Source organism: Furipterus horrens, unplaced genomic scaffold (assembly GCF_987537825.1).
Source record: "Furipterus horrens unplaced genomic scaffold, mFurHor1.1.pri manual_scaffold_5, whole genome shotgun sequence".
In the NCBI taxonomy this organism is placed as follows: domain Eukaryota; kingdom Metazoa; phylum Chordata; class Mammalia; order Chiroptera; family Furipteridae; genus Furipterus; species Furipterus horrens.
In genome coordinates, this window is record NW_028327175.1 from 138,967,228 (window position 1) to 139,089,123 (window position 121,896).

The 121,896-nt window shown below is 38.9% G+C and overlaps 2 protein-coding genes across 2 annotated transcripts; both read right to left on the bottom strand.

Moving 5' to 3' along the window:
• Window positions 1–20,625: 20,625 nt before the first annotated feature.
• Window positions 20,626–26,459, bottom strand: HHEX (hematopoietically expressed homeobox). Its single transcript, XM_090277961.1, has 4 exons — window positions 26,031–26,459; window positions 23,712–23,890; window positions 23,503–23,553; window positions 20,626–21,723 (listed from the first exon to the last, which is right to left on the bottom strand). Exons 1-4 carry the CDS (start codon window positions 26,392–26,394, stop codon window positions 21,505–21,507), a joined length of 813 nt encoding a protein of 270 aa, XP_090134087.1. The 5' UTR covers window positions 26,395–26,459; the 3' UTR covers window positions 20,626–21,504.
• Window positions 26,460–58,039: 31,580 nt separating this feature from the next.
• On the bottom strand, window positions 58,040–115,341 carry KIF11 (kinesin family member 11). Its single transcript, XM_090277962.1, has 22 exons — window positions 115,060–115,341; window positions 108,533–108,665; window positions 107,967–108,064; window positions 107,803–107,881; window positions 106,551–106,736; window positions 106,312–106,436; window positions 103,492–103,582; window positions 102,341–102,583; window positions 100,177–100,272; window positions 83,221–83,309; window positions 80,016–80,103; window positions 79,214–79,402; window positions 78,414–78,621; window positions 77,329–77,501; window positions 74,942–75,067; window positions 74,314–74,472; window positions 70,238–70,344; window positions 65,367–65,646; window positions 63,151–63,373; window positions 61,911–62,059; window positions 61,117–61,233; window positions 58,040–59,272 (listed from the first exon to the last, which is right to left on the bottom strand). The coding sequence occupies exons 1-22, from the start codon at window positions 115,134–115,136 to the stop codon at window positions 59,141–59,143; spliced, it is 3,168 nt and encodes a 1,055-aa protein (XP_090134088.1). The 5' UTR covers window positions 115,137–115,341; the 3' UTR covers window positions 58,040–59,140.
• Between the last annotated feature and the right edge of the window lie 6,555 nt (window positions 115,342–121,896).

Here is a 121,896-nt window from a genome sequence, read left to right on the forward strand (position 1 = left end):
CCTTTCTCTTGGTACAGTCCCACAGTACCTGCCAAGGTTTAAGGATGGAACAGCAGTACCCATTCATATGCCAGGCCCTGTATGAGGACAAGATAATTGTTGTCTGCCCCTGAGGGAGGGACAAGAGACACACTTATGTCCAGGATTCACCTCAGATACAAAACAGGAGCCTACTGATGCTGAGTGAGAGACAGAAAACACCACTGGGCCCAAGATCCCCCACCAATTTAAAGCAGACTTCAATTGCTTTGGGGGTAAAAGCAGTAAACCTGCCAGTATTCCATATCTAAAACTTAGTAGGAGGAGAGGTTGTCTGTCACTGGGGATAGGACTGAGATGCTGAAAAATCACCACCCCATGAATGTGTCCATGTTAATAACAGGATCAGTCAAGGTGGAAGGGGGCAGACTGGCTAGCTGGGACACTGAGGAGAAATAACAAGATATCATAATGGTTGTTAGGGTGGGCAATGAAGTCAGACAGACCTGGCTTGGGATCCAGGGTTCCTCATCTAACAGCTATGTGACCACGGGCATGTTATCCAAAGTAATTGAGCCTTAGTTTCCCTCTGTGAAATAAGGAAGAGCGTACTCATATATTCCCCATAGAATTGTTGGAAAAAATAGAGTCATGTAAAACACTTGGCACAGTGCCTGGCACACGGGAAAAATCAACAACAGGTCACTGTTACTTTGATTGCAGCAGTTATTGGAAAATGATACAGAGCAGCTGAGTATTAGTCTGCTAGGGCTGCCATAACAATAGCATAGACTGGGTGGCTTTAACAGCAGAAATGCCTTTTGTCAGAATTCTGGTGTCTGGAACCCTGAGATCATGGTGCTAGCATAGTCCAGTTCTGGTGAGAGCTCTCTTCCTGATTTGCAGATTGCCACCTTCTCGCTGTGCCCTCAGCTGGCAGAGAAAGAGAAAGAGGGAGGGAGAAGGAGGGAGAGGGAGAGGGAGCTCACTCGGATGTCTCTTCTTATAGGGACATTAATCCCATCATGAGGTCCCCATTGTTAGGACCTCATCCAGACCCAATTATCTCCCAAATACCATCACATTAGGGTTAGTGCTTCACCACACGAATGGGACAGGGGCACAAATCAGTCCATAACAACTTACAAATAACACTTTCCCAGTTGTACTGGAAATTATTTGTTTTTACCTGACAATTGTTTGGTTCCCTTTTTATGTTAAAATCTGCTTGGTTTTCTTCCAGGAAGCCACTTACACATTCTCAGTTCTTGTGATTTGGATGGGGCTGACCCCTCTGCATCCCAACCTTTAGGGTTGGGGACATAATCAAGGCCTGGCCAACTATCCTATTCCATCTCCAGGCTAATCAGTTCAGAGACAAATGCATGTTTGCCAAGGCAGTCCAGTGAGAGAGAGTCCTGGGACTTCTGATGTAACTATTGGGGAAAAGAAATTCTGTCTCCTCAAGTAGCTAAGCCTGGAGTTGCCAACTATGAGGAGAGACCCTGACTGAGATGAAAGCCTCTATGTTCAAAAAAGGAACAGCTGAAAGATGATGATGGAGTCCTGAAGACGTTGTTTGAATGATGGACCATCAAATAATTTAGCCAAATTAATCTCTTTACAATATTGAATGAACCCAAACATTTTCTCTCAAGTCAACTTGTTAACCAAATTCAATCTTTTCTTAATAAATTTTTTAAAATTTTATTTATTAATTTTTAGAGAGAGGGGAAGAGAGAGAGAAAGAGAGAGAGAAACACCAATGTGTGGTTGCATCTGGCACGCCCCCAGCTGGGGACCTGGCCGGCAACCCAGGCACGTGCCCTGACTAGGAATCCAACCGGTGACCCTTTGGTTCTCAGGCCAGTGCCCAATCCACTGGAGCCACACCAGCCAGGGCCCAAATTCAATCTTTATTGTGTTAAAGTTATACGAAGAAAATATCTTTATGATCTTGAATTAGGCAGAGTTCTTAGACACAACATCCCAAGTATGAGCTATAAAAGAAAAAAATGATAAATTGGACTTCATCAAAATTTTAATATACTACTCTACAAAAAAAAAAAAAAACACTACTAAGAGAATGAAAGGACAAGTCACAGACTGGGAGAAAATATTTGCAAATCATATATCTGACAAGGATTTATGTCCAGAATATCTAAAGAAACTTTCAAAACTCAATAAAAAGAAAAAAAAATTTAACGAGGAAACGACTTGAACAGGCACTTCACCAAAGAAAATCTACAAATGGTGGATAAGTACATGAAAAGATGCTCAACATTATTAGTCATTATAAAAATACATATTCAAATCACAATGAGACACGACTGCGTACCTATTAGAATGGCTTTTTAAAAACTGGCAACAGCCCTGACCAGTGTGGTTCGGTTGGCTGGGCATCATCCCACAAGGCAAAAGGTTGCCAGTTCCATTCCTGGTCAGGGCATGTGCCTGTGTTGTGGGTTCCATCACTAGTCAGAGCACATGCAAGAGGTAGCCAATCGATGTTTCTCTCTCACATCGATGTTTTTCTCCTTCTCATTCTCCCTCCCTTCCCCTCTCTCAAATCATAAATAAATAAATAAAATCTTTTAAAAAATTGACAGTAATAAGTGCTAAGGATGGGCAGGAAGTGGAGCTCTCTTACACCGCAGGTGGGAAGGCAACATGGCACAGCCACTGTGCTGGATTGAACTTCAGGGTGTGACTTTATTTGGCACTAAGACTTTTGCAGATATACTTAATTAAGATGAGGGCATAACTGATCAGGGTGAGCCCTAAATCCAATGACTGATGTCCTTAAAAGAAGAGGAGAGGACACAGAGAAGCACATGAGAAAAAAAGACCTTTTAAGATTGAGACAGAGATTGAAGTGTTGCGGTCACAAGTCAAGGAGTGCGAAGGAATTCCAGGAGCCACCAAAGCTAGGAAGAGGCCAACAGGTATTTTCCTCTAGAGACTTCACAGGGAGCATGGCCCTGCCAGCACCTTGATTTCGGACTTCCATCCTCCAGAACTTTGAGAGAACAGATTTCTGTTGTTTTCGCCATCATGTTTGTGGTAACACGTTACAGCTCTTCTAAGAAACAGAAATACAAGTTCATGAGTTTCTCAGTAAGTTAAACCTGCATTTATCATGTACCTCAGGAATCCCATTCCTAGACATCTACCCAAGACAAACAAAAGCTTAATATTCACACAAAAACCTTTAGGTGAACTGTTTATAGCAACTTTATTTGTAATTACCAAAAACTGGAAACAATCTAACTGTCTTTCAAGTGGTGAAGGGATAAACTGTAGCACCTTCATATTATGGTATAGTACTCAGCAATAAGAGGAACTAACTACCAGTAAGTGTAAGAACATGGGTGAATCGCAAATGCATTCTGCTAAGTGAAAAAAGCCACACTCAAATGGCTATGCACTGTGTGATTCTATTTATACGACATTCTAGAAAAGGCAAAACTATAGTGACAGAGAACAAATTACTGGTGACCAGGGATTGGGAGCAAAGAAAGGGGTTGGCTACAAAGGGACAGCAGGAGAAGGAGGGAATTTTGAGGGGTGATGGAACTGTTCTCTATCCTGAGTGTGGCCATAGTTATACAACTGTATGCATTTGTCAAAGCTTATAGAAGTCTACAGCAAAGAGTAAATTTTACTGAATGTAAATTATAAAAAACTAGGTAGATGATTGACTGATAGATAGAAACCGAGTCAAAAATATAGAACAGCTTGCCAATATAATATGCATTGTATATTTGCTTTTAATGTCATGTACATTTTTTATGGCAAAATCTTTATTTGTGTATTTGCACTGATACATCTAAGAAGGCTAAGATTTCTTTCTATAACAATTTAGTTCAAAACACATTATTGAGCATCACCCATACTCAGTATTTTCCTGTCCAGAGAAGGAGATTGACAGGAGCTTACAGCATTAACAATGTAAAGGGCTTCAACAGGAACCACTTTTGAGCTGTTGTGATAATAAATCAGATTTGTATAATTTCCTCAAAATAGAAAATAACCTCAAAACATCCATTTGAGAAAATGAGATCACAAAAAGAGGAAGGCAGAGGAGGATGCAAAACTGTCTGAACAGTCATGAACCTGAGAAAAATTAACACTAAATGTGAAAGGAAAAAATGCTTTCAGTATATCTATTATCAGGTTAGCCTGATCATGGGTTACCAATACAAACAGATTTCTATTTTTTTATTAAAGAAAGCAATGTTAATAAGCTCCATTGGTCCCTAATCTTTGACAGAGGCAGTAATATATAATACTTAAGAAAGTAGTTTCTAGAGTTAGATAAGCTCAGATTGAATTCTAGATCTACTACCAGATTTGTAACCTTGGTCAAATCACCTAACCTGTAAAATGTAGATATTAATATCTACATTACAGAGTTGCCACATGAATTATGTAAGATAATGTGTGCTGATGTTATAGTAGTATCTGGAATATAATAAACCCTTAGCCAAAAAACAGTCTTGAAAAAGAAGAGAAATGTTGGAAGAGTCACACATCTGAATTTCAAAGCTTACTACAAAGTTACAGTAACCAAAACATTGTGGTACCAGCATAAGAATAGATATATAGACCAACGGGATAAAACTGAGAGTCCAGAAATGAACCCTATGGGCATTTGATCTTTGACAGGGGTGCAAGACCATTTGATGCAAAAAGAATAATTTCTTCATCGAGTGCTGTTGAGACAACTGGATATCTGTCTGCAAAAAGGTAGAAACAACCCAATATCTATCAAGTGACAGATGGATAAACAAATTTCATATATATATACAATGGAGTATTATTCAGCTCCAAAAGGGAATGATGTATTGATACACGCTACAACATGGACAAACCTCAAAAACTTTATGCTAACGTTTTAGAAACTAGGCAAAAAAGACCACATATTGTATTATTCCATTTATGTGAATATCCATAGAGACAGAAAGCAGACTGGTGGTTGCCAGGGGCTGGAGGGAAGAGAGAGGATGGGAAATGCCTGCTTAATGGGCACAGAATTTTATTTTGGAGTGATGGAAATGTGTTATAACAGAATAAAGGTAGTGGTTGCACAACAAAGTGAGTGTACTCAATGCCACTGAATTGTTCACTTTAAAATGATTAACTTTGTTATGTGAATTTCACCTCAATCAATTAAAATTTTGTTAATAATTATGAATTACATCTAGAAAACATTTCACGTTACTGAGAACATTAATAGACTTTAAAAAATAAAAAATATATAAGCCTCCAGTAAGCGTTAGCTGTTTTTTTAATCTAAGGTTTTGCCTAATACAACCCTGAAGTAGTACAATTTAAAATATGAATGGACTGGAGGGCAGAGCATCTGCTCCTTAGACAGTGAGACCCATAATGCCACTTAGGTTCTGTGTTATAATACACTTTTAAGAAATTTATTGAAGTGACATTGGTTAATAAAATTATATAGGTTTCATGGGTAAAATTTTATAATAGAGCATCTGTATATTGAATTTTGTGTTCACCATCCAAAGTCAAGTCTCTTTCTGTCACCATTTATCTCCCCTTAAAAAAAACTCATAGACACAGACTACAGTATGGTGATTAAGTTCAATGGTTTGCATGTTCCGACAGTCCTTTTATCTGTGGTGCCAAAGTAAAGTAATGAATAAGACCACCCAGATATGGTAGAATCAGATGCTAGCTGTTTATTCGAAAGCTAGCCCACATCCTGGAAGAAGGACAAAGCTGATTTATATGTAAGGTTGAGTAGTAGCTGTCATCCTTTTGCTACAGAAAGCAAATTCTAGTCTTTAAACTCAGCCACATGTATATGAAATACTAACACCAAACTGTAACAACATTGTAATTAGTTCACACAGAAAAAGAGCCAAAAAGGAAGACGCATTGAATGAACAGGACACGTGGTTAGGTATTTGAGAGAATTTTTTTATTTGGCTCCTCACCTCTTACTCTGGGGGCCAAAATAAATTCCAGGTACATTAAGAATTAAATGTAGAGAGAAAGGGTGGGGGGAATAAAAGCATGGAAGAAAGAAGGAAGAGTCTTAGGGAGAGTTTTTTTTTAACACAGGTGGATGCCCATTTGCTCTCTAAATGAGGAAAGACTTCTAATCTTAAGAGAAATAAAAAATCATACAGAAGATATTGCTACATTTGAATACACAAAATTTTCACATTAAAATTATAAGCAGTTTTTTAGAAACTGAAATATATTTCTGTAATAAATAAGATAAAAAGTCATATCCCCCAATATGAAATTTTTAAAAATCCATAAAAGGACTAAGACATGAAAGACAATATGCTAAAGAAGAAAAAGAAATAGCCTATAAAGTAATTCAATTTCTTAATATTAAAAAGTTAAACAAAATTACATCATTCTCCTCCTATACAATTAAGAAAGATCAGAAAGCAACATTCCCTGTTAGTAAAGATATGGTGAAATGAGCCTTGTTCTCCACAAATATAAATTAATGGAACTTTCCCAAGAAATAATTTCATACTATGTATCAAATATTCACCCCTTTGGCTAAATGAATAATTTTCTATAAGAATACTCTAGAAGAAATTAAACTGAAAAAGAAGTAACTTGTGCTCATTTTAGAAAACTCTATAACATAAAAAAATATTATGCAACCCAACAATAAGGGGATTAAGAAATTATGGCATCACTACATAAGAATACATTATACAACCAGTGAAATGATATTTATAAAAGAAAGTATTTAAATTGCATGTTCAGCATAATCTAATTATGATAAAACATAGGAGTGAATTGGCAACATCTATCTAGATAAAAAATGCACATATTACTTGACCCACAATTTCATTTCTAGAAATTTGTCCTACATATGCTACAGCAGAAGTGACATGCATACAAGATATTTGTATAGCATTGTTTGTAATAGCAAAAGGCTGCAATCAACCTAAATACACACCAAATTAGATAGAATTCAGACATAAAATGAAATACAATCCAGCCAACCTTCCGCCACCCATCAAAAAAGAAAAAGCTCTATTTATGCTGATACTGGACAATCTTCAAGATCTATTGCCAAGTGAAAAAAAGCAAAATTTAGAAACAAATGTATAGCACAGTTGATTTTTATTGGGACAAAGGAAGAGGAGGCACTTCCAAATGGGCTTGTACATGTATAGACCACTGCTGGAAGACCACCAATGAAACCGCTAAGAAGTTGCCTCTGCTGGTAAATTAGGTGGCCAGGGACAGGGAGAGAGGAATGGGAGGGACACTTAGCTTTTACTATATCACTTTTTGTACTATTTATAATTTTAACCATTTTTAACTGTTCAAAAATAAAGATAAAAAATGTCAAAATTTAAAATTATTATCTATATACAATGGGGCAAAAATAGGCATATAGTCATGAGTACACAAAACAGAGTTTATTTTTCTATTACTATTTATTAATTTTTTAATTATTTTCCATATGAACAACTGTAAACCTGCTTTTGCCCACCCTGTATAAACATGTGGGAAAAACAACTAAAGGGATGTCCTAAATTTGCATAGGCTTTAATCCCTGAATGGTGGGATTATGGGGGATTGTTTTCTTCTACATACTTTCTTTAGTTTGCAAATATTTCACATTGAGAATATATGACTTTCATAACAAAGAAGAATTAATGTAATTTTAGACAGATAGATGATAGATAGAATGATTGATAGATAGATAAATAGATGATATATAAATTTAAAGAAAAAAAAAAGGCCAGGTTTTGGCTCTGATCAGTGTGGCTCATTGTTTCGGTGCTGTCCTGCAATGCAAAAAGTCACCCGGTTCAACTCCTGGTCAGGGCACATGCCGGAGTGGCTGGCCCAGTCTCCAGTCAGGGCATGTGCAAGAGGCAACTGATCAATGTTTCTCTCTCTTGCATCAATGTTTCTCTCCCTCTATCTCTCCCTCCTTTTTCCTCTCTTTAATAATAAATAAGTAAAATCTTGAAAGAGAGAAAAAAAGACCAGGTTTTCGTGTAGTATGCTGGAGTCTATTTAATCATTCTATAACTGAAATAGCACTTATCTACAAGGTAGAAGACAAACTGTCATAACTTTAGTAATGAAAACAGAAAACAAAGTTGATTTAAAACTACTCTTAGATGATGGTAGAGGGGGTCTATGAAGATCCCAAGGCATTTATAGGACCTTCCCCTAATTTTTCCTTTAAGATTATAATTCTTCTTTTCCTAAAAGAGGCATTTGACTGATCCAATTTGACTCTCTTCAACTTTACTAGAATGATTTGGGCTCCAAATAAGACAAAAGAAAGAGAAGGGCAAGAAAGGAAGTAAGAGCAGTGTCGGAGGGGCAGGAGGAGGAAGGAAGAGAGACAACCAAACCACACACCCCCTGAGGCAGAGTCAACTGGATGCAAACAGGGTTAGTTGGCAGATGCACAGCCCCAATGGGAAAGGAAGGAAATGGTGAGGAAGAGATGACAGTTCTGGGTATGGGCTTCTAGATAATGTCATTTGTTAAGGACACTTTGGTTGTCACTCAAACCACACTAAGGGATGAAGTGGGTACATGAGGCCCAAGATGAAAATGAGGAAAATAGAGGGCATTAGTGGAGAAATCCTATAAGCAGGGTTGCCTTAGTTGGTTATTTAGAACTTTGGAATGCCCATGTGTTATTAAGTATTTTGCTGTGGATGATTTAGTTAAGAGCTTTTGTCAAGAATAACTCAAGAAATGAAATGGTATTGTTATATAGCAAGCAAATCATCATTATGCTTGGAACAGAAATAGGTTTGTCTTTAAATATTAGAAATTCAAAGGATGTTTCCTCTGGTCTCCAAATTTATGCTACTTTGTCTTATCCAAATTTATATCCCCGGTGGCTCTCATAGTGCCTAGAACATAGTAGGTGTCCAATAAATGTTTGCTGAATGAATAGTTAATTTAATAGTTGATGGAAGAATTGTAATCACATCCGAGTTCACTTAAATACTCAATTATTAGATGGACACCCTGGCGGTTACTAGAAATGCTTTACCTTAGAACACTTCCATAGGGTGGGCTATCATTGGCTTTGATAGAAGCTGAGCCTTGATTCAACCTTGGAGCTGACTGCAACTGTAAGAAGCAGCCCAACTCAGGAACTTAAGACCAGAGGGCCAGTGAAATGAGATTCTCTGCACCTGCTCAGATCCTCAAATGCATAACCACTGGAATTTAGGAGATTAATGTATTCTTTGGAAAGATATGGTCTGTCTGTAAAAAGTCCAGCCATTGTCAATATAATGAGAATGGTTTGCGCGACATCAATGTAAACTGGCAGCCAAGGAAAGTGGACTGGAATGCGCATGTGTGAACAATGATGACTTCACTGTACTAGTCAGTGGGGATGGTAGACACTGTTGAGTGAGCATGTGTACTGTGTGACCATCGTATTCACAATGACTGAGGGAGTAGAGCAACAAATCTGCATAAAATTTTGCATTAAACTTGAACATTCCTCCATGGAATCTATTTGAATGATTCAGAAGGCCGCAGCTATGGGCAACTGGTGATTGGCAGCTTCATCACAACAACATGCCCCCTCATGCATCACGTCTTATGCAGAGTTTTTGGGAAACAACAAATCACCCAGGCGGCTCAGCCCCCCTACAACCCAGATTTGGTGCCCTGTGACTCTGGCTTTCCCCCAAACTGATATGACCTTTGAAAGAGAAGAAATTTCAGACCATCAATGAGATTCAGGAAAATACAATGGGGCAACTGATCGCAATTGAGAGATCTGTGTGAGGTTCTCAAGGTGCCCATTTTGAAGGGGACTGAGGCATCATTGTCCTATGTACACTATTTCTTCAATAAATGTCTCTATTTTTCATATTACATGACTGGATGCTTCTGGACAGACCTTATAGAACAGAAAAAAAAAAGTAGCATCTCAGTGTTAAATGCAACATTAATGATCCAGTCCATGCCCCTCATTTTATGATGAAGAAACAGACTCAGAGAGGGTAAGTGACACATGCAAAGTCACACTGCTACTTTAAAGCGAATCAGGAGTCCAAGCCAGGCCATCTTTTCATGGCATCTTCATAATTATAAACTGTAAAGTAACAAGAACATAAAAGTCGAGTAGGTTGCAAACTAAATTTCTAAAATATTGCATAAAAATACTATAACTACACAGAGGCTTTATTTCCAGAGTTAAAATAAATTTGTCATCCTTTTTTTACTCCTTACTTAACTTTCTTATCATGAACAATTATGTAAAACAACATAAATTAATCTTAGAATGCTATCTGTAGGATATTTTTTTTAATTTAGCCCCTGAATGGAAAAAATAGATATTCTCTTAGTTACTAATATTCCCAGCTCTCCTAATAAGCAAGGAGAGTAGTCTTTTTTTTTTTTTTTTTTTTTTTTTAATTGAGGGAAGGGAGGGAAAGAGGTTAGAGATAAGAGGGAAGCTCCCGGTCCACCTCCCTCAAGAGCCCATAGGAGCAAGAGAAGGGGGAGTGGAAAAGGGGGAAGAGAGAAAAGGGAAGAGAAGGGGGAAGGGGGAATACGTAAGAGGTGGAGACTCCTGGTCACCCAGAAGGGCGTGTGGGAATTGCCTCCTGTGTCTGTTTTTTAATGATGCCCTTGGTCATTCTGCTTTCTTTCCTTCCGTGTACATAGGAGTCTTGGAATTACATATGGGTTATGTCTTTTGAACTTGTTTGAAGATTCTAGCAGGAGAGCGCAGCTACTTGTATACCCTTGACCAAAGACTGGTCCTCTCCTCTAGTTGGGAAGACCGTCCTGTTTGACAGAGTTCGCACCTTTGGGAGGGACGCACATGGATCAGTGAGAGAGAAAGGGGACACCCGCCTAGCCAGCCAGATCAGACAAATCAACCCTGGTGATCAATGAGGTGACAGATGTCACAGCCAGATTGTCCTCACATCCTGGATTATGTGTTTTGAAAAATAAGTGTCTGGTTATAATATGTGAAAACATTAGTGTTTGTTTAATTACTTATTTATTTATTTATTAATCCTCATCTAAAGATACATTTATTGATTTGGAGAGAGAGAGAGAAAAAAAAAAACACTGATGTGAGAAACACTGATCAGTTGTCTCCCATAAGGGCCCCAACCTGGATTCATCTGGGGATTGAACCTGCAACCTAGGTATCTGCCCTGACTGAGACTATTTTATTATACCATTTTCAGACAAGATGGGTAATAGTGAACAATGGCAACCGTTTTGGTATGAGACAATGCTCCAACCAACTGAGCCACCCAGCCAGGGCATTATTGTTTTTAAATGTTTGGAAATTATGTGATATAGTTTTTATGTTCAGATGGATTATTTAAATTAGAAATTCACACAATGAACACAGCAGTTGGAATGAATAAATAACATCACACAATAACATGGATGTGTTTTACTAAAAAGAAAAGTAAACTAAAGAAGCCAGAGACCAAAGAGGGCATACAGTATGATTCTATTTATATAAAGTTCAAAAACCAGCAAATGAATCTGTACTGTTTGGAGTCAGGTGAGTGGTTTCCCTTGGGGAGGCAATGGGGACAGTGATCTGGGGTGGGGGCTATAAAGGGGTTTCTAGGGGTCCAGTAGTTCTATGTCATCATACAGATTCCAGTTAAATGGTATATCCATTTTGTAAGTCTTACACCTATAATTTGTGAATTTTTTAGTATGTAAGTTATACTTCAATAAGTTTCCTTAAAATTAAATTGGCCCTGGCTGATGTGGCTCAGTGGATTGAGCGCTGGCCTGCAAACAGAAGAGTTGCTAGTTCAATTCTCAGTCAGGACACATGCCTGGGTTGCAGACCAGGTCCTCAAGTTGGGGACATGCAAGAGGCAACCACACATTGATGTTTCTCTTCCTCTCTCTCTTCCTCCCTTTCTCCCTCCCTTACCATCTCTCTAAAAATAAATAAATAAAATCTTTTTTTTAATTGACAATTTAAAAACAATTTTATGTGTTAAAAAGATACATATTTTGTAACAATACTTTGAAAAACTTTTTTGAAAAGTAAAACAATATCCAAATGTAAATATATTTTATTGTACCATTTTCAGACAAGATGGGTAATAGCAAACAATGGCTAAGATTCAGAACAATATATTCCAGAAATTGCAGGTTTAAATTCCCCGGTTACCATCAGCATTGTGTTTTTCTTAATGCCTCAAATAACATCTAAACAAGGGGCAGCTGCTTTGGGCAGAATCGTGTTTGGGGGATTTAAAAAACCTTAATGAGGTCAGGTAATTGCTTGGCGAAGCCAAAAATGTTACTTTCAATTAACTAATCAACAGCTTCATAAATCATCATAGCTCTCTCACTCCCTTCCATCTACATGTCATCAAGTCAATATACAGGAGGCAGGTGTCTAAGAAACCACTTCCTCTGGATGTCTGAACCTGCACCCAGGAGCCATTTTCAAAATATTTATCGAATTAATCTGGTCTAATTTAAAATTAATGGGAAGTCTGTAGTAATGCAGATTCCATGAGTTGCTAAGGAAAGCTAAAGTTGTGAACCAGGGTATGGAGCAAACATATTTTATGCTCTGTCTACATTTGCTTCTTTGCAATGCCTGAGATACTTCCAGAAATCATTTAAAAATATTTGGGTTTCCTGCTTCCATTTACTAAATAGATGATGCTGATAAAAATAGTAGTAATAACAGGCTGCCCTAAATAGTGTCATTTTTCAGTAAACTAGATAAATGACACAGTTGATTGAAATCAAGAAGTGTGAATTGGAAATGGAATGAAATTGCCAAATCTGAAGGGAAAGATGGCCAATATAAACCCACAGTAGCACTTCCTCTTAAAATTCATGTCAGTAAAAAGAGGGGGAGGCACATCTCATAGTGGTTGTAGGCTTAAGTAGACCTAAACATGTCCTCGCCACACCCATGCCAAAGCCCAGCAAAGATTCTCTGTCCTCCCTATTATACTTTCTGCTGTGATCCTGGACCCATCCAGGGAACTGTGTTTCTGGTGGCCATGAAATAGGAAATAGAATGACAATGTAAGGCTGAAAGTGGGAGGGAAATGTCTCTCCCTCTGCTGGGGAGGGCACGTGGTTTTCACTTTCCTTCTGTAGCACAATATTTATTAAAAGTGTACTGCATGCCAAACGCAGTGCTAGATGCCAGGAACACCAGAGTAAGCCATTGCACTGCTGAACATTCATAGGCCCTGTGGAACATGCATCGATGGGTCAGATGAAGAAAAACATATACTAGTTTATATAATAGAAACACCAAATAACATGGACCAGGGGCAGACTTTTTTTTAACACTTTGAAAGATATAAAGCATATTTTATAATGCTCATTTCCCCAGAAAACTGGAAATGATACAGTCCGTTTATTAGTTTCCTAGGGTAGTAAAGTGCTGCATACACAGAAATTGAATATCCCCTATATTATGTCATAATCCCTTCCAGACTTAAGGCTAGACTTGAATTTGGGGTTGGGGGAGAATGACCTAAAATGAACAAAAGTCCTCAACTCTCTTCTTATAGCTAGAATTAGACTTGGCTTGATACCTTCTCAAGGGTACAACAGATTAAATCAGGAAGTTCACATTACAACATTGACTGGCATTGTCATTGAGGTCTTAGGCCTAACTTCTCAGTGACAGTTTCCTTACCTGGAAAATGGGAATAATGACAGTATCTCCCTCATAGGGCTATGATGAGAATTAAGTGATATAAAGTATGTGAAGGATTTATATAATATTTAATATATATCAAGTGCTCAATAAATGTTCATTCATTCATTCATATAACATATAGATAATGGAGTATCTATTTATTATGTGTCAAGCTGGAGACACATATGGCAGTAGACAGAGCAGACAAAAATCCTTACCTTCGGACTTCTGGGCAAGATGGAGGCATAGACAGACACGTTGCGTCTCCCTCCACAACTAAGAAGGAATACGACTACCTCAAAACTAGAAACAACCAAAAGTTCCAGAAAATCAAACTGCATGGAAGTCCAGCAAAAAAAGATATAAAGAAGAAATACTCATCCAGACAGGTAGGAGGGGTGGAGCCTGCACTGAGAGCACGTGGTGTGGTGGTGGCAGCAGGGGCAGCAGTGGCAGGTGGGCAGAAAGCTCAGTCACAAGTTTTAAAAAGTCAGGAGGGACACCTGGGGAGTGTTCCCAGCTCCTCACTGGACCTCGCAGCCCACAGTCCCAGCACCAGGGAAAATCAACCCTCATTGCCTCTGACTGTGCAGACCAGTGGGGGCTGGGGTGGAGGCAGAAACTGCCAGTCTCAGCAGAGTTTGCTTGTTTAAAGGGCCCCCACAGTCCTAGAACGTCCGCAGACCCACCCACTCTGGGAACGACAGCCAGGGCTGCACCTAGAGGGGTGCCTGTCCAGTGCGGAAGTGGGAGAGGTGCCTGGAAAAGGGGCGAGTGCTGGGCAGGTGGCATTGTTCCCTCTCAGACCCCTCCCCCATATACAGCACCACAACATGGTGAAACAGGTCACCCTGTACTGACAAATCCCTAAGGATCCGCCCCTTACAACATAACTGGAGTGACAGCTCTACCTGGGACATGGAGGCAAACAAACACAGGAGCCTGTCAGAATGAGGAGACAGAAAAGTATGGCCCAAAAGGGGAAATGGATCAAGGTTCCAATGGGAGAACTAAGTGACAAGGAGATAGACAACCTAACAGATGCAGAATTCAAAACACTGGTGATAAAGATGCTCACAGGCTTGACAGATATGCTTGAGTATGGCAAATGCATAAGAGAAGAAGTGAAGGCTATGCTAAGTGAAACAAAGGAAAATCCACACAAAACCAATGGTGAAGGGAAGGAAACGGGTTCAAATCAATGATTTGGAACATAAGGAAGAAAAAAACAGTCAACCAATGCAGAATGAGGAAGCAAGAATTGGAAAAAATGAGGAAAACTTCCCAAATTTTGCGAAGGAGATTGACATACAGGTCCGGGAAGCACAGAGGGTCCCAGGTGAGCTGGACCCAGAGGGGACCACACCAGGATGCAACATGATTGAGATGCCAAAGGTGAAAGATAAAGACAGAGTCCTGGGGGCAGCAAGAGAGAGGCAGAGAGTTGCCTACAGGGGGGTGCCTATAGGACTATCGACTGATTTCTCAGAGGATACTTTGCAGGCAGGAAGGGCAGGCAAGCAGTGTTCAATGTGATAAGAAGCAACCTACAACCAAGATTACTCTATCCAGCAAAGGTATCACTTGGAATGGAAGGGCAGATGAAGTGCTTCCAAGACAAGGTGAAGCTAGAGGAGCTCATAATCACCAAGCCATTATTATATGAAATGTCAAAGGGACTTACTTAAGAAAAAGAAGATCAAAACTATGAACACTAAAATGACAACTCACAACTATCAACAACTGAATCTAAAAAATAAAAACAAAATCCAACTAAGCAAACCAGAATAGGAACAGAATCACAGGTATGGGGATCATTTGGAGGGTTATCAGCTGGAAGTGGGGAGGGGGAGAAATGGGGAAATGGTGCAGGGACTAAGAAGCATAATCAGTTGGTACAAAATAGACAGGGGGGGTGTTAAGAATAATATAGGAAAGGGTGAAGCCAAAGAACTTATATGCATGACCCATGGACATGAACTAAGGGGGCTGGGATTGGTGGAGGGAAGGGGAGTACTGGGCAGAGGGGAGCAAAGGGGAAAAAAATTGCAACTACTGTAACAACATAATCAATAAAATATACTTAAAAAAAAATCCCTACCTTCATGGCATTAACATTTTAATGACAAGAGATAAGTGATAAATAAGTAAAACTATTATATCCAGTTGTCATAAGGGAGATAGAGAAAAGTAAATTGCGTGAGGGAAATAGGGAGGAGAGAGGACTGTGATTTTAAATAGGAGGCCTAGGGAAAGCCAAGACTAAGGGAAGTGAGGAGCCAGCCAGGAGGCCAGCTGTGGGGAGAAAATGGCAGCTAGAAGGAACTACAAACGCACAAAGCAGAGATCTGTGTGAATGAAGGGGGAGAAGAGCAGTCCACAATCCTTTCTTCAAAATCTGAAACGCAAAAACCTCTGAAGATTCTAGTTATAGTTATTCCTTGCCCTCTTTCACCTCAAGGTCTGTGAACACGATCAGTTCTCTCCCTGGAATAGCATTCCAATTCCTTTCTCTGCAGGAAGGGCTTCTGGAAAGCTCTGCCAGGGTGAGCTGTGCCTGCACCTTACCACAGCATCTCCTGGTAGGCTCTGCCACACTCCGGTGCTGCCAAGGGCTTAACCCCTAAACAGACAAGTATTGCTCTTCTGTTAGTATTGTCATTGCCCTTGGAAGGCTCGGGGCAGTATGTTAGGACTCCAAAAACCTCTCCCTCAAACTTAGAATTTCTACCTGAAAGCTGCAAGTTTCTATGTATTTGAAGAAAATCTTGGCCCTAATTGTGCTGTCTGAAGAGTTCAAACTAGTCATTTTCTATTCTTAATGGGGAAATAAAGTGAATGAGGAAGAGGAATCCTGAGATGGGGAGAGGGGAGGAGTGGGGGGATGAGTAAAAGAAGTGGCGAGGTAAGGAAAGATGAAGGGCATAATTGAACTATAAAAGAAAAATATAATCAAGATTTATGGAGACACTTGATTGGTGCTTCTCTTCCAGCAAGTATAGTATCTATGAATGGGGGTGGGGGGTATCTTTAACTCTTTCTTGTACTTGTCTTTAGAGAGTGATGAGTTTTTTTTAATATTTAAGATTTTTGAATGCTACCAAACTCCCCTTTCAAATTAGAAAAGACTCCAATGGTTAAAATATTGGCTTAAAAAATTTATTTTAAGTGAGAAGTTGTCTTATTGGCTTTCATCTGGAAAATCACTTGAAATTGGCAGTGATTATTTTATTTTTATTTTTAAAGTAGATACACAGGATAGGGTTCAGCCACCTTGAAAACTTCACGGGGACCACCGGATACTCCAAATCAAGATTCTCTGCAGACAGGAAATGCCTTTGCCAGCTCCAAGGTCTCCTCCCCACAGCCCTCTCTATTGTCTGCAGAGATTTGTGTACATCTGCCTGAGGAGGTTTCCCAGCCTGCAACTGCGAATCAAAGAGCTCCCTCAAAAGAGGGGAGTTGATGGGAGCTTTCTAGCTTTTCTGGCTAACACTTGAAGCCTACTGTGTGCCAGGTATAGATGCCTCCTCTCAGCTGAGCTGCCCACCTCTCCAAGGAATGAGACTGAGAATTAATGTTTCCCCCCAACCAGCAAGGGAGGTGTAGGAGACTGCTTTGCTTTACTTCCAGCCCTGCTTTTATCCACAAATGTGTAATTCCTGAGATAGGCTTTCCCACAGCCCCATATAGACATAGCTGCTGCTCTATCAACCTTGGAGCTAGAAATTTTGGTGAGTGGGAGGAATATCCAAAGAGCTTCTCATCTGAATTCAACAGTACCAAAAGAATGTATCAAGGGACAAAATTAATTAGACAGGTACAGAGTCTAGCTGGAATATATCATGGAACCCAAAGGGATGAAAAGTAAATGTTAAAATTATTTTTATTTACCCTAGCTAGATAGTTCAGTGGGTTAGGGTGTCACCCAAGTTGCACCAAGGTTGAGGGTTGGATCCCCGGTCAAGACATGTACAAGAATCAATCAATCAATACATAAGTAAGTGAAACAACAAATCAATGTTTCTCTCTCTCTCTCCTTTCCTCTCTCTCTCTCTCTCTAAAAGCAATTTTTTTAAAGTCTTTTAAAAAAAGTTCTAGTAAAAAAAATTTTTTTTTTTTACTACAAGGTACCAAACTCTTAACCACTTAGAAGCATTCTAGGTCATTGCTTGGATTTTCACATTCTGTCTCATGTTGTCAGTAGTCACATAAATATCACCTCTAATCACAAATTTAAAGAATCATTATTAGATTTTAAATAACAATTTTAAAAGGGTGAGCTTTTGAGTTTGTGTCACCCTCTACAAGGCAGTAAAACTGGAATGGGAATTTTGGTAAGTGCAGTCTGCCCCAAGCAAAATGCATTTCCCTCTAAGCCCAAATACATTTTCTTGAATCCCTGTTCTGCCTCCATTAACTAAAATGAATATTCACTGCAATGAAACCACACTCACACACACAAAAAACAGGGTTGTCAGAAATGTTGAAAGAGAAGAAGTACTTTCACTATCAGAGATGGTTTCCTCTTTTCCCACAAGATGTCTTATCAGCTTTCACCCTGAGAAAACCATAAAAACTAAGAAAAAGAAACCTTATGCAATAGTTCTCTAAATAAAATACTACACAACAGGCTAGTCATCTCTAAAAATGATGTTGTTTAAAGAGTCAAAGTACATCATCTAACAAAATCAATATCCTATTAACTTAGAAAGGGTTCTGAATATCAAAGACCAATGAACTGAATAACTTAAAATATAAGTACATGACCCAGGGGATTAATCACACACTGTCATGGTGAAATTAGGGCAATTCTTCCAATCATTAACGTTTTGCTTACAAAAATGTGCTTTTCTGTTTGTCTTTCTGCTAAATGATAACAGTTTTCAAGTTGAATCTCCTGATAAAAAGAGTTAAAAACAAGACAGGAGTTGTGCTGTAAAGGTCATACATGCTGCTTCAACATGAAATAGCCAAAAGACAAACAAATGAAAAATGCCTGGATTGTAGGAAGAATTTGTAAATATTCATTGGCAATCTGCAACAGGGTACTTTAGAAAACAGTTAATGCCAACCTGTGTCCTAAAAACACCGTACTTCCTTCAGTTAACACACTCTTGATCCTTAAGGACATGTTCAGATTCAGAATACGAGCAACTTGAAGAGAGTTAGGAATATCTTGAAATTGGAAAACCGCCTGGTTTCAGGGATTGTCTACTTTGAAATAAGTTTTCACCGCTCCATTTTTCTGTTGTCCATTAATACATAAGCCTGTATTTCTCTGCTTGATAGTCATGATACAGTTATTCTCAAGAATAAACATTAACCAGAGGTTATCTCCAGGAGCAAAACACACACACACTGATTTCAGGATTGCTTTAATTCAATATTAGGCCCACAAGCCTCCCATTCTCTCAAACTCTGACACAGACAGTCCCATTTTCAAAGGAGACTGATTACAACCTTTGAAACGCTGATGTAACCTGTCAGACAGGGTCAGGGAGTTTGAAGGCTGCAGCTGATGGGAAAGGAGACCCTCCTATTGGAGGTCTCCTTTGGGCTCCAGCATTGAGGGGACACAGAGAATAAGAGGAACAATAAAGATGAAGAGCTTGAACTGAGCTGGGAACTTGGGGACTGGAAAGGGCCATGTAAATCAACTAGACCATATTCATCCTACAGATGAGAGAATGAGGTCAAGAACTAGAATTTCAACTGAAATCTGTAAACTTCCAGACCTATGCACACCTCTCTCTGCCTAAGGACCCAATACTAATCTAAATTAACTGGCAATTCCAGGCTATTCCAAGGATGTGACAAGCCCCTAAGAGCAAAGACTTTTTCATTCTGTCTTCACCTGAGGACCCATGTCTGGGGAGCCACAGCCCTGGTCAGCCACCTTCACAGGACCTCTGACAGGAGGCACCCTGCTTCACGCACCTGGCCCCTCCAGAGAGGCACAGTTTAGAGGAAGAATTTCTGGGCTTCTCCTTTTACAGGCGTCTCTTATCACTTTCCTGGACGGTTGGGGACCAAACGGCTCCGCTAGGCAAGCAGCTTGCTGCAGAATAGCAACACCTGGGCCAGTCAGAAACTTCAGCCCACCTCAGCCTCACAGCCACCCTCAGCCCCTCTAACACCACTTCCTGACCCTGCTCCCTCCCTCAGCCATCAAACTCTGGCTCCCACCACCTTGGATAGATCCGTTTCCCTCTTCTTCTCTCAAAGCAGGTGAGGGAGGAGCGAGCGGGAAATTCCGGCCCACTTAGAACAGTGGTTCTCAAAGCTTGGTCCCAGCAACTTTGAAACCCCCTGAGCACTCGTTAGAAATGCAAATTCCCTGTCCCTCCTGAGCCCTACCAAATCAGAAATTCTGGGGCTGGGGCTGGGACCGGCCAAGCTCTGCAGGTGATTCTGAAGCTCCCCGAAGCGTGAGAACCGCTGTCTTAGCACGAACTATCTCCCGTTTCCCCCGGCCAGGGCCACCTGCCCCAATCCCTGTAAGCAAACCCCCCAACCCCGGGCTCGGCCACCGGGGGTGACGCAGTGTTGACTCAAGCTGGTCAAGGACAGCGCCCAGGCCAGCCCAACGGCCGACGGGAATCGATGGGACTCAGGCAGCCACTTCCGCAGCCCTTCCCGCCGCCTGGCGCGCCAGGTCGCTCCTCCGACCTACTGGACTCCAGGTCTATGGGCGCGGGAGCCTTCCCCACGGCAGCAGGCGCACACACAGCCAGCACATGGCAAACACCCAGGAAAAGGCCCAAACCTGCCTTCCAGGTGCCCACCCGCTGGCCCCGGCGCAGAACCCCGCTCCCCGGGCTCCGGCTTCGGGAGCCCCAGCGAGACGCACCACCTGAGGCTCCAGCGCTGGTGCGTCAGCGCTCAGCACCACGCCAGGCACCCGGAGGCAGCTGTAAAAACAGGTGTGGGTTTGTTCTAATCAAAGAATGAGAGGTCTGACAAAGTCAATCGGCCCTCCGACATATTTATTTTATAGGCAGGTTACTCATTTAAAAAACAAAACAACGAAACATCATTTTGGTCATATTTTTGACAGTGAACAATTATATATATACACATTATAAACACTGTTTGATATAAGACACAATATCTACAATCTAGTTACATTTAATTAACCTGCTACTTCCAGTTCATCTGTGCTTAATTTTAACTACCAATGAGTCAGTTTCTCTGCTTGAATAAGGCAGTACTATCCTTAACACCTTACTCAAACAGGTACTAAGTGATAGCACAAAACAAGCATTTAAGATTAACAGTTATATCTCTCTAACAAAACACACACTCATCCTGGAGATGAGATCTGAGCTGCTTTATGGATTTAAGGCAGCAGTATAAGAATATAATATAAAAATAAAGAATATTTCCTTTTAAAATATTCCAAGGCTGCCTGAAATGTGAGCCCCCTTTCCAAAGCATACCTCTGGATTTGGGGTACCTTTTGGTTTTCCATTAAGTGGGATGAAGATTATAAAAAAGTTATTCAAGAAGATCCTATTAAAATATTTAAAGTTATAACTTAAAATTCAACCAAAAAGTTCAAAATTAGTTTTTATAAATAGAAATTTTTACTTTTTAAAAAGGGAGTAAATTTAATCAGTGAAAAGTCCCCTTATCATACAACCTAAAATCAATATATAAACTATTTCTTAAGTCAAAATTAAGGTTTCAATGTGTTTGTTATTTAGCTAGTGCACCAAATACTTTAGGTTTCCAGAACACCAGAAAATTGATTCCCTTTTTCATAGTTTTCCAGTTGTCTATAGAGATTTTTCAATTGCAAATATCATTTCCCAGGTCCAGTTTTCTGAATGTGCCAAAGTCAGTGATCATCATCCAGCATTAAAATAGCCTTTATCGCCCTCAATGTCCACTTCCTGATCAGAATCCTCTGAAATCTCAGATTCAAGGTCTTCCTGGGAGGCAGGGGAAGGCGAACATTGAGAGCTATCCAAAGCACCTTTATTCTGTTCACTGGGCAAGTCTTGCCTCTGATCGCAGGGATCGTCCAAACTTTCCAGTTCTTCTTTTTTATTGCTTTGAGGGTTCTCCTGAATAAAGAGGATGAAAATGGATATTGGTAGATCATGAAATACAAAAGGAGGTGAGACATAAATCATAGTGTCTTTCCACCCTCTACCATCTTTTTAACTTAGTTTATCAATTGCTTTCAGCTGTAATCTTTATATACCTAATACATCCTTTTTTTCTCTCACTTTGGAAGAAGTTCTTTTCATATCAGAGAGAGATTATAATCTTGCCAAATAAGAACCAATCACAGATATAGCTCTAAATGTATTATGTCATATGAACACTAATTCCAGCCAAAACCCATGATCTCAAGATTCTTAAAAGATTAGGGGGAAAAATCAGATCCCTACAGACACACATTATCATCATTCTTCAAATAGTTAGATCTTTCCAATTAACAGAGGCTTCTAGACATTTTTTTAAATGAATGCTAAATAGTAATTAAGGATAAAGTTTCAAAATTATTAGATTGAATCCTTGTCATCCATTTTCTGAAGTACGTTTAAAAACATACACACATAAATGTGTAACAGGTTACAAAATCATGGCAAATAAATAAATGCAGAATTGGAAGAATGATGCCAACTAAAAAAGAGAAGCACCTGCAACTTATTTAAAATCAGGGGTAAAGTTCCGGAAAATATTCTATTACATAGGTATCTCTACTTTTTAAGTCCCTGGTAAACTGCAGCCATACTTTTGACCAAGAAATGAATGAGTCAGTGAATTTTTAATCCTGTGTTTGTCTAAAATGGACATACACACTATACAGAAACATAAGGTTTTTTTAAAAGCAAGACTATAGAATAGATTCACCAGGCTTGCAACTATCTAACAAATATATGCACAAGGTCAGACATTGAGAGGGAACCTGAATATCTGTAATCATATTAGAATAAAATTAATTGAATTTTATTTCCTGCTTCAAAGTGTTCTTTATGACACTCTTGTTTTTAGTGAAATGCTCTATGATCACTATATTTTAAAAAGCACACTGCTTTCAATTCTCCCACTTGTATTATTGTTTCAAAAATATTTTACTTACTATAAACTATGCACACACAGGCAATGAACAATTCATCAATTGTCAGATTATTTTGGAGAAGACATCCAGATCAGGACATCATGAACAAATCTCTAACCTTAAGTTAATAGAGTGCCTTTAAAAACTGAATTAGCCTTTACTTTTTATTACATATTGTGTAACAAGGTCACTGGAGGGAAGACTGTTAGAAAGTTTAAGCTACTTTTCAAAGAGGTTTGGATAGTCTCTTACCTGTTTTTATATTCATTTTAAGAGCCGGCATTACATAGAAAGTAATTTTTAAACTTTTTGATATTTAATTCTTCTAAAACACAGTGCAAACAAAACTTAAAGGTGTTTATTTCCTTATATTTACCCTTGGGCTCTGCCTGGTTTTATTATGGCTGTGTAAATAAAAGAAACAATTTTCTCCCAAAGATAACTGCTTAAGTCATTTACTGTCAATTACTTTATCTTTCCTGCGTTAATTAGATAAACAACATATGGGGTTTATAAAACAATTAGCCAGGAGTTTTACAAGCCAGTGTGTGAAAACCCAAGCATAATTGATATAGGAACTGCATTAGGTGCTTTTAGCATTACTGCCACCTGAGCAACTCATGCTGAATTTCAGCAAGACTATTTGCCTTTTTAATCAAGGTGAAGAGGTTAAATAGTCTCTCAAATGACTTTTGCATACAACCTATAACAGGCCTTGCATTGAGATAACCTGATAAAAATATTTATTTCTATAGAAACGGAACCATGTCCATACCTGTTTTAGTCTTCGCCATTTAGCGCGTCGATTCTGAAACCAGGTTTTGACCTACAGAAAAAGGAGAAAGAAAACTTGCCACCAGCCCAGAATCCTGAGGGACCCAGTGGGAAGGAGGCAGGTCCCAGGTGGTAGAGCAGACCAGCACAACAGACACTGGATGGCTCCAAGGCCATTCGATACCTGCCCCAGGCCCCAGGCAAGCTCACCTGTCTCTCGCTCAGCTGCAACATTTTGGCCAGACGCTTCCTCTCAGGTGGGGAGAGGTATTTCTGGGTCTCAAACTTCTTCTCTAGCTCTATAGTCTGGTCATTGGAGAACCTCACCTGGCCTCCTTTCCTTTTATGCAGAGGCCTCTGCAAAAAAGGACTCCAGAGCAGTGGTTTGCCTGTGGGCAGCAGGAGTGGTGATTAGTGATGGCCCTGGAGCTGCCTGATGACCCAAGACCTGCATGGCCCTGGGGGTGCAATAGGGGGCACAGCGACTTGGGAGAACACTCAACCAGACATGTTCGCATACAATTCTGACACATGGACTCAGCATACTGCCACCAATACGCATACATACCCAGAGACACGAAAAGAATCAAAGTCACACACCTACACTGCATATGCACAGAGACCACCTTGGACAATCACAGAAACATACACACAATCATCACACCATAGCTAGATAGCAACAAACAAATCTTTTGATCCCCAAAAGCACACCTATTATAGATTGAGCCTCAACTACCATGACGTTCTTTAAGCAGTCGTTCTCGAATTTATCTACAACTTTTTGCACTCCTAGGTCCTCTCCCTTGGTGAACCGCACTTTCCAAATACCCAAAGTGTCTGTTGGGGAGGAGCGAGGCCGTTACACTATCAAAGGCGTTTGTGGCCAGAGGCCGACAGCGGGAGCTTAACCAGGGGACCGCGCGCCAGGCTGCACGGGAAGCCCTTGAGCCCCACGCCGGCCTTAGGACGCGCGTGGAGCTTCCAATCCTGGATCCAGGGCGCAGCGGCCTCCTCTGATTTCACACCCGGCCCGCGGGGGCGGCCAGTTAAAGCCACCCCGTGGGCTATGGCAACATTTCCGTCAATGTGTTTCCTGTTGGTCTATCTCGAAAAACCCTTTGCTTCCTCCTGCGCAGTCCCAGCAGTAACCCAAGGAAACCCAGGGCGCGCTGGGTGAAAACGTTCGCCCCCAGGCCCGGCCCAGCTGAGCGTCCTGCTCTGGCCCCAGAAGTATAACAGAGCCACTCCGGGGCCGCAGCACCAATCCTTCGAGGCTGGAAACATAATAACTTTAAAAAAAAAAAAACTAAAATGTAATCCTCCACCACCATCTCTCTAACAATGAGAAAGTGAGGAACTGAGTTAGAGGCCGTACCATTGTAATGACATTAAATGTTAATTAAAACGGTAGATGTCTTCAGGGTCTCTGCAGAAGCTGCTAATAACAAAAAGTATATTTAAAACCCTACTGGCCCAAGGGAAGGAGCCCAGATCTCCTTATTCACCCTGGGGTTTCAGATGCCAGAGGCTCCAAGGGCCACCGGAGCGCGGATCTCGGGTGCCTGGTGTCTCAGGCTGCGCACTGAGAGGTCAAGCCTCGCCAATTCCATATGCCCATGGTGTCCGCGAGCCCTTCCTACTCCAAAGACGTGTCCGACAGTCCGTCCGTCCGTCCGTCGGTCTGCAGGCCTTCGCCTAAACACTTTGAAAGCTGGCATTGTTTCTTTATTTGAGATTTTGCTTACGTCAGGCTTCAGACTGGTGCAAAACAGCCTCAAAAAAAAAAAAAAAAAAAAAAGGAAGCAACTGGTTATTTTAGCTGCCATAAAGTCACATCCCACACAGAGGAAATGAACAATATCAGAAAAACGGATCCCGGCTATCAGAAGTCGAGTGTTTCCTGAATTTGTCTGTATTGAGGATGTCGATAAAATAATCAGCAACGTGCACTACTCCGGGGGAAGGGTCTGCTTCACGCAGCCAGGAAAACACTTAACAGCTTCTGAAACCAGATTTACTCCTATCGAGAACTCAAGATTTCCTGTATGAACGGAAAGGGTCAGGCTCTTTCACTGCACAAGCTTGTTGAACCAGGTCCAGCCCCGTAACCACCCGAACCCGGCAACTACCCCTGCCCCGCAGGAGAAGACACGGGCGCTTTGGCACTCCCTTCCCCGTCCCTCCAGCTTAGGGGACCCCACCCAAGGCAACACGCGCGCCCCAGAACTGCCTTCGGCTGCCAGCCCCGGCAGCAGCGCCCGAGGTCTCGCCTGGGCCCGCGCGCCCCGACGCCTGCAAGGTTCAGGAAAACCAATCTGAGTCATGGTGTGGTCACTCCGGCCGCGCGCCGCCGGTGCCTGCGTCTCCGGGCCCCGCGCGCGCACGAGAGCCGCTTTTCAATCGCTTTTGCCACAACTTTCTATTGCCGACCCCTCCGCCCCCGCCGCCTCCTGGGCGCTGCCACCTGCCGGGTGGCGCCTTCCTCGCCGCCGCCTCTGCTCGGCCCCGCCATGACCCCAGCCGCCTTACCCAGGGGGTCGTGGCGGAGTAGGGCGTGCGTGTAGTCGTTCACCGTCCGCGGGAAGGGGTACAGCGGGCCCCCGAAACCGCCGGGTCCGTAGGCGGCGGCCAGCGCGGTAGCGGAGTGGTGCGAGAAGGCGGGGTGGATCGGCGTGGGCTCGTACACCGGGGTCCGGTAGGAGGACACGAGGCTGGTGAAGGAGGAGTTGGGGGACGGCAGCGTGGGAGTGGGGGTGGGCGCGGCGGGCCCGCGGCCCAGGATGTCCTCGATGTAGAACGGCGTCGGGTGCGCGGGCTGCAGCAGCGGCGTGGGCGCGTACAGTGGCACCCCCACGGCGCCCGCCGCTGCCGGCCCGGGGTGCGGGTACTGCATGGCTCCGCCGCGCTCCGGCCCCTCGGAGAGCTGCCCGCCCGCGCCGCGGCGCTACATTTATCCGCGCTCCGCGCTCCCGGCGATAGGCTCTGCTGGTCGTGGGGTGGGGCCGCGCTCTCTGGCCCCTTCCTGCCGCCGGGCCCTGCGGCCAATAGCGCGGAGCCCCGGGAGCCACCTCCCTCCCCCAACCTTGGCCCGCCCCCGCCGGCCGAGCTCCCCGCCCCCGAGACGCGCTGGCTTCCAGGCTCCGAGGACCTGCTCCCTGGTGCCCAGCCGTCGTCGCTCGGGGCTCCCGGCACCCTGGCCCGGGACGCCCTCGAAGAAAGCCCAGGACCGCGTCCATCACAGGAGACGAGAGCAAACAGCTTCCGGGAACGCAGACTCAAGCAGTCTTCGCCCAGCCGGGAGGCATCTCTGCCGAAACTCGGGGTCACTGATCCAGGCCCAAGACCAGGGTCGCGGCCTCTGGCCCCAGGCAGGGGATAACTGTACTCGGACTCGACAAGGATAGAGGCCATTGGCAGGGCCGCCCCTGGGGGTGCCTTCCCTGGTCGGCTCACACCCTGGAGTAGCGGTGGCACTGGCCGTTGCCCCGGGCTTCTCCTGAGCTCTCAGCGGGAGACAGTACCCGGGGGGTCTGGGGCAGCTCCAAGGAGAGGGATCAACGGCCCTTAGCTGCATCCCAGTGAAGCAAGGACGGCTAGACCTCGGGTGCTCCGGACTCTTGGCTGCTCCAGCCCGTTTCATTTTGTGGGCCCCCGGACTCAGCCACTTCCTTGGGACGCTGGCAGGAACCCCCTGGGGTAGGAATCAAGGGAAAGCCTGGGTGCTATGGCTCCGGGCAGAAACTGTGCATTCTCTGACCCGGTGGTGGTGGGGGTGCTCCATGTCCCCTCTCCCCGGGTCCTAGGGATCGCAGCTGTGCGCAGCCCCGCTTTTCCGTTTTGCACGTGTTTTCTATTGAAGCTGTGACGCTACCCGGTGTGGCCTCGGGTCTGTGCAGCTCCACTCGCCTGTGGGGCAAGGGGGCATTTTCTTGATTGACGCCCTCCCGCGGTCGTCACACCTTGCGGTGAGCAGTTTCAGCTAAGGTCCTCCATTAATCCTAGAAATGAAAAGACTCCCGAGCTTTTTCTATTGAGATTTTTTATTTACATCTTGGAACTATTTCTGCAACTGCAGCAGGACCACAGTACGAAGAAGTATGGACTGGAAGCGAGACGGATCGAGATCGAGTGTCACGCCGCATATTTTTGTTGAATACTCTGTGCCAACAGTGAACAAGACAGATGTAGTTCCTGTCCTCACCAAGGCAGGAAACCAATTTTAGTACGGTGACTTTTGTTCGTGCCATAAAATAGAAGTATAGAATGATCTGAAACCTTATAACAAGGGGACATCAGCTAGTTGGGGAAAGGGATGTGTTAAGGATGAGAAAGGGTTCCTCAAGGAAGTGATGTTTGAAGAACGAGCCTGGAGAGGGACCAATAGTCCAAATCTGGGGAATAACATGTGAGTGTTGCCAGTGCAGCTTTGGTTCATCACCCTCCCCAAGCTTTTCTCATCTGAAGTATTTAAGACTTCGCTTAAAGGTTCTTAACCTTTTGGGGGGTGGCGGGGGTGGGGGTAGGTCATGGACATCTTTCAGAATATGAGGACAGACAAGAGCTGCAGGTATAGACAAACACATGGAGCATAATACACTATCGCTGGAGTTAAAACATTAGGAGAGGTATGAATGAATATGCCTTTGCTATATTATATAAAGTATCTCTGGGAGATTATACAAAACAACAAAACTAACAATGTCTTTGAAGAGAAAGGTGGAGTTGAAGAGAGCATGTACTGTATACATCATGAATATTGGGAGAATTAAATGATGCGGATGTGTGATCTATTCACAGCAAAAGTAGGTCCTTGAAGAAGTGGCTGATTCTAAGCCTGGGGCAGGGAAAGTACAAGGTGTGCTGGTGGCACCTTGTGCCAAAAACTAGAGAAAACAGGAACTGCCTTGAAGTGTCTTCCGTTGGCCAAATTTGGGGTAATTGAAGCATCAAAAACATGTTATGGATTATAGCACATTGACTATTAACAGTTCATAGTATTTGAGTACCTGTAATGATATTCAGAGAAAGAGATGGTAGATGGTAAAGCTGAAAGAATGCCAGCTAACAAATGTAGAAAGATTGAAAAATCAGAAAATGTAACAATTCATTCAAAAAAATATTTATTGATCACCAAAACCACTGAGTGAAACATTGTTGAGGATGAGAATTTTTGCAAGGTCTCATTGTATCACCCCAATTGATTGGATTCTCTATTTAAAAGGAAAAATCCACAGAAGACATTTTGGGAGATAATGGGCAAAAACTGAACATGAATTGTATGTTATATGACATTATTAAATTAATGTTCATTGTGTTAGTAGTGAGATTGGGGTTGCGGGTAAATATTTTTATTTTTTTAAGATTTTATTTATTTTTAGAGAGGGGGAAGGGAGGGAGAAAAACATCAATGTGAGAGAGAAGTATCGATCAGTTGCCTTTCATTTGCACCCCGTCCAGGCACCAAACCCATTTTGCAGAAGGATGCTCAACCAATTTAGCCACACCAGTCAGAGCTGTTTTTGTTCTTGAGAGGTGCAGGCAAACGAGGGATGAAGGATTATGGTATCTGCAACTTACTTTAAATTGTTCAATATACACATATATGCACACAAATATGTGTCTACAAAGAGGCAAATAATGTTAAAAACGAAAACACTGTCTCATTTTTTTTAAGGTAAAAATTCTTTGAATTACTTGTTAAGTCTGCATACAAGTGCATATGGTGTGTCGCCCTGGAGAACTATCTGTGGAGGACTGTTTGTGGATCATGGGTGCCTCTGGGGTCTGGTCTGATGTTGCACCCACTTCACTAGTAATTATTCTCATCACATGGCCTGATGGAGAATTCAGGCAGGTGCTGGGAGACTATGAAAGAAACATGCATTTCTGTGCACCAGGGACAGACACAGGATCTGTGGACAAAGATAGGACAATCATTATCTGGAGCTAAAAAGTGGCTTCAAAAGTTATTTTGGGGCCTTCAATGATTTAGACCTCAGTGGACTAAGCAGATAACTTTGATTATTATTTTCTCACAAAATGTTTCTCCCTCATCTTTGTTTTTCTGCTCCTTCTACGTAGCAAGTGGTTGAGATGATCACAACAATTCATTTAATGCCTTTACTAGTCAGCCTTTATTCTCTATCTTCAAAAATAGTATGGGTTTATAATTTGTTCTGTGCATGACTCAGCCACCAAAAAAGATATAACTCTACAAAACTTTCAAAAATAAATGTCAAATGCCAGGGAAATAATCACTAATATAGGAAAATGAAGCATCATCCCTTTCTTTTATTTAGCCACAGACCCTGTGAAGTGGATGGAGATCTTAAAAAGCATTGGTATAACATTCCAACTCAGCTACATAATCCTCACCAGCAAATTGAAGCACTTAATTCTTTTAAGCTATATAACACTACCTCTTCTAAATCCAATCGTCAGATCCATGTTCATTTCACTATAGTTAAAAAAAAATTACAACCACATTTGTGAATGTCACATTTATTGAACTACATAATTTTTAATATCACTTGTGTAGGTTTTATAGTTTGTTTTATTGTTTTAAAAGTCATTTGGGGCTCTAAAAGAACAAGATTTTTCCAAAGTTGTCCTTATAATTTTTTTCACACAGTCAAAACTAATAAAACAAAACTGTTGTAGCTATTTAATTCAAAATCTCTTGGAGTTTCAATATTTTTTCTCTGCTGGATACTAAAACCAATAAAGCTACATGAGATTTTAATTATATTCTGAATTAAACAAGACTCTCCAAAAATTTGGCACCATTTATTTTAGTCACTGCTATTGTGCAAGAGACCAAACTGTAAGAAGAGAAGGTGGTTCTCACCTCTAATTTATCTAGTAGGAACTTAGGTAAAATTTTTGCAACTTATTTTCAATAAGTATAGGTAGAGGAGAAACTTCAGGTTAGTGATAGTCGGAAAGCACAATGGATTGTACTGTAACAATTGGCTCTATTTTTACTTACACTAAAAGTTTTATTATCTTCAGCTGTTGAAATGACTAAGTCATTTATTTAATCATGTATCAAATCATTGTGTTACATTTTATTTAAAATTTGATAAAATGTAATTAATTAGAGGTTTAGGGCTCTACTAACTTAACAAAATGCTAATATGATCAAATAAAGATGTTTCATTTGTGTCGTGAATGGGATCAAGGCTCTGGACCACATGGGCAGCGGGCACCATGATGTCACCCCAGTGATGTCACTTCCAATGATGTCCACATTTTACATACCACAGTGTACCTTTCATAGGATCATAATCTGGGTGAATTTGAATGACCATGGAGCTTTAGGTACCATTTTATGATAGTTATTTGCTCAATTTTAAAAGTGATGAAGAACTCAATAAAAAGACAGAGAACCCAATTTTTTAACTCGGCAAAAGATCTGAATAGACATTTCTCCAAAGAAGATATACAAATGACTAATAAGTACATGAAAAAGATGTTCAACATCATTAGCCATCAGAGAAATGCAAATCAAAACCACGATAAGGTACTACTTCATACCCACTAGGACACCTATAATATTTTTTTTTTTTTAAGCGACAAATGTTGGTAAGGACATGGAAACTCAGAACTCTCATACATTGCTATGGCAATGTAAAATGAAGCAGTTGCTTTGGAAAACATTCTAGCAGTGTCTGAAAAAGTTAAATATAGAATTACCATATGACCCAGTAATTCCACTCCTGGGTATATACCCAAGAAACGAAAATATACGTCCACACAAAGACTGGTACACAAATGTTCATAACAGAATTATTCATAAGAACAAAAAAGTGCAAACAACGCATATGTCCATCAACTGATGGATGGATAGATAAAATGTGGTACATCCAAGCAATGGAATATTATTTGGTAATAAGTAGGAATGAAGTACTGAGACATGAATGAACTTTGAAAACATTTTGCTGAGTGAAAGAAGGAGGACACAATAGACCATATCTGACAATTGGATTTACATGAAATGTCCAGAACAGGCAAATCTACAGAGACAGAAAGTAGATTAGTGGTTGCCTAGAGCTAAGGAAGTTGGGAATAAATGGAAGGTAACTCCTAATGGGCAGAGTTTCTTTTTGAAGTAATGAAATTTTTCTAAAATTTATTGTCATGGTAGTTACACAACTTTGTGAATATCATTTTTTAAATATAATTTATTGATTATGCTCTTACAGTTGTTTTTTCCCCTCCCCCCCCAACTGGTACACCCCTTCCCTCCAACAATTTCCCCCTTAGTTCATGTCCATGGGTCATGCATTTAAGTTCTTTGGCTTCTCCATTTCCTTTACTATTCATAACATCCCTTTGCCTATTTTGTACCTACCTATTATGCTTCCTAATCCTCCACTATCCCCATTTCCAATCCCCACTGATAATCCTTCATATAATCTCCATACCTATGATTCTGTTCCTGTTCTAGTTGTTTGATTAGTTTTTTTTTTTAGATTCAGTTGATAGTTGTGAGTTTGTCATCATTTTACTATTCATAGTTTTGATCTTCTTTTTCTTAAATAAGACCCTTTAACATTTCATATAATAATAGCTTGCTGATGAAGAACTCCTTTAGCTTTACCTAGTCTGGGAAGCACTTTGTCTGTTCTTCCATTCTAAATGATAGCTTTGCTGGATAGAGTAATCTTGGTTGTAGGTCCTTGGTTTTCATCATTTTGAATACTTCTTGCCAGTCCCGTCTTGCCTGCAAAATTTCTTCTGAGAAATCAGCTGATAGTCTTATGGGTAACTCTCTTCTTTCTCTCTTGCTGTTTTTAAGATTCTCTCTATCTTTAACCTTTGACATTTTAATTATGATGTGTCTTGGTATGGTCCTGTTTGGGTCTGGCTTGTTTGGGACTCTCTGTGCTTTCTGGATTTATATGTCTATTTCCTTTGCCAAATTAGGGAAGTTATGTTTCATTATTTTTTCACATAAGCTTTCAATTTCTTGCTCTTTCTCTTCTCCTTCTGGCATCTCTGATTCAGACGTTGGCACTTTTGGATATGTCCCAGAGTCTTCTTATTCTCTCCTCATTTTTTTGAGTTATTGTTTCTTCATTCTGTACTGGTTGACTGTTTATGTCTTCCTTATGTTCCAAATCATTGATTTGAATCCCAGCTTCCTTCCCTTCACTATTGGTTCCCTGTGGATTTTTCTTTATTTCATTTAGTGTATCCTTCATTTCTTATCTTATGCATTTGCTGTACTCTGTGAGTTCTCTGAGCATCCTTATAACCAGTGTTTTGAACCCTTCATCAGATAGGTTGGCTATTTTCATTTCACTTAGTTCTTTTTCTGGAGCTTTGATCTGTCCTTTCATTTCTTTGTTTCCTTAATTTGGCAGCCTTCCTGTGTTTGTTTCTGTACCACCACCACACTGTGTCCTTTCCATCCCAGCTCCCCATTTCCATCCCTCCTATCCATCTGGATGAATATTTCTTTAAATATTTGGTTATCAGACTTCCATACAGTTTGATTTTCTGGTACTTCTGATTGTTTTTTGTTTTGAGGTTACTTGTGATCCTTTTCATGATTGTATGAGGAGGCAAAGGATATCTACCTACACCTCCATCTTGGCCAGAAGTCCCAACTTTGTGAGTATCCTTAAAAAAAAAAAAAAACTTTAAATTGGTGAATTTTATGGCATAAATGATATCTCAATAAAGTTTTTATATAATTTCCAAATTATGAAATGATGTCACATGAAAGCCAGGAATGTGCTGTGTAATAATTAACAAAGGGTTATAATATCTGAAGTGATATTTTGACACATAATCCTAATTTGTGGATATGCAGCCTAACTCCTAGGCAACAACCCTTGAGAAAGTATCAGACATGATGACCCAGGACTCAAGTTCTCTGGACCACGGGTTCTTCCTATTCAGCCCAACAACCCATTTCCTTGGATTCTATGCTCCTTCATTCGCATGTTTGTTCACCAGTCAGGTGTCCTTCTAAACACCACCCAGAAAGGAGAGAAAAAGAAAGTTTATTGCCAAGGAACCAAATGTCTGAAGGAAATTTAAAGCCAGTTCAGATTCTGATCCTGATTTTTAATTTTCATGAAATCATTTGAAACCTTATGGGTACAAATTTCCCCATCTTTAACTCTAAGGAGCACTCTAGAGATTCTATTCCGAGAAAAGGAAAAGACAGCAAATGTCATACTGCCAGAACCACAAAGAAATCACAAGGCCCTGTTCAGCAAGACTGCCGGGGTCATGGAGAAAGTTTTGGTTCACAAAGAGACATGGAAGTGTGGAAATCAATTAGAGCTTGGATAATCACCTTCTAGAAAAATGGGGGGTTCATGGTAAAGACATTGGAACTTAGCCTACAAGAACTCACTGCCTTGGGGACTTCCGGCCAAGATGGAGGCATGGACAGACACGCTGGGTCTCCCTCCACAACTAAGAAGGAATACAACTACCTAAAAACCTAGAAACAACCAGAAGTTCCAGGAAACCAAACTGCGTGGAAGTCCAGCAAACAAAGACAGGTAGGAGGGGTGGAGCAGGGCAGAGAGGACATGGTGTGGTAGCAGCAGCAGTGGCAGTGGCAGGTTGTCAGAAAGTGCAGCCACACATTTTAAAAAGTCAGGAGGGACACCTGGGGTGCATTCCCAGCTCCTCACCGGACATTGCAGCTCACAGTCTGAGCACCAGGGAGAATCAAGCCTCGTTGCTTCTGACTGTGCAGACCAATGGGGGTTGGGGTGGAGGCAGAAACTGCCGGTCTCTCAGCAGAGTCCGCTTGTTTAAAGGGCCCCCATGGTCCTAGAATGTCCGCAGATCCACCCACTTTGGGAACAACGGCCAGGGCAGCAGCTAGAGGAGCGCCAGTCCAGTGCAGAAGTGGGAGAGGTGCCTGGAAAAGGCGCGAGTGCTGGGAAGGCAGCATTGTTCCCTCTCAAACCCCTGCCCCACATACAGCGCCACAACATGGTGAACCAAGTCACGCTGTACTGAGAAATCCCTAAGGATCCGCCCCTTACAACATAACAGGAGTGACAGTTCTAACTGGGACGCGGAGGCAAACAAACACAGGAGACTGTCAGAATGAGGAGACAGAGCAGTATGGCCCAAAAGGGGGAATGATTGAAGGTTCCAGTGGGAGAACTAAGCGATGAGGAGATAGCCAACCTAACGGATGAGGAGATAGACAACCTACAAGACACAGAATTCAAAACGCTGGTGATAAAGATGCTGAGAGGCTTGACAGATATGCTTGAGTATGGCAAATGCATAAGAGAAGAAGTGAAGGTTATGCTAAGTGAAACGAAGGGAAATCCACACAAAACCAATGGTGAAGGGAAGGAAACGGGTTCAAATCAATGATTTGGAACATAAGGAAGAAAAAAACAGTCAACCAATGCAGAATGAGGAAGCAAGAATTGGAAAAAATGAGGAAAACTTCCCAAATTTTGCGAAGGAGATTGACATACAGGTCCGGGAAGCACGGAGGGTCCCAGGTGAGCTGGACCCAGAGGGGACCACACCAGGACACATCATGATTGAGGTGCCAAAGGTGAAAGATGAAGAGAGAGTGCTGGGGCCAGCAAGAGAGAGGCGGAGAGTTGCCCACAAGGAGATGCCTATAAGACTATCAACTGATTTCTCAGAGGACACTTTGCAGGCAGGAAGAGACTGGCAAGCAGTATTCAATGTGATGAAAGGCAACCTGCAACCAGTACTACTCTATCCAGCAAGGCTATCATTTGGAATGGAAAGGCAGATGAAGTGCTTCCCTTACAAGGTGAAGCTAAAGGAGTTCATCATCACCAAGCCATTATTATATGAAATGTTAAAGGGACTTATTTAAGAAAAAGAAGATCAAAATTATGAACATTAAAATGATAACAAATTCACAACTATCAACAACTGAATCTAAAAAATAAAAACAAAATCCAACTAAGCAAATCAGAATAGGAACAGAATCACAGTTATGGGGATCATTTGGAGGGTTATCAACTGAGAGGGGGGTGGGGGAGAAATGGGGAAATGGTGCAGGGGGTAAGAAGCGTAATCGGTTGGTACAAAATAGACAGGGGGATGTTAAGAATAATATAGGAAAGGGTGAAGCCAAAGAACTTATATACATGACCCATTTACATGAACTAAGGGGGGGTGGGATTTCTGGAGAGAAGTGGGGTACTAGGCAGAGGGGAGCAAAGAGGAAAAAATTGGAACTACTGTAACAACATAATCAATGAAATATACTAAAAAAAAAAAGAACTCACTGTCTGGCTTAGCTATGACATCATCTCAGATAAAACATAATCTGGCTTCCCAAGGACACATTTTTCCCCCAGCTGTGATATCGGCCTGAAATACTTAATGACTAACAATCAATTCATCAAAGAAGTCTGGGACCATTAGAAGTGGAAAATATTAATCATGCCAAGGTTTGACCTAAGAGGGGAATTTCTACCTGAAGTTATGGATCCCAAGAAAGTGATACATTGGTTGAAAGTGTGGACACAGGGGTGGGATTAAGAATGAGGCTGTATGCTGCATACCCCTTAAAATTTTTGAACCCACTTCTTGAAGCAGTGTCTGGCATGTGATAGGTGCTCAGTAGGTACTTTTGAAAGGGTGAATGAATGAAGTCAAACAAACATGATTTTGCATTCTGGCTTCACCTTTTCTTATTGTGAATTCTGATTAGTTTTTAAACCATTTTGAGCCCCAGTTTCCTCAAAAGTAACACAAGGGTTGTAATAATGTCTCTTTCATAATATTGTTGAGATTAAGTGAATTATTGCATGTAAATCACTGGCATACAATAAGCATTCAATAAATGGTAGTTGCTGTGATGATTATGACAACCACAATGATGATGGTGATAACAACTACAATAGTAACAGTGGAAAGGGGAAAGGCTAAGGGAGTAAACCCCGACAGAAAATCCGGAGCCGGAGTCCCTAAGGCGGTTTGACATTGTAGTCAACACCGGCAACTCCTGCGGCGCACCTGAAGCCAAGCTGTATTGACTTTGTCTTTCCCTTGGACCCTTCAGCTGCGAAGAGAGGGGGGGTCTGCTGCATGGGCAACAGCAGACCCTCCATATCACCCTGCCCAGGCTCTGTAGCTTCAGTTTCACTGGAGAGGACACTCCAGCGTCATCGCAAGATGTCGACTCAACATGGGAGGAGACAGATACCGGTTATAAGCTCATCCGATTGGCGAAGGAAACGAGTGCCAGGGGTCTCCTCTGACGGTGGGAGAGGTCATCGCACCTCACTGGACAGCTACCGCCCGCCTCAAGCTGGGCAGCCCCAGCCAATTAGGTGCCGTCTCGCCATGGCTCGCCTGCCCCACTGGGTGCGTGGGGATCAGAGAGGCGCCTCTCGAAAAGTGGGCCACAAAACACCCGCACCAGTTAATTCCAAGCAAACAACAAGAAAGAAGCCTCCGGCTCTTCGCCTCGCTAGCTGGAACATCAGGACCATGTGCCCCGGACTTACTGCAGACCTTCCGTGGATCAAGGGTGCCAGGAAAACCGCTGTCATCGATAGGGAACTGGCACGACTAAACATCGACATTGCGGCTCTACAGGAGACCCGGTTGGCCGACAACGGAACTATCAGAGAAACCAACTACACCTTCTACTGGCAAGGGAAGTCTCCGGACCAACCAAGACAGCACGGTGTTGGGTTTGCTGTGAAGAACACGCTTGTTAACTCCATAGAGCCACCCACAGGAGGCACAGAGAGATTACTTACCCTCCGATTGTCAACAACTTTCGGCCCAGTCAGCATTCTTAGCGCGTACGCCCCAACCCTCTGCGCCACCATCGAAGAGAAAGAACAGTTCTACCATGCACTGGACGAAGCGTTATCCAAGATCCCCAGAAGTAACGCTCTCTATCTCCTTGGAGACTTCAACGCAAGAGTAGGAGCCGACCACATGGCCTGGCCCACCTGCCTTGGAAACTTTGGGAGAGGAAAGATCAATGAGAATGGTCAGCGACTGCTTGAGCTTTCGTGTCACCACGGCCTGTGCGTGACAAACACATTCTTCAAGTGCAAAGAGATCCACCAGGTGTCATGGAGGCACCCCCGCTCCCGCCATTGGCACCAGCTTGACCTCGTCATCACCAGAAGAACGGATATTGGCAGCACCCTCCTCACCCGCAGCTACCACAGTGCAGACTGCGACACGGACCATGCCCTCGTGGTAAGCAAGGTGCGCATAATGCCGAAGAGGTTGCACCACTCCAAGATGAAGGGTCGTCCACGCATCAACACCAGTTGTGCCAGCAACCCAGTTAAGACCCAGCAATTCATCAACAAGATGGAAGATGCACTCGGCGAGGGAGTGGCGGCAGATGACATTATCGAATCCAATTGGCCACGTCTCCGCGACGCCATATACAACTCCGCCATTATTGCTTACGGGAAGAAAGAGCGGAAGAACGCTGACTGGTACGAGGCTCACTGGGAAGAAATGGAACCCGTGATCGAGGCTAAGAGGAAGGCCCTACTGGCTTACAAGGTCACGCCCACTCCCAGTACACTTCAAGCTCTACGGGCTGCCAGGAACAAAGTCCAGAAGACCGCCCGCCACTGTGCCAACACCTATTGGCTAAACCTGTGCAGAAGCATTCAGGAAGCCGCCGATATAGGCAACGCACGAGGAATGTATGAGGGTATCAAGAAGGCAACAGGCCCAATCCCCTCCAAGATCGCCCCCCTTAAGTCCAAGACAGGTGAGGTCATCACTGACCAGGAACAGCAAATGCGGCGGTGGACCGAGCACTACCTCGAGCTGTACGCAACGAAGAACACCGTAACAGACACTGCTCTTAACACCATCCCAGACCTACCAGTCATGGAGGAGCTAGATACCCCACCTACTGCGGCAGAGCTCAGCAAAGCCATCGACCGCCTCGCTTGCGGGAAAGCACCAGGAAGCGACGGAATCCCTCCAGAAATCCTAAAGAGCGGGAAACCAGTCCTGCTACAGCCGCTCCACCATCTACTCTGTTGCTGCTGGAAGGAGGGTTACATCCCCCAGGATATGAGAGATGCCAACATTATCACCATGTACAAGAACAAAGGAGACCGCAGCGACTGCAACAACTACCGGGGCATCTCTCTCCTCAGCGTCGTCGGCAAAGTATTCGCCCGGGTAGCTCTTGCCCGCCTGCAGACCCTTGCTTCCCGCGTCTACCCAGAGTCCCAGTGTGGCTTCAGAGCTGGCCGTTCAACAGTGGACATGATCTTCTCCCCACGCCAGCTGCAGGAGAAGTGTCACGAGCAGCATAAACCACTCTACCTCGCCTTTATCGACCTTACGAAGGCGTTTGATCTGGTCAGTCGAAGCGGTCTCTTCAGCTTGCTACGGAAGATTGGCTGTCCACCACATCTGCTTGCTGTGGTCATGTCCTTTCACGACAACATGCACAGCACGGTGTCCTACAACAGCGCAACCTCTGAGGCCTTCCCAGTCAGCAGCGGAGTAAAGCAGGGCTGCGTCCTCGCGCCTACGCTGTTCGGAATCTTCTTCTCCATGCTCCTCCAATACGCCTTTAAGGACTGCAGCGAGGGTGTCTTCATTCACACCAGATCCGATGGCAAGCTCTACAACCTGGCCCGTCTACGAGCCAAGAACAAAGTCAAAGAGGTGCTCATCCGTGAGATGCTCTTCGCCGACGACGCAGCTTTGACATCACACTCCGAAGAGGGACTCCAGCAGCTAGTCACTTGCCTTTCCCACGCATGCAAGGAGTTCGGACTAGCCATCAGCCTGATGAAGACGAATGTTATGGCTCAAGGCACGGGGACTCCCCCATGCATCACCATCGACGGGTACACCCTGGAGGTTGTCAACGACTTCACTTACCTCGGGTCCACCATCTCGAGCTCTCTGTCAGTCGACTTGGAGGTCAACCGGAGAATCGCCAGGGCAGCCACAGTTATGGCCAGACTGAACCGGCGAGCGTGGAACAATTCCAGCCTCACTGAGAAAACCAGGCTGCGCATCTACCAAGCCTGCGTACTCAGCACTCTCCTCTATGGCAGCGAGACGTGGACCACCTACGCAAGGCACGAAAGGAAACTCAACAGCTTCCACATGAGGTGCCTGCGACGCGTCCTGCATGTCGCCTGGCAGGATAAGGTCCCCAACACCGAGGTGCTGAAGCGAGCCAATATGAGCAGTTTGCATGCAGTTCTTAGCAAGAGACGCCTCAGGTGGCTCGGCCATGTCAAAAGAATGGATGCAGGCCGTATCCCCAAAGACCTCCTCTACGGCGAGCTAGCAGAAGGCAAGAGGATGACAGGGCGCCCAAAACTGCGGTTCAAAGACATCTGCAAAAAGGACATGACACAATGCTCCATCAATCTCAACACATGGGAAGTTCAAGCAGACAACCGCCTAGCCTGGAGGCTCGCTGTCAGGCAAGGTACGTCACGCGCAGAGGCTGCGCGCAACGAGGAGGCGGTCCAGAAAAGATCGAGGCGGAAGCAGCGTCAGCAGCAGCAACAACGGCCATCTGCCTTCACCTGTAACAAGTGTGGCAGGGATTGTCACTCCCGAGTCGGACTGCACAGCCATTCTCGGCGGTGCAGATAGACTCTCAAGAAGCTACGCCATCGTCTCTCGAGACGGACGGCTGCCGACGACGACGACGAGGACGACGACGACGAGTAACAGTGGAAGAGAAACAGACCAAAGGGCTCTCCTAATTCTTTTTATGATAATAGAGTGACAAATATTGCCCAAAATAAAGTACACCATCTGGGTTTTAGGAATGTTCAGTTACAGAGAGGTTTTCCAATCAGAAATTACCTGAGGTCTATTATACCGTAGGAGATAGAAAGATTAATAAGGCAGCCCTGGCTGGGTGACTCACTTGGTTAGTGCGTCATCATGTACACCAAAAATGTTGCGGGTTCAATGTTTTTCTCTCTCTCCTTCTTCTAAAATCAAAAAACATATCCTAGGGTGAGGATTAAAAAAAAAAAAAAAAAGATTTACTAGAACAAGGTCCCTGCCCTGAAGGAGCCTTGTTATAATAATATTAGTGAATAAATATCCTGAAAACAAATTCCAGACTATCTGATTTCTATTGTTGTAATTTTAGTGAATTTAATTAAAATGAACACATGGCATGAATCCTCAAGAGCTGGAAAATTCAATGAAGCTAATACTCAAGAGTCTGAAGTTATTACAGTTATGAGTGTAGCAATGACCCAGATACCACATGGACAACATTCTGGTCTTCCCTTTGCTTAGCATTTGGGCTTTTTGTATACTGTTTGTATATATATTTATGAATATAGAAGATAGTGTTACCCACTGGTTAGAAGTATGGACCTTTCTCTGACACTTCCTAACTCTATAACCTTGGAAAAGGTTACTTTTTTACAGCCTGTGTTTTTTTATTTTAGCTTAAAAACCAGGCTATTAATCACACCTGTATCATACAGTTGTAAGGATTAAATGTACCCACTGCCTTTAAATTTTTTAGCCCCATGCCTGACCCAGTATGTTCTTAACTTCTTTCTATTTGAGAGGAATAGAATAAGTTTTGCCTGGCAGCAAACAATAAGGTATGAAGAACTTTGTTTAGCCCATCTCTCCTTCTCCTGGGTTGAAGTTCAAACAATTTTGGGTTGACTGATATTTTTAACTTTATGAATTATGCAAAATACTGTTGTGCATGGTCTGTGTTAAAAAAAATTGATAACAAGAGGTGGGATGTATTATTCTAAATCTTTGCCAGTTTAGGAAAAATGATTCTGATTTGTTCCTCCTTCTGGGTTTATGATCTTGATTATTGGTACCTCCAGCTACCCAGTCACTCAAGCTAAAAAGAGAAGCGCCATATCTGAAAGGGGGAGGAAGGGAACCAGAGGAAAAAGGGATTGAATGGTTGAAGTGGGAGTGGCGTAAAAGAGAAACAGAGAAAAAGATGAGTGCCTGGGTTGGTTGGGGAACGGAACTTAATGAAATTGGGTATAGTCCCCAAGACTAGAGAGGGACACCATTGGACTAGTTGTTCCTGAAAAACAGGAGCTGTATCTCAGTCGTCCAGCACCCAGCACTGTTCCAGCACCAAGTTGACATCATCAAATATGAATCACTGAGAATCACCCCTTCACTGCTAGGAGAAAGAGCAGGTGAAAGCCCAACCCTGTGTACAGAGGCTTTCTGGGTTTCTAGGGGAGAATATGTCCATTGTGTTTTTCTGAGCAATAAAGTGAACATCTGGATGGAACAGAATATTTAAGAATTTTCAGAGGGAATGAAGAGAAGGAATGATGACAACAGCAGCAATCATAGTGGCGATCACGGTGGTGGTAGCAGCTGTGAAAATGACAAGGGTCAAAATGAAAGGGAGCATCCCCTACACCTGGTGGTTCATGGCACTGAGCCAGAGTGTGTGACACCCTTCTCCTCCGTGGTCTTCAGGAGCACTGATTGTGGGAGTAGAGTAGGAGGATGTCACACATGGAGTTTAGCCTTGGAGTGGTTGGAAGACCTGCCACAAAATGACTGCTTATTATTTCCCACCTTAGGATACTTCCAAGCCTAGAAGCCTAAGAAACTTGCTACATTTTGATAATCTGATAGATAACTCCATTTTATAGCTGAGGAAGCAGGCCCACAAAAGTTAAATAACTTGTCCAAAGGCACAGAACTAATAAATAGCAAAGCAAGCATCTAATCTCAGATATGACTCATAAACAACTTTCTATGCTTCCATAAAGCCTTGTTATTGGCTAAACAATGGTAATGTGTGTGAGCACTATTTTAAACAAGAATCTCATGCTTATTGTTTTATTCCCTGGGTACGCACCTATTTCTGGGGGATCTGAAATACTGAATGGAAAAACAGGAAGCCTCCACAAAAAAAGAGCAAAGTTATTATATTAAATATAAATGTATAAACAAATATAAATTGTCTACCATGATCAGGCACATAAGTACATACATAAGTTGATACAGTCGTCGTCGGCAGCCGTCCGTCTCGAGAGACGATGGTGTAGCTTCTTAAGAGTCTATCTGCACTGCCGAGAATGGCTGTGCAGTTCGACTCGGGAGTGACATGGTATCTGTCTCCTCTCGTGTTGAATCGACATCTTGCGATGACGCTGGAGTGTCCTCTCCAGTGAAGCTGAAGCTACAGAGCCTGGGCAGGGTGATATGGAGGGTCTGCTGTTGCCCATGCAGCAGACCCCCCCTCTCTTCGCAGCTGAAGGGTCCAAGGGAAAGACGGAGTCAATACAGCTTGGCTTCAGGTGCGCCGCAGGAGTTGCCGGTGTTGACTACAACGTCAAACCGCCTTAGGGACTCCGGCTCCGGATTTTCTGTCGGGGTTTACTCCCTTAGCCTTTCCCCTGAAGAGGTATGCCGCAAGGCAGCGGAGGTTTTTTGGAGTCAGAGTTTTCCTTCTCTGAGTTGATACAGTATATGTGAAATTATTAACCAATTTTAGCACCATGTTTAAAAGAAACTTGATTTCTATCTTTTATTTGAAAAATTATAGTAATTGTACAATGTTATTTCAAACTCCATATATTAAAAATGTTTTGATAATATTCTAATTATTCAATATTTTAAATATGTCATAGATACTCTTTCATACAAAGGATAGGAAACAGGCCTATTATTTCTGACTATAAACAATTTAAGAAAACATGATTAGGTTTATCGATTTATGGTCTATTCCTATTGATATAAAGTAAAATCAGCTCTTCCTGAAAGCAGCCTGGGGTCACTTCTGAAAATGCTTTGCCATTCACTCGATCAAGAAAACCCACAAAATCATGCAAATCAAGAGGTTCAAATCTTTGTGTTCACTTTACGAGCACTTGTGAAAATGCCCAGGTCATCAAGGGTATGCACATTTTAAAAGTCACCAAGTGTCTGAAGGATGTCACTTTACAGAAGCAGTGTGTGCCATTCCATCTTTACAGTGGTGGGGTAGGTAAGATGTGCCCAGGCCAAACACTGGGGCTGGACACACGTCAGTGGCCCAAAATGAATGCTGAGTTTTTGCTACACATGCTTAAAAATGCGGCGAGTAATGCTGAACTTAAGGGTTTAGATGTATGTTCTCTGGTCATTGAGTACATCCAGGTAAACAAAGCTCCCAAGATGCGGCAAAATATGTACATAGCTCATGGGTGAATTGACCCACACATGAGTTCTCCCTGCCACACAAAGAGGATCCTACTGAAAAAGAGCAGGTTGTTCCTAAACCAGAAGAGGAGGCTGCACGGAGGGAAAAGATATCCCAGAAAGAAAGAAAAAAACTTATGGCCCAGGAGTAAATTCAGCATAATAAATGCATATAAAAATTGAAAGAAAGGAAGGAAGGAAGGGAGGGAGGGAGAGAGAGAAAGAGAGGAAGAGAGAAAGAAAGAAAAAAATGAAAGAAAGAAAGAAAGAAAGGAGGAAAGAAAGAAAGAAAGAAAGAAAGAAAGAAAGAAAGAAAGAAAGAAAGAAAGAAAGAAAGAAAGAAAGAAAGAAAGAAAGAAAGAAAGAAAGAAAGAAAGAAAAGAAAAAAGGAAGGAAGGAAGGAAGTGTTTCTAATAGGGTAGCTTGATTTTTTTTTTTACTATGCTAATTTTGAGTTATCCCACCAACTAAGTGATCTATGATTCAATGAGAAAGTAAAACAATGGCCATTTAAAATAATGTTTTAATAGAATATTTATGAAATGACTTTATCAGTTTCTCTTCTTTCTCTTCCTCTTTGGGCAAAAATGTACCAAGTGAAATCTGCTACTTATAGTCCTGCCGAACAAAAGCCACTTGCTTCATCAGGTAATTTGCCAAGCCAAGGTACAGAAGTTCCCTTAAAACAAAAGCTTTTGAATAGGAGTTTAGGTTAAACCTAACAGGATATCAGACCAAATTCTTATTTTCTCAGATCTTTTCAAGTACACATGGGGGAAGTAACTTTGAAACCATGGAAGGGGACCGTAAAGACCGGGAAAGACTTTTGGCTGGCAAGGGGCAAGACAAAATGGTAAGTAAACGTATGACAACTTTGTTTAAGAAAGGTAAAGTATGGACAAAACAGGCACACGTTTGAAAAGGAAATCCCTCTTGAAGTCAGTTTTACTATTTGTCTTACTTAACAAGTTAGAAAATGTTAAGGGGAACACTACGCAGATTCTGCTGTCCCCTAGGATGTAGAAAGCAGAAAAGAGCATTGTTTCCACACTCACAAGAAAAAACTTGATGAACAACACAATCATAATTTTTCTTGAATCCATCAGAATTAAGGTCTCAGTAGTCTCAGTACTCTAAGGAAAGAAGGGACTCCCAAAGAGAGAGAGGGATAAGAAGGCGCTTATCTGTGGTAAAATCCCAAGAGGATGAGACATCAGATACCGTTCAAGCAGGTGAGAATTCAGCCAACATTTTTAACAAATTGCCAAAGGCTTAATGTAAACTAGTACTTAATGAAAGTACAGACTCCCTAAAGATTGCAGACACTGTGGGAATTGGCCTCCACTCTCTCCTCCAGAGACTTGACCAGGTGTCCAAGAAGGGCAGGAGACCAGAGGAAGCCTCCCTCAGTGATGCAGGCTTGAAAAAGGGAGCAGCTGCCACTGCAGGAAAGGCATGAAGCTCTGCCCAGACCCTCTTCTTTACAGACAAAAGCCAGAGGGAGAAGGGCAGCAAACCTTGCAGCTCCCAGAAAAAAAGGTGAAGACCATTGTGATTGCAATACAGGTAAAGAAACAAACAAAAAAACCTCTATTCCTAGGGGAGAGGTAGGAAACTCACCAGCAAAGATCCTGCCAAGCATACAGTTTGGCTATCCCAGGAAGGGACAGGATTACTGAGAAAGCCCGGCTCCCCTGAGACCTGATTAGGACTAAGGCTGGATTGAAGAGCAGAGAAACCTCCCCCAAACCCCCACTGCAAACTCCAGGACTCAGGGAACAGCAGCCTTCCTTGGTGGAAGGGCCAGAGTGTGCCGGCTCAGGCACGCAGGAAAGGCTGAAAGCTGACAGTGGAGCACAAGCATTAAGAAAAGCCCTCTGCCAACCTAAACCCACCCTAATTCAATTATGAAAACAAAAGTAAAAGTGAAAAATTTGAGGGCAGTCTGAGAAAGAAGACATTAAATGCAGAAGAACAAAGATAAGAATTACATATCAGCCTTTTTATTAAAAACTGTGGCAACCAGAAGACAATGGAGGGACATTTTTCAGTGCTGAAAGAAAATAACTGTCAAACCAGAGTTCTACGCTCAATGAAATATCTATCAAAAATAAAGACAAAAGCCGTGGCAAGGTAGGTCAGTTGTTTAGAGAATCATCCCGTACACAAAAAGGGTGCAGATTTGATCCCTGGTCCAGGCATGTACAGGAAGCAGCCAATCGATGTTTCTCTTTCACACCAATGTTTCTTGCTCTCCCTTCCTCTCTCTAAAATCAAAAAAGAACATATCCTCAGGTGAGATTTTTTTTTTAATGAAGACAAGATAAAGAATTTATTAAATAAAAGCTGAGAATTCATTACCCACAGTCCTGTATTATAAGATACATTAAAGGCAGTTCTTCAAGCAAGAGAAATATGATAACAGATAACCTGGTATCATACACAAAGAAATGGATCTGCAAAAATAAATGAAGATCTCCAGAAATGGTTAGAATGAAAATAATAGAATATTCTCTTAATTTGCATCTCTAAAAGATCACTGATTTTAAAAAAGGGATGCAGTAGTGGTGTATTGTAGTTTTATTGCAAAAATAAAAGTAAAATGAAAGCAACCACAGAAAAGATGAGAATTAGAAGTGGGCCGTTTTTAGGATCCTAAAACATATATGAATAAGTATAATTTTTGAAGGTATTCTGTGATTAATTCATAATATATATTATAAGCCTTTGAGCAATAACTAAATTTTTTTCACTTAAAAAAATTTATTGGGGTGACTTGGTTAACTAAATTATATAGGCATCAGGTGTACAGTTCTATAATAGATCATCTGTATATTCTATTGTGTGTTCACCACCCTAAGTCAAGTGTCCTTTCATCACCATTTATCCCTTCTTTATCCTCTTCTACCTCTCCCCACACCCCCTTTCATCTGGTAATCGCCATACAGTTGTCTGTGTTTATGAGTTTCGGGGGGATTTTTTGGCTTTTGGGCTTTTTTACTTAATCCCTTCACCTGTTTGACCCCCCCTTGCAACCCCTCCCACCTCTGATAGCTGTCAGCCTATTCTCTGAGTCTTGTTTATATTTTGTTTATTGGTTTATTTTGTTCATTAGCTTCCACATATGAGTGAAATCGTATGGTATTTGTCTTTCTCTGCCTGGCTTATTTCACTTAGCATAAGCTTTCCAGGTCCATCCATGCTGTCACAAAGGGTAAAATTTCCTTCTTTTTTGCTGTTCTGTTGTTGTTGTTGGTTTTTGTTTTTGTTTTTTTACAGCCAAGTAGTATTCCATCATGCAAATGTACCACAGCTTTTTTATTTACTCATCTACTGATGGGCACTTGGGCTTCTTCCAAATCTTGGCTATTGTAAATAATGCTGCAATGAACATAAGGGAAAGTATATTTTTTCAAATTAGTGTTTCAGATTTCTTTGGAAACATTCCCAGAAGCAGAATCATTGGGTCATAAGGCAGTTCTATTCTTAATTTTTTAAGGTACCTTCATACTACTTTCCACAGTGTCTGTACCAATCAGCGTTCCCACTAAGAGTGCACAAGAGTTTGTGTTTTTTCTCCACATCCTCACCAGCACCTGTTTGTTGATTTATGATAACCATTATGACAGGTGTGATGTGATATCTGATATCTCATTGTGGTTTTAATTAGCATTTCTCTGATGATGGATCACATTGAGCATCTTCTTATATGTCTATTGGCCATCTTTATGTCCTCTTTGGAGAAGTGTCTACTCAAGTCCTTTGCCCATTTTTTAATTGGGTATTTGTATTTTTGGTGTTGAGTTTATAACTTCTTTATAAATTTTGGATATTAACTCTTTATCAGATATATGATTGGAGAATATGTTATCCCATTCAGTGGGTTGTCTTTTCATTTTGTTGTTCCCCTTGCTGTCCAAAAAGTTTTTAGCTTGATGTAATTCTATTTGTTTATTTTTTTCTTTTGTTTCCCTCTCTTGATGCAATGTATCAGAGAAAAATATTGCTAGGTAAAATGTCCTAGATTTGTATGCCTATGTTTTCTTCTAGGATTTTTAAGGTTTTGAGTCTAATATTTAAGACTTAATCCATTTTGAGGTTTTTCTTGTGTGTGGTGTAATAAGGTTGTCTAGTTTCATTTTTTTTTGTACATATCTCTCCAGTTTCCTCACCACCATTTATTGAAGATTATCTTTACCTATTGATTGTATGTTTTTGCCTCTATTGTCAAATATTAATTGAACATAAAGGCATGGGCTTATTTCTGGGCTCTCTATTCAGTTCCATTGTTCTATGTGTCTGTTTTTATGCCAGTACCATGTAGTTTTCGTTACTGTAGCCTTTTAATAGTTTGATATCAGGTAGCATGATTCCTCCAACTTTGTTCTTCTTTCTCAAGATTTCTGTGGCTATTTGGGGTCTTTTGAGTTTCCATATAAAATTTTGCAACATTTGTTCTAGTTTTGTGAAATATGCCATTGGCATCTTGATAGGAATTGCATTGAATCTATAGACAATGCTTTGGGTAGCATGGACTTTTTAATGCTGTTAATTCTTTCTCTCCATGAACATGGTATATATTGCCACTTATCTGTATCTTCTTCAATTTTTTCTTCAGTATCTTATAATTTTCTGAGTACAGGTCTTTTACATCCTTGGTTAAATTTATTCCTAGGTATTTTTTAAAGCAATTGTGAATGGGTTTTCTTAGTTTCCCTTTCTGATAGTTCATTATTGGTGTATAAAAATGTAACTGATTTCTCACTATTTATTTTGTATCCTACCACTTGACTGAATTTATCAATCAGTTCTAGTAGGTTTTTTGTTGGGATCTTTAGGGTTCTCTATGTACAGTATCATGTCATCTGCAAATAATGACAGTTTTACTTCCTCCTCTCCAATTTAGATGCCTTTTATTTCTTCTTCTTTTCTGATTGCTGTGGCTAGGACTTCCAGTACTATGTTGAGTAAGAGAGGTGAAAGTGAACATCCCTGTCTTGTCCTTGATATTAAGGGAAACACTTGTAGTTTTTGCCCGTTGAGTATGATGTTGGCCAGGGGTTTGTCATATGTGGCCTTTATTACATTGAGGTATGTCCCCCTATTCCCACTTTGCTGATAGTTGTTAATCATAAATGGGTGCTGGATTTTATTCAATTATTTTTCTGCAACCTTTGATGTGATCATGTGGTTTTAATCCTTCATTTTGTTCATGTGGTGAAACACATTTATTGATTTGTAATATTGTACCAACCTTGTATCCCCAGAATAAATCCTACTTGATCATGGTATATGATCTTTTTAATGTATTGCTGGATCCAATTAGCTAATATTTTGTCGAGAACTTTAGCATTTATATTTATCAGGGCTATTGGCCTATAACATCCTTTCTTCGTAGTATTTCTATCTGGGTTTGAAATTAGGATAATACTGCCCTGGCTAGTGTGGCTCAGTTGGTTGGAGTGTCATCCCATCAACCAAAAGTTCACAGGTTCTCTTCCTGGTCAGGGCACATGCCTAGGAACTGGTTCTGTCCCTGGTTGGGGCGCATGTGAGAGGGAACTGATTGATGTTTCTCTCTCACACTAATGTTTCTCTTCCTCTCTCTTTCTCTCCCTCCATTCCCCTCTTTCTAAAATCAGTAAGTGTGTCCTTGGGTAAGTATTTTAAAAATTTAGGACAATATTGGCCTCATAAAATGAGCTGGGGAGATTTTCCTCCTCTTGAATATTTTGGAATAGTTTGAGAAGGATAGATGTTAGTTCGGCTTTGAATGTTTGGTAAAATATACTTGTCAAGCCATCTGGTTTAGGACTTTGTTTGTTGGGAGTTTTTGGATTATTGCTTCAATTTCACTAGTTGTAATCTGTCTGTCCATATCCTCTGATTCTTCCTGATTCAATTTTGGAAGATTGTATGTTGCTAGGAATTTATCCATTTAGTCTAGACTGTCCAATTTATGGGAATGTAGTTGTTCATCATATTTCTTACAACCCTTTGTGTTTCCAACCTGTTTATTCCTTCTAGTGTATTTTTTAGTTCAGATAATGTATTTTTCATTTCTGACTGGTCCTTTTTTATAGTTTCTATGTCTTTTTCATGCTTTTGAGCAACTTTATAATCATTGCTTTGCAACTGTGTCTGATAAATTGCATGTCTCCATTTCATTTAGCTCTTTTGCTGGAAATTTCTTGTTTTTTCATTTGGGACATGTTTCTTTGTCTCTCAATTTTGGCTGTCTCTTCGTGTTTGTTTCTATATGTGTTACATAGATCTGCTATGAATACTACTCTTGGTTGTGCAGCCTTATGTAATAGGTTTCCTGTGGAGTCCAATGGCTCGGTCTCCTTGGTCACCTGAGCTGGGGGCCTCAGGAATGCTCCCTTTGTGGTTTATGTGGGACCTACTGTTGTTATTGATTCGTGATTTCAATTGGCCTATTCATGCATGGGATTGACCCTCAGACTGGCTAACTGTGAGGCTTAACCCCAACCATGGCATGCAGCTGCTGTGTAGGTGCTGACCACACAAAGCAGAATTCACCTCAGCAGGGTCTGGTGCCTGCTAAAGTCTCCCTTTAAATATACCACTTGTGAAGTTTACTGGATCATGCTCTTAATGTCGTCTGAAGCTGGCCAGTGGGTGTGTTGGTTCTGGGCTTCTCAGGAGTGATTCTGGTGCAGTCCAATGTCAGATACTGCCCGTGACTGGCCCTGGGAACTACAAGTCATCCACAGTTTGTGGCTGCCTCTTCTGGGCCTGGGTGCACATGGAAAGGACCAAGCTGCACATCAAGGCTGGCTTTTACCAGCAATGGGCCCAGGGGCAGGATAGCAAAAGTCCCAATGCACCCCAGATCTGCCTGCATCTGCCTTGCCTGCCAGCTGCCTGTCAGGCTCAGTCACTCAAAGAGCCTCTGGTGGTACTAGAGTTGCATGAGGCAAGTTTTCAGTGAGTCATCAGGTAGGGACAAGTGGTGTTCCCCCAACTGACACAGGTTCAAACTCAGTGCCAGTGCTGGGTCTGAGGCCACTCAGCAACTGTACCAGGGTATACCAGTCTAGCTGCTACCCACTGGGTGCTCACTCTCCTTTGTGTCAGGGTGTCGGTGATTGAGCTGAGATCACAAAGAGTTGTCAGGGTGAGGCCAACAGTTTGTTAGGGCCAAATACACCAAGATTTGGCCATGTGAAGGGAGGGCACTGCTCTGATTGGGTGTGTGAGGAAAAAATCGCCCCTGTCCTAGAGCCTCACAACTCAGATGCTCTAGATTCAGCTGGGAAAAGAGGGAGCTCAGCAGGATGGGGTCACTAGAAGTTGGGCAGGTGGGGCCGCTGGAAGGGTGGGTCTTTCAGAAGCCTGGATGGTGGTTCTAGCAGATCTCCCATGAGAAGGAAGCACCAGTCAGTTTCACAGGAATGTGAGGGAAATGGCCCCGGCCCCAGCTGCACAACTGACACCCCCTGATTCCGTCCAGACCTCTACACCCTAGCCAAGGCAGCTGACTCCTCAGCAAGGTATAACTTTTGCAAGGTAAAGCAAGAGGCAGTCCAGAGTGTTGGGTTATTGCTCTCCCCCAGGCTGATGCCACAAGGAGGGGAGTGATCCACCCAAGAAAGATGGCATTTGTGGGAGAATGACTCACACAGGGATCCTGGCAGCTGTCCCTTCAGCTCTCTCCCCTTAGCCACAAATCCCAAATGATCAAAAACACCCCCACTTTTCACAGCCAGATATCATGTGGGCACCTCTTCATGACTCTCATGCCCTGGGCTGGGGAGCCCATCTTGGGGTAGAAACCCTATGCTTCTCAGGGGAACCCCCCCCCTACACACACACAGCTCAGATATTCCTCCAGAACCTCAGCTACTGCCCATAAGAGCAGGACCAGCTCTTTTCACGCCTCTGTCCTTTCTACCAGTCCTGATGTGGCTTCTTGTGTAAATCTTTGGTTATAAGGTATCTCTTTAGCTAGTCTTTGGTTGGTTGTTCAGAATGATTGTTCTATAATTTAGTTTTAATTCCAGTTTGGTATGGGAGGAGGTGAATGTAGCTTCCACCTACTCCACTGTCATCTTGGATTCTCCTTAAACAAAAAATTTTAATGAAGATAAAATGGATTCATAAAAATATTCAATTAATTCTAATGGAGGCAGAAAAGGATGAAAAAGAAACAAAGAACAAAGGGCACAAATAAAAGATTATATATTTAAGCCAAATAATCACATTATATGTAAGTGGTCTAAATAAACTAATTAAAAGAGTTCATCAGATTGGGTATAAAGCAATTATAACCTATCTATAAGAAACCCACTTCAAATAGGAAAGACATATATAATTAAAAGCAAAAAAGAAAAAATAAGGGAAAAGGTATACTATGCCAACAGTAATCAAAAGAAAGTTGGAGTAGCTACATTATTTTAGCATAAGAAATATAGCCAAGGATAAAGGACATAACATGCTGATTAAAGGCTCAATTCAATGGGAAGAGCTACTAGGTTATTTTTTAAAGTAGTATAAACAGATGTGCTTTATGGGCACACAATGGATACATATTTATTTTTTCCTTTTAATTTTTAATACAATTTTAAACTGTAGCATTTGTTTAAGAACTATTTTCTCTCTGCTACTTAATTCTACCTACAACGATGCCTCTATGATTCAGTTACCTCTTCTTCAATAGATGTAAAGAATCCCCTTATATTGTGAATGGCTTATTTTTAGGTCAAATTACATAATAGAAAAGGAGTTATTTTAAAACAATATTGGTGATCATTTTGCAATGTATACTAGTAAATCATGTTATACACTTGAAACTTACATAGTATATTCAGTTATCCCTCATTTAGTATGTTCACAATGTTGGATAACCACATCTATGTAGTTCCAACACATTTCCAACATCCCAAAAGAAAACGCCACTCATTAGTCACCTCTTTTTCCCATTCAACCAGCTTTAGCAAACACCAGTGTGTTTCTGTGAATTTGAGTAGTTAGGATATTCCATTTAAATGGAATACAATATATGAACTTTTACATCTGGCTTATTTTACTTAGCTTTTTTTTTTTCAAAATTCATCCACACAGTAGCATATATCTGTACTTTTTTATGCCTAATAATCTGTTGTATGTATTGTATTCATCACCATCTACCCATTCATGTTAATGAATTTAGGTTGTTTGTATCATTTAACTATTGTGATAGTGCTGCTAGGAACATTTGTGTACAAATTATTGTGTGGATAATTTTTTCTTTTCTCTTGGGCATATACCTAGAAGTGGAATTGCTGGGTCATATGGTGATCTGTGTTTCACTTTTTAAGGAATCACCAAGCTTTTCCACAATGGCTGGACCATTTTTCATTCCCATCAACAATGTACAAGGGATGCTGTTGAACAACTTCACCGACGCTTTATTGTTTTTTTTCACTATAGCTATACTTGTGGATGTGAAGTAGCATCTCAGGGTTTGGATTTGCATTTCCCTGCAATTTTTGTCACTTTCAAGATTGTTTTCAACTTCTGACAGTTTGATTATATCTTGTTGTGGGTCTCTGATTTACCCTGGTTGTTTGTTGGGTTTCGTGGATGTATAGATTCAAGTGGTTTAACACATTTTCAGCTGTTATTTCTTCAAGTATTCTTTCTGTCCCTTCTCTTCTCTCCTTCCGGTACTCCCTTTTTACAAATGTTGGTATGTTTTATTGTGTTCTCTAGGTCCCTTAGGCTCTACTTTTTCTTCATACATTTTTTCCTTTCTGCTCTTCCAGTTGGACATTTTCAATTAACCTGCTTCTAGATCATTGTCTCAGATCTATTGGAAGCTTCTGGTACTTTTTTTTCCATTTCAATTATAGCTTTCAACTCTAGATTTGTATGTTTTTTAAAAAAGTGTCTTTATTTATATTCTCTATGTGTTGAAACATTGTTTTCCTGGATTCCTATAACTATATTTGAGTCAGTTGATTTAAAGTCCAATGTTTGTGCTTCCACAGTGATGGTTCATGTAATTCCTTCTTTGGATGGGCTATCCTTTGTTTCTTTGCATGCTTCTTAGTTTTTGTTAAAAATGAAACATTGTAATTATAACTCTGGAAATCCATTTATTTTCATGCCTCAGGGTCTGTTTCTGTTGCTTACTGTGAGCTGTAGCAGTTTGTTTAGTGACTTGACTAAACTACTTCTTTTGGTTAAGTCTCAATTCTTTGACTTACGTAGTCTCTGAAGTCTTTCTTTGCTTGTGTTCAGCTAGTGTGTTGACAGAAATTTTCCTGAATGCCAGCGGCCAAAAATATAACTAAAACAAGATTTTTAAAAAAAGAATAAGGTCCTCCCAGTCTTTGCATATGGCCTGTGTTGGAGCACACCTTCAATGGCTTAGGCAGGCCATTTTAAATCTGCCTTAGCATTCACTTCATGCTTGTACTGATCCTAGGTATCAGCCAGTAGTAAAAGCTTAGGGACTACTCAGGTCTCTTCTAAGCATGAAACTTGCCTGAACATAAAGGGATTTCTCAATTCCCCAGTATACAGTGGCTTTTGTACGGCCTACTTTCCTTTAAGAAATTCTCTTGCATTTTTTGCTCTCAAGATTTAGGCACTCCTTTATTTACTTCAGTTGTATTCTTTTCCCCAGGTGCAGCAGGTTGTTCGTTTGCCTTATAACTTTTAAGAAATGCCTGCCATTTCCCCCCCCGAGTTCTGAGTTAGATGAAACAAAGGAAAGTGCCTTGCTTCAGTCCCTCAGGCAGTGCCGGGTAGGTTAGAATCATTTTTTTAGATTATCATATCTGCTTCCTCGCCACCAGGAACCAAGGTCTCACTCAGAAAATGTGGGCTGCTTTCTGTCTTCAAGACCACCTTAACCTCAGAGAAGATGGGAAAGGGAATGGAACAAGGGCAAGTAAGACACCAAAAACTTTCCTGGTTTTTAGCTGTCCTTTTTCTTGATCCAGCATTTAATTGGATGCTGTAAATCTCTGTTGCCCAGAATTCTAACAAAGTTGTTTATTTTACCTCTGAGGAGGAATGGGTCCTTGCAGCTCTCTACTCTATTTTTGCCAATGGTTATTTTTTGACATTGCATATGTAAATTTGTAGAGCTAATTTTAGGCCCTGGATACTTAAATTCTCCAGAGATTTGTTTTTACTTCTGTCAAGAGTTAAAGTAGAAGACTTCTGGACAAAATGGAGGCCTAGACAGATACACTGCCCCTCCCTCCACAACTAAGAAGGAATACAACTACTTCAAAACTAGAGACACCAGCAGTTCCAGAAAATCAAGCTGCATGGAAGTCCAACAAAGATATAAAGAAGAAATACTCATCCAGACAAGTAGGGGCAGAGCCGCAGCAGAGAGGATGTGGTGTGATGGCAGCAGCAGTGGTGGTAGTGGCAGGCTGCCAGAAAGTGCAGTCACACATTTTAATAAGTAAAGAGGGACACCTGGGGAGCACTCCCAGCACCAGACTAGACCACGCAGCTCACAGTCCCAGCATCAGGGAAAATAAAGCCTCATTGCTTCAGACTGTGCAAACCAGTGGGGGTTGGGGTGGAGGAAAAAACAGCTGGTCTCTGAGCAGAGTCCCCTTGTTTATAGGGCCCCCACAGTCCTAGAACGTCCGCAGACCCACCAACTATGGGAATGACAGCCAGGGCAACTAGAGAGGTGCCAGTCCCATACAAACAGGGAGAAGTGCCTGGAATAGGGCTGAGTGCTGAGCAAGTGACATTGTTCCCTCTCAGACTCCTCCTCCACATACAGCGCCACAACGTGGTGAAACAGGTTGCTCTCCACTGATGAGAAAACCTAAGGCTCCACCCCTTACAACGAAACAGAAGTGACAGCTCTACCTAAGACACAGAGGCAAACACAGGAGCATGTCAAGATGAGGAGACAGAGAAGTATGGCCCAAAATGGGGAATGGATCAAGATTCCAGTGGGAGAACTAAGCGACAAGGAGATAGCCAACCTAACAGATGAAGAGTTCAAAACACTGGTGATAAAGATGCTCACAGGCTTGACAGATATGCTTAAGTACGGCAAATGCATAAGGGAAGAAGGCTATGCTAAATGAAATGAAGAAAATACCACACAAAACCAATGGTGAGGAGAAGGAAACCAGAGTTCAAATCATTTGGAACATAAGGAGGAAAATAACAATCAACCAGTACAGAATGAGGAAACAAGAATTGAAAGAAATGAGGAAGGGCTTAGGATCCTCTGAGATAACTTTAAACATGCCAACATCCAAACCAAAGGGGTGTCAGAAGAAGAGGAAGATCAAGAAATTGAAAACTTATGTGAGAAAATAATGAAGGAAAATTCCCCATATTTGGTGAAGGAAATAGACATAAAAGTCCAGGAAGCACAGAGTCCGAAACAAGTTAGACCCAAAGAGGACCACACCAAGACCCATCATAATTAAAATGCCAAAGGTTAAAGATAAAGAGAGAATCTTCAAAGTTGCAAGAGAAAATCAGTTACCTACAAAGGGGTGCCTATAAGACTATTAGCTGATTTCTCAAAAGAAACTTTGCAGGCAAGAAAGGCCTGGCAAGAAGTATTCAAGGTGATGAAAAGCAAGGACTTACAGCCAAGATTACTCTATCCAGCAAAACTATCATTTAGAATGGAAGGGCAGATGAATTGCTTCCCAGACAAAGTAAAGCTAAAAGAGCTTATCATCACCAAGTTATTATTATATGAAATGTCAAAGAAACTGATGTAAAAGATCAAAATTATGAACATTAAAATAACAACAAACTCACAACTATCAACGGTTGAATCTAAAAAATAAAAACAAAATCCAACTAAGCAAACCAGAAGAGGAACAGAATCATAGGTATGGGGATTTTTCGGAGGGGAAATGGTGCAGAGATTAAGAAGCATAATTGGTTGGTATAAAATAGACAGGGGTAAGTTAAGAATAATATAGGAAAGGGTGAAGTCAAAGAACATATATGCGTGACCCATGGACATGAACTAAGGGGGGTGGGATTGCTGGAAGGAAGGGGGTTACTGGGCAGAGGGGAGCAAAGGGGAAAAGAATTGGGACTACTGTAACAACATAATAAAATATCCTTAAAAAGAAAAAGTTAAAGTAGTTGCATTGGCATTACTAAATAACCTTAAGACAGTGAGGGAATGAGAAGACTTAAAGCTAGACATCAGGCCTTGGGAGGGCTAATTATTTCTCATTACTCTTACACCAAGGTGTAGATAGCCCTTTAGAGTACAACAGAAAGACTGCGATTTTACCAAGGCCTTCTTCCTTGCTGGTTCCTGTATAGTTTATTTAAGGAATTTTAATACAATTTGCTTAACTCTATATAACCATTGCCAAATAAAAAATGATGGGGCAAACAAGTTATGTAGAAACTAAATTTACTAATCATGGGTTTATTAAGGGCAGTTTATTTTATTAGATATTATCCATAGCTTATGTGGACATCTGATTTTGTAAAGAAATATCATTTTTATAGAGTACTTCCGCAAGGTAAATTTACTCCTCGAAGTAACACATTTTCTAATTCTCCAATAGGATTTGATTTTACTTGGCTATCAAATTCAAACCTCTCTAAATATATATTTAACATGGGCACATTATTTATTCTTTGTGCATACAGTAGGTACCCCTTACCCACAGGGGAAACATTCCCACCCCCATGGATGCCTGAAACCATGGATAGCACCAAACTTAATCAACTTCAGCTCTGCCAAAAATGTGGTAGCAGCTTCATCAGCAGACACAGCCTCTCCAGTAACTTACACTTTTCAGTCCAAACTTATTCCTGAATATGTAACTATCCCTGACTTGCAGTAAATAACTTGGTGTTATTCATTTCAGAAGACCCCTTCAAGTGTTCATATACATTCAATGTTTTCTAGCACATGTGCTGTTCATGTCTTCCACCCACAAACTTATTACCATTTCCATCTTAACTAAGCATTTATCACACACTGTGGCCATAATTTTTGCAGTTTGAGGTGCAACAGCAAAACTAGCACAAATTTCTTTTCCCTTCTTCAATTTCATAGGTAGAAAATTTGTTCTTACAGTAGCTCTTAGCAACATCAGAATGTGATTTTATCTTTTATGTTGAGAACTTTCATCTTTTCATTAAAAGGATGCACTTGATGGCTTCTCTTTAACATATACAAATTGTGAGCATCAGTACTCTTACATTTGGGGACATTAAGTAAAATAAGGGTTGCTTAAACATGAGCACTGCTATACTGCAACAATCTGATAATGGAGGCCATTACTGACTAACAGATCAGTGGCGTATACATGTGGATACCCTGGACAAAGATGATTCACATCCAGGGTGGGATGGAGTAGGCGACGCAAGACTTCACCATGCTACTCAGAAAGGTGTGCAACTTAAAACTTATGAATTATTTATTTCTTAAATTTTCCATTTAATATTTTCGGACCATCATTAACTGTGGACAACTGAAACCACAAAAGCAAAACTGTGGATTAGGGGGTACTATTTAATTCCTCCTAAATGTTCTGGTTCTTCATGCTGAAATATCTCAACTTCTAGAAATTTGGTTAGATCAAAATTGTCAGAGCTCTTCTAAAGGTTAATATTTCAATAGAAAAAATATACATATACACATTTTATTATATACAAAGAACAATACAAGGTCAGGTAAACAAAGGAATACAAATTATAGTCATAATTAATAGCTTCAAAAAGCCCTTAAACCACTGTGACTTTCTGTGTAAGACACAGGCGTCATAATGGGGTTACCCAGCCATTCAGAGATCTAGGTAGTTCTCCCATAATAACAAGAACTCTGTGGAAGCTCATGTGTTAGGCCTCATAAAGGAATTAAATGCTTTCATGTCTACAGGGGAGCAAATCAAAAATATTAAAAGGACCTTCTAGGATTATGTTTATTGTTGACAGTGATTTTAGAAAAAACCATACAAAAATTGTTAAAGGTATCCTGGTAAAATTCTATCTTATAATAACAATGGATACCAATCTGGAGCTCTACAAATGGTTTATTGACAAATAAAATGGGAGAAAGTGAGTTAAGAAGGCAGAATGAAAAATCCAGGAAGGAGGCAAGCAAATACAGACATAATTCAATCATAGCAAAGAAACACCAAAAAAACGAAGAAGGTCCTTCCCAAGACCAACTATTGGTGATATTTTCCTATAAGTTCAATCCTAGAAGATGAGTGCAGCTTCTGTATTTTTGCTATTTAGCAATAGACAAGAAAAAGTTTTCATTTGTTATGAAAAGACAATTTTATATCATACTTACACAATGCAAATCCCCAATGAAACAACTTAATACAGTGAACTACGGAAAAAATGAGCAGACATATTAAATTCAACTAAATTTACAGTATTGCCTTGATATTTGTTTTTAATCTATACATGAGGCCCAAGTTCTCAGGTTACGGGTTTTAATTTTCATTTTTCTTTAAAAAAAAGAAAAATTAAAACCCTCAAGTTAACTAAAGATTTATCTGAGCTCGTAGAGGTAATCTGCTCTTTCCAACAGATTGCTCAGTAGTTTCTTCGATTTTAGACCTCTCCACTGGATTAATGCCTCTGTTTTCTTTGTCTTTTCCATGTGATTTTTTATGCTGTAGATTTAAGAGAAGAAATTAAGTCAATATAAAGTAACATTTGACACACATTAGCTATACTCTATTTTCAAAGTTCTCTGAATTATAGGAAAGAAATTAAGTGTGAAGAACCTCCAAAAAGGCTCAGCACAAATTTGAACCAACAATCTGTCTGGCAAGTAGAAACGAATGCCTGCTTCATTTCACCACCAATGGAAGGAGTGGGGTTAAAGAAATATTAATTTTCTGTATGATATTCCAAGCATAATTACAAATTTTACATAGAACAGTGATCCTCAACAGGGAACAATTTTGTCCCCAACACCCCCCTCTTAGGGGACATTTCATAATGTCTGAAGACATTTACAGTTGTTAAAACTAGGGGGTGCTACTGGCTTCTAGTGAGTGGTTAGAAGCCAGGGGTACTGGGAAACATAATACACAGCACACAGGACAGGCCACCACAATAAAGAATTGTCCAGTTCAAAATGTCAATAGTACTGCTGTGAAGAAACCCTGTAGGGAAACCAAGATTTGCTATCGTGCAAAAAAAAAAAAAAAAAAGGCAATACTATTTAAGCAGAGGATCTGATATATGGGCTACCTCAAGATACTTTTTTAAAAACTGAATTTTATCTTTTATTTAAACTTATTTCATATTCTCACTTAGGAACTTCTATTTCATTGGAATCTTTATACTTGCTTTAATAGATAGTTGGCAATCACTGTAGACCCAGTCATCAATGCTGAGACAAATCATAAACCATTTCAGAGTTTTAAACCCAGAACACTTCCCCCTATCAAAGTGCTATCAGGGAAAAAATATTTCCGGACTTCAGCTAAAGGTCTAAAATCCAATCCCAAATCTTTCCTAATACTGTAGGGTGTTCCTCACAACTGAACCACTAAGCCTGGCCTTCAAAATACAGTAATAATGAACGGATCTTCAAAGAAGAATTATCTACTTTAACTTTCCCTTTTCATAACTTTGTAAGATAGGAGAGAGTGTTGAAAACTGAAAAATACATAGAGTTCTCTACTAGGAAGTAATATAGCAAAAGTAAGAAGTTGGGGATAAAACTGCCTCAAGGGCAGGCAGAGAGGAGTTTAATAGAATCTGAGCTATAAGTTTTAACAGCTTAAACTAGGGGTGGAATCTTTAGACCTTGACGGAAAGACTGACAAGTCTGTTTAAGACAGGTAATAAGTATATACATACCAGAAGCAGCACTACAGCCGTAAAATGGCAACATCAGTGTTCTATGTAGTGAAATCTTTAATTCACAGACCGTCTAGGGTCATGTCTTCAAAACACAGGGGAAGATGCTAGGCCATACCCCGCAAAAAGGGGGTAGGAGATGTCACACAAGATCAAGGAAGGTGAGGAACTCAGGAAACATGGAGGAATAATTAACAAGAGCAAAGCCTCAGGCAGAAGAAATCACTAATAATACCCAAGAGGCCTTGAGTCTCTCAATCTTCTAAATCCTCATAGCCTTCAAGGTGTCATTATGGGCAGAGATGAGCTCCAGGACTTCCACGTCAAAGGTGGAGGGAAGAGAAATGACTGTTCTCAGTATCCATTCTGAGGAGTTAGGATGCATAAAAAGGGCAGTTGAAGATTACCAACTGAAGATGGAGATTAAGTCAAATTTTGCCTTTATTTATCCTACAGAATCCCCTAATCAATGATCTAATTTGTGTAACTAATTTAAATCAGAGAAGTTAACAAGCCATTCCAAAGGAATGACTGAAAATATTATGTTGTTCCACCTGCCAAGATTAATACCTTTATGTTGAATAGCAGATGATTGGCTTATACCAGATGTGCAAAGGTTATCTGATAGGATATAATCATGTACCTGAAAGAATGGAACCCCACCACTTGATGAACAATCCACACCAGCATCTACAGATGGCTCTTGACTTAGAGGTTCTTCAATAGTGTGCTCCAGAATTGCCTTTTCTTCATCTGAGTCCTAAAATAAGCAGGATGAGTCATTAATCCAAAGGCTTAAAAATCTTTTCAAAAGTAAAGTCAGTTTTCTTCTTTGAAAATAACACAATATCCATTGTGTAAAAGTTTAAACCTCGACAAAATTAGTAGAAATTTACAAAATAGTTAAAATAATCCCTAATATGTTCTCATACAGACAAGTACCTAAAATAAAATGGGAAAAGTGGTATTCTCAGAATAATGGAATTATAGTTTCTTTTTTATTATCTTCCTTGTTACTTTGATTTCCCAACTGTTCTATAATTACTATACTTCAGAGGACAAATTGTGGAGCTTGTCTAGGTTCTAATTCCAACTCCATGCTTGTGACTTGGGACAATATAACCCAGTTTCCTCACTGATAAAACGAGCATAGTACTAGCAGCCACCTCACAGGGTTATTAAGAGAATTAACGGAGTAAATATATATGTAAATAGCTTAGAACATGTCTGGCACATAAGCACAACATAAATATTAGATATTATTATCCATTAGTCCAATAATAAAAAATGGCCAGATTAAAAGAAACAGGCTTATGGTCATACTATTATAAATGAGAGAGTAGGACTGAAGGACAAAGAATAAAACTTTTCACATAAAAGTCAATGACATCAAGAGTTTATGGAAGAGTTCTAAAATTATGATTCTTCAAATTTTACCTGACTGATGTCTTCTTTGTTTTCTGAACAGCTTAACATCGTTAACAGCTCAGGCTGTTTCATTTTCAACTGATCAAGGAGCTGTTCACGTGGTTCAGTTCTCACCAGTGTTGATGGGTATAAATAGTTTTTCCTCTGTGGTGTTGTACCTTTAGCAGAGACATCATTGAAGTGTGTGATATGAGTAAGATTTGTTTTAATGCTAGAACTTACACTGTTAGTCTTGTCATCTATCAGGCATGTATTGCTTACAATTAATAATATTTCCTAATTTGATAATTAATCTTAAATAGACACAATTATTTTCAAAACATGAAATTTTATCTCTCTGAGGCTGTACAAAAGATGTGTCGTAGGCAGCATTATATTATTGGAATAAGAGTAGTCTTTCCAACATGATCACATTGACAGAAATAATCATTTCACATAAATTTGACAGGTATTAAACATTAACCAGTTAAACTTCTTTATAATGAACTCATGCTCTCATAGTTTACATGGGCACTTGCCTTTCTGCTTTACATTCATATTCCCAATTTTATTGAAAACTGGACAAATAATGCAGGACTCAGGAAAAATATTTAGCACAAAATCTTTTATAATTGCCTTTAAAAAAAACTTTAAAATATAATTTATATACCATAAAATTTACTGAATGACTTTTAATAAGTTTCTAGGATGTGTAACCATTACCACAATCCAATGAATAACTCAGTCACTCATCCTGTGCTAAGTAGCTTGTTATACCTCCCAAAATAGTGACTCATAAATGCCAGTCTAACAGCCCATGACACAATGAGAGGTACACATAAGAAAATACACAATGCAGTAAGCATTGCATTAAACTAATTTACTTAATTACATTCTTCTATTTTTGTTCATATGAAAATTAGAGGAATGTAATTAAATAAATCTCAGTGCTATACAGATGGTTGGTTCGTCTTCTTTTTCTTTGTTCTTAAAATGTTCTCTAATAACAAAGCCAGTTACCTTAATATTTGTAAAATTTTGCTAAATTGTGATGCCCAAATTTCTAGGAGTATACATCACATTTATCATAACATCTGATGCTTCATTAAAGCTACTTTAGGATTCCAATTTTTCCACGTTTGAACTGATTACATGTGGTGGTAAATACCTATCAGGCAATGGCAGGACCTAGATTTTCAGAACATCTGGTGCTGTACAAAGTTGAATTCAACTTCAAAACTTAAATAATTCTGTTTCCCTCTTAAAATACCTGTTGGGATATCCAGTTTCAGTTCCTGATGTAGAAAGCAATTAAGCTTAGTCAAACCTATTTTTATGGTTTCATTCAGTTCTAGGTTTTGTGCCATTATTTTTTCTTCATCTATATTTATCTGACCAAGAAAAACGTTATGCTGGTTCTCGTTAGCTGCTTTCTGTCCACTTAATTTTTCAGTAATTTCTGAACTTGAAGCTTCACAACCTTGCTTTATAACCTGTAAATAATGCAAATAAGTTTTTATTACTAAAATCAAAGTTATCAGTGCTTTATTCATATATCCTTTCCCCTTGCCTTGAAATTTTCCATAAAAACTTTAAAAAAACACATGCTAAAGTAGAGAGAATATAATTAATAAGCCCCCTGTATTCACTTCCCAGCCTCAATGTTTATCAACACATGGGTTATAGCTCAAACAAGATTGGCCACTTACTCCTCCTCACAGGATTAATTTGAAGCAAATCCTGTATCATTTCATTCATTTACTTCAACTTACATCTAAGAGTTAAGAGCTTTTTAAACCATCCTCATGTCAAAATAATTTAATACTGATTTCTTTATATCAAATGTTTAATCAGTGTTCAAATTTCACCAGTTGTCTCAAGTGTTTTTCACAACTTGTTTGAATCAGAATTTATTATTAGAGTTGATTGATATGTCTTAGGTAAATCCTATATAATTTATCATCCAAACTGGAATACTTTTCAGGATGAAAAGGGCCATTCTTAATAATTCCCCTAGTGTAAAATATGTGAAACAAGGACCATCCCAGGCAAACTGAGACTTAAGGCCACCTAGTCTTTCTTCTTCTTTTTTCAATCCTCACACAAGGACATTTTTTCATGCTTTTTTAGAGACGGGGAAAAAAGGAAACATTGATAGGTTGGTTGCCTCCCACATGCACCTGAACCAGGGATCGAACTGGAAACTTAGGTATGTGCCCTGGGAATCAAACTCACAACCTCTTGGTTACAGGATGATAATCCAACCAACTGAGCCACACAGGCCAGGGAAAGACCACCTAGTCTTAATTTTTGATACAGGTTCATCCTTCCTCATACTTTCCTCCTTAAAAAAAAAATTCTGTTGCTGAAGAAACCAGGTCTTTGCTCTACTCAATACCTCAAATCCTGGATTTGGTCAACTGCATCTCTATGCATATTTTCATGTTTGTCTGTCCTCTGTATTTTCTACAAACTAGTTAGTCCAAAGGCTTGATCTAAATTAGGCTTATTTTTTTGGCAAGAGTATTTCATAGCTGGTACTGAAAGCACAAGATACATGGTTGTATCTTTTATGTTACGATTAATCAGTGGCCCTGGCCAGGTAGCTCAGTTGTTTAGAGCACCATTTCAATATGCCAAGGTTGAGGGTTTCACCCCCACCCCCGCCACAGCACATATAAGAAACAACTAATAAATAAGTAGAACAGCAAATTAATGTTTCTCTGTCCCTTCCTCTTTCTTCTAGAACCAATAAATAAATAAAAACTTTTAAAGATTATTCAATGAATTTGTGTGTGGTTGCTCAAACATTTTTCTTCATCCATTACCCTGCTAATCCAAAACAGAATAGCTTCCTTATTGTTTGGTATGACAAGATCTCTAAGCTCATCTCGTACATTTCCTGCTGCAAAGCTAAAATCAGCTATTTTTCCATTTCAGCCTGGTTCCTTTAGTGAAAATAGCTTATATAGCTTAAAATACTTAAATTCTTTTACCTAATTCCTAAAAAAAATAGTGAAATCCTGTTATTGCACAGAAATAAAAACTAAGCCAACAAAGGGTTCATGCAAGTGTTAAGTTCAAGCAAACTCACAAACCTATCAAGTAATCTTTGAGCAACCAGAAAAACATCCTAAATATTTAAAAGCAATAAATATTTGAATCTACTAAAGAAAAGTACAAAGCATATATAAATGGAAGGTATTGCATATCAACACAGAGTGCCCTTAATGGAAGGAACTAATAAGTCAAAAATCAAGAACAGAAACAAATTGGACAAATGTTAAATAATTTTGAGATCTAGGAGACATATACATGAAACAAGATTATGTATAAGCATACCAATTATTACATACTTAAAAATTTAAGTCATTCATTATATTTTTAAGCGCCATTTGTTTTGAAACCAATTCTTAGACAAGAGTATTTAAATTTTTTATTATCACTATTCTCCCCAAAGCAGGGTTCCAGTTACAAAGTTATTACCTCCAATAAGTTCTGAATTTCCTCTTCCCTTTTATTTAAGCAAGACACCCACTGTTCAGAAAAACAAAGTGCGCTTGTGTTCAGAGCCTCACATCTCTGTTCAGTCTCCTGAGATGTTATTTTAAGGTTGCTATTGAGTTTATCACAGTGTTTCGCACACTCTTCAACCAATTGTGTACCTTCTTGGTTAAAATGTCTGAGTTCCTGCGATAAGCCATCAGAATCAGCACAAAATTTTGTACTGTGAGAAGTTGTTTTGCTGATTATATACTTAGATTTCCTATAGGAAAAGAGAATAACACTGTTAAAATGGAAAACTAAGACTCAAAGGATATATAACGTGCCCAAGATCACACAGCCAGAAATGGCTTATTTAAACCCAGGCAGTGTGGCTCCAGAGCCCAGGTTCTTAATTAGTCTTCAACACTGAGAAGGGATGCTTTGGCCAGTGTCTTTTCACAACAGACTGACATTGCAACTGCCATTAGATGATCTTTGAAGATGTCTTTTCTCATAAAGCCTTTCTCAGTCTCCTCCAGATATCATGCTTTACTTTACCTCTTAAGAGTATTAACTATCCAATTATTAAAATGAAATCTGTCTACATGTTTTATTCCTCATACTAGAATATGTTATTCAAGGACATCTACATCCTCCTGTCTAGTCCTCAAACTGTCCAGTCAGTCATTCTGTTCTTAAGCAGTTTTGCCTTGCTTAAAACATAAATCATAAAAATTATCTTATAAAACACAAGTCAACTATAAAGTCTTCTAATTAAAAGGAATGATATTGGTGTATGATAAACTATATATATAGCACACATAGTACACAGAAACATAACCCTGACATAAAACTAATGTTTGTGTGGCTTCCTTCTCTCAGTAAAGTTTCCTATAATTAGCATTCAAAGTAATGATATAGCACCACGGGATTCAACTTTGGGGAATAAAAGTTACCCTCTGTTACCAGTAGATGGCACACCATGTGAGTAAGCTAATGTGTTAACAAAAGAGCAACCCCAGATCAAGTGGAAATGATAGAAAAAATGTTTTAGGTAGTAAACTTGAAGACTACCAACGCAAATCTATCCCATCAAGGAATCACAATCTACTAGAAAGATGAAACTTATTCATAAGTTACTACAAACTATAGTAATAAATGGCAAAGGCAGTGGGTCTCAAACTTCAGTGTACACAAATCTCATCTAGATTCCTGGGGCCTGCTCCTGATTAATTCTTTTACATGTAGCCAATGTGAGGAAGATAGGGAAAATGACTTGCCTAAGCCTTAAAGAAAGTATATCATAGTTCCCTTCCCATTTCAATCCTAATCCCAGCATTCCCTTCAAAGCTACGGAAGAAGCCCCAGATCCTTAAACCTAGACACTAGAAAAACAAAGTAGGGGAACATTTTCTAGATTCAGATCCTAGAAAGAAGAATTCAAAACAGAACATGATATAATGAACAGTACCAACGAAAGGACTGAAAAACAGATGATAAGAGTTAGGTAGTAAGATAGGTGACAGGTAGAATTCTATAGCAGCACTATTCAACAGAAATATAATGTGAGCTACATGTGCAGTTTTAAAATGTTTAGAAAGCACAAACAAACAAACCCAAAACACCTCACAGACACAGACAACGGTATGGTGGTTATCAGAGGGAAAGGGGGTGGGGAGAGGCTGAAGAGGGTAAACGGGTAAAATATATGGTGACAGGAGAAGTCTTAACTTCGGGCAGTGCGCACACAGTGCGATACACAGATGATGTATCACAGAATTGTACGTTTGAAACTAATATAATCTTATTAACTGATGTCACCAATAAACAATAACATTTCAAAAATAAATATTCCTAGTAGTCATACTTTTTTAAAAAAATAGATAAAGTAATCAGAGTAAAAATGTATTGGGTGTATATAGCATATAAAAACAATGTATAAGAAATGTGGAGAAATTGGAAATAGTAATACTGTTATAAGTTTTTTTCATTACACATGAAACAGCAAGTTATCTGAAGGTAGATTAAAACTATTCAAAATGTTTATAATACTTTTGACCCAGCGATCCCACTTCTGGGAATATATCCTAAGAACCTGAAACAATAATTCAAAAGAATATATGCACCCCTATGTTCACTGCAGTGTTATTTACAATAGCTAAGATCTGTAACAGCTCAAGTGCCAAAAGCCCAGTAGATGAGTGGACAAAAAAAGCTGTGGTGGATTTACACAAGGGAATATTACAAGGCCATAAAAAGAAGGAAACCTTACCTTTTGTGACAGCATGGATGGACCTTGAGATTATTATGCTAATTGAAATAAGCCAGTCAGAGAAAGAAAAATAACAGGATATCACTTACATGTGGAATCTAATGAATAAAATAAACTAATAAACAAAATAGAAACAGAGGCATGGATACACGGAACAGACTGGCAGCTGTCAGAGGGGCGGGTTGGGGGGGGTTGGGGAACTAGATGAAAGGTGAAGGGATTAGCCAAAAAACATATATACTTAATGCACAGACACAGACAACAGTGTGGTAACAGCCAGAGGTAAAAGGGGGCGAGGGCTAGGTTGAGGTGCGCAAAGTGGGGTAAAAGGGAGACAGAAAGATACTTTGCTTGGGGCAATGGGTGCACGATGCAGTGTGCTGATGATGTTTTATTGAGTTGTACACTTGAAATCCATATGGTTTTGCAAACCAATGTCATTCCGATAAATTCAATTAAAAATGTTTATTAATCCTAAAAAACACTTAAAAAGAAATTTTAAAAGTATTACTGATAAGTCAATGGAACAGATAAAGTGAAAACAAAACTCCTCAACTTATGTTAGGAATGGGAAAATGAAAACAAAGCACAAATAATGCAACAAATAGAAAATAGCAAAATGATAGATTTTAATCCAACTATATCAATACATTAATGAGAATGGTCTAAACACACCAGTTAAGTCACATTGTTAAACCTGATGAAAAGGCAAGACCCAATTATGTTATCTATAAGAAATCCACTTTAAATATAAAGATTTAGATCAAAGTAAAGGAATGAAGAAAGTTAATTATTATGCAAATAGCAACCAAAGGAAAGCTGAAGTGATAAGGGCTCAATTCTCCAAGACATATCAACCCTACATATGTATGCATCTAACAGTAAAACATCACATGAGGCAAAAACTGACAGAATTGATAAGAGAAACAGACAAATCCACAATTATAGTTGGAGATTTCCAAACCCCTCTCTTAGTTTAGAACACCTCATCCATCAAAACCAGAATACATATTATTCTTATATGGGTAGTCACAAATAACACTAAAAAAGCTCTTAAAGTCATTGAAACCACAGTCCATAAAAGTGGGCTGGCGGGACCTGCACATTAAACTTAAACAGAGTGAATGCTTGCTAAAAAAGAAGACAAATAAGATTCTGAATCTCCTAAAATAATAACCAGAATATTCAAGACACAATCAAAACCCACTCTGGAGGCCTGGCTGGTGTGGCTTAGGGTTGAACACTGGCCTGCAAACAAAAAGGTCGCTGGTTTGATTCCTTGCCAGGGCACATGCCTGGGTTGCAGGCCAGGTTCCCCACTTGGGGGCATGCAAGAGGCAACAACAGATCAATGTTTCTCTCACACATCAATGTTTCTCTTCCTCTCTTTCTCCCTCCCTTCCCATCTCTCTAAAAATAAATAAGCTAAAGGAATTCATTACCACCAAACCAGTGTGATTATATGAAATGTTAAAGGGTCTTCTTTTAACAGAAGATCAAAAATATGAAAACAGCAATAAATACATATCTATCAACAATTGAATCTAAAAATCAAAATAAAATAAACAATCAGAACAGAAATAGAGTCATGCAGAGAACATTTTCATGGTTGCCAACTGGGGGTGGGGTTGGAGGGATGGAGGAAAAAGATGAAGGGGTTATAATAAGTACAAATCAATAGTTACAGAATAGCCACGGGGATGTAAAGTACAGCATAGGAAACAGAGCAGCCAAAGAACATATATGTATGACCCATGGACATGGACAACGGTGTGAGGACTACCTGAGGGACTGGGGGGTGCCGAGTGGAGTGGGGCAAAGGGGGGAAAAACTGGGACAACTATAAAAGCATAAACAATAAAATATAATTTTTAAAAAGAACCTATCACTTTTGTGGGTTTTTTTAAATTTATTATTTTTATTTTTTGGTTTTTCAGTTACCGTTGTCCCATTTTTCCCCATTGCTCCCCCCCACCCAGCCCACCCTTTCTCCTACAATCATATCCCTCCCCGTTGTTGTGGTATTCTTGATAATTCCAACTAATTGTGATGGCCAACTCCAACTGAGGTACATAAATATTCTACACTCTTCAAAAAAGGAAAGGTCATGAAAGACAAAGACTAAGGAACTGCTTCAGATTAAAGGAGACTCAAGAGATATGACAAATGCAATGCATGATCCTGAATTGAACCCTGGACCAGGAGGAAAATCTTTTTCTTTTCCTATAAAGAATATCAGTGAGATAACTGACAAAATTTGAATTAAGTGTGTGTATATTAGATAATAATAGTTATCAATATTAATTTTTCTGATCTAATATAATTGTACTATGGTTATATAAGAGTATCCTCATTTTTAGGAAATACATTATTGAAGTATTTAGGAGAACATTTGCATTACATCTCTAACTTATTCTCAGCTAGTTCAGAAAAGATATAAATATATAATACTAGAGGGGGGAAAGTGAAAGGAATGAAAATGATAAAATAAACATAATAAAATGTTAAATGAGAAATTCGGTTGATTGTTTTTGTACTATTTGAAGCTTTTTATTCTGAAATAATTCTGAGAAAAGTTAGATTTTTTAAAAAAGCTTACTGTTCTGTATTTTCTTGGATATTATTAAGTGGTTTCTGGATGTTTTCACACTTTTCCTCCAAAGCACAGAATCTCTCTCCCCAAAGATTGATTAACTGGCAAAGTTCCTGTAAGAAAGGTATGGGGAAGGGAAGAGATTGAAATTATGACACTTGAACTTTTTTTCTACACTGACATGAAGTATTTTCTCGTAGGTGAGAATTATACAACTTCTTTACAAGAACTATTTAACCAAAAATAAACAAACAAATAAGTAAATTAAAAAAAAAAAAAAGTTCTTTAACGCTACCTCTCTCCCACAGAGGGAAGCAGTGGAGGTTGATATTAAAAGGGTAATATTAGACTTCCGGCCAAGATTGAGTCTCAGACTGACAAGCTCTGTCTGCCTCCACAACTAAGAAGGAATACAACTACCTCAAAACCAAAAATAACCAGAAGTTCCAGAAAATAAAACTACATGGAAATCCACCATATGAAGTTATAAACCAGTGGTGCTCGTCCGGACGGGTAGGAGAGGCGAAGCCGGGGAGGAGAGGTCGGCTGTGCTATTGGCGGCAGCAGCAGGGATAGCGGCGGGACTGTGAGAAACGCCAGGGGAGCACCTCCAGCTGCAGTCTAGGCCCGTCAGCTCGCGATTGCAATGCCGGGGAAGGCAGACCCCCATTGCCTCGGACTGTGAGGCCCAGAGGGCGTGGGGACGGAGGAGGAGGCTCCCGGTCTCTCAGCGGAGAGTAACGGCAGGAATCCATCTTGGACCCCCGCCCCCACACAAAGCGCCACAGTGTGGTGAGAAGGGTTGCCGGGTAGTGATGAGTGCACAGGGCGCTGCACCGGATAGCGTAGGAGGTGTGACAGCCCCGCCCAAGAAGGAAAGATATGACAGAAATAATGATTGAAATACTAGTCATGAAGCTGACCAAACAGCAAATAAAGGAATTAACCGATGAACAAACAGAAAAACTTTCTAAGGCTCAGTTCAGAGCTATAGTCATAAGGCAGCTTACAGAACTAACAAAAGATATTGAACACTATGGGGAAGGAATGAAGGCTAGTCCTGCTGAAATGAACTAAACGCATACAAGTGGTGAGGAAACGAAAACCAGGGATCAAATCAACAAATCAGAACACAGGGAAGGAACAAACAGTCAACCAGTGCAGAAAGAGGAAATGAAAAGTGAGGAATATGAGGAGAGGCTCAGAAACCTCTGGGACAGCTATCAGCGAATAAATATTAGAATTATAGGTTTGCCAGAAGGTTTGAAGAAGAACTAGAAATGGAAAAATTATGTGAAAAAATAATGAAGCAGAACTTCCCTAACTTGGGGAAGGAAATAGACTTATAGGTCCAGGAAGCACAGAGAGTTCCAGAAAAACTGGACCCAGGGAGAACCACACCAAGACACATTATAATCAAAATGTCAAAAATTAAAGATAAAGAATCTTAAAAGCAGCAAGAGAGAAGAAAAGAATTATGTACAAAGGGGTTCCAATTAGACTATCAGCTGATTTCTCAACGGAGACTTTACAGGCAAGAAGGGACTGGCAAGAAATATTCAAAGTAATAAAAAGCAAAAACCTACAACCACGAATACTCTATCCAGCGAAGCTGTCATTCAGAATAGAAGGGCAGAGAAAGTGCTTCCAGGACAAAGTAAAACTGAAGGAGTTCATTAGATCCAAACCACTGTTATATGAGATGTTAAAGGAACTTGTTTAGAAGAAGGAGGATCAAAACTATCAACATTAAAATGAAAACTGTATCACAACAACCAACAACAGAAGCTAGGGAATCGAAACAAAGGCAAACTAGGTAACAAGAATGAGAAAAGAATTATAGGTATGGGGAACATATAGGGGGAGGTCAGTGCAGAGGGGGAAGGGGGAAACAGGAGGGAGATGGTACTGGAATTAAGAAGCATAGTAGGAGGGAATGGAGTAGACAGGAAGAGGTTGAGAAGAACTATATGCACAACCAATGGACATGGACTAAGGGAGGGGACAACTGGAGGGAGGTGGGTCACTGGGTGGAGGGGAGCAGAGGGAAAAGAAATTGGGACAGCTGTAACAGCATAATCAATACAACATTTTTTTTTTTAAGGGTAATATTATAGGGATTTTTTTTAATGTAAATAATTAGCAACTTTGTATTTTAACAATTATTTTTAGTGTACCTCTAAACTAATCCAATATACCAAAATGTCACATTATGTTTGAGAACCATTTTAACAGATACGTACAATTGCTTCTTAACTGATAACACTACTAGGAGTAAAAGGTGATGCTGATAAACTCATGGGTCAAGCAGCCCAAAATTATTATTACTAGAGCTGAAACATTTTATAGAATCTAGTTGGATCACATTAATAATGTCATTATAGAGTTCTACCTTTGCTCATACTTGGCATCTTTAAAAACAGGCTCTTACAGGCATACAACATGCTAGAGACTTATATTGCAAAAACGAAGAAGCTACACTAAACCCCAAGGAAGATTTGAAAAGGCACCCAGTATTCTTATTCACTGTTCAGTCCATTAGTTGACCAATACCTTTGAATAACATATCAGCTGACGAAACATAACTAATACTTTGATTATGGATAATCTGTCAGTATTTTGACTAGTCTCAGAGTAGAGGGAAATGCAGGTATTATATGAAATACCTACATGTAAATAGGTATTCAGAGTTTTACATAATTGTTTTGTTAGTGCTAACTTCAAGTTCTACAAAACTGAAGAAATTCTCACTTAGTAAAGTTGCTTCCTTAAAGTCAGAGAATTCAAACCATCCATGCTAAAATACTTTTCGGATCATAGGTATTTTGTTTGTTTTTAAACATTTGAGTACCCATTTTAAACATTTCAAACCAGCTGATTTATAAAAAGTTGATCTACCTTAGAATATATACCGAAAAAAAGTCCTAGACAGTTTTATGGTATACAACCTTATGCAGAGGGATAAGATATTGCTGCAATTTCAAATTGCAAGAATATATTTAAAAATATATAGAAGAGCCACTCAAAATAAATGCCTTTTAGGCAATGTAATCACCAGCACCCAATAAGATGATCTGAATATTGTTAGATGCTGGCAAGGCCTCTGTTTCCTCATTAGAAAACTGGTGTAAGAAATTAAACCCATAAGTTGCTCAATAAATGTTAACTATTATTTTTACTAATTTCTGATATCAACCCTTTCATTAGTATCAATTAGGAAAATGATTAATCTTATTTTAAAGTTGCTTTAATTCTTACCTAAAAATCTTGGGTATGTTCTTCTCATTTTTGATGACACGGATATCAACTCCCTCTCCCTCATTCCTCCCCTGCCAAAGAATCCTTTACTACCCACTAAATTATGTCAACAGTTTTATTGAGTAAAGAATTCTGTCATGTATAATAGCTTCACTTAATAAAAACTTTAGACATTCATTACTAAGGCCTTAAGAATACCAGGAGTTGTTTTCCATATTTCTGAAATTTATAGATTATGACCTTCTTGGTTTGAAGGTTTGGTTTTGGTTTAAATTACACTAAGGAATAGTTTACATGGAGGAAGATAAATCATGAATTACAATCACAATCAATCAATAAAAATTAAGAAATATATTAATTTACTACAATTTAAATGTCTGACATCGATGAGACAGAAATAATAAGAGGAAAGTTGGGCACAGTTTGTGACAGTAACTATCCATGTCACCCCAGGAAAAAACAATTTATCAAGTTACAATGTAGATATATGTTCATTTAAAACACTATTAGCATTTTCTTCTAATTGTATTCCCAAAGGTATGGTTCTCCAGGGTCACCATATATTGTAGGAAAAGACTGTCTTGTTTGTTTTATCATACTTGAGCTAGGGTTCTAAATGTAGCAAATCCTCAAATAGTAACTGATCAAGAAAAGTATTCTCAATTATTGTACATTAATTACTGTTAAAAGCAACAATGGCTTTGGTTATTTTCAATTTCTAAATTAGTTATATAGCATTCAGGTTGTATAACAGGACTTATCAAGTTAAAGGTTATAAAAACACATTTCTGTTTACACCCCCCAAATCACCTAAAATAAGATACCTGGGAATGGATTTTCTTTACTGTTTTCAGGTCTTCTGTTAAATTTTCACATAGCTTCTGTGATTCAGCCAAGGAAGAAATCGTATTTTCTTGTAGTTCATTTAGATTCTCACATAGCATACTGAGAAAGCCATCCATTTCCTTTTTCTGATCTTCTATCTTTGAAGGGAAAACAATTAATTTCTTTCTTTTTTTAAATTAAAAGTTTGTTTTTATTTTTTGAATACAAAATAGAAAAGGTAAAAAACAGTATGCAGATCAAAGTCCTTTTTCCTCTCCAGCACCTTGAACCCCAGTCTTACTCTCACCTGAAACAATGCCAGAGACATTCTATGTGTAATTAGTCACATATGCATACACGTGTAGATATATGTATCTTCCTCACCCACCATGACAGCATGCTGCATGCTACTTTGTAAACTTACATTTACCTTTACCATTCCCTTATTTTTCTTAGCCATGATTCTGCTGACTACATCAGTGGCAGAGTGCATCCGTTCGCCTCCCTCCTCTAGATTCCTTCTCAGAACCCATGAGTTTTACATGTAGACAAATCTCCAGGTGTGGCAACAGATAGATTTTTTTTTTTCATTGAACAATTTGATTTTGAGATAATAACATATATTACCTTATTAGCCACTGTCAGTGAAGCCTTGAAAATATGCTTGAGTTGACTATCAATTTTCAGTATAGCCAACACAGTGGGGGATAAAATTGTCTCCAGTGAACTTAGAAGGTCATTCTTAAGTACATTCTGTTTTTAAAAATAAAAACAAACAAGTCTTTAAAAATAATGTTTTCATGTCCATAAACCTAGCTGGTTAAATCTCTTAAATACTTTGTTAACTAAATATGTGCATATTCAAATTCTAAGTATCCACTTTCTATTCTTTAGAGCCTATTTGTTACTAGAGTTTATTTCCTATATAAGTCATTTAATCCTGCCTATAGTAATTAAGAAAATGGTCACTTACTGTACAAGAGATTCCTAATGGTTTAATGCAATAAAAGTCAGAAGAATCAGGAGAGGGAGAAATGACAATCATTTGACAAAATTTTGGTACTGCAAACAAAGGGTATTTTTAAAAACCTACAAGTACATTTTAACAAAATAAATTTCAAATAAGTTTAGGTTACTAATCAAAAAGGCTGAAATCAAATAGCCTTCAAAAGTAGGCTTTGGGCTGGAGGTATTTAACTTTGATGACCTCATGACATATACTGTATCAGAAAAACCTGTCAGGTTCTTGTTCTTGTATATGTTAAGTTAAAAATGTAGTGTAGGTTGAGATTTTTTTTTTTTTTTTTCACCTGAGGACATGCTTATTGATTTTAGAGATTGGCTGCCTCTCATACTCATCCCAACCGGGAACTGAACCTGCAAGCTAAGCATGTGCCCTGACCTGGAATCGAACCCGCGACCTTTCGGTTTGCAGGACAATGCTCCTTCTGACTGAGCCACACTGGTCAGCGCTAGATGGAGAATTTTTATAAAAAGGAAAAAAATGTGACCTAAGTTCCTTTCACTAGGGCAGGGGTGAGAAACTATTACAGCAATTATTAGTATATACTTTAAAAAAAAAAAGGCTATTGTTACAGTGTTTATTGGAAAGGAAATATTGTAATTTCAACTCATTCTGTGGGAGCAGCAGTCATCTCTTTGACTCCAGCATCAATAAATATAATTGTTTAGTTAATGAATCAATATCCAAAAAGTTAGTATTGATAGCATCTTTTAACTGTCAAATTTTGGTGACTGAAGAATCTATCAAATAATATCATAGAAGCACTGAATCTAGACAGAGTGTCATATAACATTTGTAGTATCTACTTGGAAAATGTTCAACAAATATCATTAAACTCAAAAAGGGAGGCAAAGAGCCTGCACAAAGAAGAAAACAAAGTGATATGGCCAAGAACTTCCTACACAAATCACAATTACAAAATAAAGAGTATACAACATAAATAAGATATGGAGGAGGTAATATTTAGTATAATTAGATGAGCAACTTCTATAGAACAGTGAAAAAGAGCCTTATAGTTAAGGCCCAGAAGGACATGATGACATAGATCTGACTTCACAAATTTGTTATATCTGTTTCTAGAATTTTATATTCTAAGCTATTTTTCGTACACATTTTTCGACATTACTATAGTTTTAAAATTAACCACTTAATATCTCCTTCTGGTTGGATCATTGTAGCATCAAGCCGGACCATTACAGGACCCCTGCAGAAAGAATAATTTACCTATTTCCGAGCCAACTGGCAAGTCACGGGTTCCCTGAACTCTTCTGGAGCTAAACCTATCCTTTTTAGGAATTAGAAGGCTTTATAACCCCTACTTTAAAAAATTTTTTTTTTCCATTTATTAATTTGAGGGAGTTCTGGGGGAGAGAGGGAGAGAGGGAGAGAGAGAGAGAGAGAGAGAGAGAGAGAGAGACAGACAGACAGACAGACATTGATTTTGTTGTTCCACTTATTCATGCATTCACTGATTGATTCCTGTATGTGCATGCCCCAATTGAAGATGGAATCTGCAAACTTGGCATATAGGGACAATGGTCTAACCCAGTGGTTCTCAACCTTCCTAATGCCGCGACCCTTTAATACAGTTCCTCACGTTGTGGTGACCCCCAACCATAACTAAAGCATAGGGATTAATCACAAAAACAGTATGTAATTATATATGTGTTTTCCAATGGTCTTAGGAGACCCACAGGTTGAGAACCGCTGATCTAACCAAATGAGAGACCCAACCAGGGCTCATCACTCCTACTTTTAATGTTGAAAGATGTAAGTGAAAAAGTTTCAAAGGTTGCTTATATGCATTTGGAAATTAATCTTTCTGGAAAATAAAAACAACAGAGATTTGTCTTTAAAATATAAACCTACTTTCTTAAAGTGATGTGTTTATCACTATGTCTAGTAAAGCTAAGGTGAAAGAACAGTTAACATTGTTTTTTGAAGACTTAGCAAATGTAACCCTTAAAAAATACTTTAAAAATTTACTAACAATCAGTGTCTGAAGTACAGTTTTACTTTCTTCTGCTATTGACTGTTCTTTTAATATCATATTAGAAATCTGAGAAACACATGTAGACACATTTTCTGGAATAGATGTGAGAGATCCAAGTGCTGTTGTAGTAATGGAGTCCAATGCAGAAACACTGGAAGACAGCAGGTTACCTATACCAAAAAATAAAATAAAATAAAATAGATGTAAGCTTTAACATAAACATATTTAAATACAGTTACAACCACATCAAAGAGATTGGCAAAATTATATGTTGGGGAAATTTGTTGCAACAATTAAGCTTACATAATCATCTCACTACATAAGCAAGGAAATATTTTAAATATAAATTATATTTGTCCTATAGTATTCTGTAAGCACTTGATATATCTGTAGGTATATCAAATGCATAACTATAACTCACAGTAAAACCAAGATTTAGAATATTCTAAAATTAATCTAACTAAAAGTAATATAGAGTATTAGAGTAGGTAAAAGAAACTAGAAATCAATAAACAAAGTTTATAGCGGTTGGATTAGAATGACTAGGCAATTTAAAACAATTTTTACATTTCTGCATTTCCCAAATTTTCTATAAGGAGGATACCTTCATAATTAATAAACTAATACTTAAGAGTGCTTTTCTTAAATGAATATAACAACAAATGATACATATATTCTGACAATATAGCAAACATTCAAACATTCTCAAAAAAAAAAAAAGATGCAAAATGTTTATGTACAGAAAATTTCTAGAAAGAAACTCAAGAAATTTAACAGTAGTACCTATGGAGAATGAGGGAGGGTCCGGTTAAAGGGACTTTTACTTCTAAAGTTTATACACTTAGTTATTGTTTACTAAACATAAGTTACTTTATAGAAAACAGAAAAAAACAAGAACTAAGATTTGTTTTAATGTGAAGGCAGTGAAAAAGCATTAATCCCTAGTCTGAATAGATACTACGTGCACTGGGACGAACTGGTGACATAGTCACCTGAATTTTTTGATATTAAACTATTAGTTTCAAAATTAGTCTCACACTAAACACCCAAAGACTAGAATAACTTGAAATGCCTGAACTTACCAAACAAAGTTTTGTGAACTTCCAACATGGTCTTTTGTTTTGAGCTGCCATCCTTTATTAATTCTTTCATACTATTAAACAGATGAGTCAGATCTTTGCCAAAAATATCCTGAGCTTCTGCATTGTGCTGATCAATTGCCTTTTTACGATCCAGTTTGGTATGGAGACCAGATACATCTTTTGTAGTTTCTTCAACTGTGTTAAGCAACTATATATGATTTTTTAAAAAATAAATGTTGATCAGATGGTTATGACAAAAGCTGTCTACAAACAATATCTGTGCTACATAGGGATTTCTCCTAATGAGAATTTGCAAGCTTTATATATTGTACCAAAAAAAGAATTTTAACTCATACTAATTTATCTAGGAATGTTTATTTCCCCTCTCTAGCCATCTGACTTTGCCAATTATAGTAATTATGCTTCCCTACAAGTATTTTTTCTTATTATGTGCTACTGTTTCCTCAAAAGTACACCTAATAAAAAATTAAATACTTTCAACATCTCCCATCCTCAGAAGGTACTATATTTTTGATGACTGATCAATTTCAATCATGACCACAAGAAAAAGCATTATATCATTATTCTAAATGTCCACAAAGTATGTAAAGTCATGTTGTATTTCCAAAATTTCTGAAAGGTTTTTCTTAAGTTTGCATCTCCAGAGACGAAGAGTTAGATAAAATGTCACTTGGGGTGAATAAATAGCACTTCATAATTAATGCTAAAGCAAAGTAAGTTATACTTCCACCCATTCTCTAATTTCTTAAATGCAAGTACAATCAAAACAAAGGACAAACCTCGCTGGCAGTATCATGAAGTTTCTTCTCAGTACTTTCTAAAACTGATGTGATATACTCTTCTTTAACAAGCTGTAATTTAGTTTCTTGTAAATGTTTTTGAGTGGTTTTAAGTTCCTGTGTCTTATTTTGCAGGTCAGATTTACACTGGTCAAGTTCGTTTTTATTATCCACAAACAATTCTGTAACCTAAATATAACACATTAAACATTCTTTTAAGAATTAAAAATGCTGAACTAGTTGGTGAGACACCTGGCTAGTTCATAATATAATATTAGAAGAACCAAACAAATTATTTCCATGAAAAATTATAACAAGTTGTTAAGTTACCAGGTAGGTTAGCACATTTTATATGGCACCTGGTTTCTTCCTATAAGTTAATTAAAAACAAATAACAAGTCTAGTGTAGTGGTATTGATTCCTCAGGATTTGTCCAACACTGCCAATGTGAGGGTAGCACAGAAGGATCAGGTCTTTACATCTTAGTTACTTAACATCTGTTTTCTCCCAACATCGCATTCCCTCATCTGATAAACAAGTTAATGAAAGTGTCTCAGCATTAACTATTTAGCTTGAACAATAAAATTGCACAATTCAGTTAATTTCTTATAATGTTGCATTAATGTTAAGTGTCAAAACAGTTTCTTCATTGCAATTGATATTAAAATTATGATACAATTTATTTCTAGTGTAAGAATCAACAAGAAAAAAATCTTAAAGAAAAAATACCAGGTCCCTCACATTTTGAAATTTTAAGTTATCCACTTTTTACCTAACATTCAATATTGTTTGGAATGCTTACCCGACTCAGCTCCTCCTCAAGGGCACCAATTTTTTCAGTCAATTCTACAATCTGTTCTTCTTGAACAGTTAGTTTTCCACTCATGGCTCTAAAATAAAGTTTAATATGAACTTAACAATTAGTATTTTTCCCTAATTCCTATACAATTTATTCTAACACAATTGTGGCAATTACATATCAGCTTTACCATTTATTACTATTGTGATAATGATGCTTATATGTCAATAAGCAATAAATACAAATTGCAAAAAACAAATGTATTTTTGTCCTTGTTTAATAGTTGTTTTTCCTGTTATCTCCATTCTGAAACTGGGAATCACTACCTATAAGGGGAGAAAATATGCATGCATATAAAATTTGAGAAGCAACAAAGCTAACAGAAGAATATAATTCATACAAAGTACAGGTAGCGGGGAATACAACCTAAGAGTCTATAATCAGGAATATAGAGCATAAATAAGACACAGAATCCAGGAAAAGGCTCAGGACCTGAAGGTACCAGGTATTACAGGAGGAAGAAATAAAATAAAGGGCTAAAAACTAGAGGTCTAAATTAAAGTATATAGACAGAGCAATTATACCTCTTACCACCTACGTGCATACCCAAATACACCCCAATATCACACCACCACAAAAACCCTCAGAAGAGCAAGGGATTATTCTCAGCCTCAGCACTAGTGACATTTTGTACCAGATAATTCTGGTCCACTTTAATGGGTCTTATTTTTTGAGCATTAGCAAGTTTCAGGAGTGAGTGCTGTCTCATATTCCTCCATCTGCCAGTTCCTTCCTAATTACCAACAGTTTTCTATTCCACACTGTGCTAAAAGACAGAGATTCTTTTGTGAATGCAAATTTTCTCAAATTGTTAGCTAGAGAATTGTTGACTAAAGGAAAAGCTAGAACTGAGGTGTGAGGGAACAATTAGTTCTAACAATCTTTTGATTAACTATTATATATTATTCTTTATTAGAAATGGGTCTTTCATGTAGAATGGAATATTTGAAATGCTTTTCTTATATCAAATGTACAAGAGGTAATGTAACATTATAATATAGTTTAAAGGGTCTATTAAGCTTGGGATAAATAAAGCATTATCTTGTTTGAAATGTTGGCTGCAGCTTTTGTGATCTTTCTCCGACTTTTCAGAAAGAACTTTGTTTCAAATATGCTTCGTGTCTATTAAGATCAAGCACTGTCTTTTCAATCATGGGATTTACAAACTAAAAATAAAATTATTACTTAATCTAAAACATATCAAAGAGATGAACAGAAGATAAGAAAATTAGATAATCAGTCCCCAATGTCTAATGTTCACTACTAATAGCAGAAAATACTGTATCAGCAAATCAAAGGATAAACACCACTCGTAGATATTCATTGGTTAAGCACTCAGTCCCAGCATCAAGTCTTCCTTTGGGGGATGATTCTCCCCTGACTATGTATGCAGCAGCTGAGCTGTATGGTTATGCTTGCCTCCATCCCCAGATCCAGGGACTATGCCTGACGGGCTCATAACCATTATGGCTACTCAATTCCTTTTCCAGTTATTGGTTAACATGTAAACACAACTCAGGCCTAAACTAATCATAAGTGGTGTTCTCCTAGCTAGTTTTGACGGTAAAAGGACAGAAAGCCTCTCATCCACAACGGCCCTGAATGACAGCATATAGGTGCTCTGCTGCTGACTATCATCCCTGATGCAGGCAGCTCTAGGAGAAAGCCACCACGAAGAACAGTAGTGGGAACCGACAGAAACTAGATCCTTGAGTTACTGAATTAAATAAACCTGAAATTCATTCTATTCCTTGCTGTTTTAAAACAGTTTAAGTTCGGTATTATAACAACAAAGAGTATCTGATACCTAACTTAAAATATAAAGTATTTATTCAATTAGAATTTATGTTTAAAAATATAGAAGTGGTAGAAATAGCAGCACCTGTTAAGTGAACAATTGAAAAATATAATAAAATACTGTCATGTGTAGAGTGAAGAAGTATATCTGAAAACCAGAGAAACACACAGAAAAACCAGTATCAAGTTTAAGAATTAAGTGCAAATTTACAAAACATTTTTGTAAAAGTGTTTTTGTCAACTGGGTATGGGCTACAAAAAAAAAAAAAAAACAAAACTAAAGTTAGACAGAAAGAATAAAAGAAGTGTTATTTAATAACCTGTGATACTCAAAAATATACATTTAAGTATTTATAAAATGAACATATGAACCAATCAGGAGGATACAGCACACTATGACAACTGAAAATAACAAGGGAAAAATGAGTTTATTAAATGATTTTTATACTAGTGAAATGATTATATACCTATAAAAAAGTAAAAGATTATACTAAAATGTTTTTTGGTTATTATCAATTAGTTCTAAATACCTTTTATCATTATTAATTTTAAAATGCCCTGTGAAAGTTACCTTCCTTAATATCTTCAAGGATAAATGCAATGAAAAATTTTCAATTTATAATCCTCTGCCCTTAATCTGTTGTTAATGTTTCTACATAAAGCTTCATTGGAAGTTTTCTGTTGAACAAACTACTCCAGAGCTTTAAAAAGTGAATAGATTAGTGATTGTTATGGGTTAGGGATCATTGGCAAAGAAGGCAAATAAAGTAGATATGACTATAAAGGGGCAGCAAGAAAGAGATTTTTGTGATGATAGGATAGTTCCATACCTTAAATGGAGAACTACACATTCCACAAATGTGATAAAATGGCATAGAATTATACACATTGTACCAATGTCAACTTCCCAATTTTGATATTGTACTAAAGTTATTTAAGAGGTAACCAGTGGGGGAAACTGAATGGAAAACAAATGGAACTTCTTTGTAACTCTTCTCATTTTATATGAATCTATTATTAAATTATTTTAAAAATAAAGTTAAAAACTTTTAAAACTGATAACTACTTGTTAATGTCAAAAGAAAATCAAGCATTTGTAGTAGGAACTACATATGAAAATTTTATTTACTGTCAGATAAGTAAATTTTACTTCAAACAGCCTGTTATTAGAAAATGCTTATTCTTGGGTAGGAAGGAGGGGGATAACAATGGAAAGAAGGGGAAGGGACTAGTCAAAGGACATGTATGAAGGATCTACAGACATGGACAACAGGGGGAAAAATTGGGACAACTGAATTAGAATAACAATATTTTAAAAAAGAAAGAAAATAATTTCATAGAAAGAGCTTACCTAAAATTTTCTTCAGAAATGTACACCCCATTTTTTTCACGGGCGGCAGCAAGATCTCGTTTCAGACGCTCTATCTCTTCTGTATATTCCTACACAAGAAAAATGTTGTAGGTGTAAATTTAGAACTTTTTAAAACTCGGTTTTAGGAGGATATACAATAAAACAAGTAGCCCTTTCATGTTTTTTTGCATAAAAAAGTATGGTTAAAAAGTAATAACCATACCTTTCATCGAATATTAATCTGTTTAGAACAAAGTCTTCCAACAGTTTACAAAGAGCCCTTAAATATACTCATATTATAAAAATATGGGCGTCCTAAAAAAACAACACAATCTCCAGTACCCAGGTTGGCCTCCAAATAGCATTTCACACTATAAAGAAACAGGATTCTTTCAGGAATTGTCTGGCTCTAGGACTAAGACAAGAAATATTCAAGATGAACACTGAATATTTTGTCAAACAAAATAGGAAGGAAGCGAAAAAAGCTTGGGCTAATGAAAAGAAATTAAGAACTCACTTGAAGAGGTCACCATGGACCAAAGGAGTAACAATTTAAACATCAGTGACAATAATAACTACAATGGGTTAACACATATATTTTAAGTCCATGAGTTTGTAATGACATTATGAAAGCTACGACACCAGCTCGTTATTCTCAAAACCGTCAAATAAGGAAAATGAATCAGGCATTCCTTATAAGAACTATACTCTTGGATAGCTAAGGGCAAGTTTCCCTTTACAGAGGTGGTCCGGCAATCAATTAAGAGCAACTGAATTAGAAAATCACCGTTTTGCAACCCTTCAAGAACGAATGTATCACATCATTGAATATCATCGACTCCTCACAAAAAGATAAAGAAGCAGACATTCCTTCTTTGTGGGAGAATATACCATCACCTGTGAAACGGTTTTGCCAAAAATACATTAATAACATGATACCTGAATCTATGAAGACTCCAGATCCAACTGCCAATTTATGGAAAAGCACAAAGTAAAGGACACATCAAAAGGTACTACAGGACAAATAATACAGGTACTTTCTCAAATACATTATAGGGGGGTGGGGATGAAAGGAGTGGCAATGTATTGAGACCAAAGATATATCCAAAAATTGCAAAGGGTCAACTTTATTTGGATCCTAAAACAAACTACTACAAAAGTATACAAGGATTTCCAGTTAGGATGGTGGCATAGGCAGAAATGGCTCGCCTCTTCCCACAACCACATCAAAATTATAACTAAAATATAGAACAGCCATCACTCAGAACTGTCAAAAATCAAAACGAATGGAAGTCTGACAACTACAGAATTAAAGAGACCACATCCATCCAGACTGGCAGGAGGGGCACAGGCATAGAACAGGCAGGTTCTACACCCATGTGTGGTGGATAAAAATTCAGGAGGGATTCTCAGGAGTTAGGAGTCTCAGCCCTACACCAGGCCCCCCAGCCCAGGGAATCCAGTGCCAAGTAGATAAGTCCCCAGAAATTCTGGCTGGAAAAACCAGCGAGGATTGAATTGGTCAAAGAAAACTGCTATCCCCAAGCAGTTCCTCTTAAAGAACCTACACAGACTCACCTACTCAGACTCACAACCTCTGAGCTCCAGCACTGGGGTAGCAGTTTGAAAGGTACCAGTGCATATGGGAGAAACTGAGGTGTCTGGTATCAAAGTGAGCAGAGGTCATTATCCCTTTTCCGAATCCTCCCCCTCAGAGCCACAGAGCTGGCAAGCTGGTACTATATTTGAGACTCCATCAACCTAGCTAACAGTGTTTGCCCTGCCCTAGAGATCCTCTGAGACCCCGTCCCACCCAACTTAAGGGCCCACACCAAGCTGCTTTTCCATGTGAATGGCTGGTCTTGGCTCAAGCTTCACAACTGCCTAAATCCTATCAAATAAGCAACAACCAGCCCCACTGAGCTCAAGGCCCAGCACTAGCAGCAGCCAGCTTGGATTACAGCTTGGCTTTCCCTGGGAATCTCCAAGCCCAACATAAGTAGCAGCCATCTCAGATTGCTTTATAGCTCAGGCAGGGTGGTGCAGGGCAAAAGACAGTTAGGGGCTGACCTTGGCCTGCACCAACTGGGAAACCCCAGAACCTGAGCACCCAGTGGGCAGCTACAGACCACTGTAGAGCACCACCACCCTGCCCCTGCACAGCTTATCCTCCATGGAGGGTAGAGGGTGATGATCAGTGGTCACAACCAGTCCTTGCAGCTGACTAGCCTGGGAAAATCTCTCCCATTGACCTGCCAACAGGAATCAAGGCTCAACTACAAGAGGAAGATGTACACGGCCTACACAGTGGGCATACCTGCAATACTCAGCTTGTGTGATAGGGGAAGCTATTCCACTGGACCCTACAGAACACCTACTACATTAGGCCACACTACCAAGAAATGGAGTCAAAGGAACTCTACCTAATACATAGAAACAAACACAGGGAGGCTGCCAAAAAGAGAAGACAAAGAAACACAGCCCAAATGAAAGAAATCAAAACTTCAGAAAAAGAGCTAAACGAAATGGAGATAAGCAATCTCTCAAATGCAGAGTTCAAAACACTGATTATAAGGATGCTCAAGGAACTCAATGAGGACCTCAACAGCACAAAAAAGATCCAGTCAGAAACAAAAGAGACTTCCAGCCAAGATGGAGGCATAGACTGACACGCTCTGTCTCCCTCTACAACTAAGAAGGATTACAACTACTGCAAAACTAAAAATAATAAGAAGTTCATGAAAATAAAGCTACATGGAAGTCCAACATATGAAGTCATAAACAAGTGGCGCTCGTCCGGACGGGTAGGAAGTGCGAACCCGCGCCTGAGAAAGATCAAACTGTGCTGGAGGCAGCAGATGCAAGAGCAAACAGCGGGACCCAGTAAGCAGACACCTGTATTTGGGGGGAGGGGAGAAGCAACTGGGGGCCGGCCCCGGCTGCAGACCAGATCCGTCGGCTCGTGATTCCAACGCCTGGGAAGGCAGACCCCATTGGGAGGCAGCCCTGTTCCTCAGCGGAGAGTAACAGCAAGAATCCATCTTGGAACCCTGCCCCTACGCAAAGCGCCACAGCGTGATGAGAAAGGTCGCCAGGTTGTGATGAGCACACGGGGCTCCGCCCAATATAGCTTAGGAGGTGTGACAGCGCCCCGCACAAGAAGGAAAGATAAACAAAACGGTCAGAATGGCAGAATTAATGATTGAAATACCAATCACACAGCTAACAAAAAAAAACAAATATAAGTATTGACCGATGAACAAATAGCGAATCTTTCCAAGGCTCCGTTCAGAGCTATAGTTATAAGACAGCTTACAGACCTAACAGCAGGGCTTAATCAAGACAGGGAAGGAATGAAGGCTAGTCCTCTGAAATGAACAAAAATACATACAAGTGGTGAGGAAGGGAAAGCCAGGGATCAAATTAACGAATCAGAACATAGGGAGGGAACAAACAGTCAGCCAGGGCAGAAAGAGGAAATGAAAAGTGAGGAATATGAGGAGAGGCTGAGAAACCTCTGGGACAGCTATAAGTGATCGAACATTCGAATTATCGGATTGTCAGAGGGTGAAGAAGAACTAGAAATTGAAAAATTAAGTGAAAAAATAAAGAAGCAGAACTTCCCTAACTTGGGGAAGGAAATGAACTTACAGGTCCAGGAAGCACAGACAGTTCCGGATAGGCTGGACCCAGGGAGAACCACACCAAGACACATTATTATCAATATGTCAAAAATTAAAGATAAAGAAAGAATCTTAAAAGCAGCAAGAGAGAAGTGAAGTATTATGTACAAAGGGGTCCCAATTAGACTATCATCTGACTTTACAGGCAAGAAGGGACTGGCAAGATATATTCAAAGTCGGCGGCGGCAGCCATCCGTCTCGAGAGACGATGGTGTAGCTTCTTAAGAGTCTATCTGCACCGCCGAGAATGGCTGTGCAGTCCGACTCGGGAGTGACACGGTATCTGTCTCCTCCCGTGTTGAATCGACATCTTGCGATGTCGCTGGAGTGTCCTCTCCAGTGAAGCTGAAGCTACAGAGCCTGGGCAGGGTGATATGGAGGGTCTGCTGTTGCCCATGCAGCAGACCCCCCCTCTCTTCGCAGCTGAAGGGTCCAAGGGAAAGACGGAGTCAATACAGCTTGGCTTCAGGTGCGCCGCAGGAGTTGCCGGTGTTGACTACAACGTCAAACCGCCTTAGGGACTCCGGCTCCGGATTTTCTGTCGGGGTTTACTCCCTTAGCCTTTCCCCTGAAGAGGTATGCCGCAAGGCAGCGGAGGTTTTTTGGAGTCAGAGTTTTCCTTCTCTGATGTGCCCTGACTGGAAGATCGAACCAGCGACACTTAGCTCGCAGGCCGACGCTCAATCCACTGAGCCAAACCAGCCAGGAAAAAATTAAATATATATATATATATATATATATATATATATATATATATATATATATCATTGACTATGCTATTACAGTTGTCCCATTTTCCCCCCTTTACCCTCGTCAAACCAGTACCCCCATTCCTTCCAGTAATTCCCCCCCCTTAGTTCATGTCCATGGGTCATGCATATAAGTTCTTTGGCTTCTCCATTTCCTATACTGTTCTTAACATCCCCCTGTCTATTTTGTACTTACCAATTTGTACTTCTTAATCCCTGCACCTTTCCCCCCTGTTTTACGAGCTGCTCTTACTTAGCCTTCTGCAGGTTCCTCCTCATTTCCTTGATCTCTGTACTTTGGGAATACCCCAGGGCTTAGTGTTCTGGCCTCCTCATCTACATTTATTTTCTAGGTTATCTCTAGTCTCCTGGCTTTTTAAATTTTTAGTTTTTTAATTTACTTTTGTAGAGAGAAAGAGAGGGAGAGAAACATCAACGTGCGGTTGCCTCTCACATGCCCCCAACCGGGGACCCGGCCCACAACCCAGGCACGTGCCCCGACCGGAAATCGAACCGGCAACCCCCCGGTCAGCAGGCCGGTGCTCAATCCACCGAGCCACACCAGCCAGGCAGGGCATTTGTCTTTTTTAATTAATTAATTTATTTATTTATTTATTTTTAGAGAAAGGGCAAGGGAGGGAGAAAGAGAGGGAGAGAAACATAGATGTGAGAGACAAACGTCCATCCGTTGCCTCTCACATGCACCCCAAACGGGGAACCGAACCAGCAGCCCAGAACCGTGCCCTGACCGGAATCAAACCTGCCACCCTTCGCTTTGTGGGATGACTCCCAACCATTTGAGCCACACCCGTCAGGGTCATTATTTGCCTTTTTCACACTCATTTTCTCACAAGTCTATAGTAGAGTTTTACAGACGCTACATGATAAATGATACCTCAAGAGATTGCATGCAGGAGCAGATATAACCATCTAGCTTTCTTCTACTAAGAAGAAAGAGATTTGTAGAAATGTAAAACAATGCTATTCTTCTAATTTTTGTTTTGGAAAATAGCCCTTTTTATTGTAAAATGTTATCTATGTTAACATGTGACAAAAATTGACAATTCTAGCAGTGGAGGTTTGGGGGAGCTCCAAGCCCATTTTCCTCTGCCCATCCTTCCTAGACTGCTCATTTTCGCTGGTAGATGGAACTGGGGAGAGAGGAATAGGAAAAAAGCACGTTAAAAATTACAAAGCAAATAAAATCTTTTAAAAAATTATTTTTTAAAAAAGCCCTGGCTGGTGTGACTCAGTAGATCGAGCACCAGCCCCCGAACTGAAAGGTCACTGATTCAATTCCCAATCAGGGCACGCGCCTGAGCCGCAGACCAGGTCCCCAGCTGGGGGCATGCGAGACGCAACCAATTGCAGTCTCTCGCACATCGTTGTTTCTCTCCCTCTCTTCCTCCATTCCCCTCTTTCTAAAATAAACAAATAAAATCTTTTTAAAATTATTTAAAATATTTTTCACAAACTTTGTTCTTGGATAAATGCCCCTTGGATTGTTGCAAGCATTTGACTAACTTTTACAGTTCTCAAAAAAGTTGATGTGGGCCCTTTTTCTTGCCAGTATATATATTCAAAGTAATGAAAATCAAAAACCTACAACCACGAATACTCCATCCAGCGAAGCTGTCATTCAGGATAGAAGGGCAGAGAGTGTTTCCAGGACCAAGTAAAACTGAAGGAGTTCATTAGATCCAAACAACTGTTATATGAGATGTTAAAGGGACTTGTTTAGAAGAAGGAGGATCAAAACTATGAACATTAAAATGAAAACTGTATCACAACAACCAACAACAGAAGCTAGGGAATCGAAACAAAGGCAAACTAAGTAGGCAACGAGAGGGGGAAAAAAATTATACGTACGGGGAACATATTGGGGGGAAGTCAGCGGGGAGGGGAAAGGGAGGGAGATGGTACCGGAATTAAGAAGCATAGTAGGAGGGAATGGAGTAGACAGGAAGATGTTGAGAAGAACTATATGCATAACCAATGGGCATGGACTAAGGGGGAGGACAACTGGAGGAAGGGGGGAGCAGGGGGGAAAGAATTTGGGACAACTGTAACAGCATAATCAATAAAAAATAATAAAAATAAAAAATAAAGACAATGTCTGAAGATAGTGATAAAAAATGTAGTGATCCTATATAGTTGGGTCTTCATTCAGTCTGTACAGGAAAGGCAAAGTGACATAATACAGGTGAAAGAAAGGAAAAGCAAGTAATTAGTAGCAGGGGAAAGCAATGGTACATTCTGATTTTTACACTTCACTTTGTATCAGCTTCTGAATATTTTAGCAACATTTATCTACATAATCATTGAGGATTGCTAAGCAGAAATTACCCTTTGTTCTCAGGCATAGAATTCAGTGAGGCTACAAGCTTTATCTAGACTTTGGCCCCTTCAATTAGCAAGAGCTTTGTGATAATATGTTAAATGACATGTAATGCTCACTTTTGTATACATAAAATCACAGAATTTTCCTACAGAATCATTTATACTTACATTAAAAAATGTTCTACTGTGAAAAAAAAAGAAACGAAGGATACACTAATTGAAATAAAGAACAATTTATAGGAAACAACAGTAGAGTGGATGAAGCTGAGAAATCAAATCAATGATTTGGAGCACAGGCAGCAAAAAACAAGCAATGAGAGCAACAAGAAGTAAAAAGAATGCAAAAAAAATGAGGATAGTGTAAGCCACCTCTGGGACTCGTTCAAGAGGTCCAACATTCACATCACAGGGGTGCCAAAAGGAGAAGAGAAAGGACAACAAATTGGAAATCTATTTAAAAAAAAAACTTCCCTAATTTAGTGAAGAAAATATAAATGCAAGTCAAGAAAGAGTTCCAAACAACATGGATACAAAGAGGCCCACTCTAAGAAATATCATAATTGAAATGCCAAAGGTTAAAGAGAGAATCTTTAAAAAGCAAGAGAAAAGATGTTAGTTACCTACAGGGGAGTTCCCATAGACTGTCAGCTGATTTCGCAAAAGAAACTTTGCAGACTAGAAGGGATTGGCAAGAAATATTCAAAATCATGAAAAGTAGAGAGCAAGATTGCTCTACCTAGCAAAGATATCTTTTAGAATTGAAGGGTAATTAAAGAGATTCCCAGACAAGAGAAAATTAAAGTTGTTCATCATCATCAAACTAACATTATGTGAAATGTTAAAGAGACTTATTTAAGAAAAAGAAGATCAAAACTATAAACAATAGGATTTCCAGTCAAGATGGAGGGCTAGACAGACACGCTTCATCTCCCTCCACAACTAGGAAGGAATACAACTACCTCAAAACTAGAGACAACCAGAAGTTCCAGAAAATCGAGCTGCATGGAAGTCCAACAAACAAATATATAAAGAAATATCCATCCAGACAGGTAGGAGGGACTGAGCGGAGATGGAAAGAATGCAGTGTGGTCGTTGTGGGAGCAGCAGCGGCAGCAAGCCAGTAGAAAGTGCAGTCACATGTTTTAAATAGTAGGGAGGGACACCTGGGGAGCGCTCCCAGCACCAGACCAGACCACACAGCTCAGTTCCAGCACCAGGAAAAATAAAGCCTCATCACTTCTGACTGTGCAAACCAGTGGGGGTTGGGGCAGAGGGAGAAACTGCTGGTCTCACAGCAGAGTCAGCTTGTTTAAAGGGCCTCCACAGTCCTAGAACATCCACAGATCCACCTACTCTGGGAACGAGGGTCGGGGCAACAGCTAGAGAGGCGCCAATCCCATACAGAAGTGGGAGAAGTGCCTGGAAAAGGGGCGAGTGCTGAGCAAGTGTCACTGTTCCCTCTCTGACCCATCCCCCACATACAGCACCACAACATGGTGAAACGGGTCCCTGGTCCTGATGAATACCTAAGGCTCTGTCCCTTACAACAAAACAGGAGCGACAGCTCTATGTAAGACACAGAGGCAAACAAACACAGGAGCCTGTCAAGATGAAGAGAGAGAGAATTATGGCCCAAAAGAGGGAACGGATCAAGGTTCCAGTGGGAGAACTAAGTGATGAGGAGATAGCCAATCTAACAGACATATAGAGTTCAAAACACTGGTGATAAAGATGCTCACAGGCTTGACAGATATGCTTAAGTATGGCAGACGCATAAGGGAAGAAGTGAAGGCTATGCTAAATGAAACAAAGGAAAAGCCACACAAAACCAATGGCGAAGGGTTCAGATCAACAATTTGGAACATAAGGAAGAAAAAACAACAGTCAACCAGTGTAGAATGAGGAAACAAGAATTGAAAAAAATGAGGAGAGGCTTAGGAACCTCTGGAACAACATTAAATGTTCCAACATCCGAATCACAGGGTTGCCAGAAGAGAAAGAGCAAGAAATTGCAAGATTATGTGAAAAAATAATGAAGGAAAACTTCTCAAACTTGGCGAAGGAAACAGACATACAAGTCCAGAAAGCACAGAGAGTCCCAAACAAGCTAGACCCAAGGAGGACCACATCAAGAGACATTATAATAAAAATGCCAAAGGCTCAAGATAAAGAATCTTAAAAGTACCAAAAGAAAATAGTTACCTACAAAGGGGTACCTATAAGACTATCAGATGATTTCTCAGAAGAAACTTGCAGGCAAGAAGGGACTGCCAAGAAGTGTTCAATGTCATGAAAAGCAAGGACCTACAACCAGGATTACTCTATCCAGCAAACCTATCATTTGGAATGGAAGGGCAGATGAAGTGCTTCCCAGACAATGTAAAGCTAAAGGAGTTCATCATCACCAAGCCTTTATTATATGACATGTTAAAAGGGCTTAAGAAAAAGAAGATCAAAACTATGAACACTAAAATGACAACAAACTCACAACTATCAACAACTGAATCTAAAATATAAAAACAAAATCTAACTAAGCAAACCAGAATAGGAACAAAATCATAGGTATCGGGGGATCACTTGGAGGGTTATCAGCTGGGAGGGGGAAGGGGGAGAAATGAGGAAATGGTGCAGGGATTAATAAGTATAATCAGTTGGTACAAAACAGACAGGAGGAAGTTAAGAATAATATAGGAAAGGGTGGAGCCAAAGAACTTATATGCATGACCCATGGACATGAACTAAGGCAGGTGGGATTACTGGAGGGAAGGGGAGGACTGGGCAGAGGGGAGTGAAGGGAAGAAAAAAATCGGGACTACTGTGACAACATAATCAATAAAATATACTTAAAAACATAAAATAAAAAAAATAAAAATGTATATAAACTGAAACCACTGAAATTTTAAACAACGGCTGAATATTTTATATTATAGAATTACTGTAAAATATTTTTAGTTTTAATAATAGTATTATGGTTCAACAATTCAAGTATCTAAATAAAATATGCATATTTAAAAGCCCGGTATCCTAAAAATAATAGCCCAGGCTGGTGTGGCTGAGTGGATGGAGAGTCAGCCTGTGAATTAAAGGGTCGCCAGTTCGACTCCCAGTCAGGGCACATGCCTGGGTTGCAGGCCAGGTCCCCACTTGCGGGTGCGTGAAAGGCAACCATATATTGATGTTTTCTCTCCCTCTCTTTCTCCCTCCTTTCCCCTCTCTAAAAAAAAAAATATTTTAAAAATAAATAAATAAAATAAAAATATGAAATCAATGTAGTTTTTCTCTGGGCCTGACAATTTGAAATATTTTACAAAGTAAAATGTTTCCTCATATAAACTTCCTCTTAAACTGTTTATCTGATTCCAAGAGTTATCACACAGCTACAGTAATTAAAACTGTTTAGTATTGGGGAAGGGATGTATAAATCAATGGAACACAAATAAGAGACAGAGATGTACCCACACAAATATATCAAACTGATTTTTCACAAAGGTACAAAATCAATTCAATTGAGAAAATATAGCCTTTACAAGAAAGGATGCTAAAGTAATCCAAACCACTACCACCAGGCAAAAAAAAAAAAAATGCAGCCTGACCCAAATTTTACACCTTTAACAACAATTAGTTCAAAAATGGATCATGGACTTAAATGTGAAATGTAGATACACACACAGCAAAAAATAAAATAAAAAAATTTTTAAGGAAAAAATCTTTAGGACATTAGAGCTGCACAGACTTCTTAGAACTGACACCAAAAGCACAATCCATAGAAGGAAAAATGGATCACATTGAAATTAAAAACATTTGCTCTGCAAAAGCCTATATAAAGAAGATGAGAAGATAAGCTACCAACTAAAAAATAATTACAAACCACTTTTGTGACATGGACTAGTATCTAGAATATATTAAGAACTCTCAAAACAGAACAATTAAAAAAAAAGAAAATCAGATTTGAAAATCAGCCTAAAAACATGAACAGACATTTCACCAAAGGGGATATAAAATCAGCAAATAAGCACATGAAAAGCTGTTCAACATTATTAGCAAATAGAGAAATATAAATTAAAATCACAGTGAGATACTTATTAGCTATTACTCTAAAATAAAAAAGTTGCAACAGGAAACGCTGGTGAGGATTTGAGGAGGCTAGACCATGCATACATTGCTAGTGGCCCTGTGAAATGGTATGGCTGTTCTGGAAAACAGCCTGGCAGTTTCTTAAAAAACACCTAAACATTCAATTACCACACATTCCAACTATTAAACTCGGGTAATTATCCCAGAGAAATGTTTACACAAACACCTGTAAAATAATGTTCGTATCAGCTTTATTTATAATTGTGAAAAACTTAAATTAGCCTATATGTCATTCAATAGTGAATGGTTACACAAACTCTATATATGGTATATATATGAAATACTAAGCACTAAAAAACAAGATCTATTGATATACGCCACTCAGATGAACCAGAGAATTATGCTGAGTGAAAAAAGGCAATCTAAAGTTTACCTACTGTATGATTCCATTGAAATGGCAAAATTTTGTAAAGAGAGGACAGGTTAGTGGATACCAGAGATTAGGGAGGGGAGGTAGGAATGTGAAGGAAGCAATGGTATGAGGGTTCCCTGGGATGGGATGGTTCAGCATGTTGACTGTGGTGGTGAATCATGAACTTGCACGTGACAACTGTACAGAACTAAATATACACACATAAATGCCCTACGGTGACATTTTATTATAATTGGGACAAGATGTACAAAGAATCTCTTTATAGTATTTCTTTCAACTGCATGTGAATCCATAATTCCCTCAATAAAAACTTCAATTAAAAAGAAACAGTACCAAGAAAATGAAAAGTCAAGCCAGACTGGGAGAAAATATTTACAAATTGTCTCATAAAGGGCTTGTATCTAGAAAATGTGAACAACTCTTTAAAACTTAACAGTAGGAAGACACTCCAATTAAAAACTGGGTAGCCCTGGCTGGTGTGGCTCCTTTGGTTGGAAAATGACCCATAAACTGAAAGGTCACAGGTCCAATTCCCAATCCGGCACATGCCTGGGTTCCTGGCTTTGTCCTCGATCAGGGTTGGGAGGTATAAGAGAGGCAACTAATCGATGCTTCTCTGTCTCTCTGCCTCTCTCTCCCTCTCTCTGAAATCAATAGGCATGTCCTCGAGTGAGGATAACAAAATAATAATAAAAAAATTTAAAAATTTAAAAAATTGGGTAAAGGATTTTGATAGATGTTTCCTAAAAAAGATATGAGAAAGGATGCTCGATATTATCATTCATTAGGGTAATGCTAATTAAAATCACATTACAGTACCATTCTACATTTGTTAAAATGGCTAAAATGAAAAAGATACAACTATAACAAGTGTTGGAGAGGATGTGGAGAAATTGCAAACCCTTAAAACTGCCAGTAAAAATTTAAATCAGTACAACCACTTTGGAAAACATTTTTGTAAGAGTTAAACATAAATGTACTGTATTATACAACCCATCAATTAAACCACTAGAGAAATAAAAACACATCACCAGAAAGACTTGTATGTGAATGTTCATAGCGGCATTACTGGAATTAATCAAAATGCCTATCAACTGGTGAATGGATAAACAAAACGTGATATTATCCATATAACAGAATATTAATTAGCAATAAAGAGTTATTCTATTGATATATAGTACAACATAGATGAAGCCCAAATGTTATGCCAAGGGAAATAAGTCAGATGCAAAAGACCAACTATTGTATGATTCCACTTATAGGAAATGTCCAGAAAAAGCGAGTGAGTGTGTGTGTGTTTGTGTGTGTGTACACACATAACAGACAAGTGGTTGATTTGATTTGCAAAGGGAAACTTTATAGAGTAATAAAAATTTTCTAAACCTAGATTGTGGTGATATTGCACAATTCTAAATGTACTCAAAATCATTAAATTGTAAACAAGACCCATATATATGTTGTCTACAAAAAAACCCACCTCAAACAAAAGAAACACAGACTAAAAGTAAAGGGATAGAAAAGGAAAAGGAAAAGATATTTCACGCAAATAGAAAGGAAAAAAATGCTGCCATAGCAATACTTATATTTGCAAACCTTAAAACAAAGGCTATAAAAAGGGACAAAGAAGGACACTACGTAATGATAAAGGGAGTGATACAAAAATGGAATATAACCCTTGTAAACATTTATGCACTCAACAGGGGAGCACTAAAACATATAAAGCAAATCTGGATGGACATAAACGGAGAGATCAACGGTAATGCAGTCATTGAAGGGGATTTTAACACCACATTGACTTCACTGGACAGATCTCCCAGACAGAAAGATCAATAAGGAAATGGCAGCCTCAAATGACACACTAGATCAGATGGATTTAATTGGTATCTTCATAGCATTTCACCCCAAAGCATAAGAATATGCATTCTTGACAAGTACACTTGAAACAGTCTCTAAGACAGACCAATGTTAGAACAGAAAATAAGTCTCAATAAATTTAAGAAGAATGAAATCATATCAAGTATCCTCTTTGACTATAATGGTGTGAAACTAAAAATAAATCAAAAGAAAAAACTGAGAAACACATAAAGACATGGATGCTAAATAACATGTTACTAAACAATGAATGGGTTAAAAAGGAGATCAAAGAAGAACCAAAAGTTACCTTAAAACAAAGGAAAATGAGAACAATCCAAAATCTTTGGGACACAACGAAAGCATTCCTAAGAGAGAAATTCAAGGCATTAAAGGCCTACCTCAGGAAATAAGGAAAATCTCTAATACACAATCTAACATAACACTTAAAGGAACTATAAAAAGAACAACAAACAAAGCCCAAAATGAGAAGAAAGGAAATTATAATAAAGATCAGAGCAGAAATAAAGAAAAAAGTCTTAAAAAAAAAAACAATACAAAAGATCACTGAAGCCAAGAGCTGGTTCTTTGAAAAGACAAACAAGATTGACAAACTTTTAACCAAACTCATCAAGAAAACACAAAAGAGGGCCCAAATAAATAGAATCAGAAATGAAAGAGGAGAGTAACAACTGGTAGCACAGAAATACAAAGGATGGTAATAAACTATTACAACTATATGCCAACAAATTGGACAATCTGGACTAAATGAATAAATTCCTAGAAACAATCTTCCAAAAGTGAATCAGGAAGAATCAGGGAATCTGGACCGATTACAGCTAGTGAAATTGAAGCAATAATTTTTTAAAATTCCATCAAACAGAAGTCCTAGACCAAATGGCTTCACAGGTGAATTTTTACCAAAAAAATCAAAGCAAAACTAACACCTACTCTTTCAAACTATTCCAAAATTCAAGAGTATGGAAGACTCCTGAGCTCATTTTACAAAGCCAGCATTATCCTAATTCCAAAATCTAATAAAGACACTACAAAGAAAGAAAATTATAGGCCAATATCCTTGATGAACAGAGATAAAATCTTCAACAAAATATTAGCAAAACAGATCCAGTAATACATTTAAAAGGCCATACACCATGATCAAGTGGGACTTATTCCAGGGATGCAAGGTTGGTACAGTATTACAAATCAATAAATGTGACTTACCACATAAACAAAATGAAGGATTAAAACAACATGATCACATCAATAGATGCAGGAAAAGCATTACATATAATACAGCGCCCATTTATGATTAAAAACTATCAGCAAAGTGGGAATAGGAAGAACATACCTCAAGGTAATAAAGGCTATATATAACAAACCCATAGCCAACTCATAATCAATGAGCAAAAACTACATGTTTCCCTTGATATCGGGAACAAGACAGGGGTGTCCACTTTCACCACTCTTATTCAGCATAGTACTGGAAGTCCTAGCTATAGCAAAAAGACAAGAAATAAAAGGCATCCAAATTGGAAAGGAAGAAGTAGAACTGTCATTATTTGTAGATGACATGATACTATACATAGAGAATCCTAAAGATTCCAACAAAAAACTACTAGAACCGATCAATTAATTCAGTAAAATAGAATACAAAATAAATAGTGAGAAACCAGTTGCATTTTTATACACCAATAATGAACTATCAGAAAGGGAAACTAAGCAAACAATTCCATTCACAATTGCTTTAAAAAAATATGTACAAATAAATTTAACCAAAGATGCAAAAGACCTGTACTCAGAAAATTATAAGACACCAAAGAAAGAAACTGAAGAAGATACAAATAAGTGGTAGAATATACCATGTTCATGGATAAGAAGAATTAACATTATTAAAATGTCCATGCAATCAAGATACCAATGGTGTACTTCACAGAACTAGAAAAAATATTGGAAAAATTTATATGGAACCTCAATAGACCTCAAGGAGCCACGGCAATCTTGAGAAAGAAGAACAAAGTTGGAGGAATAACACTACCTGATATCAAACTATGCTACAAGGCCATAGTAATCAAAACAGCATGATACTGGCATAAAAAAACATACAGATCAATGGAACAGAATACAAAGCCCAGAAATAAACCCATGCCTTTATGATCAATAGTATTTGACACAGGAGGCAAAAACATCCATTGGGGTAGTCTTCAATAAATGGGGTTGGGAAAATTGGACAGATAAATGCAAAAAAATATGAAAGCAGAACACCCTGTTATACCGTACAAAAGAACAAATACAAAATAGATCAGAGATTTAAATGTTAAAACTCAAAACCATAAAAATCCTAGAAAAAAGCAAAGGTAGTAAAATCTCGTACATTTCTCCTGGCAATATTTTCTCTGATATATTGCCATGGGTAAGGGAAACAAAAGAAAAATAAACAAATGAGACTAAATCAAACTAAAAAATTTTTACACAGCAAAGGAAATCATCAACAAAATGAAAAGACAACCAACCCACTGAAAGGAAGAACATATTCACCAAGGATCCATCTGATAAGAGGTTAATATCCAAAATTTATAAAGAACTTATAAAACCGCACTGACTGGTGTGGCTCAGTTGGTTGGGCAATGTCCCACAAAGTGAAAGATCAGAGAATGTGCCTGGGCTGTGCGTTCAGACCCTAGTGGAGGTGTGAGCAAGAGGCAACCAATCGATGTTTCTCTCTCACATTGTTGTTTCTCTCCCTCTCTTTCTCCCTTCCTTCCCCTCTCTATAAGAATTAAATCTTTAAAAAAAAAACTGCTTTAAAAAGCAAAAGAACTTCTAAAACAGCAAAAAAAAAAAAAAAAAATTGATTTAAAAATAATCAAAGGACCTGAATAGACACTTCTCCAAAGAGACCATATAGATGGCCAATAGACATATGAAAACATGCTCGATGTAACCAATCATCAGAGAAATGAAAATTAAAACCAAAACCAGCCCTGGCAGGTATGGCTCAGTGGATTGAGTGCCAGCCTGTGAACCAAAGGGTCACCCGTTCGATTCCCAGTCAGAATGGCTATCATCAATAAACCAACGAACAAGTGTTAGTGAGGATGTAGGGAAAAGGGAACCCTTGTGCACTGTTGGTGGGAATGCAGACTGGTGCAACCTCTGTGAAAAGCAGTATAGTTACCTCGAAAAATTAAAAATGGAACATCCTTATGATCCAGTGATTATACTGCTGGGAATATATTCAAAGAAACCTAATTTGAAAGAATATATGCACCCCTATGTTCATTGCAGTGTTATTTATAATAGCCAAGATTTGAAAGCAGCCCAAGTGGCCATCAGTAGATGAGTGAATAAAAAAGCATGGAACATTTACAAATGGAATGCTACTCAGATGTAAAAATGAAGGAAATCTTACCCTTTACAACAGCTGGATGGACCTGGAAAGCATTATGCTAAGTGAAATAAGTCAGCCAAAGAAAGAGAAGTATCATATGATTTCACCCATATGTGGAATCTAATAAACAAAAATCATTAACTGTAGACTTACAATGGGTGAATGCTACAGTAATCATACCCTTAAGCTGTAAATAAATAAATAAATTTTGTAAATGTAAATATTTTCAAATTTTTCTGATTTAATAGAGCTGGTAAAGTCAACATATTAGCATTAGAAAAATATTTTAACATACAAGGTATTTAATTTAATCACCAGATTTGAGAAGTTTTACCACAGGCAATTTAAGAAATCTTTTAACAACTATTTAGTGCAGGTCCTTACTTTCACATTTGTCAAACAAGATTATGTTACTCCACAAAAATTCACAATTACCTTAATAAGGGCTTTTTTGGTTAGTTTCTGGTTAACTTCAGGTTTATTCAGTATGTTCTTTGCTCTATGAGCATATTCCAATGTACTCAGAGTTTCCTGTGATGAAAAGGCCAATTACTAAAGACAGTAAGAGATTGTAGTTCTGTTATCTAAATGTAGTATATAGTAACTTGTGACTAATAATTTATGATTATAGCTAATCTGAAAATCAACCCATTAATGTTATACCCCACCTCCAAAAAAGAATGTTCAAAACATCCTTAACTTTTTTCTTTCTCTTCAATTTTAGGGCCTTTAACTTTATAATAACTTGACCCAGTAATTTTTTACTTTAAACTAGTCTTTTAAAACTCAGTGAATTCAATCAACTGATGAATAAACAGAATGTCCTATATACATATATTGGAATATGAGGTCTGTCCAGAAGGTATCCAGCCACGTTGTATGAAAAAGAGACACTTATTGAAGATATAAGATACAAGAAACATTGTACATAGGACAATGACGCCTCAGTCCCCCTCAAAATATGCACCTTTGGATCTCACATGGTTCTCCCAATTGTCATCAGCTGCCCCACCGTATTTTCCTGAATCTCATCGACAGTCTGAAATCTCTTCCCTTTCAAAGGGGACTTTAGTTTTGGGAAAAGCCAGAAGTTGTAGGGTGCCAAATATGGGCTGTAGGGAGGCTGAGTCACATGGGTGATTTGATGTTTCACCAAAAAACTCTGCACGAGACGTGATGCATGAGCAGGCATTGTCATGATGAAGCTGCCAATCACCAGCTGCCTATAGCTGCAGCCTTCTCAATCACCCAAACAGTTTCATGGAGGAATGTTCAAGCTTAATGCAAAATTTGACCAAGATTCATTGTTCTACTTGCTCCATCATTTTTAATGCCACAGCCACACAGTACACATGCTGACTCAACAGCATGTACCACCCCCTCCACTGACTAATACAGTGAAGTCGTCATGTTGAGGCACGCACATTCCAGTATAGTCTCCTTGGCCACCAGGTTACATAGATGTCATGTAAACCATTCTCTTTATATCAACAATGAATGGACTTTTTCCGGACAGACATCTTATTACTCATTCACAAAAAGGAATGAAGTATTGATACACAGTATAGCATGGATGAATGTTGAAAACATTATGCTAAATGAACAAAACCAGTTACAAAAGAACACTTATTGTATGATTTCATTTACATGAAATATCCAGAATAGGCAAATCTACAGATTAGAAAGAATAGGTTAGCAAGGGACCAAGGGCTGAGACTGGGGACAGATGGAGAGTGACTGCTTACAAGTTACAGAATTTCTAAAAAAAAAACAAAACCAGTTACAGGATTTCTTTCTGGGGTAATGAAAATACTCTCAACTTAAACTTTGGTGATGATTGCACAGCTCTGTGAATACAGTAAAATCACTGAATTATACACATTTATGGGTGAATTTTATGGTATGTAAATTATATCTCAATACAAATATTTTTTTAAAAAAGACAGGAGAGCCCTGGTCGGTGTGGCTCAGTGGATTGAGCACTGGCCTATAAAACAAAGGGTCGCCAGTTCAATTCCCAGTCAGGGCAAATGCCTGGGTTGTGGACCAGGTCCCCAGCTGGGGTTGCAAGAGAGGCAACCACACATCAATGTTTCCCTCCCTCTTTCTCTCTCCCTTCACTTCTCTCTAAAAATAAATAAATAAATAAATAAATAAATAAATAAATAAAATAAAAAATACGAGATTTTGCCATCTTTGTTCTTTGCTTCTTTTAATTTTTGCACCTGTTCCCACACACCCAACCCCATCTTTATTGCTCTCCAAGCAGTCTCTATAATACTAACATTCACTTAACCCACTTCTAAGTCCTCAATTAAATCTCTATACCCCATATAACCATACATTGTTAATGACCATAGCAAATTTCTTTGATGACTGTGTGGAAAAAGCCAGTAACTTGTTTTTTTACGATTAAAAATTCTGTCAGGAAGGAGAAAGACTTTTTTTTCAGTGTTGTCCTCCTAAATGTGTCATATGTAATGTCAAATTCTTTTTGTTATGATATAGAATAAAGCCAGTAAATGAACTTTCAAAGACAATGTGATAGCTAAATAAGGATTACAGCTACCAACTTGCCAAAATCTTTCAAAGAGCTTACCTCAACATTGAGAGATGCAGGAGAAATTGTTGCAATTATAGACGTTCTAGTACGCCCCCCAAGAGAATCCTGGAGGATTCTAGTTAGTTTAGATTCTCGGTAGGGAACATGAGGTGTTCTTTCTACAAGGGCAGTAATAACCCTTCCCAAAGTCAACAGGGATTGATTGATATTTCCAGCTTCTCGAGCTCTCTTGTCAACTGCTCCAGAACGGCCAATATTTTCACTTCCTGCAAGATCAACCTTGAATTTAAAAAAAAAATGGTTGTCAAGACTATTGGATTTGTACTCAAAGATTTTCATCCTCATATTATACGTAATATATTAAATAGCCAGCAAAATCATTTTTCTATAATTAGCAACTTACTACAAAGCTAATAACCCAGTAACTATAACAATATTTTCTAGACGTACAAAACTTCAGGATGCTCTATGAGGGGGTCAAGAATACAATAGCAGAAGAGAACTACCAATGCCACTTCTGGGTATACATCCAAAGAAAATGAAATCAGTTTCTCAAAGAGATATATGCACCCCCATGTCCACTGCATTATGCAAGAGAGCCAAGATATGAAAACAACGAGTCTGTCAATGTATTAATAGATAAAAATGTGTTATATACAATACACACAATGAAATATTATTCAACCATGGGAAAGGAAATTCTACCACTTACAATAATACGGATGAACCCAGAGGACATTATGCTAAGTAAAATAAGCCAGACTAAGACAAAAATACAAATACTATATGATCTCACTTATACGTGGAAGCGGGGGGGAGGGGAGGGAAGTTGAACTAATATAAACAGAGAATACAATGATGGTTATCAGGAGCAGAGAGGCTGGGGAGATAGGGAGATGCTGGTCAAAGGGTACAAGCCTTCAATGATGAGTTAAGTTTGGGGATCTGATACACACTAATACAGTTAATAATACTATCCTGAAATTTGGTAGAATAGATCTCTTAAGTATTCTCACCAAAAAAAAAGAAAGGAAGTATGTGAGGTAATGGTTTGTTAATCTGGGTAATCGTTTTACAAAGTATATGTATATCAAATCATCATATTGTAATTTTATTTGTCAGTTATACCTCAATAAAAAAAAAAAAAAAAAAAAGAACGAAACAGTGGTATTAAGATAGATGCTTACCAAGTTCAACTTTCCAATTTTAACAAGCTCCTCTCCATCAATTGTAGTTTCTTTCATATGTATTGTAACAGAAAAAACTGAGTGGGAACGACTAGAAAACAAGATCAAGTTGCCCAGTAATTATAATATAAAAGTTATTTGCTTTCTGTAAAATATTGAAAGAGACAAGAAAGACCTAAATCCACAAAAGTATAGAAAGCTAGTACCTGACAGGAAATATCAATCAATTAGATTTTGGAAGATAGAAGGTAGATAAAACAATTATTAGGTTTTTGCTTTCTTATACCTACGGCGTTTGGGAGAATACAATAAGAAGCTACTTGAAACACCCTAAAAGACTTAGGAACTAGAATCCTCAGGCACCTCTGGAAGCTGAATGTGGAGTAGGATTGGGAAAGCTGACTGGTGTTTCAGAGGGGAAGGTTTGCAATCAATCTTCCTATTCATAAGAACCATCTGAAATATGTCCTTACCATAAATTCAAATAGCACCAGGCAAGCCATCAGATTACTCCCTAACAGTGTCAATTGCTGTAAAAATACATTGCTCTGCTTTGTGAATCTCATAAGAAATAGGTAAAACTCCTTTCCCCAAACAGCAGAAATAGTACATAACAGTGATTACCAGAACACTACAAGATAATCACTGTTAGATTATAAAATGTTCCAAAGTGTATCTTATGCTACATACTGACATTTGGCTTTATCTGAAGACTACAAAAATTAGTCATGCACAGCTTAATGACAGAAATATGTTCAGAAATGCATTCTTGGGCTATTCACTGTTATGCAAACATTATAGTGTACTTACATAAACCTATATGGTATAGTCTACTACTATAATTTTATGTGCTATACTTTTATATGACTGGAAGCATAGTAGGTTTGCTTACATCAGCATTACCAGAAACACATAAGTAATGCTTTAACGCCACACTGTTGACAACTATGATATCACTAGGTGATAGGAATTTTTCAGCTCCACTGTAATCATAGGAAACCACTGTCGTATATGCCATCCATCACGACCAAACACTGTTATGTGACTCACGACTATACAGACAACCAAAGACATCTTTCTTTCTTTATCATTTGGTGAACATCTCTGTTCATTAATGTCATTGGTAATTTTCTTATCTGTACTTTTCATGTTACTTGAAAATGTTTACAATAAATATCATTTTTATAAAACTTAAATCATTTAAAATTACCAAAAAGGGGACACGCATGAGGAAAAATATAAACATAAACTATAAATTGAAATCATAATATACATTTCATGTTTTTCTACAATTACTTATCCATTCCTAATCTAAAATTGTGCAGTTAATTGCAATTAATTACAATTAAGCACAAATGTCAACTCTGATTTTGGAAAATTTAATTATGCCTTCCTTCTCTCTAACACATACATTCACGATATTGCCCTGGCCACATGGCCCAGTTGGTTGGAGCATCATCCCAAAACACCACAGTTGTGGGTTTGATCCCTGGTCCGGGCACATACTAGAAGCAACCAATGAATGCTTATATAAGTGGAACAATAAACTGATGTTTCTCTCTCTCGTTCTCTCTCAAATCAATTTTTTTTAAAATTTTATAGGAGATATTTACTCCAGTCTCTCTCTCTCTCTATATATATATATAAATAAAAGAAGACCCAAATTATACAAATTTACAAAATAATAGGAACTTTATATTTCAGAAGTTTTTAGAGAAATTTTACCAAGTCTTAAATTCATTTCTACAAATTCTATATAAAATTAAGTCACAAGCCAATCATAGAATTGAATTTTCATTTTCTGATTGATTTATAACCTAAGTTTTAAAAATGGGAAGCTATTATAGTAAAATTTAAATAAAATTATAAAATCACCCGTAATTCCAGGATTATAATTACTTTTATGTTGTGTTTATTCTTTTTTAAAATGCATAAGTATTTTTATAAAGTTGAAATTATAATTGTTATAGAATATTATATAAATTTTCAGTGATAGGGGAATAAAGAAATAAGAGACCTAGTCCTAATAATCATTTTGTAGCTCAGAGAAACTGATATTCAGTTAAATTCACTTATTTACCTGAAGTCACATATTTGGTTAACTGCAGAACTGGAACTAAACACAAATACCTAATTCTCTACCCATAGCTCTGTCGATTACACTCTGATGTTTCCTTCAAAGACCAATAGGAAAAAAAATCACTTCTAACTTGGTAAACTGAATTTGTAGAATCTGGCATTTACCTTATAGAGGGTGCTATCAAATACGCCCCTTTTCCCCTTGAAAGTCAATGTTAGTGATCATTGGTCTTCCTACATTAAAATGAAGCCATTTGCAAAAGAAATCATGTTATACAAACTAAATATACATAGTTTTGTTAATCATACCTAAATAAAGTTAAAAAAGTCATTTGATTTTCTTCTAATCCTTACTTAAACCAAGGTTTTTCAAACTGTGTTCTAAATATACACAGGGGCTTCAGAAAAATGCTCAGAATAAACCTTCTTAAGGCCAAGGAGATAAGCTTCTGAGAATTCCAACCCCAAATCAACCATAACAACGATATTTTAATCTGGTCTCCCAAGTACAATTTCATTTGAGGGAAAAAAAAATTTAACTTAAAAAACATTTAATACTTCTATTCTAGGTAAACTTGTCTTTGTTCTCCCTATACATCTCAAACCAATTACTACACCAATCCAGCATAAAATCTAGGTATGTTATTCACATACTTTGAACCACCGCAATTTGATTTCCCCCAAGTTTGTAATTCTTCTTAAAAAGAAAATGAAACACGAGGGGGACAATGGCTTTCTTACCTCGAGTATGCATTCATTAACGTCGCTGCAGTTGTCCTTTTTGCTGCTCCCTTCTCCAAAATTTGATAAACTTCATCCTTGTTGTGTACTGTAATTTCTTCTAAACCTTTGATTATCACTCCCCTCTGACCAAATATCAAAAGCACCCATTAGAATGGTTAATGCACACATACACAGAGACTTCTTAAAGCATCACACATTAAATTTTAAAGATATTTCATTCTCAAAGACTGAGTTACCTTGTTACGAGGATCATCAAACATCTGTAGTCTCTCAGAAACATCAGAAGATGGACTAAGGAGATCAAAAAGTTCTTCATTATAGATTTCCAACAGAGACACTTTGACTGAAAATTCAGTGCCATTATCAGTAAGTTTCTCAAAAATTTGATGAAGAGTACGTGGAATTATACCAGCCAAAGGATCCTGAAATTATAATATTAATAAAGACCAAAATAAAGGCAGAATAGCATTTACTGTTGCAATTAAAACACATATAACATGGGCCCTCTTTATAGTATATTTAAGTGTAAATATGTCTGAACAAGTTAAAGGGAAAAAAAAAACCCTAATGTTAGAGAAGTCAAATCATTTACAACAGTCCATTAAACAGTAAGTATTCTTCACACCTTCCACTAATCTGCCATGCCTGCCAGATACTTCGTGTCTGAGCATTACACAAAATCAGCTGAACCAAGCTACATTTAAAGACAAGTTCAATTATTCTTTCCAATTTTTCTTATGAGTACATAATACCACAATTTTAATCAGGAAAATGGCCCATGAAAAGTATATTCCCTAATCTGACATAAAATAAGATTTATTCTCAAATATATAAGTATCCTTAATAAAATTGTTGTAAATCCCTAAATTTTATAACTGTGCCTAAAGTCTATTCCTTATCTCCTACAGTTACAATTCCACAACTTCATTATCCATGCATAAAGTGAATGCCTCAACTATGTAACCTTTAGGAAAAAACAATTTCCGAAATGTTAAAATTTGAACATTGACTTAGCCATTGAAGTTATTGAAACATTTGGTGAAAATCTTTGTGAAATGTACTATTTGTTCTCTACAATACTCAACAACACAGTGACCTTAATTTCTGGAACACTCAAGGTGATCATTAGTGAAGCAGATACTACTACCCCTTGCTATGTTAACTTCATAAGATTTATCCCCTCATTGCAAAGTCTTCCCCTTTAAGCCCCACTCACGTTCTACTTTTGACAATATTCTGCTCCAACTATACTGTCCCAAACAGACCCCTCTCTTATCACTTAACTGACCATATGGATTGGCCCAGTCTCTTCTTTTTCTTAAACAGAAGCCATACAATACTTGAATTTTACTATAGTGGTAGTTAACCATAAATTCTTTGTAAACATGGGTACTGTTCTCTATTTCAAGATAGAGTCCTTCAGCCAAGTTTTATCCAGTTATATTTAAGCCACTTTAGAGACAGAAGTCTGTTATAATCAACAAATACCTCCTCCCAAGTATACTCGTCATTTGGTGACCTTTCGCCTTCCATTGTAAAGGTTTTTCCAGTGCCAGTTTGGCCATATCTGTCAAGATTAACAAAAATGTTGAATAAAAAACAGACATATATCTAAAACTTTTCATCAATTTGAAAAATAACATTTCACTCACGCAAAAATAGTGCAATTATAGCCCATAATAACTTCATCCAGAATTGGACAAACAACACTTCGGTAAACATCTATTTGTTTAGTAGATGCTCCAAAAACCTATTAAAAAGGAAAAAAAAAAAAAAAAAGCATTGCTTCAAGAAAAAAAGTTTTAATTATCCACTTTAATAATTTTATTTTTAACATATTAACTCATTCAGCACTGACTGGTGTGGCTAAGTAGGTTGGGCAACACCCTGCAAAGCAAAAGGTCTCCTGTTTGATTCCCGATCAGGACACAAGCCTGGGTTGCAGATTTGGTCCCCGCGGCGGGGAGGCAGGGGGCGTTGAATGAGAGGCAACCAACTGATGCTTCTCTCTTTCTCTCTCCCTTTCCCTCTCTCTAAAAATAGATAAAATATTAAAAAAAAATTAACTCATTTAGCCTGCTAGAAACCATTGACAACTCAGTCAACTGAAATTTGTCATTGTACACTGGAACCTAAGGAAATAAGTACACATACTAGGATAACTTTACATTAGTGAATAATAGAGAAGTAGCTGCATTTAAAGAAAAGAAGTAAGTACCATATCAAAAGTATATGTTTTCCTTGAGCTCTTGTCAGCCAATCCTCCAGTTCGTATACTAACTTCTTTTCGTACATGATCACATTCTACTACAGAATGGGCGCAAGCTTTCCGCTCTGTCAGATTAAATGGTCTATAAAAAGAAATACATGATGTTATTCAAGAACTTGTAGTTATCACGTTACTGATGACATTACCTTAGATGAGAACAATGTGACATTTTGACTACACTGTTGGTGATAGCGATTAAATGATACAGCCTTTTAAGGGTTTCAATTTCCAGAAATATAATGTAAAACATTACAATTCCGACAGTTTCTTGGAGTAGATGTTAACAGAATTAACTTGTAAAAGATGCCGAACTTATTTTTCAGAATTCTATTTCCACTGTTTTTAGAATTTGATCAAATAAGGTTACGATAGAGTAGAAAGAACATGCCAAATTTGTGCTCAAAATATAAACCTGCCAGTAGATAACTGAAACAAAATAAAAAATAGATACAAATAATGACTCGTCGTCGTCAGCAGCCGTCCGTCTCGAGAGACGATGGTGTAGCTTCTTAAGAGTCTATAGAGTACTTACTATATGTCAGGTATTCACTATTCCAAGTGCTTTATATGTGTTTACTCAGCTTGTCCTCACAGTACTGTGAGGTCTAGTAGAAAACAGTGACAAACGATTATACGAGAGGTTATGTTTAGAAAGAGTATGTACAAGGAACTTGTATAAATGACCCATGAACACGGACAAATGGGTAATGGGGTGGAGATGGACTGTGGGAGAAGGAGGGGTGGGCAGCGTTGCTGGGGAGTAACAGGGGTAAAAGTGGGATAACTGTAATAGAAAAAAACAATAAATAATTTTCTTTTTAAACTGAAAGGATGCCTTTGCTCTTGTACGACTGACATATACTTATGAATAGTTTAATAAACACTCAACTGTTTCAGACTAAAAAAAAGGAAAAAAAAAAAGTATGCAAAGGGTACTGTTAGGAACATACAGCAAAGATTTAATGTGGTCCTAACTGGAACAGGGTGGGGTGAAGGATGTATGAGTGATGGCAAAAAACTTCTAAGGAAGTAATCTTCCGAGCTAAATTCCTCCTTAGGCATTTCAGTACAGTGAGGACTCTGATCCAGTCAGCTTGAGCAATGTAGCAGTTTTTGACTATTTCCTCATTTTAATAATGGGGCTAGTAATATTGCCAATCATTATAGTACCAACCAACCAGCAGGGCAGGGAAAAAAAAATCCTGTTTAGCTTACTGTTTCCCCAGTGCCTGCTACTATGCTTAGCATCCAGTAGGCACTCAAATATGTTAAGCAACATCACTTAATAAATGTCACCCTAAGGGGAATGATGGGAAAGCTTAAAAAAAAAAAAAAAAAAAAAGGTCCACAGAGTAGCATCCATACAATTATTTATATACAGTACTTAACACACATCTGGGCCAAAAGGAAAGATGTACTCCTGACATGAGTTCATTTTTTCCCAACGAATATCTCATGTTATGAAAGGACCTGACAAATAGGAAATTATCTTTCCCCTCATCACTAGACAAACAAGTTACTATTTACTTTAAGAAGCATACCTCAATGTATTCCCTAGCATATTTTTGACTGGTCAGAAGATCAAATTTAACTCAGCAACTCCCAGGTAATATCTGGTAATGCTGTCAACTGCCAAATGTACTGAAACCTAAACAATGCACATAATTCACAGCATGCATTATTAGAAGTCCAACAAAACTAAGCCAAAACCAACTTATACTGGGGAAGGCCAAGAGTATAAAGTAGAGTGACTCCTCATGGGATTAAAGCTTTTCCAATCAGTCTAATATTCTTAGCATCCCTACACTAATCTCTTGCCTAATGTGTGATTAAGTTACAAAATGACTACCATTCAGGTTGACAGGACAGAGTAGAAATTCCCACAGTCACACATTCCTAAAAGTTATCAAAACTCCCAAAGAGGCAATTTAGGGATTATCTGTATTACAATAAAGAGTATAGTCAAGCCCCTAATTTCCTATTCTGGACTTCTCCAATTAGGAATTGCAAGGTTTCTGATGATGACACTATAAACCCATCAATTTCTTGGCCTCACTAGTATTATAAAATTCAAATAACCAAAATGGTGAGGGAAGGAAGATTGAGGATTTTTTTAAAAAACCTTAAGCCCTGGCCAGGTAGCTCAGTTGGTTAGAGCATTGTCCTGATAGCCATGATGGTTGCCGGTTTGATCCCAGGTCAAGGCACATATAAGAAGCAAACAATGAATGCACATGTAAATGGAAAAACAAATCAATGTCTCTCTCATAAATAGATAAATAAGTAAATAAAACAATAAATAAATAAAACAAATTTCAAAAATTTTTAAAGTACTTAGGTCAGACAAAGACAACATGATTTCACACATATGTCGAATCTAAAAAACAAAATAAATGAACAAACAAAACAGAATCTAACTAACTCATAGAGAACAAAATGATGGTTACCAGAGGGGAGGGAGATTGGGGCACTGGGTAAAAAAGGTGAAGGGATTAAGAAGTACAGATTGCCAGTTATAAAGTAGTCATGGGGATGTAGAGTTCAACATAGTGAAAATATCAATAATATTGTAATAATCAATAATATTATAATAGTCAATAATATTGTAATAACTATGTATGGGTTACTAGACTTATGGGAGGGTACTGAGTAAGTTATATAAATGTCTTACCACTATGCTGTACACCTAAAACTAGTCATAATATTAAATGTCAACTGTAATTTAAAATTTTCTTGAAAAGGGGGGAGGGGATCCTGTAGAAGTACTAGATTTATTCATTCATCCTATAAGCATTCATCAAGTACATATATGTGATACTTTTCTAGGCACTTGTCCAGCAAAACAGCCAGCACCCATAACATAGCCCAGGGAGGACCTGTGCGGCAGTTATGATTAGGAGCCTCTGGTGAAAGAATCAAGGTTTCAGCAGCATCATAGGTCTCATGTCCTACTGTGAGGAGTATGCCAAGAATGCTGCTTTGCTGATAGGATACCAACTTCAGAAAACCTTTGCAAGGTTAAAAAACACTTGCATCAGCCCTGGCCAGTCTGGCTCAGTTGGTTGGAGCAGTAATCGAAAGGCTGTCGTTCTATTTGCAGTCCAGGCGCTTGCCTAGGTTTCCAGTCTGTCCCTGGTCTGGGCGCCTAGGTGAGGAAACCCATCAATGTTTCTCTCTCCTTCTGTCCCCTCCCCTCTCTAAGAGTAATGAAAAAGAAAAAAAATGTCCTTGGGTGAGGCTTAAACAAACAAACCCTTGCATCATAGTATAACAGAATAGTGAAACTACCTCTTTTCAACGAAGTAAATTACAAGCAGCTCCTCAAAAGATATACCTTCAGTTTATTTATAACTACTGCTAATAACTAAAATGTTCTTGACTTGGAATGAACATCAATTTGCTGTTCCACTTATTTATGCATTCATTGGTTGATTCTTATATGTACCCTGACTGGGGATTGAACCCACAACCTTGGCATATGAGGGGCCATGCTCTAAGCAACTGAACTACCTGGCCAGGGCTGGTCTGGGCCTTTTAAAAAATACAGTTATGTACATTAAAATATATGAATAATTCAGATGTTAATACCTAAATTGCCTAAGCACCTGTTTAGATTAAAATTCCAAAAATAACTTAAATCCTAAAACCTTTGTATTATGTTTGTAATTGGGTTTGTGCCAACCTGTATAGTATACGAGGGGGAGGGGTGTTTTGTGTATGTGTGTCTTTGTATCAAAGCCATTTCCTGATTAAAATTTCTGTTTCTCAATTCCAGTTATAACTCTATCTTGAAATGTGTATAGGTAGAATAAAAACTTCTCTTCATATACGTTACTGTTACAAGAAAAGAACATCCTAAAGTTGTATTCAATGTAATCAAGTACTGTAATGAAGTCACCTCTCCACTCTTGAAATCTTGCTGACCTTGACTTTTTCGGCTACAATAAACTTTAAAGAATCAAAAATTTTAAACTATAAATAAATAAATAAATAAGCCCTGGCCAGGTAGCTCAGTTGGTTAGAGGGGCTGTCCCCATATGCCAAGGTTGTAGGTTAAATCCTCATTCAGGGCACACATAAGAATGAACCAATGAATGCATAGTTAAGTGGAACAACAAAGCAATGTTTCTATCTCTTTCCCACTCTCTCCCTCCCTCCTTCCCTTCCTTCTCTCTCTAAAATCATTTTTTTTTTAATCTAACTGAAAAAAAATTAAAGAATATGTGACAGAGACCATACATATGTGGTCTGAAAAGCCTAAAATATTTACTATCTGGGCCCTTTACAGCAAAGATTTGACCACCCTGAGGGTTTCTTAAATTGTTTATTTACTAAAGATAGAGGACATATTTGCATTAGGAAGACTATTTGAAAATAAAAACAAAAAAGCCAGGCTAATCTGAAAAAATGTCTCTTTAAAAGATACTACACAACCTAAGCACTTTTTATTAGTGATAAAGTTAAAAGATCCCTGGCTGGTGTGGCTCAGTGGACTGAGTGCAGAGGTTCCCAGTTCGATTCCCAGTCAGGGCACAAGCGTAGGTTGTGGGCCAGGTTTCCAGTTGGGAACTCCGGAGATATGCAACTGATCGATGTATCTCTCACACATTGATGTTTATCTCCCTTTCTTTCTCCCTCCCTTTCTCTCTCTCTAAAAATTAATAACTGTTTTGTTTCTAATTTGGGTGATGGATGTACAGATGTCTATTACATTGTTCTTTACAACTTTTTATGGGCTTGACATTTTCTAACAAAAAAATAAATTAAAGAAAATAAAATCACACAAAAATGTAATACTGCCTTGGTTTACTAGCTGATTAAAATAACATAAAAATTTGCATTTGTGAAAGATTTTTTATTTTTAACCTTCAAAAAAGCATATATTAACAGAAGCCCTAGAATGCGACTGGTAATCAGCTAAGACATAAAGTTAGCACCAAATTTCCTCTCTGGCACTTAGTTTAAAAAGCCAGCTATTGCCTTTGATATGTACGATTAAGTCACTAAAACTGATGGAACAATAAGCCAAGAAAGTTCGTTGATGCAATTTTAAAATAACATTTTAATTTTAGAATAGTTTTGAATTTACAGAAAATTTGCTGATAGTTGGTAGAGTTTTTAAAACAACAGCAAGAAAGAGACACAAAACACACATTCACCAGTAAACTGTGGAGGGCCTCTAAAACCTGAATAAATCAATCTCTAATTAAGCAACAGTTTGTACAACAAATATGTTCTTCCAATACTAGCTAATTTCAAAACTGGGAAGTTATTTGGAAATCAGTCAGGGGAGAGTTGCACACCTCCACCCACCAGCAAAAAGCTCTCTCCTTTGTTGTAGGGGAGGCTAAGTTGAAACACAGCTAGATGGCTATACTAGCTTAAGTAGTCTCCTTGATCTTTTAAAAACATAAATTCACTCTACAATTTAAGTTTTAAAACTTACATACAGTGATGTTTATTTCTTTAGTAAGGATTAAGAAAATATTGCATCTAGAATAAACAGGCGATTGATTACGTTTTTAGAGGTGATGGAGAGGGTGGTAATCCCAATGTAAGTGCCAAAACATCTGCAAAGTGGGTATGCAGTCTTATTTTCCAAACTAACATACTGCAAGGAGTGGCAAAATAAATAAATAAATAAATAACACCTAAATCTTTGTCCACACTACTTTCAAAATAGAACGCACTTTTCACTGAAGGACAGAGATCAAATTCTCCTGCTGAATAGAGTTTAAACTATAACCTCCGACACAAATATCTGAGGGCGACCAAGGTTTTGCAACCCCAAAATATGCCTTGTGCTATTTTGATTTTAGGCTGGTTATTAAACAAATCACTCAGAATGAAACTCTGACTCTCCCCCTTACCTACTTAAAGGAATTCAGATAGAAAAACCCACTTAAAGGTAGTGCGCATTACCTTAGCACCCTAATAATATACACCTATTATAAATGTGGCAGACAGAAATCTAGCAAAGTCATTTTTTTAACTTCCTTCCTGTGTACTATTATTGTTGGGTGGTCCAACAAAAACTTGCTTTTTCCTGAACCTATAAATTGCCTACTTTCTTTGAAATCCCAGACCCCTGCCCCCATTCTCCTTTGTCCAAAATGGCATTATCAAACCGTAAATGCCCGATGCGTCTTGGGGTCTCATATTCTTACGGCATCTTTGAATGTACATCCAAAATACATTTTGGACAGTCTCCTGCTAATCGGCCTCATGTTAATTATTAGCCGAGCCAGAAGAATTTAGAAGGTGAAAAAAAATTTTTTTTCTGCGCCCCCACATATCCTTTTTTTCCTGAAAAACTCTAATTTACTCCTCACAGCAACATGGTGTCAGACTGCGGGGGGCTATGAAACAGAAAGATTTGGTCCCCTTAGAAATTAAAAACAAAATTCCTCTCTTCCAACCAGGAGGGGGCCCAGCAGCAAAGCCCGGACCTCCGAATCCCACCAGGTTCGCTCTACCTGCACCTCACCACCACCTGGATGTTCTTCCCCTTCTCCTCTTTCTTCTTCGTGGAGGAATTCGGCTGGGACGCCATGACGGAAGCCTCCGACAAAATAAGACCTGGTACTAGGATGACCACCTCTCCAGCCAGGTGCTGGCTTGGCGGGGGAAACCGACGCAAGCAGCTCGGCGTCCCCGCTCTCCACTAGGGGCTCTGACTGGGCCCGTCTTCCGTCCCGCACCAGCCGGAGCAGTCAAATCACCAACTTCGTCTCCACCTGACGCCCAGAAAACGAAGCAACGACTCGGCGCCTCAATTTGAAAAAGGAGCCCAGTAGCCTAACCAATTACAGCGCGGACGCGCAAGGCACCATGGGATTCAGGGTGTGTTTTTTTTTTTTTTTTTTTCCCCCCCGCCCCCGAGCCCAACCCTCAGGGCGTGGCCCGCGGGAAAGTAAAAGGTTGGTAAATCGGTGCGTCGCTAGAATTAGTAGTTCAGTGGCGTAAACAGTGCGATACTTCAACGGAGTCTTGCTTGAATTACATATCTCTAAACTAAAATTTCCTCATCTACACAATGAAAATAATAGCAACCGTTTCGGAGGGCTGTGTGAGGATGACCTACCCCGAGTAAAAGAGCTTAGATTAGAACATATAGTAAACGCTCAGGAAGACTGACCATGATTATAATTATTATTAAAGAATTGTAAGAGGGTGCTATGAAAGGACAGGGGAGAAAGGACTGAAGCAAGCCCCTATCTCGGAAGCAGCTTCCCGTACAGTCTTGAAGAATAATTAACGAAGTGTCAAGAGATGAGGCTACCACGGGCACCAACTCGTGATGAAAGGAACACTGCATGTCATTTTTAGGACTCTGAACGTATCCTTTCACTGATGAGAAGTAGTCGACATTGCTAAATGATTCCAAGCATGAAATGAAAATAAGAATTGCGCGTCGGGACGACAGTTTTGCAGAGACTGATGCAGGACCAGGGTGTGCTTCCCTTCAAACACCTGGCGCAGCATCCGGCGGGTGTCTAACGGAGGCTGCGTAAACGTCCGCCTGTGTCAGCCTACAAATCCCAGCAGGTAGCGCTCTCTCGGTCACGCCCACGCTCAGTGACCTCCGGCTTTCCGTAGGCGTGCTAGGGGTGCGTTGGCAGTGCTTGGGCTTATTCGATAGCCCGTTGGGTGTTTGTCCCAGTCCGGGAAATACTGAATTATGAGCCTTTGCCCTACTCAGCTCAGGAAGCTGCGCTTTTGGGCTACCCTTATCCCACAGGAATCTAGATATCATTTTAGTTTCCTAACAGCGAGGTGGAGTGGAAAGCTCTCAGGTTCCCTGTTCCCCCAAGAAAACATCTACATCTAAAGCCTCCATCGCTGGTCAACGGAGATTCTGTAAAGTCAGCTGTCTACTGATAGCTCCTTTTAGGAGGCTCAATGGCATCTCAAAAATGGAACTATCCAAAGCGAAATTCTTTATCCCCCTTATCTCCTCCCTCATCTTTCTCATCTAGACAAATGACACTAACGGGACCTTTGTCCTCCAGGTCCAGCGCAGTCCTGTTGGTTTTATCACATCTACCGACCACTCTAGTTCAAGGCTTTTATCTCTTCCCTAAACAACCGTTCTGAACTTCCGTAATATTGTAGATCTCCCTACCTGCTCTTTTCTTCTCTCCTCACTGCATTCACTCAGCAAAGGGAAGGCTCTTTTAAAAAAACAACGAAACAGATTGTGCCCTTCATCTACTTTTTAACCTTGCAGTAGCTTCTCCTTGTTCTTAGAATAAAACCCAAACTCCTTATCATATCTTGTAAGGCCCTCATTTGCCTTTGCCTACATCAGCATCAACTCTGGCAACTGTCCACTACCATGCTCCAGATCTTCTAAGCTCTTTCCTGCAAGCAGACCTTTGTATTGGCTGTGCCCCTCTGCCTAGAACTCTAGTTTGCCTCTTGGCATGGCTTACCCACCTATGCTCATCCTTCAGATATCAGCTCAAGTTTGTTTCAAAGGGTCTTTTCTAACCACCCTATGTAAAGCATATTTCTCCTATAATTTTTTCTCCTATAATTTTGTCTCACAACTCTTTTCAGACAATGTATTATTTATCTACCTTGTTAGAATGTAAGTTTTGGGGGAACCTAATTATCTTGTTCAATATTGTTTTTCTGGTGTCTTGAACAGACACTTACACAAAGTAGTTATTTAATAAATATATGAGTACCTGAAAGAAATTACTTAACCACTCTTAACATTGATTTTATTATCTGTAAAATAGGAGATAATATGTATAAATTACCTGGCATATAGTAGGGCAAAAATGTTAATTTCTTCTTTTCCTTCTCATTAATAACTGTTGATTTATTGTGTTCCTTTCTTCCTTTCTGCTCACTCTACAAAAGAATAATTAAAAAAAGTAAAATTAAAACATAACTATATAAACAATATTTACATTAACAGTTTTTAGGGTTGATGAAGGAAATTCAAGAGTCTTCACTTGGCAATAGTTATAGCTAATATTTATCTAGGGCTACTATGTATCAGACTGTCTGAAAGGCTCTTATGTGCATAATCTCATTTAACCTTCAGAACAACTCCCTGAAGTAGGAACTACTATTTCCCACTATTTTATTAATACACAGGCCAAGTAATATATTATCTGTAGTGATACAGCTAATAAGTGACAGGGAAAAAAATTCAAAGGTCTTTCTGATTTCAAATCTCAGGTTGTTAACTGCTATCTCCCTCACTTAATATTTCTGTGTTCTCAGTGCACCAGTCAGTACCCAGTTCATCATGCCCTTATTTAGTGCTTAATATGGTTCAGGCAAAAAGAGGCAGGCCGAATTATAGTTCCTGTCCTTGAGAATAAATTTAATGGAGATGGCCAGGGTCTAACAGACATTTGTAAAAATTTTGTTACACTGTATGCAGGTGGCTATCTCTGATATGTTATTTTATATTGCCCCTTTAGAGCTCGAACTAGTCAAGCTCATCAACATTTCTCTCTTGAAAGTCTGCCCATGGTTAGAAATTATTTTTTAAGTGTATTTTATTTTTTATGTTGTTACAGTAGTCCCAATTCTTTTCCCCTTTGCTCCCCTCTGCCCAGTACCCGCCTTCCCTTCAGCAATCCCACCCCACTTAGTTCATGTTCATAAATCGTGCATTTAAGTTCTTTGGTTTCACCCTTTCCTATGTTATTCTTACTTTCCCCCTGTCTATTTTGTACCAATCAATTATGCCTCTTAATCCCTGTACCATTTCCCCATCTCTCCCCCTTTCCCCTCCCAGCTGATAACCCTCCAAATGATCCCCATACCTATGATTCTGTTCTTATTCTGGTTTGCTTAGTTGGATTTTGTTTTTACTTTTTAGATTCAACCATTGATAGTTTTGCGTTTGTTGTCATTTAAATGTTCATAGTTTTGATCTTTTTCTTAAGTAAGTCCCTTTGACATTTCATATAATAATAGCTTAGTGGCTCTGGCTGGTGTAGCTCAATGGATTGAGCACTGGCTTGTGAACTAACTAAAGGGTCGCTGGTTCGATTTCCAGTCAGGGCACATGCCCGGGTTGTGGGCTGGGTCCCCATTTGGGGGCGCATGAGAGGCAACCACACATTGGTGTTTCTCTCCCTCCCTTCTCTTCCCTCTAAAAATAAATAAATAAAAATCTTAAAAAAAGAAGATAGCTTAGTGATGATGAACTCCTTTAGCTTTACCTTGTCTGGGAAGCACTTTATCTGCCCTTCCATTCTAAATGACATCTTTGCTAGATATAGTAATCTTGGTTGTAAGTCCTTGAATACTGTCATCACCTTGAATACTTCTTGCCAGTCCCTTCTTGCCTGCAAAGTTTCTTTTGAGAAATCAGCTGATAGTTTTAGAGGCACCCCTTTGTAGGTAACTCTGCTTTTCTCTTGCTGCTTTTAAGATTCTCTCTTTATATTTAACCTCTGGCATTTTAATTATGATGTGTCTTGGTGTGGTGTTCCTTGGGTCTAGCTTGTTTGGGACTCTCTGTGCTTCCTGTACTTGTATGTCTATTTCCTTCACCAAATTTGCAAAGTTTTCCTTCATTACTTCTTCACATAAGCTTTCAATTTCTTGTTCTTCCTCTTCTCCTTCTGGCATTCCTATGGTTCAGATGTTGGCACATTTAAAGTTGTCCCAGAGGTTCCTAAGCCTCTGCTTATTTTTTTCAATTCTTGTTTCCTCATTCTGTATTGGTTAACTGTTTTTGTCTTCCTTATGTTCCAAATCATTGATCTGAACCCAAGTTTCCTTCCCTTCACCATTGGTTTTGTGTGCATTTTCCTTTGTTTCATTTAGCATTTGCCATACTTAAGCATATCTGTCAAGCCTGTGAGCATCTTTATCACCAGTGTTTTGAACTCTGTATCTGTTAGGCTGGCTATCTCCTTGTCGCTTAGTTCTCCCACTGGAACTTTGATTTGTTCCCCCTTTTGGGCCTTACTTCTCTGTCTCCTCATTTTGACAGGCTCCTGTGTTTGTTTGCCTCTGTGTCTTAGGTAGAGCTGTCACTCCTGTTACGTTGTAAGTGTCATAGCCTTAGGTATTCGTCAGTACAGGGCGACCCATTTCACCACTTTGTGGCATTGTGTGTGGGAGGGGTCCAAGAGGGAACAATACCGCCTGTTCAGCACTCACCCCTGTTCCAGGCACTTCTCCCACTTCTGTATGGGACTGGCACCTCTCTAGCTGTTTCCCTAGCCATTGTCCCCTGAGTGGGTGGGTCTGCGGATGTTCTAGGACCGTGGTGGCCCTTTAAACAAGCGAACTCTGCTGAGAGACTGACAGTTTCTCTCTCTGCCCCAACTGCCACTGGTTTGCACAGTCAAAAGCAATGAAGTTTTATTTTCCTGGAGCTGGGACCATGAGCTGCGTGGTCTGGTCTGGTGCTGGGAGCACTCCCCAGGTGTCCCTCCTGACTTTTTAAAATGTGTGACTGAACTTTTCACTGGCCTGCTGCTGCTGCCACTGCTGCCACCACCACTTCACATCCTCTCTGCTCCAGCTCCGTCCCTCCTACCTGCCTGGATGAGTATTTCTTCTTTATATTTTTGTTTGTTGGACTTCCATGCAGCTTGGTTTTCTCAAATTTCTAGTTGTCTCTAGTTTTGAGGTAGTTGTATGCCTTCTTAGTTGTGGAGGGCGACACCGTGTGTCTGTCTAGGCCTCCATCTTGTCCGGAAGTTATTTTTTAATAACTTTAGAATAGTAATCTGGATTTTACCAGTACAACATCACTATCTGTGTATGTGTTTGATCTGGTATTTCTCTTTCAAGAGTGTATTATTTTTTGTATAAATTATTTTTAATGAATTTTTATTTTCCTTGAAGTAAAACAAGAACATAGTTTTAAAAGTTAAATAATTCTAAAGGGTTTATAACTCCCCTAGATGAGGTATTTTCCTGCCTATCCTGCCCCAGTCCCTCCAGACCTCCACTTCAGGAACTATTTTCAACTCATTTTAGCTGTTGTTGTTGTTGTTTGTGTGTTGTTGTTTTTTTTAGCATTTACACATTTCTATTCTTGTAAGAAATTTATGTACACTGTTACCTTTCGATTAAACAATTTCAGATTTTGTTTAGTGATTATGGAAGATGTGGATTTAGTTTTCAAACTTTACCATTCCCTCTGCTTTCCCTTCCCCATACCCCTAACAGTACAATTTTTGTTGAATCGAAAGTCTGTATTTAGGTTATTATGCCTATTCATAGCTGAGCATTTTAGTCCAGTGAGATTGTTTCCTTTCTTACTTTTTGTCTATCCTGAAATTAATAACTGCCCATTTTTGTTTGATTAGTTTTCCCTGTACTTTTCCAAATTTTTCCTACAGCTTCCAGTAGTAGCCTCTTGGTCAATTTTTCCACCAATTCAATGACATCAGAAATCTATCAGTTTCAAGTAATTTCTAATTAGCCTGCACCCTCTAGGCCTGTAGCCCAGGTGCCATCCTAGGGTTTCCTTTCTTTTTCATCCCAGGAATTCCCTTTGCCTATTTTCTGGGTTCGATGCATGTTTTCTGGATCTCAACTGTGTGTTCTTTCTTGGTATACTTTCTTACTTGTAATAGCCAAAAAGTGAAAACAGTCCACATGTCCATCAACTGAAGAATGGATTTTAAAAAATGTGATAGATCTAAGCAATGAAACACTTACTATTCTACAATAAAAAATAAAATACTAATATGTGCTACAATGTGGATAAATCTTGAAAAGATTATGCTAACTGAAGAAGCCAGAAACAAAAGACCACATATTGTATGATTCCATTTGTATAAAATGTTCAGAATAGGAAATCCATAGAGAAAAGGTAGATTAGTGGTTGCTAGGGTCTGGGAGAGAAAGGGGGTACTGCTTATGGGGTTTCTTTTGGGGTGATTAAAATGATCTGAAATTTAAAATGGCAAATTTTATAGCATGTAAATTACATCTCACTAAAAATATTTCAATGTGATTTATGATATTTCTTTAAAACACAGGTACTTTTTGCTATCTTCTCTTTGCAATGATTAATTTTAAATACATAAGTGCTTCTGACCCTGGCCAGGTTGCTCAGTTGATTAGAACAGCAGCCTGATATGCCAAGGTTGTGAGTTTGATTCCTGGTAGGGGTGCGTTCAAGAATCAACCAATGAATGTGTAAATAAGCAGAACAACAAAGTGATGTTTCTCTTTCTCTCTCTCCCTCCCCCTCTCTAAAATCAATAACTAAAAATTTAGAGAAAACAGAAACAAGAAAATTTTAAAAAGAAGCGCTTCTAGCAATAAATTGACTCTAGTCACAAACCTTAACACCCTTTACAAAAACTAAC

Bases quoted from the DNA above. Each gene is read 5' to 3' on its own strand.
- HHEX (XM_090277961.1), bottom strand. From the start codon at position 26,394: ATGCAGTACCCGCACCCCGGGCCGGCAGCGGCGGGCGCCGTGGGGGTG. The intron at 23,891-26,030 runs GTAAGGCGGCTG...TGCTGCCCACAG, and splicing joins ACTCCGCCACGACCCCCTGG to GCAAACCACTGCTCTGGAGT. The intron at 23,554-23,711 runs GTGAGCTTGCCT...CTTTTTCTGTAG, and splicing joins TGCAGCTGAGCGAGAGACAG to GTCAAAACCTGGTTTCAGAA.
- KIF11 (XM_090277962.1), bottom strand. From the start codon at position 115,136: ATGGCGTCCCAGCCGAATTCCTCCACGAAGAAGAAAGAGGAGAAGGGG. The intron at 108,666-115,059 runs GTAGAGCGAACC...TTCTTTTTATAG, and splicing joins CAGGTGGTGGTGAGGTGCAG to ACCATTTAATCTGACAGAGC. The intron at 74,473-74,941 runs GTAATATATGTT...TTCCCTTCAAAG, and splicing joins CACTGACAGTGGCTAATAAG to ATAGAAGATCAGAAAAAGGA.